Genomic DNA, 117,500 nt, shown 5'->3' on the forward strand with positions numbered 1-117,500 from the left:
CTTTTTAGGAAATTATTATATTATTTTAATTCATTCTGACAATTAAGATTCTTCCTCTGATCGTTTGAGTTCATCTTAAATGTGTTTGTTTGCTTTATTTTTTTGTTTTAAAAAATTATTCTGCTGAAGTCACACAGGTAAAAATCACACATAGGAGCCTGTTACGTCACAGGTAGAGCACACACACTCTCACACACACACACACACACACACACACACACACACACACACTCTCTCCCACTCCCACACACACACACACTCTCCCCCACACACACACACACACACACACACACACACACACACACACACACACACACACACACACATCTCCTCCTGTTATCTCCTAGCGGCTGAACAGCCTTGACCTGCTGTTAATTCTTTATTTTGTTGCAGCTTTTATTTTTAATCCGACTCGTCGCTGCAGCAGCAGGAAGTGATGTCACCTCCACTTCACATTCAGCGCGTCCACACCTGAACCACATCTTTCCTCTGGAGTGAAAAACATGTGGGAGAATTTGACATCAGGAGAACATGCAGATTACTTCTTCTCTTATTTTGAAACGTTTCACTGATCGTTTCACCCCCACCCCCCCCCCACCCCCTCACCCTCACCCCACAGGGTCAGCAGGTAAATCTGAGGGGTTTACCTCAGGGGCGTCTTCCACAGACCAGATGAGATTATAATCTCTCCCGTGTGTTCTGGTTCTGGCCCGAGCTCCTCCCCCTCTCTCACCTCCGCCGTACCTGCACCTGTGATCTCAGTCTTTCAGTCACTACCTGACGCTGGTGAGCGCAGGTGAGGGTCGGAGCGTTTAAGATTAAAGAAACCATTCACCGTCACACTGCACTGACTCCGGCCTCGTCACCTCACAGAGGAAGAGGAAGAGGAAGAGGAAGAGGAAGAGGATAAAGGTCAGTTTAGTCTGATGTCTCTGGGATTGCAGGTCCACGTCTGATGTCGACGCACGAAAGATTCAAACCTGTTCATCTAAAAGTTTCTGCAGCTTCTGAGAAGATAAAGAAACAGACACACTTTGATGCAGCGTCCATGTTTTTCCTCTCTGAAGCTCAAACACAGAGAACAGACCCGACGCATCCAACACACACACACACACACACACACACAACACACACACACACACACACACAGAGAAACCCGTCCTGGGTGTTTCCCTGCCTCACACCAGGTGCATGCTGGGATACGCTCCAGCCCCCTCACGACCCTGAGCTGGAATGTTTTCTATAAGATGTTGTCCTGCTGAAACACAAACAGCTGTTGGCGGGACGGACGCCCTCCGTCACGGCTGCCAGAGGGCGGAGATTCATCACCTGGACGTCCTCTTCAGGACTACAAATGAGGGCTGGGCGGACGCCAAAGTGGCCGCCAGAAAAGAATGGATCAGCCGCGGCCAAAACCGGACCAGAGCTTGGCCGGCGCCGGCTGGTCGTCTCCAAGTCTGTACAGGAGCCAGCAGAGACACCCCCCCCCCCCCCCCCCCCCCAGGGGACGGCGAGGCTGAAAGAACAGGAGCTTGAAAATGCCAAAGAACTGATCCACCTGCTCCTCTCCGATACCTTAAAATAATCTCCATGTGAGACACAGAGGAAGCATCTGATGGTTTTATGGCCACTTCTCCTGTCGCCAGCAGGTTTCATCCTCGCCGCTCTCCTCCCGTGTGTCGTCAGGAAATATAAATATATTGATACGGATTCTAAAGGCGACAGAAAAGTAACGACACAAACAGACAAAAGGTCAAAAGCAGCAGAGAGAGACTGAAGCAGAGGAAGCGACGCAGGCGGACTTTAGTTTTTATAGCTAGCTTTTATTATAATTACTGGATTTCCATGAAAATTTATTTCACTAATTTATCTCCATTAAAACTTCAAACCGTCCTCGCTGCTTGTTTCCTCACCGAAGTTACGTTTCAGGTTTTTATTGTGCGAATTATTTTGTTTATTTGATTAAAGTGTAACGTCACAATCACAAGCTCAACAATCAGGTATGTCCATAATGCTGGAGGCGTCTGCATACTTTTGGCCATGTAGTGTATTTTCAGCTCAACTGGATGCATCAGCTGTTCACCTACTTTTGAGTTTTTCCATTGCAAATTTACTTTTAAATGTTTTCTTCTTCTGTGTTTTAGAGGAGGCTCTGAGCCTCTCTTCTGATTGGCTGACTGTTTTCAGAGTGATGGAATAAAAATACAGCAGATTTCAGGTAAAAACACTCAGAGAAACCAAATCCTGCAAGGTTTGGATGGTGGGTCCAGGTGGGCGGGGCTTGGTGACTGCTTTGTTGTGACATCACAAAGTTCCAGAAGTCCTGACGGCTGGTTTTAAGGCTCAGTTTCTGAATACAGGCTGTGTGCATTTCTCTGTGGACTGAGGCTTTGATACTTTCACAGTATTAATATAGAAGCTAGAGCTGATCTATAATCTATAATCACACTACACATGGACACAGACCTTTACACTGGAGGAGCTTTAAATATAATTTTATCTCTTAAATTTCCTCCATGAAGTGAAGATTCATTATTGATTCAGAGTTTCAACATAAAATTTATCTTTTCTCTCTTTTTATTTATCATGAATGAATATGGAAATAAATAAAAGAGAAATCAATGTAAATGTGAAGTTTGTTTTTTTTAAACTTATGATTCATAGAGATTCACGTCAAGTGAGCGAGGAGGAGAAACGAGAGAGAGAGGAAGAATAAAGGGCGTGAAAATAAGAAGAGAGAGAGAGAGACAGAGAGAGAGAGAGAGAGATGGAGGTGTCTGACATGGCTGCCCCTCGTCAAAATAAATCACAAGCAGCAAAGTGTTTTAAAATGTCGGCTGAGAGGAGCGAGCGGCCAGATTTACTGCAACAAGGTTCGTTTTTAATCATCAGCAGATCTGAGTCACATTTAATGTTTCTGCAGGAACGAGTGTAAACTGACCAGAGCAACACACACACACACACACACACACACACCACTGATCGCTTCTGCATCAAGACTACATCTCCCATCAGCCCCGTGCCTCTCAGCCGCACCATCTCCTCGATAAAAAGTTTCATGAACTCTAAAGTCTGAATCATGGAGGGTCTGAAGAGTCTGTGTGTCTGTTCTGCTGGTTAAACTATTCGTTTCTTCTTCTTGTGTTTATTGTGAGTGGCACCAGGAGGAGCAGGTGTGGGAGGTGGAACAGGTGGAGGAGGAGGAAGAGGAGGAGTGTGGTCGGTGTTAACAGGAGGTCGAGTGACTCCATGTGTCTCTGATAAATCATGAGACCTCGAAGCAGACGAACTGTCTCCAAGGTCAGCTGACCTCACAGCCAGAGGCCGACCTCTGTGTGTGTGTGTGTGTGTGTGTGTGTGTGTGTGTGTGTGTGTGTGTGTGTGTTCAACTAGAGTTCACTAATAGCAGCAGATAAAATCCATTAATGAATTAATTAACTCTCCTTTAGCTCCCTCATTACCATCAGACAGATTTACATTAAAACACACGTTCAGCTTCACAAAATAAGAGTTTGATTTTAGTGTTGGGGGGGGGGGGGGGGGGGGTCGTGTCGTGGTTCCAGCAGCTGATGATGAAAACTCAAAACAAACAAGCTCCGCCTCCTCGTCCTCGATCGTCTTAAAGAGTCCCAGACAGGAAATAAAGAGCGACTCCCCTGGGCCTGTTGTTGATGGTGACACTGGTCGCCATGGCTCTGCTGTTGCTATGGTTACAGCTGTGAATTCTCGTCCCAAAGCACAGGGTGGTGATCCTGATGAACAGGTGAAATCACAGATATTGTGTGTGTGTGTGTGTGTGGTCTCTACATTTCAATGATTTTGTGATGATTGAGAAGCAGACACATCCACAGAGTGTGATTGATGACTCTGACCTGCACCTCTGATGCAATAAACCATCACTACACCTTCTCTCTCTCACTCACACTCACACACACACACACACACACACACACACACACACACACACACACACACACACACACACACACACACAAGCACACACACACGTACGTTGCTCGTTGCTAAACAGACGTGGAGGCATGTGAACGACTCGAGGTGCGTTTGATTTACGTTCACAGACACTTGAAGAGAAGTGCACATGTCACCGAGCGGGTGGAGATAAATCAAAGTTCGGCTCCGAAAAATCCCCAACACCTGATGTCACCCCACCGTGACCTCTGACCTCTGACCTCCATGCTACTGGCTGCGTGCTGGTAGGAAGTGAAGCTCGTACTAAGACTGTACATGGAGGGGTTTCAATCTTTCATCAAATCTGATGTTAAACTGGATTAAACTATGAACTTACTGTTAAGACAAAATTAAATTCTGCTGCATTTGAGAAGTTTGACTAATGTGTTAAAAGTTTGTTTGTATTTATTAACCTCAAATATTAATTTGGTGCCAGTAAATTTTCTTTTGGTAAATCATTTTTCTGTCGGTACTAAAACCGAATCATCTGTCACCGTTAGAAATAAATAAGTGATAACTTATTTCGTTTTTTTATTTGAAGAATATTAATGTAACATCAAATGGAAACACTGGAGATTTATTGCGTTGTACTTTCACAGTCGACGGGATCGTGACAGATTTTAAAAATAAATAATAAATGAAGAATGACGTCTGACTTTTAGTCTCACATCGACTGTAAATAAAGATGGACGTCGCCTCTGTGACGTCACCCTCAGGTTTCTGAAGCTCAGTGAGCTGCTCCACCGTCGCCATCTTGGCAGTGTCTGACTCCGCCCCCTAACTCCCAGCTAATCCAAATATGGTCAAAGAGGAGGGGCATGGGCGGAGCTGAGACTTTGGTGCTTGACGGTGTGTGTCAATCATACGCTCACCCACATGTCACTCAAAGAGGCCACGCCCTCAATCCTCCATAACTTTAGTCCTTAATAAAATGTAAACAGGTGAGTTATATAAACAGGTGAGTTATATAAACAGGTGTCATGAAGGAGGAAATTAGCTCTAGAGACCAAAACAGTTTTTGTACCAGGCTGTAAACATGTTTATTTCTGCTGTAAAGTTGGACATTTTAACATGGGAGTCTATGGGGACTGACTCACTGTTGGAGCCAGACTCTAGTGGTCGTTAGAGGAACTGCAGCTTCATGTTTCAGCCTCGGAGGTTGATGTTTGATTTTTCATAAAGCAACTGTATAGAACACGATACGTTCACTACAACCACAGAAGAAGACTTTATCTAACTTTATTACATCAGTTTGTCTTCAGTGACGAGTTGAACTGATCTTTAGGCGTAAAGTCGATGTAGCGTTTAACGAAGAAGACGGGGAGCAGGATCAGCTGCTGGACAGGAAGTCAGAGTACAGAAACCTGGATGTGTCTAAGTGACAGATGCTTCTCAGGAGCATCAGTAGGAAATATCACTGAGCATCATGACACCACCGTGTTTTAACTTCAACTATCAACAGAAATCTTTTATATTAAAATCCTGTTTTCCACCGACAGCAGGAGCGTAAAGGTGAGAAACACCTGAAGCTGAAATAAAGACGAGGACGATGATAATCTAAAGTTAATCAGACGTGGTTTCCCTCCCTCTGAGCTGCTGAGCTCCTGCCTCCGACTCCTCCTCCTCCTCCTGCCAAGAGTCATCATGATTTTAAGACATTTCTCGTTGTCGTGTTGCATAATTTTGACGGTTCAGGCAGCAGCTCTCCGGCCTCTTTGTTCCTCTGTAAGCTGCCTTATGTCGCCTTGAACACTCACTTAGAGCAGCGCTGACTGTCAGACCTCTATTAGAGCTGACACATGCTGCTCTTTGGTATTTTACTTTATGTGACTCACCGGTGCAGCTGCCTTCAGAGCTGCTGCTCAACAATATCGCTGGGTTTTTAAACCTGTGAAGAACGTCTCGGCCTTTTCTTTACAACAACATTTATACTTAAAAAGTAAAGAACGGACAGCGTCTCCTTTGCTTAGTACATGTGCACGACAACACTTATTATTGTTTACGAGAAATCTCCGTGTTCACACTGATCTCACAAGAAACCGACTCAGTTTTTATGCTAAAAATACGACAAAGAAACAGAAAATCAAGAGTCTTTAGCAAGAAAACACATTTGTGTTTCTCATAGAAAAACCAATAAACTCCTAAACAAGCGTCCAAAGTGCCACATACACGATCTTTGTCTCCCGTGTCTTGTCCGCTGAGGCGCAGGCTAAAACATGCTAAGCTAATGTCCATCAATAAACAGGCCCAACAACGTCAAATGTGAAAATAAATAAATAAATAAATAAATAAAAATAAAACAAAGCCTCACACAAAGGGCACATAAACATTATTTTATCAGTGTTCATCCGATTTATTACATTTTTAATCCTTTTCATCGACTGTATGAATTTAAATGAATGAATTCACCATGAAAACATTAGAAACATTAAATAAACACGACAATGAAACCGGACTCTTTGACAGTTGCACGATTATTCACCATAAAGTGACAGAACAATGTGAGTACTTTGTTCTGACAGTCGCTGAACTGAGTTCAGAGTGTTTCCACTTTATCTGAACTCTGTCAACAAAAACAACATGAGGCCGACCTATAAATAGACCACACACACACACACACGCACACGCACACACACACACACACACACACACACACAGGAACAAACCTGATGATGACGCTTGTGTTGTTTAATTTAAATTTACTTTAATTTGACCAAAAGAAAAAAAAATTAAAATCTTAACTGAAGGTCAGTTTTCCAGCTTTTTCCTGAGCTTTCACCCACATCTCACTGTCTTCCTCGGTGGATGGCGTTTGCTCAGGTGTCATGGAGGAGACAAGACGCACAAGGAAGAATGAATATCATCTGCAGCTGTTGTTATGAAAACTGAAGCAGGAAATAGCTACAAAATAAAAGCTTATACGTATATTTTAACAAGAGAAGAAGAGCAAACATTTTTTTCTCACTTCATTAGTTCATGTGTTTGATTTAATCTCAATTAAGGATCATTTAATATAAAAGGCTGATTTCACTCTCACCTTTAACCCATGAGTTTCTACTTCAGCCTTAAAAATGATTTGATTTTCTTCACTATCAGCGTGACGAAGGTTGAATGTGAAAAAGCAGCTGAGCTGACGCCGACGTCTCCACAGATTTGGACGGTAAAATGTTGGAGAGGAGAGAGAGAGTTGGTGGAACAGAGGAATAACAGATAATTAAAGTGTCAGAGCTCCGGGCTCAGAGCTGAGAGGAGCTGAGGATCACTGAGATTAAAGCAGGACATCCGTCCGTCCTGACTCAGCTGCTGGGTGACGCCGCTGAGTCACCGCCTCCTCTCTGAACCCTCGGCTCAGGGGATCGGGCCAGAACCGGGCTTTGGTCCGATTCCTGTTTTCACACCTGCACGAATCGTACCGAGGGGAAACCAACCAGGGTTCAGTTGGAGTGACAAGATTATTCATCTGCCAATCAGAACGCAGCAGGAACTACCTTCAAACCTCGGTTCTTACTGTCGGAAACAAGTTCTGTTCTGATTTCTGATCCATTTAATTCCTTGTCATCACCTGAGAATTTCACATTTGACAGGATGCGACATGAACGTGGGTCTTTCAGGGGAGTTAACGAAACACAGAAAGACACGAATGCAAAGTAAATGCAGAGCGGTGGATTGTCAGGGCTCAGGAGGGTTTTTTGAGCCGGACGATAAAAGCCATAGAGCGGCTCTCAGGTTTCATACGACGCCTTTACTGCACAAAGGTTGTAGATAATAAGCAGGAAGCTGGTTTCAGCTGCAGGACTGATGTCAGAGCCGAGAGCGGCGGCGCTGCTGCGTCCGTCAAACAGCAGCTCGTGTTGTCTCAGCGGCCGGCACAGGAAAGGTCAGGCCTGCTGCTCCAACACTGAACAAACAGCACAACACCGTGTGGGGCTTTTCAGCTGCGCACACACACACACACACACACACACACACACACACACACACACACACACACACACACACACACACACACAGGCTCATATATATCACCTACACACAAATGGACACACAAACACACCGAATGCGGGTTCGGACACCCATGGGCTCACGTAGGCGCGCACACACATACACACACACACACACACACACACACACACACACACACACAAATGTAATGCATGCGAGGCAGGCGGTGCAGCGCTGGGACACCTGTTGTTGGGCTGTAGTGGCGTCGAGGTGTTGACACAGCAGATACAGGCTGTTTGTTGCGAATCGCGGCGAAGGAGCGCTGAATGAAATCCACTGTTTCACCTCATTTTATCCGCTGCACCTGTAACCACACCCACCGATGATGTCAGAGCGCACTGACCCCTCCCTGAGTACACCTTCACATCTCTGCAGCAAGGGGAGGACGTCAGCCACCGGAGGTTTTCAGAAACCAGATTCTCTGCTGGTGTTGAGTTACAGCTCAGTGTGTGTGTGTGTGTGTGTGTGTGTGTGTGTGTGCGTGCGTGTGTGTGTGTGTGTGTGTGTAGCTCATCATTAACCATTTTAGCCAAAAGAATCACAGAAGTATTGTGAGTTCAAATCTTTAAACAAACTTTAAACACGTCTTCTACGTCGCTGAAAACTGAAGCATCATCATCATCATCATCTTTTCCTTTCCATCCCTCTTTTTCTCTCTCCACCTTCCTTCCAACCTCCTTTCTTTCTTTACTAAGTCTATTTTCTGATTATTCTTATTCTGAAAGGGAAGAACGTGAAACACACGCCCTGTTGGCTCGTTATTCCGCGGCGGTTAGCGCTGATGCTAACCTTGTCGTCAGTGAACAGCTGCATCAGTGTTAATGTTGGAGGCTCTTTTGCATTGGCAGCCATGTTGTTGTAACGCGAGCGGCAGCTCATGATCACAGTCTAAACGATGCGACGTGAACGCAGAGTTACGTCCTACTATACAACAGGTAGCTCTGACCAAGTAATCTGATTGGACGAGAGTCAGTCCGTCAGTGCTGATATAAATTATAACGACACTGGGACTTTCACGACATGTATCACTCCGCTTCACAGCTGTTCTATCAACCAGCGTCACATTGAGCCTGGATACTTCAGCTAGGTCCAGGACCAGTCCAGTATCAGAACGACTGTTTGTCGGTGTCAGAGTTAAGGTTAGCCAAATAACCGTGTCCAACCTCACACTTCCTCCCTCACCATCTTTCCTCACACACCCACTTCCTTCCTTCCTTCCTTCCTGTCAAGCTCTGCAGGTGTTGATACAACTTTAAAAAAGAAACATGATTACTTCTTAATACTCCCACCAGAGGAGGGGTCAGAGGTCATGACATAAGCTACAGCTTCACCGAGGTGGGGGGGGGGGGGGGGGGGGCAGACCTCATCTGAGGCCGGGACGCAGCTACAACCGTTTTCTCTTCAGTTGAACCAGCTGATCGTCCAGCTCTTTGTTTACACTAATGTTTCCTCAGTGAGACAGAACAACTTCCTGTTTCTGTTCTTCATCATCATCATCATCATCATCGTTATTATTTCATGTTTTACCAGGTCTCATCATGTGAAGGTCGTTTGGTTTCTGATGAACCGCCGGTGAAACCAGCGGCCGTCTCTGAGACCTGATCTGCGACGAAGTCAAGTCGCAACACGATTCTGAGGGATTCATCCAGAAGGGTGGAAGGTCAAAGGTCATCAGGCAACTGCACTGAACACAGCCCGCAGGTCTGACTCTCAACATCCTCATATAATGAAATCAAAGCCTCTCAACTTCTGAATAAACCAACAAGAATTAACAAACAGCCTCTTATGTCGTAGTTTCAATTAAAAAAATCTGCAAAATAAAACTATTAATTGAAGCACAAACTAACGACATGACACAAAATAAACAACAATTATTGAACCGTCTCCCTCTGTAAACTCTGTTTGCTGCATATGAATATTATAAGAAGATTACAGGAACATTACAGAGGCTTTATAACAGATAAAAATAAATCAATCAGGCTTCATATTATAATGATAAGAAGCAAATAAAATGTCACTTTAATGTTTCTATAATAAAAAGAATTAAACTGCAAGTGCAATAAAAATATGATTATTATAGGACTGTTGTGCCATGGAACAGAAATACTGAGAATATTAGAGAAATAAAGGGTGAAAATAACATTAAATCCTATAAAGTGACTCTAAATTCTCCACATATTATAAAGAAAAACATTATAAGACTGAGGATTACTGAGATATGAAAGTACTGAGAGGCTCCACTGACGCACTTCAGCGATGTGTTAGAGGAATATCACAAATATGACCAAACCAGTCTCCTCTTACAGAAACTGACCCGCACGGTTAATTAATGGAAAGTGGCGGTGTCACGGCACGGCTCGGCTCGGCTCGGCTCGGCACGACAAGGAGCGGGGTTGCATAGGAACAGAGGAAACAGAGTCTCTGGAGGACGAAGTGGCTCAAAACAGGGACGAAGAGCAGGATCCGACCCGGACTTTAAAACCTGAACCTGCGTCACTGAAAATCACAATCTGTCGAAATGATTCATAAAAACGGGATTTAAAACAAAATAAATGAGATTATTCTAAAGGAAAACTCTGTTTTTAGTTGCTATTTTTCATTTATAGCAGATTAAATGCATAAATAAGAGTTTTAATTACTGTTAATTATCTGAAACTATGATTAAATGTGGTGTTGAACTGATTAAAGTTATACTGTGGATATTTCCACAAGAGAAATGAATAAAAAATCTAATATTTGTGGTTGACAGAGGGTTTTTGTTCAGTGTCGCAGGTGTTTAGTCTCGTCAGGAGCTGCGGGCTTTGAAAGGTCAGAGTTCACCCTGAACAACATGATTATTCTCAACCTTCACACAACAATAAAAGAAGAAGCTCGTGGACTCACATGTGAAACTCCTGCGTTAAAAGCTGCGGGTGTGGATCTCTCTGTCCGTCACACCATCACCGCTCCGCCGCGTCCCGCTCACAGCTGCCAGATCCCATCCGGAGAGGAGGCGCGCGGTGGCCGATCCATGAGCCAAAAACTCCGCAAGAAGACAAAAGTGTTTGGGGGGTAAAATCTCTCAGTGGTCGGGGGGTGGGGGGGGCGGATAAGAGGAGGAAGTGTGGTTGTTTAAATCCAAGCAGAGAGATAGTGATGATGAGATGGATGAGGAGAGGCGGGAGCGCAGAAGTGTCGCTCCAGCAGCGGCACGGGGAGCGGACTGTCGCGCTTCAGCCCAGCCGGGGAGGGGAAGGTGCGCACCGGGCTGCCTCACTCCGTCCGCTCCGCTTCCTCCGGCATCTTCACAACTTGAGCCGCTGTAATCCTCCGGCTGCGGCTCCGTCTGACTCCCGCTGTGACCCCGGGAAACGCGCTCCTCCGCCTCAGGAACACGCTTTTAATTTCTTCTCATCCTCTTCAGGTGTGATAATTAACAAGAACACGCGCCCTCCCAAATAAAAGTCCTCCCGCGGCTCCAGCTGTTGCTTTTATTCTATTTTTTTCTTTTCCAGAAAATTAAGTGAAGGCGGGAAAAGTGGGAAGTTTTCCCCGTCAGACCGGAGTGTTTTGCTGCGTTTCGGTGCGTCGGTAGGTCGGTAGTTGGTAGCGCTGACCGGCCGGACTCCCATCATCCCCGCCGCTTGATCGCCCCTGGACGCGGGGAGAGAGAGAGAGAGAGAGAGAGAGAGAGAGAGAGAGAGAGAGAGGAGAGAGAGAGAGAGAGAGAGAGAGGGAGGGAGGAAGAGGGGGAGTATCGCGAGGTTACGCCCCAAGTCCCGTTTGTCTCGGACACGCGCGCACACGCATGCAGAAATACATGCAAAAACACACTTGCTCATGCACACAACCACACGCATACACACACACACACACGTGCACACGCACACACACGCTGTTTTGCTCTCATACTGAACCACACTGACATGATTTTCTTCATAAGGTCACCACCCACAAACTTCTTGACATGCACTTCTCGGCCAGAAGTATGTGGACACCTCCCGGTCACATTCTTCTTTAATCCTGGTCTGAGCTTTTTAATCCCAGTGAAGGAAAACCTTGATGATTGCAGATCTTCCAACTTTGTGTCCGTGCTTTTCCCGTTTCAACATAATGATCTGCACTGACCTCTGACCTCAACCTCATCACCGGCACCGGCGCCCGACCTCACTGAGGCTCGGATGAGCTGCTTCAACATCTGGGGGAGAGACTGAGAGCAGGAGAGTGGAGGACATGAATGACCACGACGTCACGTTCACATGATACACTCACAGGCTTTTGGCAACTGTGTCAACGATATTATCTTGATTTAATTTCCAAAATAACATAAAAAATGTTCCTTTGATGACAATAAACTGGAAACAGCTCCTCATGGTCGTATCCCTCCGCCCCTCAGACTAGTTCCTGGTTACATCCCTGTTTATTCAGTCGTATAATATATTAACCATTTGTGTGAAATTTTGTCATAATTGTCTTGAGTAATGGCTAAAAAGTGTTTTGTGAGGTCCTTGACCTTTGACCTTTAACCACCAAATTCAAATCAGTTCATCCTTGACTTCTAGTGAATGTTTGTGCCAAATTTGAAGAAGTTCCGTCAAGGTGTGACTGAGACATCGTGTCCACAACCACAACCTGAAAACAACATGGCTGCCGCTGACTGTCGCCGGCGTGGAGGAATAAAAATGTCTGACCTCGTGTGACTGACTCTGTGATCATGTGAGCAAAATAATGTACCAATGTTCAAATGACCATTTATCATCCTGAAGTCATTAACTCACAAAGTTGATCACTGGAAATGAAAATCATCAATTAATAAATGTCCTGAAAAATAACAGTTCAAGAGAAGTTTGAGTCATTAAAACATAAAAAAACTCAAAATGTAAAGTTTACTAAAACAGTTTCTCCTGTTGTCACTTGTTCTCCCTGCTGTGCACCTCCCACCATGATCAATTATTTCCCAGCATGCCGCTGTTTCCAGTGAGTCCACAGTGTGAGGTGTGTGAGAGTCTCCCCCTTGTGTGTGTTGTCAGTTATTGTCATGATGGTTTTGGTTTTATAAGGAAAACTGTGATAATAATTATAATAATAATAATTAGACATTATTATTTTATATTAATATTATTATAAATTATTATTATTATCAGCCTTTCATTTTCTACACACCAGGCTGGGTTTGTTTTTATTCAATTTAAGAAAACTATTCACAAATTAATCTGATTTTAAGAGGCATCCCTCAGAGTGTGTGTGTGTGTGTGTGTGTGTTAAAGGGGTTAATGCGTGGATCACAGCAGGCATGTGACACACGATCTTTATCAGCAAAGATGTGTGTATGTTTAGTTCGTGTGCTTGTGTGTAATGTATATGGATGCCATTTTGTGTCTGTCCAGAGTGTGTGTGTGTGTGTGTGTGTGTGTGTGTGTGTGTGTGTGTGTGCTCTGTAAACCTGACCACCTGTCAGTCTGGCTGTAAATCTTCCATCCGTCATCTAAACTCAAACTGTCGGCAGCAGGAGAAACAAAGGAAACCGCAGTCTCTCCTCTTCTCCAGCGCGTCAGTGTTTCCTCTCTGAACACAAGAAAAAACAAACTGTCATTGTGTCGTACGGGTCAGACCATCTGAAACCTCACGGGTCACAGGTTCGATCCCCCACAGCTGCTAGTGTAAGATGTTGTTTTCCGACACTGCAGCTTGTCTTTTTATGTCAGTTGTTACTAAATGTTTCGTCCCTCCAGGATTTCACAGGCTTTTGGGATCGTTGCTAAAAAACCTGATTTCACAGCAGCTTTTCTAAAAAATTGAGATGCATGTTGCGATGTTTTTAGATTTTAGATAAAAATAATCTTTATTTGTGAGCGACAAAGTAAGTGCAACTTGGAGAACAGAAAAACTTTCTTCAAGCTCAAAATGCAAAAACAGCAAAAAAAAGTGATGAACTACATCATCATCATCATGAAACAGTAATGTCAACATGAATTAGAAACCTTGTTTTTGCCTGTGACAAAACAGAATAATGAAAATAGAATAAATAAACAAATAAAATAAAAAGAGATTGAGTGTGCACAGAACATAACAGTAAAAACAATATAAAACACATGATCTCAGCATCTTCTCATATGAGGAACTGGGATGTTCTGCCACCTACTGCCAGTCTGTCAAATGTTACACTACAGCGCCATCTGTAGGTTAACAGGTGGAAAAGCACTCACTGCTCTGTATCTGATGAAAACGTCCCATTTTAAGTTTGTTTAGATCTTTTGTTTCAAAGAGACGTTTTTCATTCGTTTGTAAATTCTTGCCAAAGATGTTAAACCTCAATTAAACCACCATTTTGATCAGAGCTTGAACAGGAAATATAATATTTCAGAGAGTAAAAGCGTCTGTAATAATGTGTTAAAATCTTTATATTTTACTTTTAACAACACAGTACTAAAAGATTTTCCCTGGATCTATGAATTTCACTTGAAGACTTTCCAGACCACAGAGAAACCTGTTCATTTATCTGTCTGTCTGTCAATGACAACTGAATTTATTTATGTGCTTTACTTTAAAATGCATGTGCAGACACAAACACTGTGATTTTAGATGAATACATGAACCAGAACAGAGGAAACTGGATTAAAAGAATTAAAGAAAGAAATAAAATGTCACAGCTTCCTGTCTTGGCAGCTGAACTTGATGTCGATGTTGATGTGTATTAGTTGTGTCCATGTCACAGGTTTGAACCCAGCTTGTCTCCTTGTGTGATTTCTGTCTGAGTGCAAATGAGACAAAAACACACTGTTTGAATCTCAGCTGATGCAGCAGCAGCACCACCTGCTGTTCAAGACAACAAACTAGCAGCTGAAGTCATATCTCCTCTCCATCTGAAGGAGTCTCAAGGTTTGCAGAGATTGTGGAGAAGGACAGAGCAGCAGCAGCATCAGTCCAGAGACGCTGGTGATGGTCTGTCAGGTCCAGAAGAACACACAGGGATGATGGTGGACTGGACTCTGTGTGTGACAGTGGAGCTGTTCTCAGATCAGTTCAGACTTCAGAACTGAGATTCATATCCACTTCTTCTGATTCCTCTGTCAGTCACTGCTGGATGAAGCTCTCCTCTCCTCTCCTCTCCACCTCCCAGTAACATGGTCCAATCAGATCCTCTGTACACACCAGCTGCTGCGGCTTCAACATCTGGATCATCAGGACACAGCTCATCCTCTCTCAACACACACATTGCTTTCTGAAGACTCAGGGTCTTACAGAGATGGCAGCAGAAATGGTGAGGCCACTGACTCTAAGATGAGTTTACATGATTCCCATCTGTTGAGAGAAGACAGACGACAGAGGTGATAAACTGCTGAGAGCCATGAAGGATAATCACTGCACCAACAGTTTAGTGATGGATTTAATGTTGTTACATGTCAGCTGATGTCACATTTAAACAAACAGTCTGTGTGTCATCTGATCTGCTCCTTAGATATCACCTGTCAAATAAAAATGGAGGCTGTCACTGAAAGTATCTGACGGATGGACAGAGATACAGATGTGCTCACTGGACTTCAGCAGAGGTTTCGGGTCTGTATAAATATCACATGATCACAAAACATCATGATGCTTCTCTGAAATGAGAGCCAGTGATTTGCAGCTTCAGTCAGACTGATCTCAGAGCTGACATGAACACAACAGCAACAACAGTCGAGTTCACATCAACTCAAACACATGATCACAACAAGCTTCTGACTGTTCTCTCTCTCTGCCTTTCTGTCCAGTCATGAAGCCTGTCATCGTTCTCCTCTCACAGCTTCACTGAGGGAAGCAGCCACTGAGAAGGTTGGAGGTTTAGAGGAAACAGAAATGTAATACAACACTGTTGAAAAGCAGCATGGACAGTATCCAAACCCTCTACTGACCTCAGAGTCTCCAGTCGACAGTCTGGACTCTCCATAAGATCACACAGCTCCTTCAGGTCTGAATCCTGCAGATCATTTCTACTCAGCTCCAGTTCTCTCAGGTGGGAGGGGTTGGACTTCAGAGCTGAAGCCAGAGAAGAACAGCTGATCTCTGACAAACTGCAGTCCATCAGTCTAAATAAAGAATAAAACATGTGACAAAGTTGCTGCTTGAAACCGTTCAATGTTTCATCATCTGTTCAGAGCAGAAGGTTTAGAAAGTTCAAGTTTAGAAAATGAAACTCAAACACCTGAACCAACATGATGCAGGTTAAAAACAGTCAAATACGAACAGTGAAAAAGAGCTCTCATTAATATTAACAACACGCTGCTCCTTCAGTAAAGACGTAGTAACTCCATCTTTTAAACTCTACAAACTAAACAACACAAAACAACAGACTTTCACATCATATTCATCTCAGCACAAAACTACAACAAGGAGTCTGACCTCAGAGTCTCCAGTCGACAGTCTGGACTCTCCAGAAAACCACACAGCTGCTTCACTCCTGAATCCTGCAGCTTGTTTCCACTCAGGTCCAGTTCTCTCAGGTGGGAGGGGTTGGACTTCAGAGCTGAGACCAGAGAAGAACAGCTGATCTCTGACAACCTGCAGAACCACAGTCTGAACAAAGAATAAATAAAGCAGATAAAAATCATTGATATTCAATCAGATATGTCCGAATCAATAAGCTCACATAATATACTGCTGAACTCACTCAGTGCAGTTCATAAATTTAGAATCAATATCAGATTAGACATGTTGGACTAAAATTATTTAATTTATTACATGATCTTCTTCCTGTATTCGTTAGCTGAGTAGGTTTGTGTAATTAAACAATGTCAAAGGAAAAGTTCACTTTTTTTGTCTTAACAAAAGGCAGAAGTCACAAGTAGATTAAAGACATTAATCCTTCCTGCTGTCCACACTGACTGTGAAGTGGTCTCTTCCCTACAGAACTACACTGTATGATGACTGCATGAAATGACCTGATGAGTTCAGCTGCAGCTGAATGAAGCTTGAGAGTCAGAGTCACACAGATCCAGTGGCTGTCGACTAAAGTTACCGACTATTTAGTACATTTCCTCTTTGAGTTACTGTCCCTCCACTGCAGCTGAGGAAGGAAAAACTGTGGAAACACAAAGACACTGAACCTGATCTGTGACACTCTGACTGCTGGTACTGGTTTAAGCCGAACTTCGCAGGATTTTGGATTTTATCCTGCATCTTGTAGCATTAGATTCAGGTTGTAAAGGGACAGAAGACACGATTACTGACACCAGTGACTTTTTTCAGGGGCATATGGAAACACAAGTACTGTATTAAGATAGACTGGACAAAATGTGAATTTGTCCTTTAAGACAAAGATGTTTCTGGTGCAAACTATTTATTTGGTTTTTGTTCCAGTCTGAACATTTGTGGCTTCAATGATTCTGCAATGTTGACATGAAAACTCAACAACACTTACATAGATCTGTTCTGAAGAATAAATATTAAATGGTAAATGGACTGCATTTATATAGCGCTTTACAATGTTTTTAAGATTCAGCCACACTCAAGGTTTTAAATGGGATTAATGTAAGAAAATAATAACAGTTCCAGTGAACGGACCTCAGAGTCTCCAGTCTACAGTTTGGACTCTCCAATCCAGCAGACAGGACCTTCACTCCTGAATCCTGCAGGTTGTATTCTCCACGCAGGTCCAGCTCTCTCAGGTGGGAGGGGTTGGACCTCAGAGCTGAGGCCAGATTTTCACAGTGAGTCTCTGAGAGTCGACAGCCAGAAAGTCTGTGATTAGAGAAAGTATAAAATCTGTTATTTGAAAAACAATTAGTAATAAAACGTTAATAGCCTTCCAATACACTGTACCACAGTTTCTGTTTGATTTTCACTCTTAAAAATGAAAAGTTTAAGTCATAACCAATAAAGCACACTCTTGATGAAGTCAATACACTCAGGGGTTCAGAGGTCTGGTGAGTTCACTTCTTTCTAACTGCACAACCCCAGATTCTTTTACTTTTCAAACTTGTAGTCTTCAGATCTGATTGACACCGAGTCAAGTGACATCACTTGAGGACATTTATTTACTTCACACAGCTTCCGCTGGAGACATTTAAGGCTTCATACTACCGTTTTCTCCTTTAACTCTTTTTATCAGGTTTGTATAAACCCAAAAAGACTCAAAATAACACAAACACAAATAACCAATGAACATAAAATCTGACAATTAATTACAAATACACACAAAAACTGTTTTCATTAACTTAACAGCAGTAATGACAACCAACTGTAAATCTACATTTTTGGTGCACACAGCATTTAGAACAGTTAAAAAACACAACTAACCTGTAACTGTGAAATGTAAAACTAAGAATAATGAAAATAATATAATTCTGTTAATATTTGAAGAACTAAACTACTTATCTACTCTGATTGATCATGTTAATGATCATGTCTGGACTCACCGAGCCTTCCTGCAGTTCCTCACAGCTGGGATCAGTCTCCGTCGTCCCTCCTCTGATGTGTTGAACTTCTCCAGGTCCAACTCATCCAGAACCTCCACTGACATCTGCAGCATGTAGGCCAGAGCTGAGCACTGGATCAGAGAGAGTTTCTTTTCTGATCTGTTCTTTGACTCCAGGAACTCTTGGATCTCCTGATGAACTGAGTGATCCTTCATCTCCATCAGACAGTGGAAGATGTTGATGCTTCTGTCAGGAGAGATATCATCTCTGTTCATCTTCTTCAGGTTGGTGATGGCTCTCTGGATGGTTTCTGGACTGTTCTCTGTCTGACCCAGCAGACCTCCTAAGAGCCTCTGGTTGGACTCCAGAGAGAGGCCATGAAGGAAGCGAACAAACAGGTCCAGGTGACCGTTTCTACTGTAGAGGGATTTCTCCATGGCTCTCCTCAGGAAGTCATCCAGAGAAGGATCTCGGCTATCATTGTTGCCAAAAATCTTAGAAATCTTCCCGAAAAGAGACTCTGGGTTTGAGTTCCAGTGTTTATAGTCTTCTCCCAGGAAGCCCTTCAGGACCTCTGTCTTCCTGTTGGTGTAACAGTGGAACATGTAGACTGCAGCCAGAAACTCCTGAACGCTCAGATGAACAAAGCAGTAGACTGTTTTCTGGAAGATCACACTCTCTCTTCTGAAGATCTCAGTACAAAGTCCTGAGTACACCGAGGCCTCTGTGACATCAAGACCACACTGCTCCAGGTCTTCTTGGTAGAACATGATGTTTCCTTTCTCCAGATGTTCAAACGCCAGCCTCCCCAGCTTCAGAAGAACTTCCCCGTCAGCCTCCGTCAGCTCCTGTGGACTCGTCTCACGTCCCTCATGGTACTTGTTCTTCTTCCTCTGTGTCTGAACCAGCAGGAAGTGTGAGAACAGGTCAGTCAGGGTCTGGGGCAGCTCTCCTCTCTGGTCTGTGGTCAACATGTGCTCCAGAACTGTAGCAGTGATCCAGCAGAAGACTGGGACTTGACACATGATGTGGAGGCTCCTGGACGTCTTGATGTGTGAGATGATTCTGCTGGACAGCTCTTCATCACTGGATCTCCTCCTGAAGTACTCCTCCTTCTGGGCGTCAGTGAAGCCTCGTACTTCTGTTACCCTGTCCACACATGTAGGAGGGATCTGATTGGCCGCCGCAGGTCTGGAAGTTATCCAGACGAGAGCCGAGGGAAGCAGATTCCCCCTGATGAGGTTTGTCAGCAGCACGTTGACTGATGACTCCTGTGTGACATCACACACAGACTTCCTGTTGTTGAAATCCAGTGACAGTCTGCTTTCATCCAGGCCGTCAAAGATGAACAGAACTTTACAGACAGCGAGCTGCTCTGCTGTGACATTCTGTAATGTTGGATGGAAAACATGGAGCAGCCTGAGAAGACTGTACTGCTGATCTCTGATCAGGTTCAGCTCCCTGAACGAAAGCAGAACCAGCAGACTGACATCTTGGTTCTCCAAGCCCTCTGCCCAGTCCAGAGAGAACTTCTGCACCGAGAAGGTTTTTCCAACGCCAGCGACGCCGTTGGTCAGAACCACTCTGATGGGTCTCTGCTGGTCAGCTAAGACTTTAAAGATGTCGTGGCACCTGATTGGAGCGTCATGGAGGGTCTCCATCTTGGAAGTTGTCTCCAGCTGCCTCACCTCATGTTGGGTATTAACCTCTTCACTCTGTCCCTCTGTGATGTGGAGCTCAGTGTAGATCCTGTTGAGGAGGGTTCCACTTCCTGTTCCATCAGTTCCTTCAGTCACATGTTCACATCTGGTGCTCAGACTGATCTTATGTTGATCTAAAACCTCCTGCAGACCACTATCTGCTGAAAGAGAAGAGACAACGTCAGACTGAAGAAACAGAATCTGAGAATCTGATGATTATTTTCATCAGCTGCAGAAAAACTAAAGACAAACAAAGAAAAGGTTTTAATGTTGTGATATTTATAATCATCTTAAAGGTCGATGCTGTGTGATGTAACAAATGACTCTGTATAAAACAACAGATCCTGGTTTCAGAAATGATGACATCATCATACAGATGTTCAGTCTCACTTTGTTCAGTGCTGGTCTGACTGGCTGTCTGCAGTCCAGGTCTTGTTCTGGGTCTTTGTCCACACTGGGGACAGGAGGAGTCTCCTGAAGAACCAGACTGGTCCCAGTATGAGGTGATGCACTGTCTGCAGAACCAGTGTCCACAGCTGGTAGAGACTGGATCCTTCAGGACGTCCTGACTGAGATTTTCACTGAGATTAGAAGTGGTTTAAATCTACATTTGACCATTTTCTGCCCCATATGAAGGAGAGAATCTAAGATCAAAAATCACTTACTGATGATTCATAACTTCAGGGTTTGAATATTTTACAGTGACTTCAACACGAGGGAAAACATACATGAATATTTTTCCTGTAAATTCTGACATGGAAGTTCTCAGGTGTTTTGATACAGAAATACCATCAGTAGTTTCAGGTTATGAACCCCAGGAGATCCATCTTAGTTTGAAACACTACCTGCACTAATACGTCTGTATCATGAATATAAATCTTTTAGCAGAAAATCTGTCTTCATTCGTGCATCATCCTCCTTCAGGTCAGTTTACAGCAGAAACAGTCTCTTACTGTGAGTCTGAGGGTCCAGGTTCATCACTGAAGAATGGTAGTTTCCCTTTGGACTGGTCACTCTTCAAGGACAGACAGCTGGGTCCTGGAGACTCTGCCCTGTCCTCCTCTTCCTCCACACAATCACTCATCTTTTGGACTTCAGTCGGTCTGAGATGTAAATTACTGTAACACACAGACACAAGTTTTTAATCCCCTCTTATTCATTCAGTGTCTTTGTGTGGACAGAAGTTGATTCTGACTCGTCTTCCCTCTAATGTCTGAACTCACTGACCAACACCTTCAGGTTAATGTTCAAATGTTCTCTCCCTGTTTTCATGCACTTTTACCACCTGGGCAGGTTTATATTGTGATTAGTAAATGATCAACTCTCTTGGTTTGATTACACAGGTGCAAGTTTTATCACACCCCAACAAAATATTATTTTGATTATGTTCCACTTAAATAAAACAATTTGTTATAATTCAATTTCAAAATGCAGCTAGATTCAATGGAGGTACAAAAATTGTCCAAAAGAGAAAAGATAAAATATGACTTAAATTAATACTTAACCGTGTCCTTGATCATTTTGGCTGTTGTTCGTCTACAGGACACAATCTCCTAAACACCTGTAGAGCTGATTACAATGAACAACTACAACCTTGATGAAGCTTGTAATGTTGTCTAATGAAGCGCCAGCTGATCAGTTAGTAGCTGTTTGTTTTTCTTAAAGCAGTCACATTAAAAACAGTGTGATTTATCCAACCAGTCAGGACTCCGTATCCACAGATAAATCAAACTGATGAGTTCATTCTGACTCCTCTTCCATCCACAGTCCACAGAGAGGAAACTGACTCAGTAAAATCATAATAATGTTGTATTAACACTCACCTGCCTCAGCCTTACGTTTCTTTCTTTCTGCTCTGTGCAGTTAAAATGTAGTCTAACTGCACTGGCTCAACATGTTGAGTTTCAGTTCTTCCTCTGACAGTCACAAGTCTCTCAACACATGACTCTGCTGACGTGATCTCTTGTGCAGAGTTATGGGGTTAAATTACAACCGTTTAACTAGTTGTGACGGACCAAAGTGCAACGAATCTTTTATTTTTGCCAAGGTTATGATTATGCTGCTTTTTTGAAAGCCTTAGCGTGATCGAAAACTCTGAGGCTTTCGAGGCCTTTAGGGTGTGCAAAGACTCACAAACCTTTGCACACATTAGTACTAATGAGTGGTTTGTTTAGATGTCGCAACTGGGCATGGGCGTGGCATTTCGGCTCTTTAGCCCCTTTTTCCTTTTGACATTTTGGAAGGACCAGGGGTGATCCAAACCTCACGAAAGTTTGCATATGCATTAGATGTGGCATAACTTGGTAACTGATATGAGTGTTAGCCATTGGTGTGGCAAAATGGCTCAAGGTCGCCCCTCTAGAAAATTTCAATGAAATTGTCCGTTTTACATTGCACCCAGACGTATGAAAATCTATAGGGATGTGTACTGTATTTAGATCTACAAAAAAACTCTTGGAAGCATTACCTAAACCCAACTGGAAGTCAACCATTTTGAATTTAGGATGCAGTTTTGGTGAATTTTTTATTTTTGTTTTTCCATTTCCAGGTGCTGTACTTTAACAAACTCCTCCTCGAGTTTTAACCATAACCCTTGCAATGCTAAATTGCAAAGTGTGATGATTTTTCTTTGTCTCTGCCAGGAAACGTTTCTTAGACTTTAGTTAAAAAACACATTTTAGTTGAAAATTTAATATATAAAAACAAAATGTATGGTAATAAAAGGCGGGGTAAATTAAAAATGACAGTTTAGAGGTTTACTGGTTTGAAGCAGTTCTCTTACTTTGTATCTGGGTTCAAGGTTCATCACTGAAGAGTGGATGATCATCTTCGGACAGGTCACTCGACTGGATCCTGGAGACGCTGCTCTGTCCTCCTCTTCTTCCATACACCCACTCATCTGCTAAACTTCAGTCAGTCTGATGACTGTGAGCTCACAAACATAAGAATCGGGATCAACAAGTCTGTTCACCCAAAAGTACCAAGGAAACACCACACACACACACACACACACACACACACACACACACACACACACACACACACACACACACACACACCATAAGGTTGCATCACACTGTAAATTCAGACAGAGAGCAGAAGTACTACACATAACATTCCTCAGAAAACTGACTGAGAGACAGTAAAGTCATAATAATGTTGTATTAACACTCATCTGTCTCAGCCTTCAGTTTTCTGCTCTGTCCAGTTAAAATGGAGTCTGATCGCACTGACTCAACACCTTCACTGTTCCTTCCCTGTACTTCTTTGTTTTTAGTAACAGATACATTTAACTTGCCTTATTTTGTTTATTTTTCTTAACTGTTTTACAGTCCTTACAGTATCTTGCTTGGTTCACTAAAACTGTTAAATAAATGTAGTGCAGTAAAGTGAAATGTGGTGGAGTGGAAGTATAAAGTAGCAATAAATGGAAATACAAGTACCTGAAAATTGTACTCAAGCACGGTACTTAATTAGCCTTCAGCACATATGGATTTTAATATTGTTCGTATTGTTTAATTGGTAATGAAATGCCAAGCCAACATTGTAAACGAAAAGGCTTAATAAATTAGCTAGCCGATTAAGCTAGCTATTCAATTAGCTAACTAATATAGCTTTTAGTTTGCTAACTTCAGGCAAAAGTTAGAAACTAGCTAACATTATTGTTCGTGAATTTCTTGACAAAGTCAAATTCAAAAATTCTGAAGGTAAGAAACAAAGTGTTCATAACAAGCTAAATAGTAAATTTACATTTACCTGCTCGGACTACAGACCTGACGACGTGCGAGCCAATGATGAAGTGACGCAGGTCGACGGGACGTCAAACTAACGGCAAAGTTAAGAAATGGTACGGTCCACTTCCGGGTCGTCTGAAATCATATTAAAAGATTCCTCCCGGCATAAATATGTCAATATATGGTAATATTAACAATTACAGGTAAGAGGAATATATAAATGTTTCATCCCCCGGAAGTGTTGTTTTTGCCTCTTTTGGGGGGAGTCCAAGTATTAATCAGGGGTCAGACCCCCCCCCCCTCATTTCCCTCCATTAGTCGAACCCAGACTGAATCACTATTTAATCTGCAGTTGGGCCAATTTCCTTTGTTCCTGTGGCCTACTGTCATCAGTTGTTACATTAATTTTGTCTCCTTCCTGTTTTTTTTCACACATTTATTGTGTGCTTACCTCAAACATCCTATTTCATGTCGCTCTGAATAGGATACTAGTCAACATGACAAGAGGTATCTCTGCTCACACATTTAAAGCGCTGGGTACTTTTAGCACAAGAGCATGTTCAAATTTTAAATGTTTTAAATTTGGACAACTTGTCAAAAATCAAACATATTTTTTATGTATACTGCACTCCATTTTCTTCATACATTCATGTTTATTTTAATGACTGTAAAACTGAAGATAAAGACATTGGTTCTGGACTTTGACATATTTATTCATTGCACTGTAATACACATCTTGACTCGTTGGTCAAACATTTGATGTTGTAATTTTACAATATTCATACATGATGTTCCTTTTTGCATGTAATAAAAATGCAATGCTTTATTGAAAGTAATTTTATAATAGGCTACAAGCCAAACCAATTATTTGAAGGTAATAGATTGTACTTCTTCTTTTTACAGTTTTCCTCCTGTTGGAGATTTCTTCTTTCTTCATGGTTATTTTGTTGTGCAAGGCTGTTGTCAAGAAAAGAGGAAATCAAAAAATTGATCACAAAACTTTTAGTTGTGTCATTTTAGCCTTCCACAAAACTCCTGGCAAGCAGGTACATGGACAAGTAATTTAACATTAGCAGACACACATCACAGTAGATACATGGGCAGTACCCAGGAGTGAGTAAGCAGCTCTATCCAATCCAATACACTTGGACAGAACATGGTCCAGTAACTGACTGTTCTGTGTGTGCTGAAAACGTCAGGTGTTCCAACACAGCCCAGGCTCTGAAGATTGGAATAAACAAAGTGACTCATACCAAGACACATGACGATACTCCAGCCAATCAGTAGCATTGTACCCTTTTGCTGCCACCAGACCATGTGACGTTGTGAATTGGATTGAATGGGACTGCAGATCAGACCAATATATTTGGATTTATTTGGTCAGAAAACGTTACCTTCTGTGTTAGCTTAGCTACAAACCTACAGTCCTCTCTTCTGTCACTTCAGTTTTGTAAAAACAGACTAAAAAACTGGATGCTGTGTTTGTGTGCACGTCATTTGCTTGCTGTTTTGTATTACAAGGTTTGTTTTGCTTCAGCTATGACAACGAGTATCACCTTACACCACTGTGTCGTTGCTAATGAGCATCCATGAATTTTGGGAGCGAACCTTATGAAGGGAGGGGTGTATTTGTTAGCTGCTGAGTACAAATATCAACAGTGTCTCTCCAGTACTGGTTACTGGACCTTTAAGGGAACTTCAGATTCTGCTATGAGCCATTATAGCTCCTCAGAAGATGTTCACACAATAAAGAATTGAAAACTGTTCAAACATAAAGACAAATGTCTTCACACGATTCAGTTGGGGACATTTGTAGAAATACTGCCACAACATTTCATCACCTTCAACTGTGTAATATTGTGTACACACTGTGGTTTTTCACTTGTTTTGCCTGTTTCCCATGAATAATGTTGTTTGCTGAATAATGTTGCTCAAAATGATGAAATATGATATGAATGGAATATTCTGTATAAAATGTGTTGCAATCAAGAGTAGCTGCTTTCCCTGTGTTCTTCATGCCAGAGTTCCTGTTTGTGCACAAACAAGTATTTTAAAAGAGAAAAAAACAGTTATTAGATATTTCAGGAAATGAGGAAACAAAAAGTAGGAATTCACCACTTCTGCTCCTTATGTTACTATATATTGTACATGTCTGTACATTCTGTCATTTATCTAATGAAAAGGATAATGAACAAAATGTGAAGTGGCGAAAGACATTTCCTCACATCAGTCCAGTGATGCAAATCAGCAGTGACGCAGTGACTGTGCACAAGTCAGCAAAAACACTATATACTTTTACTTTTAAACTATATTATCACACTATATTATCTTAATATGCAATTATTTATTATATTATTATTAATATTAATAATAATTACTATTACTGTGGTTTCTGTAATGTATAAAGATGACTGAATATAGGGTTTAGCTTTGCAGTGAGTCATGTGACTAAAACTATTTAGTTTATGACCAGCAAAAATGGACCTGCTCTGTAGTGTTGTATCACAGGAAGCTGACATATTTTCCAGTTCAAGTAACTAAACAGGGAAGTTGAGTAGTTAGTTCATTGCACATCAGCTCAAATTCATTGACTGAACCATTTCCACTTCACATCCAGAGATCTCATCGCTGCTTCTTCTTTGATTTGAGCTTGTTTGGTGAGAAACATTTTCATGGATTTTACGTTCTGGCTTGTTAACATAGTGAGTTATATTATGTTTTTACTTTTCACGAACTGCACTGAAAAATACAGGATATGATGTTTTATCTGCTGGAGTTTGGTTTAGCAGAAAGACACTGATGAAATAAGAGGGTTATTAACTTTAGCAGCTCGTCTGTGGAATTATTCAGCATTAAATGTGATATTTCACATGTTGATGATAATATACTTACAACACAGTAAAGTGCAGGTGTACAGGAGAAGTTCCAGCAGTGAATGTGTTATTCACATTTGAAGTAGAAAATCAGCTGAAGAACTTGAATGTTTAGTAAAATCCGCTGTATTATTGTGTTTGTAAATCCAGGTGAGGAGTTTCATGGCGGCTCTGTCTGTGAATATGGTGACAGCCAACCTGTTACTGAGTGTCTTCTTTCTGTCAGGTGAGCTGTGTGTTCACTCTCTTTAATAGATAACTGAGAGACCAAATTATTTGCCGGGGTTAAAGGAAGTAAGGGTTCCCACTCTTTTGTAGTGATCATTTTTTCCAGGACATTTTCAGTGATGATCTAGCTCATATGACAGATAGGAATCACGCCATACACCAATATGTTCCCATCTGTGGAAGACTAATATTAAATAAGTGCAGTCTATGCTTGGCTATGCTTATGTATGAAATCATCTCTTAAATAATTAATGAATTAATTAAATATTGCTGCTTAAACAGCAACAACACAAATAGTAACCTACAAGTTTCCCTAGTGACAAATATAGACTGTACTTTACAGCAAAATGTACGATTCAAAGTTGAATCAGCTCAGATTATTTACTGCAGCTGGGTCTAATCAGTTTATCACACTTAACCCCTTCACTAGTAACAGGAAGTGACGTCTTTAACGAGGTTGATACCCAAATTCATATTACAGTCTGTTTCACCTGAACGATGCTAACAAAGATGCTAGCAGAGTAAAAACAGCTGTTAGCGAGTATTTAGCCGATGTTTGGCTAACATACAGTTGAACTCCCGTTCACTGTATTGATCCTGGCTTCTCTTTTTTTTTTTGCTATCCAACTCTCATCGATTAACCAACACACACATTTAAAACCTTTGCTCGGCCACAGTTGACGAACACTTGACAGTCCACAAACCTTTAACCTTTAGCTAGAGGCTAAATAAGCTAGCTAGCAACTGAACCGAACACGCTAACCCATTATTCAACAGTTTTAAAAGAAGCTAGGAAGAAGACGTTAATCTGTAAAAGCCCAGTTAGCCACAGTTAGCAGTTAACAGTGACTTTTGTAAATGTAAAGGATAATGTAACTTACATTCTTCAGTTGTAAATCATCCAACCTGCAGCATGTGATGTGACTTCGAGGTGCGTTCACGGTCTATTCAAAATACCGTCGTCCATAAACTAGTCTACTATTTGAACGTCAACATGATCCTGAACATAACTTTGCCCCAAAATAGGAGAATGTTGAAATAATTTTCCAGGATATTTTACTTTTTCTCTCATTTTCCACGTGTTCATTGGTTCACAGGTGCTTTGGCTGCTTGTCCTGAGGAGTCAGACCTCTTCATTACCACACCACAGAACATGGAAGCACTGACTGGATCTTGTTTGCAAATCCCATGTAACTTCAGTGCTACACATGGAAAGCTGTCAGACAATGGAACAAAAATCACCGGAGTGTGGATTAAAAATCATAGATTTTTTCAAGGCAGACCAGAAAATGTGATTTTTAATGGTAGCAAGACAGTTAATGAATATCCAATGAACATTACTGGAAACCTGGCTCAGAGAAACTGCACCACTCTGTTTTCTAGTTTAATCACTAACTACACAGACACATACTACTTCAGAATTGAGACCAGGCCATTCATAGCAACAGCTATTTGTGATACTCTTAATATAACAGTTAAAGGTAAGAAAGTTTCATTATTTTAAGTTTAAAGTTTTAAGTTTTGAATGAAACGTCTCGACAGCTACTGGATGAAATGTGGTTCAGACGTTCATGTTCCCCTCAGGATGAACTGGAAGAACTTAACTGATCTCTTTACTTTGAATCTAACGCCACCATCAGGTGTTTACTGCTAATTAGCAAATGTTAGCAGGCTAACACCCTAAACATTACACCTGCTAAACTTCAGTTGTCATTGCTGCATGTTAGCACGCTGACGTTAGCATTCAGCTCAAAGTGCAGCCTCACAGAGCAGTCGACTCTTTTTTCACTGAAAATGTGTTTGACTTCACACCACAGATTCTCCTACGAGCCCCAGGATTGAGATCTCAGGTGAGCTGAAGGAGGCGGAGTCTGTGACTATAACCTGCTCAGCTTTAACTCCCTGTCCACACTCCCCTCCTAAACTCACCTGGAACCTCCAACAAGACCCTCACAACAAAATAGAGGAAAACACAGATGGAACCTTTACAACTAAAATCCAGGAGACCATCACTCTGTCAGACAAACGTGATGGATACAACATCACCTGTTCTGCCAGGTATCCTGTGAATGAAGGAAGAGATGTGAAGACAGCAGAGGGGAAAAAGACTCTCAATGTTTCATGTAAGACCAGAGTTTGTAGTTGGATCCTGTCGGACCATGAAGACTCATCAGCTGTCAGTTATTGTCCTCTCAAGGATTTCATGTAGGGCCTGATGCTCCTCTTCTCTCTAACATCTTTGTTCCTTTCTCCCCAGATGCCCCCAAGGACACCTCAGCGTCCATCAGTCCCTCAGGTTTGGTGTCAGCAGGTAGCTGGGTGAACCTGACCTGCTCCAGCAGAGCCAACCCTCCTGTCAGCCGCTTCACCTGGTTCAAGAAGAGCACAGGTGGAGACCTGAGCGTATCTGAAGGAGCCTTTTACACTTTCAATGTCACAGATAAGGGAGTTTATTACTGTGTGGCCACCAATGATGTCGGAAATCAGACGTCAGCAGAGATCCATCTGTCTGTTGAAGGTAGGTGAGTCAGTACAGTTACTTCACTGAATCCACTCATCCTCATGTGGCTCCTGTCACCTAGCAACCTTGACTTCTTTCACAAAACCATAGCTGTGTCTCAATTAAGGGCCTTTGAAGACCAAATAGGACATAGTGGCACGACAGGGCCGTCCCAGTTTGAAGGCTCCTTCAAATGCATCCTTCTTTTCCTGGGCAACAAAGGATCCAACTGTTGGATCCCAAGATTAATTGTGCGCCGGTAATAAAAGCGAACAATGATGACAGAGAACCTGAGATTACAGTTTTAAATGTAAGTGTTGGGTTGCAGTTCAGGTACAACTGTTAAAACCAAGAGACTTAAAACCTAAAGTTTTTGTAAAAAAAAAAATGTACGTGTTGTCTAGGTTGCTAGGTGATAGGAACCGCGCTTTGCAACGCAACAGTAAGGGCGGGAAAAGGTATGAAAGGCCAAACCTTCGCAGACCACGTCCTCTGAAGGATGCGGCCCCTGAATCGGGACACAGGTCTTGATGTCTTTATTATTTATCTATATTATTTTTATTACTGACACGCAATGAATCTTGGGATAGGTTGGGTGACGAAGGATCCAATGAGTGGATCCTTCGTCACCCAGGAAAAAAAGGAGACTTTTGAAGGAGCCTTTGAGTCTAGTTGTCTTCCAATGCATTGGGAGCACTTTGCATGCGAAATGGTGCCTTAACTAAGCTGAACTTCAGTAATGGTCACATCAGTATTACCCATTATACACTATATCATGTCTTCTTTTATTCTTCTGGTATTTTATAGTGGTCTTGTTTTTCTATCAGGAGAGTCTCTACCATGGGGACCGGTTCTTGGAGGAATCGTTGGGATCATCGTTCTCGTCTGTTTGATCGTCTGTGTTTGGCGAGTATCACAAATCAAAGCAAAGCTGCACATCCAATAATATCTGCTCCTCATCAGTCCTGACACTTTACTGGCACTTTGTATATTTGACCTAAAACTCGGTGTGATTCATCTAACAGCCTCTTGTGTCTTCCAGCTGGTTGAAGTCAACACGTCCAACTGCACGACAGACTCAGGTGGGAAAACACCACACGTCCCTGTGCAGTGATGCATTGTGTGTTTTGAATATTGTGGGACTGTGATGATGTAATAAGGCGGATCCAGCTGACGGTTCACATCACCACATTTCCTGTTTGACTGTCCATAGAGTCGAATGGGTGAAGAGCCGGCTGTGGCCGAGTCAACCAGGAAGACAGAAGAAGACGACGACATCCATTATGGAGAGATCATCTTCTCCGAGCGGAGACCTGAACCGTCCTCGGCCTCCCTGCAGGACAGTGGACCGCAGGAGGACATGGTGTACGCACAGGTCAAAGTGTCCAAGAAAGCAGACAGGTCCACAGAGACAGCTGACGGCCTCGAGGATCTCTACGCTCAGGTGAAGAAGAAATGAGCAGTTTGTTCCGTGTAAAGACAAAGGTCACATCTGAAGAGGATTCATGTTAAATGAGCCTTCATGTTTTTTTATAGTGTCTTTTGAGTCTAAACATGAAAATGTAATTTTGTCTACTTCCTTTTTTTATTTCAGTTATCAGCTTTTATCATGTAGCTGTGAACAGGGCGCCAGTCTCCATGACGCCAGAAGTATCTCTGCTCACACATTTACAGTGCTGGCTATTTTTTAGTACAAGATCATGTTTGAATTTAAATGTTTTTATTAAAGTTGTCAATGTAAATTGAAGATATCGGTTCTGGATCTGAACATAACAAAAACGAGCACCATTTGGTTTGTATAAAGACAAATGTTACATCAGAATAAAATTCATATTAAATGTGCCTTTGTTTTTATCTATGCATGATGTTTTAAATATCTGTAATATACATTTATATAAAAATTCATTCAATTCTTCATCTTAATCTGAGCACTCTGGAAAGGAATGGATCCAGCTCACAGAGAGCATTGATCAGAACTAAGCTGGCTGCAGTTCCCTTTTTTCGCACGGCGTCGATGACGTTTTGTGCTGTGTTTGCTCTGTTGTTTGTTCTCAACGACTCCGCTTCAAGATCAGTTACAACGCCACCATCAAAAAGTTTATTCAGAAGCTGGTCTAGAAGAGGTTCAGACACTCTGTTAATAAACTCTGTCCGAGCCAGGAGCAGCCTGTCCTCTGCCGGGTCCCTGTGCTCTGCTGCGAGTCCCATTTCCATTCTTGGACCTACAAGAAAACCAGGGAAAAGACTTTCAATTAATAACCAACGATCAGTTTTAAACAGAGATCTAATTTTTTCATTTCAAAAGTTGAAAATAAATTAAATGTCATGTTATCTGCTCTGTAAATCACTGCCAGCTGCTGTCAGTCAAACACAGACACTTTGACATTTTCTGTCAAATATAAACCAGAAATTTATTTAATACGAAGAGAAATCCAACATTCAAGTATCCTGCAAACTCTGCGTAGTCCGATAGAGGTGGCAGCATCCAGTGTGTTCCCTGCGTAAGTCTTATTTCTCCCTGGTCTGATGATGATTAAATGGCCGAGTTCCCATTTATAAAAATCCCCAGACTGTTCATCACTTTCTTAATTACAACCCTCAAAGTTCCTCATCAGTCCCAGGATGCTGTGTGACAAATGGGAACACAGAAGCTGAAAATCCATCAAAGGTTTTAGTTCAATCATATCAAAGTGATATGAGATGGAGCCGATGTGAAGGTCCCTGAATATGCATTAGAGCTTTATATATATATATATATATATATATATATATATATATGACATATGCACACTGTATTCTATTCTATCAGTGGGGTCTAAACTCTGACATCAGGTGGATGCTGCTGCAGGAGGCTGAAGCCTTTACCTGGCAGAGGAACACTGCGTTTCCAGACATCTGTCTTGACTTGGTCTTGGACCTTCAAAGTCACTGTCTCCGGGTTTGTAGTCAGGAAAACCTCAAACGTTGCGAAGAAATTTGGCCCAAACTTGGAGCGAAACTCTGCATGCTGAAAACCAAGGGAAACACGTTATTTTAAACCTGCTGTTAGTTCTGTTTATCTAGTTCCTCTTAACAATGAATCTGTTTTCAACATTCCTCCATTAATAACCATTAGAAATGCGTGAGACTTGACTCACCTCAGGCTGTATGTGCAAGTCCTCAGGTTCACAGTGGAGACCGTAACTCTCACCAGTGATCAGTTTACAGTCAGAGGAGATCTTGATGTATTCAGCATCTCCTTGTTGGGCGGCAACCTTCAGCAACAGGACATTTTTATTATGGTTTTAGTGCGTAAAAGACTTAAGACAATAGTGTTAGATATCCGTCTATCCATCCAGAATGACACTGGCAGACAGAAATAAATACTGACAGAGAACCCAGAAGAAAACCTAAAATCCAAAGAGCAATCTGAAGGTTTACGGTTCAGATGTTCAGTTTCAGAGATTCCCAGCATGAGAAGGTTTGAAAAAAGGTTCTACTACTTTTATCTATACCACTTATTGATCCGGTACATTTAGTGATATTGTAAGAGAAAAAAATTAATTAAGAAAATAATTAACATTGCTTATGTTCTCATATGTACTCGATTAACATGAACCCCCATTAACACAGGCTCTCTCTATCATTCATAGACGAATGTCTTAATCAGAAACACAGTTGGTGAGATAAAATAAACAGGAAGTCTATTTTCTCCAGTACTGAGAGCAGAACCGATAACGTTGGAGCTTATCTTATCTGTTCTTTAAAAGTTTAGTGTTTACTGGGTTTCGGTTCCCATCCCTAATGCTAAGCATGTATGACACATGGCTTTACCTCTGGCAGAGGGATGTTGCTTGGCAGGAGAAAAACATCGAGTACTCGAAGCCCTCTGTCCAGAGATCGGAGGAACAGCAGAACTTCGCCAGTAACTGGTTTCTTGCCGTTCCATAACCGCCCTAAAAACTCCAGATTCCAGGCGAGGCCAAAGGGAGAGAGATGAGGGACTTTGACGATCACGTGAGTGTCTGTGATCTCCAGCGGTTCGATGACCCTCATTCCATCATCAGTGATGTGGATGACAGACAGCAGACCTTCAGACTGCAGATCTGTGACAACAGAGGTGGCCATCTTTTTATTTTATATCCAGGACACTTGGTCTTGTCATTAAAGAACTGAACAGTTGCCCTGGTCGAGCAATTCATCCAACACACCTGTCAGTGTCATTTACTCACCGTCCTTTGTTTCACAGTGTGGGAGGTGGAGCTCACACACAGCATCTTCAGGACACTGGATATTGAACAGCGGCCCTGCTGGAGTCTTTCCAGCTGATTGGAGGAGGCTCTCATCCCATTGGACAGTCCTGTAGAGCAGCTCCGCCTCCTGACCCACAACAAAAACCAGTCCAGTCAAAGTACACTGGAACCCACCTGGACCAGGACACCTGAACCTGTAGGACACAGAAGCTGAATGAGCACAAGGAACCTGTTGAACCTCGGATGAAAACGTTCTCATCTCAAATCAGACTCCACTTCATGATCCCTGAGGGACCGGAGGGGAAAGGAGACACACAAATATCTGCAAATACAAAGTCCAAGTCTTGTCTAAAACAGTGTTAAGTGATTTTATTATATGATTACCTGTATGAGACTTGTGTGGACTCAGTTTTCAGTTCAGGTGTGAAGCCTGATGGAGGCTGTGATTCAGAGAGAAACAACATCAGTTTTATTAGAAATAATCAGCTTGTGTTCAGTGAAGCAAACGAATGTTCTCCCCCAGTCCAGACTGAGCTGAAGCACAGTCAGACAGGAAGTCAAGTCTGAGAGGACTGATGGTGTCACACAGGTATAAGGTGTCATTGTCTTTATTTACAGATGACATCAGGGGGAGTTTGAAGCAGCAGATTCTGCGTCTGTGGAGAAAAACGACTGAGGACTATGACATAAGAGTCAAACTTGAATTCCAGCGTCTCAACAGTCACATAACTGAGTTCAACTAAAAACCTATGAAAGATGTGATGGGCTAGGTTTCAACACACAGCTCGTTTAGTGCCATTATAATTAAGCATGCAAAGTTTAATCATGTACATCAGTGCGCAGCGCCCTGGTCGCTGAATGGCTGCAACAAACCACAACGTCCCGTTCAGCTCGCGACACATCCTGCCAAGTTAACGAGTTTATTAAAACATACATGTACATATAAAAAAAAAAATCTGTCGTATTAACTTCTCATTCATTTTAAACATGTCTCTTCCCCTTCAGGGAAAGTGTCTCAGACTCTTGGACCCTACTGTTCATAATATCAACACATACCGACAGGCTGTGAGATGGATATATATCAAGCATAGATACATAAACATACATATGTGTATGTGATAGACATATATGTCATTTGGGACTTTAGACTTTAGAAAAGCTCAAAGTGCTGACACAAGACGACAATATCTGACCTGCCAGAAATCCACCTGATCCTCTGAAAGCCAGATCAATGGTTGTTCAGGTGACTGATCAGAGTGACAGGTGACAGGTATCTGTCCAGATTCTACAATTAAATAAAATGATCTTCTTTAATCGTCACAACAATCTACACAGTGGATGTTTTAGTTTTTATCCGTTTCTCTTTCTCCCAGCTACAGGACATATTTGTTGACTTCTTTGAATATTTGTTTTCCATCGCCTGCTGTGTGTTGAGCCCTGCAATCAGGAAATGTGGTTGTTCTCTCACCTTCGTCAGCTTTTTGACATCCTCAGACACGTCCATCTTTGTCTCTGCTGTGTTTGGGTCCGGTTTGACATCAGACTCACCTGATGGGAGGAGAGGACACACAGCAGACGACAAGAGTTCAGTCTTTTACTGTTGCTCTCTTCATCAGATCTGAGTCACACATGAAGTCAGAGAATGTGATTCCAACAGCAGCAGCTCAAAACCTCCTGCCATCACTTTCCTCTCAGACGCTCCTGGTTTCCTATTGGACCTGCAGCAATCCTTTGTCTTAAAATCTGTTCTCTCTGAAAACAACACATGCACTCCCTCTAACACACAGGTCGTTGTTCAAAAAGCAACAGATTCAAGGATAAAGAAGAGACTGTGCAGAGAGGGAGAAACTTAACGATTCTACAGAGTGAAGCTGAGACCTGGAGTCAAGAAGCAGGTGACGAGGGACAGACTGCAGATCGCTGTTACGACCAGCTCATTGTTCACTGACCACGTTCTTCAGGAATAGTTAGGTTTGACCTCATGTTCACGTCGTCATGGCGACAGCCTCTTCCTTTGTTCAGTCTGCCCCTATCCTCGTCTCTGGACACCAATCACTTCCCCCAGGACCATGTATTTCTGAGACACTTTCCAGAACTGCCATTCTCCACCTGTCCACCACGTGTCCTCAAACTTTCCCACCAATCCTGCTCACCTGAGTCCAACATCCATCACCCCCACCTGCACAAAAAACAGCTCACCAACCCAGCTAAACTAAAACGGAAGATGCTTTCCAGAACAAATAAATGCACTTCAGGGCTGGTCTGTAAGTTTATATAGAGCAGAGTCCCTGCTGGACCGGAACCTGAACAAGAAAAGTACCTGTACTGACCTTCTGTTCCTGAGCTGATGGTTAGTAATTTCTTCATCAGGTCATACTTGGACATTTTTTCTAAAACGGTCTCCATCATCTTCACAGCTTCAGTAATTCCATATTTCTCCACCATCAGATCTACGGTTTCCACCCTCTCTGCCTCCAGCTCTCTCCCTCTGAAACTGAGCAACGAGTCTTTCTCCAGGAACCACTTGAAGCGCTTGAACTCGTCTTCTCTCAGATCGTCCAGGATGTTGATGAGGACTTTCTTCTTCATCTTGGTGTCCTGGTGAAATCAGAGAATCTGGTCAGTGTGAAGGACAGTTAGAAACCAGTGGTGGTGATGTCTCTGCTCGGCCTGTCTGCTGCTGTCTCTACTGGATCTTACTGGTTTGGCCCCAGTTGTTCTGGTGTCAGAGAAACCCAGGAGGTTCTTCAGTAAACACGTCTCACCGCAAGTCTATTCAGTAGCTGTTCCGGAGCTTTCTATCACATCACAGGGTCAGCTGATGGAGTTTGCTCCACTGTCATGGAGACGCAGAGGTTTAAACTGACATGTTTCTAAGGAGAATTCCTAGAGAATAAAAGTTGATTCTGAAACAGCAGCCTACAAAACGCTCTCACCGCAGGCTCCATTTAGCTTTCACACCTTAACCCCACCCTCCTACACAGGAGCAACACCCCGACTGAAACAGACAAAATGTTGTGCGTCACTAATGAGAACTACAGTTTTTGACAAACTAAAACGATGTGAGAGCCCTCAGTGGATTCAGCTGAAGCACAAAGTGCTGCAACATGTCAGGAACATTTGCACTAAGGCAGCAGCACATGGTGGTTTGTATTTTGGCTGCACTTCATTATTTCTACCACTGTGTGTCACTGTAGTCAACACTGCGTTAACTGAGCCTCAGAGTCATGACTCTTTCGGCTGCCAAGTTTCTCCATCACTGATAAATGAATAAATGTTGGGTAAACCACGAGGCGTAAACACAACAGATCAAAGCGTCTTTTTCAGAATATTTTAAAGTGATATCAGAAATAACATGGATGTATTTAGGTACTTTAGGCTCAATCTAAGTTACTACACTGTCTCACGTGTTTTAAGTGTGGACAGATTTTACAGGGAGTCCATACCTTGGCAGGAGGAGTCCATACGGAAGTCTTTGATGCACCAGGACCTGAACAAGAAAAGTAGTTGTAATCAATGACAAGCTGACACTTCAAACTGAGCTCATAGACATTACATTATTACACAAACATTATTTTCATTATCAATTAATCTGTTGATTTATTGGTGTTTTTGGGGGATGCAGGACAGACTGAAACAAACTAACTGAGATGATGTGATTTAAATGTATTTCCTATGACTGACCTTCTGTTCCTGAGCTGATGGTTAGTAATTTCTTCATCAGGTCATACTTGGACATTTTTTCTAAAACGGTCTCCATCATCTTCACAGCTTCAGTAATTTCATATTTCTCCACCATCAGATCTACGGTTTCCACCCTCTCTGCCTCCAGCTCTCTCCCTCTGAAACTGAGCAACGATTCTTTCTCCAGGAACCACTTGAAGCGCTTGAACTCGTCTTCTCTCAGATCGTCCAGGATGTTGATGAGGACTTTCTTCTTCATCTTGGTGTCCTGGTGAAATCAGAGAATCTGGTCAGTGTGAAGGACAGTTAGAAACCAGTGGTGGTGTTGTCTCTGCTCTGCCTGTCTGCTGCTGTCTCTACTGCTGAGTATTACACAGTAGTTTTACACTTATTATCAACTCTGAGCTGGTGTTGTGATATTTTTAGGATTCAGTAGACATAGTGTTGGCAGGACCACACACAAAGCTGGGACACTGGGAGTCCATACCTGAATCCGTTTGGGAATCCCCGCTGGACCAGGACCTGAAAGATGAACAAGTAGTTGTGTTCAATAACCATGTACACATTTAACTAATAACAGATATCAAATAAATGTAGAGCTTGAGCTGAAATGTATTGAAGTATAAAGTGGGGTGAAAGATACTCATAGATAAATGACTCAAGTTTGTACTGAGGTAAGTCAGTCAGTCATTGATGAGATCTCAATGTGAGCCTGACCACCTCCAGGTGTGCTCTGGCCGATCTCTTCATGTGTTAATCAAAACAGGTTCCGCTGCATTTATACCTGCATTAACCTGTTTGGTTTGTAGATTCAAACTGTAAGTCGCTGCACTGTTAGGGATGGGAATAGATAAGATTTTATCGACACCAATTATGGATTCTGCTCATTAGTCAAATTCTTAGTTGATTTCTTTACCGGTCTGGGTATTGTCCTTAATTCATTTCTAATTCAAAAACAAACAAAATAATGTAAATATGTTGTTTGTTTCAAAACCAATTAAACCAATTTATTCATTCATTCATCTGTCTTCTAACATTACCCTGGTGTAGATTCTGTACTTAATGTTAAACTTTTATGACCTCTTGGCTTTTATTTTGACTTTTGTACACCTCTTCCTGTCTGTCCATCATTCTGTTTTTGCCAAATGAGAAATGAAAACAACAAATGAAAACAACAAATAAAATGGCCAAAAATCGGAAACAGACCATTTTGATTGGTTTTTCATTTTTTGATTCCGATACCAAATAGAACCACCTCCTCGTGGTCGTATCCCTCCGCCACTCAGACTAGTTCCAGGTTACATCCCTGTTTATCCAGAGTCAGAGAAAATATGAACCATTAGTGTGAAATTTTGTCATAATTGCTGTGTGAAGTCTTGACTAATGTGTTTTATGAGGTCCTCGTGACCTTGACGTTTGACCACAAAAACCTAATCATCCTCCAGTGCAAGTGAATGTTTGTGCCAACTGGTTCTCGATTCCCATCCCTAATGAAGACGATCTAAGGCAGGACAAGAACAAATGCACCACGGATCAATCAAACCAATAGCTATTACTCTATTCTGTTTTGTTCTTTTCTATTCTACTATCTGGTGGAGTCATGCTGCAGGTGGATGAAGACTTTACCAGTGAGTTCAACACGACGCTTCCAGACATCTGCCTTTCCTGGGTCTTGGAGCGTTATAGTCACCTCTTCTATGTTTGTAGGCAGGAAGATCTCAAAAGTTGGATGGTAATTTGGTCCATAATCCAAGTTGCACTCTGCTACCTGAGAACCAGTAACACCAGTGTCAGTATCTCAACAGTTTCCAAAATAAACTAAATCATGTTTTTTGTGCCAGTATGATTCATTTCAAATACTCACATGAGGCAGAGTTTTATACGCCTCCGGACAGTGAACACTGTAACTTCGATGATTGATGAGTCTGCATTCAGAAGACGTCTCTATGTACACAGAATCTCCCTGTTGTGCCTTCACCTTAAGAACAATCAGAACATTTAATTAGAGGGTTCATCCCCAGGAGAGCTCGACTAATGAATCAGCAGACCAGTTTTATGTCATCGCAGATTTCCTCTTTCATATGTACTCCTGCTGTCACCGGCACGGAGTCATAAAAAAGAAAAATCCCATCAACTAGATATTGATGAGTTTGGACTGAAAGTGAAGCTGTAACATTTCATTATTCTTTACCTCTTCCAGAGGGACGTTCTTTGGCAGGAGAAACACATTCAGTTTTTGCCTCTGTGTTTTTGGGGTTGGTGGTTCGAGGAACAACAAAACTTGGCCACGAACTTGCATCAAGTTGTTAAACCACCTCCATAAAAACGCCATCCCCTACTCAAGGCAAAGGCTGTGAAAACACAAACACATTCAACATCTGTATTACTGTCAACAGCCTCATTACAATAGTAGTGATCATTTTATTCTATATCTAGGACTCTTAGTCCACTCCTCATATCTACCACTGTGTGTCACTAAAGCAAACACTGTGAAATAAGGCTCAGAGTCATGAATCTTTTGGCTGCCAAGTTTCTCCATCACTAATACATGAAGGAAATGTTGGGTAAAGCACAAGGTGTAAACACAACACATCGAAATCTTACTAAAAATGATCAACTGTTGGCAGTTTCTTTACTCTGTGCTTATGAGCAGTATTAATGATATAACTGAGTGGCTGGAAATCCTTACAAACCGCAAATACATAAATTAACAAACTGTTAAAATCCACACAACAGTTACAAAGACAGAGCAAAGCTGCAGGTGTGTGTGTAGACTTGTGCCACAGTTATAAACAAACGCCCACTTTTCCTGGATCTCTGAGCAGCCTGTCTCCACTGCACTTCCTGCGTCTGTTTTCGGTCTGTCCGCCTCTCCGCGCGCTCACAGCTCGGTCTCGGTAACATGGCACGTGGTGGAGGTAACGTGGAAACAACTCACCTGCTTCTTCCGACCGGATAAATCTTCACTTCTCCGACGTCTCGATCCACACTTCCCTCTTGTTCCTGCTCCGCAGATTCTTTGGCAGCAGAGCTTTGCTGAGTTTTACCCGCCCCCAACGTCCCCTCTGAACCGAGATGACGTCACCTGTCAAGTAATTGAGCGCGAGAGGATGCAAGGGCTCACTATGGTAAAGGGGCGTGACAGCTCTTTATGTATCACGTTACCTTGACGGATTGTGGGTCGGGGATTTTTGTCTCTACGTTTTTTATTTCCTCCTTTCGCTCCCAGTTTGTGAACAAAAAACAATAATGTTTAAGATCTGATAAAAGCAGATTTTGAATTGATCATGTCGTCATAAGAAAGACAACTGCACAGTTCTGGTACCACGTGCGTTTTACCACATGTAAACAAGAAGTTTACATGTGAGTAAACATACACAGCGCACGTGTTAACCAACCGTACTTCTTCTATTCTTTTCTTCCGTTTCAAGGCGGGGTTTATTTTTTTTTACCGTTTTTTTTTACGCTTCCGGTCGTCCCTGGTAACCATAGCAAACACGTGTTTAACGTCACAACGCCATGAACTTTGGGTAAGTCGTTCATATCTGCTGAAATGCGGATTTATAATGCAGCAGATAACTGCATATTTCAGGGAAATCTTTCAGCTGTGGATACAAATGATAAACTTGGCACAAATCCTCCTTGTGTATTACATTTTTGATAAAACACATTTACTCCTCCAAAACCAAGATAGCAGCCATATCTGGTTTATACCCCCTGTGAAATAATTTTAAGTGCACAAACTGCAGCAGAACAATGTGAGGCATATGAGAAATAAACCTCATTTCCCCACTCAGACTTCCAAAAATGCACATCATCACAGACACTTGTGTGTCTCTTGAAAAAAAGCAGAAATAAGTTTTACATTTTCTTTCAAATAAAAATAAGACCTTGAATGATGCGAGAACAGCGTCACATTAAAGCACAGAATGTGTACATAGCCATCGAAACTGTTGTAAAAAACAGCATAAACATCAGGGGAAACTTGAGGTGTTCAGGCTCACCTGCTAGTCTCTATTTGTGGCTTTTTAACTGTGTGGTGGATTTTCTCTTTCCCTGAATTAAACTTTTATCTAACCAAATTTCCAACTGTATTCACTAAATGCAGAACAGTGAGGTACAACAACCCTCACTGAGTGACTCTTCTCAATGCAGTAGAGTTCATGGACAAAGTTGCAGAGACTGAGTGAAGTTATTCATGTAGATTTATTTGTGCCAACACAGAATACAATCAAACTGAGTTGCCTCGAGCCCTCACACACAAGTGTGTACCAGATACTTTATGTCCCAGTTGTTATGTGGTGGCAGATTCTATGAGGACAATCCCACAGATGCAGAGGTACACACTTGTGTCTGGAGAAAATAAGGGGCTTGAACAGTGACAGTAACATTTTGACATTGAAAACAAAACCTGAGCTGAAAGAGGAAACGGCATTGAAAAAGTTGTATTGGAAAATGTTTTACTGGCACTGTCACTATTTTTTCAGTTTCAACTTTCTCTCACCGCTTTGGCGTAGAGGTGGGGGTGGGTCTTTAAGGGGAGGAGCAAGGAGCGCTTGGTTTATTTTCACTCAAAACCCTGACAGAACTGCATTCCTTGGCAGTGGCTTAACCAGGTTCACCTGCAATTCCAGAACTGCAGGTAAGTCTGCTTCTCTCGGCCGCTGTTTCCTTCACATAGGACCGGACTGGACTGGGTTATGGCTGTTTTTAATTCCAAATATTATTTTCCCCATAAGAACAATCCAATACAACACAGATTTCCTAGAAGGATTATATTCTAAACCAATAATCCTGTCAGTTTTTCCTCCCTTACATGACTACCAACAAACTCATAACATGCTGATGAGGCATGAACTCAGATGGTAATAGTTACATGACATATGTCTGCATAATTGTTAGTGTGCCTGCTGTTACAAATCAGTCTGCATGGGGATATATTGCTACAGTCAGTCCGGCACAGTCTTGGAGCCCAGTTTTGGCCTTTGATTTTCCTTAGTTTCTTTGTACTATTTCACTTGTGCTTATCAATTCCTACCAGGAATTGATAAACTTGGGGGGCATACAATTCCAATGGTTTGGACAATTTGGATCTGGTTCTCGATTCCCATCCCTCATGAAGATAATCTAAGGCAGAACAAGAACAAATGCACCATGGATCAATCAATAACTATTACTATATTCTGTTATTTTCTGTTCTACTTTCTGGTGGAGTCATGGTTCAGGTGCATGAAGGCTTAACCAGTCAGCTTAACACGACGCTTCCAGACATCTGCATTTCCTGGGTCTTGGAGCGTTATAGTCACCTCTTCTATGTTTGCAGGCAGGAAGATCTCAAAAGTTGGATGGTAATTTGGTCCATAATCCAAGTTGCACTCTGCTATCTGAGAACCAGTAACACCAGTGTCAGTATCTCAACAGTATCCAAAATAAACAAAATCATGTTAAATGAATTGTGCCAGTATGATTCATTTGAAATACTCACATGAGGCTGGATTTCATAGGCCTCCGGACAGTGAACACTGTAACTTTGCTGACTGATGAGTCTGCATCCAGAAGACGTTTCGATGAACACAGAATGCATTTGTTTTATTTTCACCTTAAGAACAATCAGAACATTTTAATTAGAGGGTTCATCCTCATTTATCCTCAACCATATATGTGAAATTTTGTCATAATTGCTGTGTGAAGTCTTGAGTAACCTAACGGCTAAAAACAGTTTTGAGAGGTCACACTGACCTCAACCTTTGACCAAGAAAATGTAATCAGTATATTGCTGCCAAATGTAAAGAGAGTCCCCTGAATAGTTTCCAAGATATTGCATTCACAAGGCCAAAACTGCTTTTTTTTTTAGGTCACTGTGACCTTGAACTTTGACTTTTAGCCACCAAAATCAAATCAGTTCGCCCTTGAGTCCAAATGAATATTTGCGCCAGATTTGAAGGGATTCCCTTGAGGGATTCTTGAGATATTGCATTCACAAGGCCAAAATCATGTTTTGTGAGGTCATCTTGACCTTTGACCCCCAAAATCTAATCAGTTCATCCTTGAGTGAATGTTTGTGCCAAATTTGAAGAAGTTCTGTCAAGGTGTTACAGAGGTATCGTTCATGAGAATGGGACGGACAACCCTAAAACAATATGCCTCTGGCTCGGGCTGTCGCCAGCGCAGAGTCATAGAAAAAGAAAATCCCATTTTATCAAGCGACTAACTGCTCATTGGATATGTATCACGATATCTGATAGATATTGATGAGTTTGGACTGAAAGTGAAGCTGTAACATTTCATTATTCTTTACCTCTTCCAGAGGGACGTTGTTTGGCAGGAGAAACACATTCAGTTTTTGCCTCTGTGTTTTGGGGTTTGGTGGTCGGAGGAACAACAAAACTTGGCCACGAATTTGCATCAAGTTGTTAAACCACCTCCATAAAAACGCCATCCCCTACTCAAGGCAGAAGACAGAGAGATGAGGGACGTGAGTGTCTGTGATCTCCAGCGATCTCTCAAACTCATTCAATCATCGGTGATGTGGACGACAGACAGCAGACCTTCAGAGAGCAGAGCTGTGAAAACACAAACACATTCAACATCTGTATTACTGTCAACAGCCTCATTACAATAGTAGTGATCATTTTATTCTATATCTAGGACTCTTAGTCCACTCCTCATATCTACCACTGTGTGTCACTAAAGCAAACACTGTGAAATAAGGCTCAGAGTCATGAATCTTTTGGCTGCCAAGTTTCTCCATCATTAATACATGAAGGAAATGTTGGGTAAAGCACAAAGTGTAAACACAACACATCGAAATCTTATGTCATTATCAGAATATTTAATATAATAAAAATTATTAGAAATGACATGAATGCGGTATTTTAAGTTCTTTAAGCTCAATCTAAGTTACTACACTGTCTCACATATGTTTTAAGTGTGGACAGAGCTTTTATAGGACTGTTACACAGAGCTTAAAATTATAAACTGTGAACTAGGTATATATTGGCAGTTTCTATACTCTGTGCTTATGAGCAGTATTAATGATATAACTGAGTGGCTGGAAATCCTTACAAACGGCAAATAGATAAATTATCAAACTGTTAAAATCCACACAACAGTTACAAAGAGCAAAGACGCAACTCAGACAGCAAAGCTGCAGGTGTGTGTGTAGACTTGTGCCACAGTTATAAACAAACGCCCACTTTTCCTGGATCTCTGAGCAGCCTGTCTCCACTGCACTTCCTGCGTCTGTTTTCGGTCTGTCCGCCTCTCCGCGCGCTCACAGCTCGGTCTGTTTAACCTGAAACGTGGTGGAGGTAACGTGGAAACAACTCACCAGCTTCTTCTGACCGGACAAATCTTCACTTCTCCGACGTCTCGATCCACAGCCGATCCACACTTCCCTCTTGTTCCTGCAGAGCTTTGCCGAGTTTTACCCGCCCCTCGCGGGAGCGCGCACACGTGAAGCGAAAAATAAACTGAAATTGTTCTTCTTCTTTGTGCACTTTTTAGTGCAGTTGACATCCTTTGAGTCGGGGGTTTATTCTCAGGCTACAGTTTTGTTGTCCAAACCGGTCGTTTTCAAATACCTTGCAACTGAGCGTACGTCAACGTCGCCGCCATGTTGGACCAGGCGACTTGTCATGATCTTCAGAGGACTGGAGTGGACTACATATACTATTTACTATTGTTAATCTAATATTATTATTGATATTATATAGCCCTGACTGGCAAACCTTGAATGACACGCCGAGATCGGAAAGTGACTGATGGTTTATTTCGCCTGTGTTCCAACGGTTTCCTAACGGAAGATGCTGACGGCCACTGCCAGAAGTGTCGAAATGTTAATTTATTGAAACACCTGCTCGTTGTAGTTTTTATCAAATAAACAATCTACAGTGAACCTGACATGTGAAACTCATCATTTAGGCTGTATGTAAAATGATCTCTTCACTTCAATAAAAAATAATTTCTCTTTGCAGTTGTAATTCAACTTCAAAATGCAGCTAAATTCAATTAAGGTATGAAAATCATCCAAAAGAGATAACATAAAGTAAAGTTAATGTTTTACAGTGATCCCGATAATTCTGTAGTAACACTGCTGCCTGACTGAAAACGTTCAGTTTAATGTTTTGCTATTCCCTCCCTGTTTACATGTACCTGTAACACTAAGCTGTATGAATAACATGAAAAAATATGAATAACATAAGCTGTATTCAAAACTAATGACCCTCTCAACGGTGTTCCTAGGTAGAGAAAACTACAAATCTCCATATGCATAGCATTCTACAAAGATGCTCAATAGTGTTTCCTTATTTTCAAATTAGACATCGATTTCTTTGTTGAGTCAGGCAATAACTGTGGTGGAGGACTTCATCTTTTCATTGATCTAGCTGTGCAGGTGTTGTTGTAGTGTCTTTACGGATAGAATCTCTCTCAATGAAATGATCAGTGCGTAATAATTTTTACATTCATATGGAGAAATGTACAGTATAGTTTGAGAAACTGAAATGTCCCATGTTTTGAGTAGTCCTTTAATCTCTCAGGTCTTTTTTTTCTTACTCCTTTTGTTTATTGGCTCCCCAGATGTCAATTTGCTATTAGCCAATCAGAGATGAGTATCGTAAGCCAACGGGTTCTCGGAGGGGGCGGGTCTAAAAAAGGCCGCGGGAAAGACAGACAACGGTAGAAAACGGAGCTGCTTAACTGGTTTTAAGTTCAGTACAAACTGTTATATTACTGCTGTTTATCAAGTCACGATCGGGGGTTTTATATCGGGTTGTAACCACGTTAAAACGAGAGAGTGAGTTGTGTTTTGGAGCTGTTTTCGGCCGTTAGCTTCACTAAACGCCGCTAATGCTAGTCGGCCATCACCCGTGCTAATTTGGAGGAGAAGAGACTGCCTGTGTGTGTAGGAGCCATTTTGTTTTTGAGTGAGTATGGATGCTTTCAGATAACTGGTGATTTATAGTTAAAATATTGGACGTTTATCAGTGTTTGTGGATTTCTGTGCTTTAGATGTTACAACACTAGCTGTCGTAGTAGCGGTGCTCTGGACCTGCCACTGCATGAGCCAGAGAACCCGATTTTAGACACACGCACATGGACAGAACTTTGGTTTGGGCTCCTCCATCACACCACTCACCTTGGACCTTGAAAACAAGTGGCTGCTAACAGCGTTCTGGCCTGTCCAACAGAAGTGAATACAGAAAATATTTTGAGTTTTTCAAATTAGCTCTAAGAAGTGCTCTAGAGAAATGGGACCATTAACTGAGTTATATCAATGGGTATTTTCTTGTATTTTCTTAGTTTTCACCAGGACATTTTTAACCTCCTAAGACCCGAACTCTTGCATGGCGTGCATTTTTAATTCCTCTTTGCTATTTAGGCTGATTGGGACCTGATGACTGTAACAACAAAGAATTATCTTTTTGCATGATGTAGTTTCTGAGAAAAATGATGTCCACATATGAGGACATTAGTTTTAAATTTCGATAGAAACCAATAAAGAGACAATTGATTAATGATGTGCAAAACTATTTATTTGGTGCCAGAACACAGCAGCATTTTCATGAGTGCAAAAACAAAATGAGAAAGAACAATTGTGCCCCTTTGAGCAATATGACCCATTTGAAGTTGCAGAAAGACGTATATGTCTGTAACAAAGTAAAAAACATTCTGAACATTTTGCATTGTTACTGTTCTAAACTGTTCATTTCAATTTCTGAACATGGCTCATATGTGGTCACCAGGCCCTTGTTGAGAAAAAGTTAGTATTGTGGTCTAGAGAACCCAAAATGTGAAGTCCACATATGTGGACGCCAGGTCCTAGGAGGTTAAAAGTGTAAATCACAGTCTGGTGCAGTGATAAATATTCTTTCTGTTATTGATTATCGGTTGGCTCTTGTAACTGGCAACGTGCTGATCTGAATCTAGTGCAGGTAACACTGACTGTGCATAACTACCTCATACAAACCCATCTCAAATAACCCGAACTATCCCTTTCATAAAGGTGAACACAACAGACAATTGTGTAATGGCTCTCCACTCTGTCACAGAACTTCTCAAATCAGATCATTATACACTATGTGTTCATTATGTGTATGTGTGGATGACAATGTTAGCATCACTAATTAATCTATAAATATAGGAAGGTTGATGTACTCAAGTGGTTTTGAGAAGTCTGTTCCTCTGTTCCTCTCCTGCACACTGTTTGCTCTGAGCTTAAAAATATCACACAGCTAATTTCAAGGTCAGGAAATTGTGGCAGTGCCACAAAACGGGGCCCATCAAGTTGGAAACAGAGGCTTGAGACTTGACTCAGACTAAGTTGTTTTTTTCTTTCAGATTCTACTAGAAGATCTACACAAGAGATCTACAAAGAGTAAGTTTCATTGTTATTTTCTTTAATGCTGTGCTGTTTTTTGTTGGCCACTGTGCCATTAATGTGCCTCGTCTCGGCCACCGTGCCTATCAATCACCCCCCCTTATCGCTATAGCTATCTCCCTCCCTCATCATCATTTACTCAGCCTGTTGTCTGTTGTGCATTGAAGGAGCCTTGTAATAGCCACTGGATCAGTTTTGGTGCAATAACCTTTTTTCTTTCAGGTAGAGCTACAAAAAGTAAGTGCCATTTTTATTTTCTTTATTACTGCGTTACCTTTGCTATGCCTAGCCATCTGTCCGTCAAACGTGGCTAACCGTTCGTTCAACATGGCTGTCTATCCGCCCGCCTGTCAGTCCGTCTAGCATGGCCGTCTGTCCATCTATCTAATCAGCATGGATCCATTTTGGTGCAGTCAATTATTTCAAGTACATCTACAAACAGTAAGTGATATTTTTATTTTCTTTGCCGCCGTGCCTGTCTGTCCATCAATCCAGTATGGTTACCTGCTTGGCCCTCTCTCCTCGATCTCTCATCTGTCATCGATCCAACATGGCCGTTCGTATGTCCGTCTGTTTAATCAGCATGGATCTATTTTGGTGCAATAACTTATTTCAAATACATCTACAAACAGTAAGTGAAATTTTTATTTTATTTTCTGCTGTGTTATTTTTGCTCTGCCTATCTATCTGTCCGTCAAACATGGCAAACCGAAAGTCCAACATGGCTGTCCATCCGTCCGGCCGTCCTTACGTCATTACGTCCTTACGTCCATACGTCCATCCTTCTAACATGGCCAGCTGTCTATCTATCTTATCAGTGTCGATCCATTTTGGTGCAATCACTTATTTTAGATACATCTACAAATGGTAAGTGACATTTTTTATTTTCTTCACTGCTGCGTCATTTTTGCTGTGCCTATCCATCTGTGTGTCAAACACGGCCAACCGTCTGTCCAAAATGGCTGTCTTATCAGTCTGCCCATCTGTCTGTCCAACGTGGCTTTCCGTCCATCTATCTAATCAGCATGGATCAATTTTGGTGCAATAACTTATTTCAAATACATCTACAAACAGTAAGTGATATTTTAATTTTCTTTACTGCTGTGTTTTATTTACTGTGTTATTTTTGTAGACTAATTGATGTAGACCAAGCCATAGTTATCCCAGATCAAGATAATTAATCGGGGTGATGCACATAGTAAACCTAATCACATAAGGTGAATGTAAAACTCAGTTAATGTGGCTGAGACCAAGACCAGACTTCTTTACCACATCTTCAGTAGTGCACATGTTGGATGCTGCTTTTACTAACATTTTGGAATTTTTATGAAAATATATACACACATTTAACCACATACATAAAAAGTTAGACAATAAATAAAGTGCACTTAATAGTAAATATGGAGTGATTTCAATTTTTGTTGGATCTCAGTGTTAGCCCTTTTTTCCAAACTTCAGTGAATCACTTTAAGAATCAAAGTACACTTACAGACTTTGCCAAGAAATCTTGTCATTTAAAGATTATAATAGGTAATGTGAGACTGTAAAATAGAAATTCCTCCTATCACTTCACAGTTTCTGGCTTTTGCTTCATCTCAATGTGAGCACTCTGGAAAGGCATGGATCCACCTCACAGAGAGCAGCAATCAGAACTGAGCTGGCTTCAGTTCCCTTTCTTCGCACAGTGTCAATCACATCTCGTGCCTTTTCTGCTCTGATTTTTGTTCCGGCTGACTGCATTTCATCGTCATTTACAACGCCGTGCTCAAGAAGTTTATCCAGAAGCTGGTTTAGAACAGCTTCAGACACTCCATTAATAAACTTTGTCCGAACCAGCAGCAGCCTGTCCTCTGTTGGGAGGCTGTCTTCTGCTGGGAGGCTGTCCTCTGCAGGGATGCTCGTCTGAACATGTTCCCTTCTTGGACCTGAAAGGAAAACAGGCAAAAGAAGTGTAAAGGAGCTTTTAAGTGCAAATTCTGCTCTCTGCATCCACACACTCACACACACCTAATGTCCACTTAAAGTGTATACTGGATGAAGTAAAGGGGTCAGTTCATCCCAGAAGTCCCAGGATGTTGTGTGAAAATAGGGAACACAGAAACTGAAAATCCAGAGGCTTTAGTAGAGGTTTTTGTTCAATTAATGGAGCAATAATGTGGTGAAAACATGGCTTCAGATGACATGTCGCCTAAATTAAGAATGATGGATATCGAGACAATGTTAAGGTGCCTGGATATGCATAATATATTTACATATGCAGATTCTATTCAGTCAGAAGGGTCTAAACTCTGACATCAGGTGCAGTGCTGCTTCAGGAGGGTGAAGCTTTTACCTGGTAGAGGAACATTGCGTTTCCAAACTTCTGTCCTCTCTTCGTCTTCGACCGTCAAAGTCACTTTCTTTGGGTTTGTAGTCAGGAAAACCTCAAATGTTGGAAAGAAATTTGGCCCATACTTTGAGCGAAACTCTGCATGCTATAAACCAGGGGACAAAAAGGAGTTGTTGTTTTTGACATTCAACCCAGACTATATTTATATTATATTACTATACTGTAATTTGGACACTGCAGTGACTCAATATTGGAATGTGACAGATGGGGCTACCTGATTAGCATGCTAACTTCAGTAGAAGGAAAGTAGTGCTAGAAATAGAAACAGAGTGCCTTCAACCACTGGAGACAGCTCTTGGCAAGTAAAGGAATGAAGTTTGACGCTGAACTAGCAACATTTCTTCTGGACTGATAAGTGTAACAGTCGTTAATGCTAATGCTGGCTATATAGCTACAGCAAAACTTACAAAATGGCTCTTTTAATAACCATTAGAAGTGTATGAGACTTTACTCACCTCAGGCTGTATTTCTAACTCCTCGGGTTCACAGTGAATAATGTAACTTTGACCAGTAATCAGTTTACAGTCGGAGGAGATTTTGATGTATTCAGCATCTCCTTGTTGGGCGGCAACCTTCAGCAACAGGACATTTTTGTTATGGTGTTACTGCTTAAAGATTCAAGTCAATATGTTTGAGTACTTTTAAAAACAACAAATGTTGGCCAAAGTTTTAAAGATATCAAAATCTTAAAATCTATTTTTTACTGTGCTCAATAAAATCTATTGAGTATATTTAATTTGGACTAATTTAGTTCACCTTTTACACCACCTGGTGGAAATATCACAAATGACACTGGCAGACAGAAATGAATACTGACAGAGAACCCAGAAGAAAACCTAAAATCCAAAGAGCAATCTGAGGGTTTACAGTTCAGATGTTCAGTTTCAGAGAGTCCCAGCATGAGAAGTTTTGATAGAAGTTTATGTGGTTGCTATGCACATATGACACATATCTTTACCTCTGGCAGAGGGATGTTGCTTGGCAGGAGAAAAACATCGAGAACTTCAAGCCCACTATCCGGTGGTCGGAGGAACAGCAGAACTTCGCCAGTAATTGGTTTTATGTTGTTCCATAACCTCCCAAAAATCTCCAAAGCCCAGACAAGGCCAAAGGCAGAGAGATGAGGAACTTTGACGATCACATGAGTGTCTGTGATCTCAAGTGGTTCGAGGATGCTGATTCCATCATCACTGATGTGAACGACAGACAGCAGGCCTTCAGGTTGCAAATCTGTGAAAACAGGTATTCAATAGCTGCTTTACTGATATCAGCCTCATTGTAAGTTGGAGGTGTTTCCTCATTTGAAATGCTCTGTGGCACTGTTTGCATAGTGGCTATAATTTGTGTCTATAACATATCCCTGATAATCTGAGTCAAATGCAAAATATCTACTTATACCAGTCTTGCCATGTTTTTGGTAAGACTGGTGTATTTTGTATCCAGCTGTGCTATCATTGTGCATTTTGTCTTGTCAAGTCCCAGTAGACCTGTTGCTGCACCTTCACTTGCTGTTGCATTAACATGTTGTTATTGTTTACTGTGCTTGCGTTCTTCTCTCTGCGTTTGATGTCACCCTCAGATGAAAGGCATCTAGTACCTACGTTTTATGGCAACTTGGTACCAGTATAAGAAGTGTCAGTTCTTGTGACATTGCTACAGTAGACTCATGTGATCCATGTGCTTCTAGGTAATTTAATGTCATTGCTCCCCACAGTTCTGTACAGTTAATAATCAATTAACTACGTGGAAATTAAATAAAACTAACAATGTCTGATCATTGCTTTAACAAAGCATAACTATTTGCTTACCATGCTTTGTTACACAGTGTGGGAGATGGAGCTCACAGACAGCATCCTCATGGCACTGGATATTGAACAGCGGACCTGCAGCAGTCTTGCCAGCTGTTTGGAGGAGACTCTCATCCCATTGGATAGTCCTGTAAAGCAGCTCAGCCTCCTGATCCATAACAAACACCAGTCTAGTTAAAGTACACTGGAACCCACCTGGACCAGGACACCTGAACCTGTAGGACACCGAAGACCAAATGACCACAGGGAACATGAGATGAAAAGGTTTTAACTTGGGCAACAAATTGTGCTCATCCTAAATCAGATTCATGAATCACTTCATGAGCCCTGAGAGATCAAAGGAAGAGGGAAGTTAAGGAAAACAAAACTAGCACATGTACCAAAGCATACCACACAGTGAGTCAGGGCATGTTTGATCTGTACTGTTGCTGCATTTGCTGTTTAAGTGAATACATATAAAGTGAAAATCAAACTTAACCACCAAACACGAGTTGACTTCACTGTGACTTTTATTGAGGGTGAACTATGTGTTTCACCTGTGGCTTCTTCAGGTTTTCTCAGTAGAATTACAAGAGCGTTCACAGGTGTGATAAAAACAAATGACCAATTATAATTGTCTTCATTTTGTCATTTTCAAATTATTTTCACATTTTTTCAAAAGGTAACATTTTTCAAACTCATATTTTTTACTTTTTAAAACTTTGGGATTTCTTTTTATATGATTACCTGTAGGAGACTTGTGCAGATTCAGTGTGCAGTTCAGGTGTGAAGCTTGATGGAGGCTGGGATTCAGAAAGGAACATAAGTTTTACTAGAAATATCCATCTTGTGTTCAATAAGGGAAACATATTCTCACACAGTCCAAACTGAACTGAAACACAATGTGTAGATTACAGATAAAATGTAGTCTGAGAAGACTGCAACACAAGTATAAGGCGCCATTGTAATTATTTACAATTAATGTGAGAGTGGTTTGAAGCAAGCTATTCTATAGTCTGTGGATTATGATACATCTCAAAAGGTAACAAAGATATTGACTAACTGACTAAAGAAGTTGAATAATTCATTAAAGTATAGAAGTCATGAAAAAGATAGTGGCAAGAATCTGTTCAAGAATATCTAAAGAGGTTGATTCTAGCTCCAACTGTGAGAAGGTAGTTGATGCCACAAAATGTAAAAGTGAACAGTAACTAGTAGCTAGAAATGTGTTTGTTGAAGTCATAAACTGGCTCAGCATTATGCAGCGATCCACAAATCAAGTGGATATTTTCCAGGATCAGACTGTTTTTTTGTATGAAGTTAATTTTTTGTGCTTTCCCAGGAAAGAGTTTGCTTGCTGAGCTGGTGGTGGAGGGAATAGTAAAAAAGATTTCCATACTAAGAAAGAAAGAAATACTACAGCAGTAATTTTAAAACAAGCTCACTTCAGTTTAAACCAGTTATTTTGACAACAGCTGTGTTTGACTGGAGAACTGGTCAAACTACAGGAACAGGACCAATATTTGCCAAAAATGCAACCATTCGAAAGCAAGATTGTTGATTGTTAAGTCGTTCAGTTTGATCAGGCATCGTGACCTCAAACTCAACAACAAACAACAACCGATCCAAAGGGAAATATTTATTGACATCTTAAGATATTTGGTTTCTATTGCCTGCTGTGTGTTAAGCCCTGACAGTTGTCCAGAATATCAAGATACAGTGGTCGTTCTCACCTTCATCAGCTTTGTGTCATCCACAGACACATGCAGCTTTGTCTCTGCTGTGTTTGGGTCCAGTTTGGCATCAGACTCACCTGATGGGAGGAGAAGAGACATAGAAGATAATCAGAAATCAGTCTTTACTGTTCCTCTCTCAATCAGATCTGAGTCAGAGAATGGGAACAGAGTCCAACAGCAGCGGCTCAAAGCTTCCTGTCATCACTTAACTCTTGGATGATCCTAGTTTTCCCCTTGGCTGTGTAACAACCTGAGTGAACACGTCCAAGTCAACTTAGTTTATGATATTGATATGCTAGCTGTTTGTAGTTGCTTTTATTCAGCGAAATTTACTCAGGCTCCCCTGACTGCCTCTTTTCTTATTGGCTGACACCTGTTGCTAGAGCACTAGCATTGCCAGACACTACTTCAGTACTCACGGGTTTTGTCTCTGGAAGCTTTAATCACCCTGTTGTTTACCCTGTAGAGAAAAACACAACCACAACAGGTACAAAGTGATTTGAAAATTATCAGGTTTTGTTTGAGTTATCTTATTAAACCCAACAGTGATAATTCCAGATCAGTGGGCTGACTCCAACCCTCTACTGACCTCAGAGTCTCCAGACTACAGTCTGGACTCTCCAGAAAATCACACAGGAGCTTCACTCCTGAAATCTTCAGCTTGTTTCCGCTCAAGTCCAGTTCTCTCAGATGGGAAGGGTTGGACTTAAGAGCTGAGGCCAGAGAAACACAGCTGATCTCTGACAAACTGCAGGACCACAATCTGAGTAAAGAATAAAACAGGTCACACCCACTTATGTTGCAGTTTAGAGTCACCAATTAACCCAACTTGCATGTCTTTGAACTGTGGTAGGAAACCAATCAGATATGTCCTAATCAATGAACTTCTGTCTAAAATTTGGAGAGTGACTTTATCCTTGTGTTATTGTGGGTCATCATAATGTCAGCCTTCTATAGACATCATCTAAATGTCAGCACAACATTCATACAAGGCCCTTCATCTTGCCAGCAGGTGGAAATTTGCATCAAAGTGCACAAACTGTCATTTACTGTTGCCAGTAGGTGGTAGTGGTAGTAGGTAGTATTGTCATCTTTAGGCCAAAATTCTTATCAAACATGTTAAGTTCGGGGCTGATTTGACCATATATTGTTGAGTTACAAACCACTTCCTGTTTCCTGGCAAAACATAAAAGTTTGACCAGGGCCTTCACAAATTATGTAAATAAATTGGGTTAAATGGTAAATTAAACATATAAGATGTATAATTGTAGTAATCATTGAACTAACCCCAGAGTCTCAAGTCTGCAATCTGAACTCTCCAGAAAACCACTCAGTAGCTTCACTCCTGAATCCTGCAGCTTGTTTTCACTCAGGTGCAGCTCTCTCAGATGGGAGGGGTTGGACTTCAAAGCTGAGGTCAAAGAAGCACAGCTGATCTCTGACAATCTGCAGTCCATCAATCTGAATAAGAAAATAAATCATGTAGATAAAAATCATTGGTAATCCAATCAGATATTTCCTAATCAATGAGCTTTTCTCTAGAATCAGCAGAGTGACTTTGTCCCTCTGTTACTGTGGCTCATCATAATGTCAGCATTCAACAGACATCATTCTAATGTCACCACAGATTTCACACAACTATTCATGTAAACAACAAAGTAAAATATTAATCAATCAATATTAATAATCGATATCAACAATCGGTGATATTACCCCAGACTCTCCAGTCTACTGTCTTGACTCTCCAGAAAACCACACAGTTCCTTCACTCCTGAATCCTGCAGCTTGTTGTAGCTCAGATCCAGGTGTCTTAGGTGGGAGGGGTTGGATTTCAGAGCTGAAGCCAGAGAAGAACAGCTGATCTCTGACAAACTACAGGACCACAGTCTGAGTGAAGAATGAAACATGTAACTTTAGTAGACAAAGTTCCTGCTTGAAAACATTCAGTGTTTCATCATCTGTTCAGAACTGAAGACGGTTTAGAAAGTGGAAGTTGAGAAAATGGAAACACCAAACAACTGAACCAACAGGATGCAAAAAGTGACAAAGAGCTGTTATTAATATTAATGACAACATGCTAATGCTTCAGCAAAGACATAGTGACTTCAACTATTAAAATCTAGCAGCTCCACCAATAGCTCCATCTATACAAACTCATATTGTGCAACCAAACACAAGTAGAAAAAATCCACAGAAATTTATCTCACTTTCTACTCAGTTTCCAAATATACCAAATGTAGAATGAGAGCAAAATTGAGCTGAAGACATCGAAAATATTTCCATTTTATGGAATACGGCAACAGTCTTTTGTGAGTACATTCAGTACTATATGAAAAAGAATATGTGGACCAAAGACATTAATCATTTTATGAATGTAGGTTATGTATTTATATATTGGGTTCAATGGTAAATTTAACATATAAGATCTACAATAGTAACAATCAAAACATTAATTACCCCAGAGTCTCCAGTCCACAGTCTGGACTCTCCAGAAAACCACACAGCTCCTTCACTCCTGAGTCCTGCAGCTTGTTTCTACTCAGCTGCAGTTCTTTCAGATGGGAGGGGTTTAACTTCTGTGCTAAGGTCAGAGAAGCACAGCTGATCTCTGACAACCTGCAGGCACCCAATCTGAATAAAGAATAAAACATGTTGAAGCATGTTAAGATGGCAATACTGCAGGCTGTACATACCGTCAGTCACAGACATTCGTGATTGCATAATCCTGCTGACAAAACAACAAACCGACGTAAGTGAAAATATAACCTCCTCTGCAGATATAAAAAACAAAGCAAATAATCTATAATCCAATCAGATATTTCCTAATCAATGAGCTTTTAAAACTAGAAGAGTGACTTTGTCATTCTTTTTTTGTTGGTCATCATAATGTCACCCTTCTACAGACATCCAAATGTCACCACAATACCTCAGCAAGTAAACACTGGAAAGATACTAAACTTGATATGTGAAACTTAGACTGTTGAAGCCTTGTATTAGTTTAAATTGAACTTAAAATGTGTAATTTTACACAGAAAAAGAATCTGAATTTTGCCGTAATCTCCTTGAATTTAAATGTTTTTATGTACCATGTTATGTTATATTTTGTTATTGTTATTTTGATCTTATTAATATTATATTTTATTGGTACATTATCAGCTTGTCAGTGGTTTCTAAAGCATTCTGAATAACACTAACCAGTACAAAAGATGCTAGACAAATGAAGTCTGATTGATTGATTGTAAGTTAAAAAGCAAGTCTTTCATACAATTTTTCACCCATTTGGAAAGATGAAATATTTCTTTAAAAAATTACAATTTCTTCAGATTTGCACTTTAAAAATTACAGTCAAGTATTTGAATTAAATGTATACAAAAAACGATAAAAGGTCCAGTCAGTGAACTGACCTCAGAATCTCCAGTCTACAGTTGGGACTCTCCAGTCCAGCACACAGCTGCTTAACTCCTGAATCCTGCAGCTCGTTTCCATTCAGGTTCAGTTCTCTCAGATGGGAGGGGTTAGACTTAAGAGCCGAGGCCACAACTTTACAGTGAGTCTCTGAGAGTCCACAACCAGGAAGTCTGTCATGACACATTACAAATGTCATTATGAACAAACTTTGTATTTACTTGAAGCATTTGATGGCAAAACAGTCTCATCTCTCACTGTCTCTGACATACAACAATAATTCTAATCACTCTCTTATACCTGCAGACATTTTTTAATTTATTTTTTTGGTCATTTTATGCCTTTATTGGATAGCATAGTGGAGATAGACAGGAAATGCAGGGAGAGATGCAGTTGTCTACAAGATCAGAGATTTTCTCTGGAAAATTATACAGATCTTACTTTGAGCACACCAGTAACAACAGCAACTGTCAAGAATTTGACAAGCAATTGAATAAACAAGTAATCAATGAACAAGTCGAACACTATTTTCTGAATGATTAAGTTTAATGTGTATATTTGAACTTAACTACTAATCTACTCTGATCATGTTCATGATCTTATCTGGACTCACCGAGCCTTCCTGCAGTTCCTCACAGCTGGAATCAGTCTCTGTAGTCCCTCCACTGATGTGTTGTACTCCTTCAGGTCCAACTCATCCAGAACCTCCTCTGACATCTGCAGCATGTAGGCCAGAGCTGAGCACTGGATCTCAGAGAGTTTCTCCTCTGGTATGTTCTCTGACTTCAGGAACTCTTGGATCTCCCGATGAACCGAGTGGTCCTTCATCTCCATCAGACAGTGGAAGATGTTGATGCTTCTGTCAGGAGAGATATCATCAGTGCTCATCTTCTTCAGGTTGTTGATGGTCCTCTGGATGGTTTCTGGACTGTTCTTTCTCTGACCCAGCAGACCTCCTAAGAGTCTCTGGTTGGACTCCAGAGAGAGGCCATGAAGGAAGCGAACAAACAGGTCCAGGTGACCATTTCTGCTTTCAAGTGATTTCTCCATAGCTCCCCTCAGGAAGACATCCAGAGAAGGGTCATGGGTGTCATTTGTTCCAAGAATCTTACAAATCCTACCGAAAAGAGACTCGGGGTTCGAGTTCCAGTGTTTGAAGTCTTCTCCCAGGAAGTCCTTCAGGACCTCTGTCTTCCTGTTGGTGTAACAGTGGAACATGTAGACTGCAGCCAGAAACTCCTGAACGCTCAGATGAACAAAGCAGTAGACTGTTTTCTGGAAGATCACACTCTCTCTTCTGAAGATCTCAGTACAAAGTCCTGAGTACACCGAGGCCTCTGTGACATCAAGACCACACTGCTCCAGGTCTTCTTGGTAAAACATGATGTTTCCTTTCTCCAGATGTTCAAACGCCAGCCTCCCCAGCTTCAGAAGAACTTCCCTGTCAGCCTCCGTCAGCTGTTTCTTGTGTTTTTTCTTCTTCTTTTCCTTGTGTCCCTCATCATACTTATTCTTCCTCTGTGTCTGAACCAGCAGGAAGTGTGAGTACAGGTCAGTCAGGGTCTGGGGCAGCTCTCCTCTCTGGTCTGTGGTCAACATGTGCTCCAGAACTGTAGCAGTGATCCAGCAGAAGACTGGGATATGGCACATGATGTGGAGGCTCCTGGACGTCTTGATGTGTGAGATGATTCTGCTGGACAGCTCTTCATCACTAGATCTCCTCCTGAAGTACTCCTCCTTCTGGGCATCAGTGAAGCCTCGTACTTCTGTTACCCTGTCCACACATGTAGGAGGGATCTGATTGGCCGCCGCAGGTCTGGAAGTTATCCAGACGAGAGCCGAGGGAAGCAGATTCCCCCTGATGAGGTTTGTCAGCAGCACGTTGACTGATGACTCCTGTGTGACATCAGACACAGACTTCCTGTTGTTGAAATCCAGTGACAGTCTGCTTTCATCCAGGCCGTCAAAGATGAACAGAACTTTACAGACAGCGAGCTGCTCTGCTGTGACCTTCTGTAATGTTGGATGGAAAACATGGAGCAGCCTGAGAAGACTGTACTGCTGATCTCTGATCAGGTTCAGTTCCCTGAACGAAAGCAGAACCAGCAGACTGACATCTTGGTTCTCCAAGCCCTCTGCCCAGTCCAGAGAGAACTTCTGCACTGAGAAGGTTTTTCCAACGCCAGCGACGCCGTTGGTCAGAACCACTCTGATGGTTCTCTGCTGGTCAGGTGATGCTTTAAAGATGTCTTCTCTCCATTGCTCAGGTAAGACTTTAAAGATGTCATGGCATCTGATTGGAGTGTCATGGAGGGTCTCCATCTTGGAAGTTGTCTCCAGCTGCCTCACCTCATGTTGGGTATTAACCTCTTCACTCTGTCCCTCTGTGATGTAGAGCTCAGTGTAGATCCTGTTGAGGAGGGTTCCACTTCCTGTTCCATCAGTTCCTTCAGTCACACGTTCACATCTGCTCCTCAGACTGATCTTATGTTGATGTAAAACCTCCTGCAGACCACTATCTGCTGAAAGAGAAGAGACAACGTCAGACTGAAGAAACAGAATCTGAGAATCTGATGATTATTTTCATCAGCTGCAGAAAAACTAAAGACAAACAAAGAAAAGATTTTTAATGTTGTGGTATTTATGATCATCTTAAAGGTCGATGCTGTGTGATGTAACAAATTACACTGTATAAAGAAAGTCCTGGTTTCAGAAGTGATGACATCATCATACAGATGTTCAGTCTCACTTTGTTCAGTGCTGGTCTGACTGGCTGTCTGCAGTCCAGGTCTTGTTCTGGATCTTTGTCCACACTGGGGACAGGAGGAGTCTCCTGATGAACCAGACTGGTCCCAGTATGAGGTGAAGCACTGTCTGCAGAACCAGTGTCCACAGCTGGTAGAGACTGGATCCTTCAGGACGTCCTGACACAGAGCACAGCTGGACAGCTGCTCCTCCACAGACACATCACTCCTAATCCTCCCTCTGTGGACATGAACATATGTCTTTTTAGATTAAAAACTCTTTCAAATCTTTCATTATTCTAACAAAAAGATTTTAACTAAGCCTAACCCTAGATAATTGGATAGCAATTGACTCACTGGCCATTTAGTGAATGTTATGTATGGAGTTGTAATAAGAGAATTACTTGCCATTCAAATAGGGTTATGGTTTTGCCTGTTTTATCATCTTTCAAAAACATAAAAAATTAATGGGTGTAGTTGTGTGCTTCATAGAGCTGTTTAGTACATGCACAAATAAATCTTAATCTGCATATCTTTGCAATAAACTGATATGCTTTGTTACTGAATCATTGATTTTGAGGAAACAAATACCACACAAGTGAAAACATGTCTAATATGTGAGAGCAGCTTCTGTATCAGGTGAGGAACTGAGACAACAAGTCTGACCAATGTAACTGACAGGCGTGAGTCTGTGATTGATGTGACTGATTTTCAACATTATGCTTTAATGAAAGTTTTTCATAAAGAAATTCTCACCATAAGGAGGCATGGACACAGACCTAAAACCAAGAGCCACAACATGAACTGCAACAACATCAAGTCAGGATCTTTTGTATGTCATTCCTTATCTCTCTCTGTTCTCATTTCGTATAATCTCTCTACTGTCAGCTCCCAAAATCACAGACCAAAAATGCTGTGCAAAAATAAGTTAAGGAAGTGTACAAGTTCTCTTACCTTGTAGTTGAAGGTCCAGATTCCTTACTGAGTGCTGGAGGATGATCTATGGACCGGTCAATGTTCAAAGAAATGGATTCTGAAGACTCTTCTCTGTCCCCCTCTTCTTCTACACAATCACTCATCCTCTGGACTTCATTCAGTGTGGGATGTAAACCACTAATTCTGATTGTCAGCTCACAAACACAGGAACTGCACGCAAGACTGAGGGAACAGCAAGTAACACACACACGTGGTCAGTTTTCTCAGGTTAGGTGTAAGTTTAATATGTATTATTCAGCCCATCACAATGTAGTATGAAACTGTTGAGTCCGACTGAGAGAACAGGAAGAACCACTCAGACATTATTTTCTCCTTTTCTTTCAGTGTCTTTTTATGGTCAAAAGTTAATTCTGACTCTTCTTCCCTTCACAGTCCAAAGGGAGAAAACTGACTCAGAGACTTTGACAGTAAAATAACAATAATGTTGTTTTAACACTCACCTGCCTCAGCCTCTAGTTTTCCTTCTTCTGCTCCGTTCACTCAACATGGAGTCTGAACTAACTGACTGAACATCTTCAATGTTCCCTCCCTTGTTCTCATGCACCTGGATCACATGGTCTATGTTGCTCCTCCCCTCTCAATGTACAGGAAATCTCGAGTCTGTCTACATGCATGTTTTTTTTGACCAGTTAGAAATATGTTTAAATTAGTTGTAATTCCATCATTCTATTATTAGTTTATTTTACAGACTTACTTTATAATAAATTATATAAATAATGTTTATTACCATTATAAACAGCTGGCCATGACCCAGCTGATCATCTGGATGTGGATCTTACTGTTGAACAGGTGACAGTGAGTTAAGGCGAACAGCCAGGACTGTGTCCTGTCCCCCGACTCTTCTTCCTTTACATAAACATTGTCATATGCCATCACAGTTCAGTTACCATCCTTTAAGTCCACTGATGATAATAGGCCTCATATCCAGTAAGAAGCAGGACAATGCAGTGGGAGCAGGTAGCCAAAGCAGGTAGTGCCACCACAACAACTCTCTATTTTTACATGAAGCAGAATTTTAAAAGTGATATTATATTTATTTGCTTATTCCAATATTTAATATTTTCATACATAAAGAGTTGTGAATATGTATAGCTTTTTATTAAGAGAGGAATGACATATAGTCCATGCTGTAATTTAGACAGTTACACATTGTTCTTCAGGATCTCAGTGTCGGTATCTTCAATTTGAAATAAAGTAATGGATACTACATTAAAGTACCAAACCTCAGCTTTAATTTGAGCAGGTTTAAATCAATATAGGAAGAACAGTGGCCAAATAAAAGGGTTCAAATTGTTTGAGCTTCCATTGCAGATTTATTTTCTTCAGATCAATAATGATTAAGTTTTAATGTACCTTTATTTTTATTTATACGGTATCTTTTTGGTTAATGTTGAATAAGTCACTGGAGTCACCACATGAAAATGTAATTTTCACTTCCTATTTTTATGTCAGTTACCAAATGTTTGTCTGTGTGACCTAACCCCTGGCTCTGGATAGGGAACTATTCTCAATGACACCGGAAACATCTCTGTGCAACATTTACAGTTGACAAGGCGTTGTCAAGTATTATCTCAGTTTTCTATGTATTCTACGACCCATTTTCTTCATTCATATGTATTTTAATGACTGAAAACTGAAGATAAAGACATTGGTTATGGATTTGAATATATACACTCCAATAATAATCTTTTTAAGAGATTTTCTTTTCTTAGTCTGGGATAAAATTACTTAAGACCAATATTAACACACATAGTATAGACACACATGGTATAAACAAGCGATCCTCAGTTTAAAGCAGCCAAGGCAAATAAGTCTCATGTTATTTCTCATTACTTAGACTGTAAATGTATAATTTCTTTATTTGGACCTGCTCTGTAGCCTTGCATCATAGGAAGTTGACTTGATTTTCAGTCACAGCAACTAAACAGGGAAGTTGAGTAGTTTATTACACATCAGCTCAAATTTATTGACTGAACCATTTTCACTTCACATCACAAAAGATGTCATCACTGCTTCTTGGCTCATTTGGCGAGAAACATTTTCAAGGATTTCACTTTCTGGCTTGTTAACATAGACAGTTATATTATGTTTTTACTTTTCATGAACTGCACTGAAAAATACATGATATGATGTTTTATCTGCTGGAGTTTGGTTTAGCAGAAAGACACTAATGAAATAAGAGGTTTGTTAACTTTAGCAGCTCGTCTGTGGAATTATTCAGCAGTGACATTAAATCTGATATTTCATGGTGCAGCTTGCACATGTTGATAATATAATTACAAGACAGGTGTGGTTGTACAGGAGAAGTTCCTGGTGTGAACGTTCACATTTGATGTAGAAATTCAGCTGAAGATCTTGTTTTGTAAAAGCTTCTGCATTATTGTGTTTGTAAATCCAGGTGAAGAGTTTCATGGCGGTCCGGTCTCAGATGCTACTTCAGAATAGAGAACGGAGTCCCGCTTGTGACAGGTGTGTGTTAGTAAAAATAGAGAAATAGTTGCCGCTGTTCATCATACTATGTCTCTATGTCCTGTTTATTATTTTTTACTAAATATGCCCAGTTAGGATGTTGGAGGTGGGAATGAGTGTATTTCTTGTGGAGTTTGAAAGGCTACATCTACACTACTACGTTTAAGTTTTAAAACTCATCACTTCCGCCTGGTATCCACACTACTCAGGAGTTTTCGAGCATGTAAAACAGACTTTTGGAAACACTGCTGGACCCGTTTTAGTTTGAAAACTCCAGGGTTGAGTCGGAGTCTGATTTGACAGAAATGGAGACCTTTGGAAATGATGATGTAAACACCCGCTGTCGCTCCGATTGGGTCTTATCAGCCATGACTACCAGTGGTGAATACTACATGGATAATGAATTACAAGCATTACTGACCTTGTTGTCTTTGCTACTGCAACTGTTCTGCATTTTAATGCTACAAATGCCATTACTGTTTCTTGTTCATAGTATTTTGTGCAACTAAGCAGCTGCAGAGTAGACAGTCTTCTCCCTGTTTATACCGGCACATGCACGCCCAGTGTAGGTGAATGGTTATGTATGTAGCTGTTTTCAGGTGTTACTATGGATGGAGATGTTTTCGTTTTAAAATGAAAACATATTAGTGTGCACATAGCCTGAGCTAATGGTGGGTTTCCTCTTTGAGATAATGAACATCTTCCACCCATTACTTCTGTGATTTTGCAGTTCAATGCACAAAAATCAACTCCACATTTGATCTTCTCATAAGCTTTAATCATTTGCCCCACCCCCACCCCCATTACACGCTCATGTTTTGAGAGTTTTAAGGTTTCGACAAAAGTATAAGAATTAAAGATGTGCTGGCAAAAACACCCTGACAGACAGTGTTTCTGCTTCACATTAAGTTCAGCTCTGTTGAAAGGCATGAATCTACCTCACAGAGAGCAGCAATCAGAGCTGCAATGGCTTGTGATCCTTTTATTCATACCGTGTCAATCACCATTCGAGCTTTGTCTGCCCTGCTCAGTGCTCCAGCAGAATACATTTCATCATCAGTTATCACCCCACGCTCCAGGAGTTTATCCAAGCAGCTTACATAGAACAGGTTCAGACACACTGTAGATAAACTGTCTACTCTGCGGTCCCAGCCGGGAGCCCCTCCACAAACTCTCATAAGTCAGTTCTGTCTCTCCTGCAGCTGAATGCTGACCATGCCCATCCCCACAGCTATGTATAGTGAATACATTTACTAACACATTTAAACAAACAGATAAATGGTGGACAGTATATGCCTAGTATGTATATGCTTATAAGTAAGGCCTTTATTAAAACAGACTTTAACAATAAAACCTTTAAGATTTAAAGATTATAATAATTACTGGTAATGTGAGAATGTAAAACAGATCCTCATCACACTCCACAGTTTCTGGCTTTTGCGTCACAATTTGAGCTGTTTGGAAAGGTATGGATCCAAATTACGGAGAGCATCAATCAGAATTGAGCTGGCTTCATTTCCCTTTTTTCGCACAGTGTCAATCACGTCTCTGTCACACCGTGGTGAGGTTGTCTTGTCTTGGGTTTGTTTTGTCCTGTCATTTCCTGTTTTATTTTGAAAAATAATTCTCCTCTCGTTTCAGGTCACTTGCCCTTCCTCATGTGTCTCAGTCTGATTGCCCTAAGTGTTTCCACCTGTTCCCTATTTCCCTCCATGTGTTTAAATTGTCTGTGTTCCCCTTGTCTTGTGCCAGAGTGTCTTCGTCCTTGTCCTGCACCAGAGCCTTGATCCATGTTCACAGCCATCGCCATAGTAAGCCGTATTCTCCTCGTGACGAGTGATTTTTTGTTTGTAAATTTGCCAATAGCTAAAGTTCATAGCCCTTTGTTTTTCCTCATTAACGAGTGATTTTTTGTTTGTTAATTCTTTCCATAGTTTAGAGTTCTAGCCCTTTGTTTTTCCTCATTAACGAGTGATTTTTTGTTTGTTAATTCTTTCCATAGTTTAGAGTTCTAGTCCTTTTGGTTTTTCCTCTTTAAGAGTGAATTTTTGTTTGTTAATTATTTCCATAGTTTAGATTTCTAGTCCTTTTGATTTTTCCTCGCTAAGAGTGATTTTTTGTTTGTTTGTTCTTCCATAGATTTGATTCATAGTCCTTCGGTTTTCCTCCATTCGGAGTGTTCTGAGTTTCTCGATTTGTTTCTTTTGATTAGAGTTTTTTCCTCCTCCTGGAGAGGTTTTGTTTCTCTGTTTTCAGAGTTAGTGTCTAGGATTTTATAGCCATTTGGTTATCACTCTGTCTGAGTTCTCAGGAGAATTCAATAAAAGCATCTTGTTATTCTAAATCTCTGCATCTGAGTCCTGCTTTGAGTCTCGGCCTGACAGTACACTCTGGCCAGAATGGACTCAGCAGAGACTGACCAGATAACGGCCGCGCTTCGCGCTCAGGAGACTCGACTCTCCCGCCAGGAGGAATTTCAGATGGCTATGGTCACGCAGTTGGGTCAACTATCATCCCAAGTGCAGGATCTGCTTGGACACCTACAGCAGACCCACAACCCACCAAGTGCGCCGGAGCCTCCAGTCACGGCGGTTGCTCCGGTTCAGGCGGTACCCATTGCCGGAGCAGGGATCAGGCTGGCACCCCCGGAACGCTTTTCTGGGGAACCAGGATTTTGTAAGGCATTTCTCATTGACTGTTCCATTCATTTTGAACATTCCCCCCTTGCATTTACCACAGATCGGTCGAAGATTGCTTTCATGGTGTCTCACCTTACTGGAAGAGCGAGAGCATGGGCCACAGCGGAGTGGGGGCGTGATTCTCCACTTTGCCACTCACTTCCAGAGTTTCAAGCCGCTCTTCAGAAGACCTTTGATCCGGTGTCAACGGACAGAGAGAAAGCTAGGGAATTGAGTGGGTTGAGGCAGGGTAACAACTCAGCATGCGACTACGCCATCCGCTTCCGCACCCTGGCAACGGAGAGCGGATGGAACTCCACAGCCCTCTATGATGTTTTCCTGAAAGGACTGTCGGCTCCCATACGGGAGCTACTGGTGCCCCTGGACCTGCCTGCGGACCTGGATTCCCTCATCGCCCTAGCCATCCGGACAGATAACCGGATCCAAGAACTTCATCAGCATCGAAAGGGCCGACCATCGTCGGAGAGGTACCGGCAACCGCTGGTTCTGGGTGGGCAGGAAGCCCGAGGTCCGACTCTCGAACATCCTCATCCCTTACCCACGGCAGGAGAGGCTGAACCCATGCAGTTGGGCCGGACCCAGCTCACCCCGGCGGAACGACAACGTCGTCTCAAGGAGGGGCTTTGCTTCTACTGCGGGGAATCTGGACATCTGGTGGTCGCCTGCCCAGTCAAGGCAGCTCGGGGGGTGAGCCAGTTCTCAACTTCAGATTCTCGTTCACGCAGTTTGACCGCCATAAAGGTAAAACACAACACCACAGTCATGGAAATGAATGTTTTAATTGACTCAGGGGCTGATGAGAGTTTAATGGATTGGGGATTAGCCAAGAAACTGGGATTGAAGACAGAGGCTATCTCACAACCCATCCTGGCAAGGGCCTTAAATGGGAACGCACTGTTCACCATAGCATACGTCACAGAACCCATAGCCATTACCATGGATAACCACAGCGAATTAATGAACTTTTATTTATTTAACTCACCTGCACGCACCCTGGTACTGGGACATCCATGGCTCACTCGCCACAACCCCCATATAGACTGGCCTACGGGCAAGATCTTGGGATGGGGGGAACTCTGTGAGAGAGAGTGTCTGCAGGACAAGACTCAGGGGAAGGCTACCACTGTCATAAATACTGTTTCTGCTCACCCTGTTACAGACTCCCAGTACCCCGATTTGACTTCGGTACCCAACTGTTACCACCACCTCAAGGAGGTTTTTAATAAAGTCAAGGCCACGTCACTTCCACCTCATCGACCATATGACTGCGCCATCGACCTCATCCCCGGGTCCACTATTCCCAAGGGGCGGCTGTACTCTGTATCAGGGCCCGAACGACAGGCCATGAAGGAATACATAGAGTCATCTCTGAAGGCGGGACTCATTCGCCCGTCTTCGTCACCCGCTGGAGCGGGGTTCTTCTTTGTGGATAAGAAAGACGGGTCCTTAAGACCATGTATAGACTACAGCCCCCTCAATGACATTACTATCAAGAACCGCTACCCTTTGCCCCTCATGTCATCTGTGTTTGATCAATTACAACAGGCCAAGATATTTACAAAATTAGACCTTAGAAATGCATACCATCTGGTCAGGATCAGGGAGGGGGACGAATGGAAAACGGGGTTCAACACCCCTAGAGGTCATTATGAATATCTTGTTATGCCGTTCGGGCTCACTAATGCTCCTGCTGTGTTCCAGGCCATGATTAATGATGTGCTGAGGGACTTCCTTGACCATTTTGTGTATGTGTATCTTGATGACATTCTCATATACTCACCTGACTTGGACACTCATAGAAAACATGTAGCTACAGTACTACAGAGACTACTGAACCACAGACTTTATGTCAAAGCTGAAAAGAGCGAGTTTCACGCCGATACCATCTCCTTCCTGGGCTTCATCGTAGCCCCTGGAAGGGTGCAGATGGATCCGGCTAAAGTTAGCGCTGTGGTCAAATGGCCCACTCCTGATAGCCGCAAGAAAGTTCAGCAATTCCTTGGTTTTGCTAATTTTTACAGGCGGTTCATCAGAGGCTTCAGCGCAATAGCAGCTCCTTTGCACGCACTCACCTCTTCGAAGGTGCATTTCTCCTGGTCCCCAGAGGCAGGAGCAGCCTTCCAGAAGCTGAAGGCCCGCTTCACCACGGCGCCAATCCTCATCATGCCGGACACACGGCGGCAATTCGTGGTCGAGGTGGATGCATCCAACGAGGGTATAGGGGCCGTCCTCTCACAGCGGTCAGAGCAGGATGGGAAGATGCATCCCTGCGCCTTCCTGTCGCGGCGACTGTCCAGAGCAGAGCGCAACTACGATGTCGGCAACCGGGAGCTGTTGGCGGTTAAGGTGGCGCTGGAGGAGTGGAGACACTGGTTGGAGGGAGCTGAGCAACCGTTCATCGTTTGGACTGACCACAAGAACCTGGAATATATACGCAGGGCCAAGAGACTCAATTCTCGCCAGGCCAGGTGGGCGCTGTTTTTTAACCGCTTTTCTTTTTCTCTTTCTTACAGGCCGGGGTCCCGAAACGTCAAGCCTGACGCCCTGTCACGTCTATACGACCCTGAGCCTGTAGCCAAAGAACCAGAGCCTATCCTCCCACTGACCTGTGTGGTTGGAGCGGTGATTTGGCAGATAGAAAAGGAGGTTAAGCAAGCTAATGGTGAGGCTCCGCCACCTAGTGGGTGCCCCGAGAATCGATTATTTGTCCCTGTCGATTTGCGCCCACAGGTGATTCATTGGGCCCACTCCTCGCTGCTTTCCTGTCATCCGGGAGTTCGGCGGACAGTGTTTGCCATCTCTCGGAGGTTCTGGTGGCCATCCATGGAATCGGAGGTCCGGGAGTACGTCGAGGCTTGTTCGGTCTGTGCGAGGAACAAGATGTCCTCCGGGTCACGTATGGGACTGCTGCAACCACTGCCCATCCCCTCCAGACCATGGGCCGACATATCGCTGGATTTCGTCACGGGGCTCCCGGTCTCTCAAGGTAACACCACAGTCCTCACTGTGGTGGACAGATTCTCTAAGATGGTCAGATTTATTGCCCTGCCTAAACTGCCTTCAGCCAAGGAAACAGCTGAAATTATGATTGACCATGTTTTCAAGATTCACGGGTTTCCCAAGGACATCGTCTCGGACCGGGGGCCCCAGTTCGTGTCACAGTTCTGGAGGGAATTTTGCCGGCTCATCGGAGCTAAGGCCAGTCTAACCTCGGGCTATCACCCGGAGGCTAACGGCCAGACCGAACGCCTTAACCAGCAGTTGGAAACCGGCCTCCGATGTCTAGTGTCCCAGAACCCCTCGACATGGAGCAAACACCTGGTCTGGGTCGAGTACGCCCACAACTCCCTGCCCACGTCTGCCACCGGTTTTTCACCCTTCAAGTGTGTTTATGGTTATGAACCGCCTGTGTTCGCTGCCCAGGAGCTTGAAGTCACGGTCCCATCTGCCCATGCCATGATCCGCCGCTGCCGACGCATCTGGGCTGCTGCACGGCAGGTGCTTATCCGTCAAGGGGACCGGACCAAGAAAGCGGCGGACCGCAAAAGGCGACCCGCACCTGTCTACCAGCCAGGTCAAAGGGTGTGGCTTTCAGCCAAGAATCTTCACCTCCGGGTACCTTCCAAGAAACTGGCACCGCGATTTGTGGGTCCCTTCCCCATTACCAAGGTCATCGGTCCTGCAGCGGTGCGGCTCCGCCTGCCTCGCTCCCTCCGTGTTCACCCCACCTTCCATGTCAGTCAGGTCAAGCCGGCCAAGGAGAGTCCCTTGGTTCCGCCCCTCCCGCCCCCTCCTCCTCCTGAGGTGATAGATGGGGGTCCGGTCTACAAGGTTAAACGGCTGCTGGCTGTTCGCAACAGGGGCCGGGGCAGACAGTACCTGGTGGATTGGGAGGGGTACGGCCCGGAGGAGAGACAGTGGATCCCATCACGGTTCATTGTGGATCGTACCCTTATTGCTGACTTTGACCGCGACCTTCCTGGACAGCCTGGACCGTCTGGTAGCCGGTCCTAGGAGGGGGGGTTCTGTCACACCGTGGTGAGGTTGTCTTGTCTTGGGTTTGTTTTGTCCTGTCATTTCCTGTTTTATTTTGAAAAATAATTCTCCTCTCGTTTCAGGTCACTTGCCCTTCCTCATGTGTCTCAGTCTGATTGCCCTAAGTGTTTCCACCTGTTCCCTATTTCCCTCCATGTGTTTAAATTGTCTGTGTTCCCCTTGTCTTGTGCCAGAGTGTCTTCGTCCTTGTCCTGCACCAGAGCCTTGATCCATGTTCACAGCCATCGCCATAGTAAGCCGTATTCTCCTCGTGACGAGTGATTTTTTTGTTTGTAAATTTGCCAATAGCTAAAGTTCATAGCCCTTTGTTTTTCCTCATTAACGAGTGATTTTTTTGTTTGTTAATTCTTTCCATAGTTTAGAGTTCTAGCCCTTTGTTTTTCCTCATTAACGAGTGATTTTTTTGTTTGTTAATTCTTTCCATAGTTTAGAGTTCTAGTCCTTTTGGTTTTTCCTCTTTAAGAGTGAATTTTTGTTTGTTAATTATTTCCATAGTTTAGATTTCTAGTCCTTTTGATTTTTCCTCGCTAAGAGTGATTTTTTGTTTGTTTGTTCTTCCATAGATTTGATTCATAGTCCTTCGGTTTTCCTCCATTCGGAGTGTTCTGAGTTTCTCGATTTGTTTCTTTTGATTAGAGTTTTTTCCTCCTCCTGGAGAGGTTTTGTTTCTCTGTTTTCAGAGTTAGTGTCTAGGATTTTATAGCCATTTGGTTATCACTCTGTCTGAGTTCTCAGGAGAATTCAATAAAAGCATCTTGTTATTCTAAATCTCTGCATCTGAGTCCTGCTTTGAGTCTCGGCCTGACAGTCTCGTGCCCTTTCATCTCTTTTTTGTCCAGGTAACGGCATTTCACTATCATTTATAACCTGATGCTTTAAAAGGATATCCAGGAGGCTGTTTAGAACAGGTTCAGTCACTCTTTTAATGAACTCTGGCCGAGCATCAAATAGCCTGTCCTCTGCTGATATTTCCCGTCTTGGACCTGAAAGAAAACCAGGGAAAAGATTTTTGTTTCTTTTAAATAGACATTCAATGACAAAAGTGCAAAAGAAATTAAATCACTTGTCTTGTGTTCCGAAACAAAAAGTGAGGAAACACATGTTTATCGCAAAATAAATAGATACATTTTAAAATTATTTTCTAATATAGTACCAGTGTTAAGACAGTCTTCAAGATCCCTAGAATTAAGAATACATTCATTTATTGAAAACCTATTTGAAACAATCTTATTTATTTTTTAACCGATAGACTAATTAATGGCCACATCATATCTAGTAATTGACAAGCATGTATAAGCTACAAAAAAACCATAAGAATAACTTCACATACTGTTGGACTCCTGTGATGCTGCTAAGAAGAGACTCACTGCTCTATAGATACTGCTGCTAAATGGACAAGGGGTGGTCGGTCTCAGCCTCAGAGTCTACTAGAATTCAACTACATTAGAGATAAACAGCTAACTAGGTTGAACCGTTACTATCGCTTCCATTGCTCTGCTGCCGGCAGACTGATTCAAGACATTCCATTTCTGCAAGTTTTTCATCTGCTTGTTCAATGGGTATTTGATGGACTACTCCTGCTGACTCCCTTACTAATGTCCACTCTCCCTGTGCCTGCGTGGGTTCTCTCTGGGTACTTTGTGGGGTGTACCTTGTCCTTGCCCAATGTCAGCTGGGATTGGCTCCGGGACCCCCAAAGCTTTAATATCCCTGTTGTTGACACTGTTGGAACAAACACAACCACAACAGGTACACAGTGAGTGAAAAATAATCTGGTTTTGTCTGAGTTAGCTTTATTAAACCCAACAGTAATGATCCCAGATGAGTCTCACCCAGCTGAATATAAACTCATCCTATATCAATAAGCCTGATTAGTGGGTTAGTCAGTGAACTTTGTGATCAACCAGAGCTTTACAGTCTCAAAATGTATAAACAACCTGCCTCTCAACCAATCAGGGTCCTCATTTATAAACAGGACTTGAAAGGGGCGTACGCTGGTTCCCACACAGAAGTTAGGTTCTATAAAAAGAAACTTGATGGAAAGAATGTGTGCACATGTATGGAAACTCTAAAACTGTGTGTACAAACACTTTGGAGACTGGGGAAATTGGTGAATTGAAGCCAGATTGTAGAAATTAAAGGCATCATTATATGTATGATGATAAATAAAAGATATAAAAGTATTCATATAAAAGATATGACAATGCAAATTTCAAATCAAATTCTGCTCAGTGTTTATTTTAGGTGTTGAAATGTGAGGATGATGCCAGGACGTGGCAGGATTCAGGAAAGTCTGGCTTATGCCTTTCTCCTATATTAAGCCTGGATATACTGAGTCCTTTTCACCTCAACCATGTGAACGAGGCTGATCAAATTATAATCAACAGTTGGGAGAAATCCAAGATACTTAGCAACACAACTTAAAACCAACAAAATATAAATGTCAGCTGTTGTCAGTGTTCTACATCACATTGACGTTGGCATTAGATGCTCTGACATTGAATTTTGGTCACCTGACATTACAACCTACAGTCAACCAAACCTAACGATGTTGGTGGCCAGCTGTATGCCTGCTGAGCAAGTACGATTTTAGTTTTCAGCGGTGGCTGCCACACACTCTGCCTTCTCCAGCCATCTCACTTGACACCGGCAGCATTCATTATCAGCTGTGACAATAAGAGACACACCTTTGTGTTTGACTTTGGAGTTAAATACAGTGTGTTTATTGTGTTTTTTAGATATTTTGAGATCAAGTGTGATTTCAAGAGTTATGTATGTGTCTTTAGCGTAAAAAGGCTTTACAAATACCAAGGGCTGAGCTTTGGTCTCTGTGCCTCTGCTGATCGGTCCATACTCTGAGGTGGTCTCATTGACCATTTATGGTTAATTATAGGAGTGTTTTGGGGCATGAGGCTCGCCAAAGTGTACACCTTTTCAAGTTGATTGTGATTCATAATGGGATAATACATAGAGTTATGCGAAAGTATGATAACTTTATGGTGTACATTTTCAGCTTCTGTGCACATATATGGATTCTACACACTGATTTATAGATGAGGCGCCAGATCTCCAGAGAACTAAAGGAACCACTACTACAGGAAGAAGTTCTGCATTTGATCATTGCTATCTTGATATTCCATTACATTTTTTATTTTATCCTTCACTATTCAAGGAGTCATCAAACCCTGTATTATCTCTATCTCTATTAAATGTACATAAATATATATATATGTATATATATATATATACATATATATATATATATATACATACATACTGTATATACAAAATATATACCTACACACATAGACATGAACAGATATGTTCACTGTTGTGTATCAGCAGTTTGCACAATCTGAGCTCCATGCTTTCACAGTTAATAATCTCTACTCAATTATAATATGCAGTGGTTTTTCATTGACTCACATTTTAGTTATTAAGCCACCGGCTAATTGGTAGAGTGGAGATCTAAATGGACTGAAAATGTCACAAATATTTAGTTTATTTGATAAATTGCTTCAGTGCTGTAAGACCATCACCTTCGCACCAAACTCTCTCTCTTCATTACGTCACTAATGTGAATACAGTATTCTGTCCATATTGGGATCCTGTCTGAACAGTGGAGTTAAGCCCAACGCTGAATGACATTCATTTGGTTTCATGTGACAGACATGTTTGTATTCCTGATAGAGTCCTGATGTATTCCTAATTACTGATATCTGACTGTTCTCTCTCTCTCTCGCTGTCAGTCTGTGCAATCCTGACATCTGTCACCGTTCTCCTCTCAATTTCACAGAGGAAAGCAGCTACTGAAAAGGGTGGAGTTTGACTGACTCCACCCCTTTACTTACCTCAGAATCTCCAGTCTACAGTCTGGATTCTTAAGAAAACCACGCAGCTCCTTCACTCCTGAATCCTGCAGTTTGTTGAGACTCAGCTGAAGTTCTCTCAGGTGGGAGGGGTTGGACTTCAGAGCTGCAGCCAGAGAAGAACAGCTGATCTCTGACAAACTGCAGTTCATCAACCTGAATAAAGAAATAAAACACGTAGGTTATTGGATGAACCATTTGTCTATCACCATCTATCATGGGCTAACACTTCTCACTGTCGTCACACCTAAGACACGCCCATAGCTGCCAGTAGATCCTCCCTCATGAGACACTAATTGGTCCAAACCACTGGTTCAGCCACAAGCAAATAGCTTGGATCGTGGCAAAATGAATTCCCAGTTGTAAGGAATCCATTGGCCTAATTCATGATTGAAATGGATCATACTTTAAATATTCACAACTGATCTAGTGAAATGCTCTTGCTTGGTCCTGTCTCTATCCTTCAGATCAGCTCAGGAAATCTAAAACTAAACTTCACAAATTAAACTGAACAAAAACTGTTTAATGCCAAATTACAGATGATTTTTGGAATACTTTGGAAAATTATCAGCAGAAATATATAATAATTCTCAGTCTGTTGATTAAATGGGAAATGATGATATGAAACAATCAGAATTTAAAATGTAATTCATTCATTTAAAACGAATGGATTCAAGTTAAGTGTGAAGATATAGTAAATTAGGTTCAGCTGTGGGTTTAAGATATAAGATCTACAACAGTAAGAGCGTGAACTGACCTCAGAGTCTCCAGTCTACAGCCCGTACTCCCCAGAAAATCACACAACTTCTTCACTCCTGAATCCTGCAGGCCCCAGTTTTCACTCAGGTGCAGTTGTCTCAGGTGGAAGGGGTTGGACATCAGAGCCGAGGCCAGAGAAGCACAGCTGATCTCTGACAAACCGCAGTGCATCAATCTGATAAAGAATAAAATATGTAGATAAAATCATTGATAATCAATCAGATATGTCCTAATCAACAAGCTTTTCTCTAAAGTGAGTAGAGTGACTTTGTCCTTCTGTTATTGTGGCTCATCATAATGATATGACTGGTTAGCTCTCCAATCAATCGGAGAGCTTGTTAGATCCCATGGCCAATTGGGATTGTTTAGCCTGGTTTTACCAGGACTGAAGGCCCAGAGTGTCATGGAAAGGCTGAATGGAGAAGCTAAATGACTAAGCTAATTTATTAGCTAATGGGAAAATGAAAAGCAATTGGAAAAAGGCAATGGAACTTTAAGAGGGAATCCAGTTAAATCTTATGTATTTATTGATGAATTATTTATCATTATCATTCATTTATAATTCTTTTCACAATTATATGGGCCAATTAAAATATATAATTATGGAATACTTTGTTACTTTCCTGTGACATCCCTGGTCCTCCATACCTTACCGACTAAAGGAATATAAACAATGGAGGAATGGACAGACAATGGGACTTAGGCCTCCTTTAGGGTAGGGAGTCACCACTGCTTCACTGGTTTATGGGTAGATATTAATAAATTATATTTTTATGACCTCATGTTTAGTACAAAATGGTCTGTATGGTTGAATTTTGGAGACTCACAAATCTAACAAGGTACAGAATGTCAATATTGACAAAGGTTTAAGCATTTAAATCTTTGTAACACCTTCGTAGAAACTTTGTACAAAGAAAACTGTATGTTTGTAATTGGTTCACCGAACAAATGGGTTCCAATAGGTTCCACTAGGTTTTAGGATATCTTCTGTATGTTGTGATAAAAATGTATTTACTTTTAACAACTAACACTGGACTGAGAGAAATACCAGTGTATAAAGTGAAACCGAGGAATAATTCTCATTCTAACAGAAGAGAAACTGGAAATATGTAACAATGACAATTTAAAGTGTCATTAATTCATTCAAAAGTAATGGATTCAACTTATATATAAAGCTAAATTAGGTTCAGTTGTGGATTAAAGATATAAGATCTACAACAATAAAAGTGAGTGAACTGACCTCAGTGTCTTCAGTCGACAGTCTGGACTCTTCAGAAAACCACACAGATGCTTCACTCCTGTATCCTGCAGCTTGTTTCCATTCAGGTCCAGTTCTCTCAGATGGGAGGGGTTGGACTTCAGAGCTGAGGCCAGAGAAGAACAACTGGTCTGTGACAAACTGCAGCGCTCCAACCTGAACAATGAATAAATCGATAGATAAAAGTCGATAAAAATCATTAATCAATCAGATATGTCCTAAAAGTTCAAATCAGTAGCTGGAGTACTAGTTTTACAACATGTGGTTGATAAATAGCTTTGCTGTGCACAGAACTGTGCTTTAGGTGCCTGCTGCTGGCGGGTTGTGGCATATGCCATTGTGTCTTGCACTTTTCATATATCCAAAGCCACCACGCTGCTAAAGGAGGTATTTCCTGTCATTAGTCCCATCTCCCTATTTGCCCTGTCATTTAATAAATTTTCATCAATTCACTGGATAAAGGAACCTCATCTCAGTTGATATATTTTATGAACAATAACAGTGTTTTTAACAGTTTCCAGCCGGACTCGGAGCTCTTAATTGTACAGAGACAGCGCTTGTTAAGCTTAATGACCTACTGCTCACTACAGACAGAGGTGACTGCTCCATTTTAGTTCTTAGATTTAAGGGCCGTGTTCAATACTGTCAATTGTGGCATCCTCTTACACTTAGAGACATGTTATTCAAAGTCAACAATGTTTTTTTCAATCATTTTTACGCTGACGACAATCAGTTATAAATGCCGTTTAAACCACAAATCCTAGCATCCTAGCTATCCCTCATTTTGCCTCTCTGATATTAAATCCTGGATGTCCCATAATTTCCTTAAATTTAACAACGATAAGTCAGAGATCATTTTGTTTGGTCTACCTGACTCTATCAGCTCTGTCAGGGCGCATGTAAAATAATACACTGACGTAAACATTACCTGTACTGCTGTAACATCCAAGTCAAACCAAACGGAGTAAATTAAAAAACGTTACACATGAACAAAACATTTAACATTTGCCAGTTATATGAAGTTACAGTATTTATTTAATCCTACAAAAGCACAAGAAGAAAAGTAAGACCATTGTAAACTAAATACAATATATTGTAATATAATAATGTAATTCATTCATTCAAATTTAATGGATTCAATTTATGTATTAAGATAAATTGGATTAATTTGTGGATTAAAGATATGAGATCTACAACAGTAACAGTTAGTGAACTGACCTCAGAGTCTCCAGTCCACAGTCTGGACTCTCCAGAAAACCACACAGCTGCTTCACTCCTGGATCCTTCAGCTTGTTTTCACTCAGGTCCAGGTGTCTCAGGTGGGAGGGGTTGGACTTCAGAGCTGAGGCCAGAGAAGAACAGCTGATCTCTGACAAACTGCAGTCTGATAATCTGTATAAAGAATAAAAGATGTGACTTTAGAAGTTCCTGCTTGAACCCATTCAATGCTTCATCATCTGTTCAGCGCTGAAGAAGGTTTAGAAAATAGAAGTTTAAAAAATGGAAACTCCAAACACATGTCAACACAGATTTATAACATGCTACTGACCTCTGTAAATACAAGAGAAATATCAAATCAGACATGTTGGAATAAAATCCTGTTCATTACTTAATTTATTACACGACCTTCTTCTTGACTTTGTTAGCTGAGTATGTTTGTGTAATTAAACAATGTTAAAGGAGAAGTTCACATGTTTGTATTAAACAACGGTCAGATGTCACATGTAGATTAAAAGAGGTGTTGGAAGCATTAATCCTTCCTGCTGTCCACTGACTGTGAAGTGGTCTCTTACTAACACATCTACACTGTAAGAAATGTCCTCCAGTTTCCTGTAAGAAAACGTTTTATGGTGTCATAAATAATCATCATTTAGGTGACTTTAGCTAAGTCAATATTTGTTTGTTGCAGAAAGATGCAGCTTTTGTCATATTCAAATAAGCAGCAGTACCAGAAGATTTGTGAGTTTGTTACAGTTTGATTTTCATCAAGTTTCTTTGTTTAAGAGAAAAATATTTTTTTCAAAAACTATGTACATCCTCTACTACTCTAAATCACAAACATTATAACTGGGTTCACCTTTCTTCTTTTCGTACTTATTACAACAGAGAGTCCCTTCTTTTCCTTTTCCCCAGTTTATTTTTTAATCCTCACACAGAAATCCTAAAAATGAATGAACCAATGAAAAACTGAAACATCAAAGATTTTAACTCAATATATAGAAGAAAAACAACACAACAGCTCCAGTAAGTGAACAGACCTCAGAGTCTCCAGTCTACAGTTTGGACTCGCCAATCCACCACACAGGATCTCCACTCCTGGATCCTGCAGTTTGTTTCCACTCAGGTCCAGTTCTCCCAGATGGGAGCGTTTGGACTTCAGAGCTGAGGCCAGACAGGAACAGGAGGTCTCCGAGAGCTCATGTGCAAAAATTCTGTGATTAGAGAAAATATAAAATCTGTGAGAATAACATCAGACAATTGTAATAAAAAATACATTCAATGCATATGATGACAAAATATTTTATTAACATCTGCTCCTTCCATCCATTGATCAGCTAATCTTATGTTATTGTGTTTGACATGAAACGATAATTCTCATTCTCTCTCAAACCTGCAGCGTTTTAATCTTTGTTTTACTTATAGATGAAGGAAAGAAATTGATGTTGCATTTATGCTTCCATAATTTGATTTTATCCACAGAGTTAGAATGAGACCAATTTGTTCTTTGATGTCTATTAATTATAAATTTACTCCAGAATTTTTTTGTCTTTGTATAGTTGGAGGAAATTTTGAAAAGTTTTATTGGCAAATCAACTCATTAATTTGGTCAATGCACAGATGCTTTATGACAGAGCTGTGTATAAGTGACTGTCGCCTGCATAGTTGTGGTAAGCAATATGGTTATTATGAATAATTTGGCCTATCAGGAGCATTTTGAGGTTAAATAGGAGAGGTCCACACATCATGCTAGCTCGCTCAGACATTTTGTTGTCAATGGAACAAAACAGTCCCTATTTTGGAGATGTGAACTGAACCAATCTAAGACAATGCCGGAGAGTCCAAGTTGTATCCAACTTCCAATCCAGTCTTCCAGTCTGTATAGTAGTATTGAATGATCAACAGTGTCAAAAGTAGCATTGACATCCAGTAACAAAAGGACTGCAATTTTGGCTGAGTAAGTGTTCATGCGGATGTCATTTAGGACCTTAATGGAAGCCATTTCTGTGCTGTGGTGGAGTTGATAACCTGATTGAAATTTCTCTAGAAGACAATTTGAAGCTATGAAGGGTAGATTTGAGTCTATAGTTGCTAGTTACAGAGGCATCCAGTCCAATCTTTTTTAGTAGAGGCTTAATAACTGCAGTTTATAAGGCTTTTGAGAAAATGTCTGATTGGAGGGAGCTTTTCACAGTTTGTTGGAAGGGTGTCAAGGCGGCGTGTTGATGGCTTACGATGTTGTAGAGTTTCCTCTAGAATTTTGTAATCAATACCATTGAACTGGGCCATGATTATCTAGTTACCAAGAGTAATTAATAACACGGTCAGACACATTAAAATTGTAGCAGAATCAGGAATATCATCTTTTTTATTTCTTCAAAACCTACTGTCTACATTAACCACAATGCAACTCAACTGCCAACAGTGGAGTGTGAGATTGTGATAGATAGATAGATAGATAGATAGATAGATAGATAGATAGATAGATAGATAGATAGATAGTCGTATTTTGGATTACAAGAGGCACCTCTTGCCTGCCTAGCCTAGGTGGGGCTACAGAGGACTGGTAAATTCACTTCTTTCTAACTCCACACCGCCAGATTTTTTTTTACTTTTCAAACTTGTAGTACTCAGACCCAACAGATGCTGACTCAAGTGACATCATTTGAGGACATTTATAAGGCTTTACACAGCTGGCTGTGGAGACAGTAAAGGTTTTATACTGCTTTTTCATTCTCATATGCAGTCTTACTCCCCAACACCTGGAAACACACACTGATGTTTAAGGTGAACGTGGTTGCTCTTTCATTTCTTTCATCAGGTTTGCATAAACCCAAAAAGACTCATAGTAACAAACAGGGTTAACAAACAAATGTAGAATGGAATAATTATTACAAATACACCAAATAGTATTATTGACTAACTAACAACAATGACAGCTATCTGACAAATCTACATTTCGGGCTCTCACAGTATTTACAACACCTCAACACCTCAAATTTTAGCTATGTAAAACTCAAAAAACTAATGAGAATAATTTAATGCTGTGTATATCTGAATTTGATTAAAATACTAATCTAATCTACTGATTGATAATGTTGATGATTATGTTTGGACTCACCGAGCCTTCCTGCAGTTCCTCACAGCTGGGATCAGTCTCTGTCGTCCCTCCTCTGATGTGTTGAACTCCTTCAGGTCCAACTCATCCAGAACCTCCTCTGACATCTGCAGCACATAGGCCAGAGCTGAGCAGTGGATCACAGAGAGTTTCTTCTCTGATCTGTTCTCTGACTTCAGGAACTCTTGGATCTCCTGATGAACTGAGTGATCCTTCATCTCCATCAGACAGTGGAAGATGTTGATGCTTCTGTCAGGAGAGATATCATCTCTGCTCATCTCCTTCAGGTTGTTGATGGCTCTCTGGATGGTTTCTGGATCGTTCTCTGTCTGACCCAGCAGACCTCCTAAGAGTCTCTGGTTGGACTCCAGAGAGAGGCCATGAAGGAAGCGAACAAACAGGTCCAGGTGACCGTTTCTACTTTGGAGGGATTTCTCCATGGCTGCCCCCAGGAAGACATCCAGGGATGAGTGTTTATAGTCTTTTCCCAGAAAGTCCTTCAGGACCTCTGTCTTCCTGTTGGTGTAACAGTGGAACATGTAGACTGCAGCCAGAAACTCCTGAACGCTCAGATGAACAAAGCAGTAGACTGTTTTCTGGAAGATCACACTCTCTCTTCTGAAGATCTCAGTACAAAGTCCTGAGTACACCGAGGCCTCTGTGACATCAAGACCACACTGCTCCAGGTCTTCTTGGTAGAACATGATGTTTCCTTTCTCCAGATGTTCAAACGCCAGCCTCCCCAGCTTCAGAAGAACTTCCCCGTCAGCCTCCGTCAGCTCCTGTGGACTCGTCTCACGTCCCTCATGGTACTTGTTCTTCTTCCTCTGTGTCTGAACCAGCAGGAAGTGTGAGAACAGGTCAGTCAGGGTCTGGGGCGGCTCTCCTCTCTGGTCTGTGGTCAACATGTGCTCCAGAACTGTAGCAGTGATCCAGCAGAAGACTGGGACTTGACACATGATGTGGAGGCTCCTGGACGTCTTGATGTGTGAGATGATTCTGCTGGACAGCTCTTCATCACTGGATCTCCTCCTGAAGTACTCCTCCTTCTGGGCGTCAGTGAAGCCTCGTACTTCTGTTACCCTGTCCACACATGTAGGAGGGATCTGATTGGCCGCCGCAGGTCTGGAAGTTATCCAGACGAGAGCCGAGGGAAGCAGATTCCCCCTGATGAGGTTTGTCAGCAGCACGTTGACTGATGACTCCTGTGTGACATCAGACACAGACTTCCTGTTGTTGAAATCCAGTGACAGTCTGCTTTCATCCAGGCCGTCAAAGATGAACAGAACTTTACAGACAGCGAGCTGCTCTGCTGTGACCTTCTGTAATGTTGGATGGAAAACATGGAGCAGCCTGAGAAGACTGTACTGCTGATCTCTGATCAGGTTCAGCTCCCTGAACGAAAGCAGAACCAGCAGACTGACATCTTGGTTCTCCAAGCCCTCTGCCCAGTCCAGAGAGAACTTCTGCACCGAGAAGGTTTTTCCAACGCCAGCGACGCCGTTGGTCAGAACCACTCGGATGGGTCTCTGCTGGTCAGCTGAGACTTTAAAGATGTCGTGGCACCCGATTGGAGCATCATAGAGGGTCTCCATCTTGGAAGTTGTCTCCAGGTGAATCACCTCATGTTGGGTATTAACCTCTTCACTCTGTCCCTCTGTGATGTAGAGCTCAGTGTAGATCCTGTTGAGGAGGGTTCCACTTCCTGTTCCATCAGTTCCTTCAGTCACACGTTCACATCTGCTCCTCAGACTGATCTTATGTTGATGTAAAACCTCCTGCAGACCACTATCTGCTGAAAGAGAAGAGACAACGTCAGACTGAAGAAACAGAATCTGAGAATCTGATGATTATTTTCATCAGCTGCAGAAAAACTAAAGACAAACAAAGAAAAGGTTTTAATGTTGTGGTATTTATAATCATCTTAAAGGTCGATGCTGTGTGATGTAACAAATGACTCTGTATAAAACAACAGGTCCTGGTTTCAGAAATGATGACATCATCATACAGATGTTGAGTCTCACTTTGTTCAGTGCTGGTCTGACTGGCTGTCTGCAGTCCAGGTCTTGTTCTGGATCTTTGTCCACACTGGGGACAGGAGGAGTCTCCTGGAGAACCAGACTGGTCCCAGTATGAGGTGAAGCACTGTCTGCAGAACCAGTGTCCACAGCTGGTAGAGACTGGATCCTTCAGGATGTACTGACACAGAGCACAGCTGGACACAGAGACATGGCTCCTCCTCTTCCTCTTCCTGTGAAGACATTTCTTTATCACTAATATGTCACAGTCACAGGTCATTATTTGTGTTCTGATTGGTTGCCAACCTCAAGAGGGCGGGTTTTAAGGAATACGAGCCAGACTGAGGGCAGTAGACAGTAGAGGAGGAGACAGAGAGAACAGGTAGTGGGAGAAGAGTGGCGAGCTGCTTCTTGTTGAGACCTTGATGGTCAATGAATGAAAACCTTGAAGGATTTTGTTTTAGTTTCGTGCATGTTTCTGTCTTTTGTGTGATTGGTTGGTTTTGGATGTGAACCTACAGAGAGTTTTATGAATCTGGCTCCTGTGCCATCTCACCTGTGGCTGTGTGTTTATAAACCTGGAGAGGGCCAACGGTTTAACAGGAGGGACTCACATGTAAATACACACATGTACATGAACACGCACTAACAGCCACACCCGCTGGGCCGGTTGCCAAAACAAAGAACAGATTGCAACACGCTCAGAGGCGTGTGGCTTAGTTCTCTGTTCAGGCCGCCATTACCTGACTATTTGTTTGCTGCTGTATTATTGTTTACAGAACCTTTAATTCTCTGTCATGTCGATCAGCTGCAGTAAAAAATATGGAAAAGAAAAAAGTAAAAATGTTCTTTGTTCAGATACTTTCACTAACTAATAACTAACTAATAATCTCAGCAGTCATTATAAATACACTGATAAAGAGAACCACATTAAACACTGTTACAGCGGCAGTTTAGAGGTTCAAAGGTTTGTAACAGTTCACTTACTGTGTGTCTGAGGGTCCAGGTTCATCACTGAAGCATGGAGGATTTCCTTCTAACCGGTCACTCTTCATAGACAGACAGCTGGGTACAGGAGGCTCTGCTCCGTCCTCGTCTTCCTCCACATCATTCATCTTCTGGACTTCAGTCAGTCTGAGAGGGAAACCAGTAACACTGACTGTGAGATAACACACACACAAGAATCTCATGCGGGACTGAAAACAGAAAGTACGGTCACAAGTTTTGAATCTCCTCCCTTTTTTTCAGTGTCTTTGTGTGGACAGAAGTTCATTGAGACTCTTCTTCCCTCCTCGGTCCACAGGGAGAAACTCACTCAGAGACTTAAAAAGACAGTAGACAGTAAAAGACGACAGTAAAATAATAATAATAATAATAATGTAGGATATTAACACTCACCTGCCTCAGGCTTCAGTTTCCCTCCTGCTCTGTTCAGTTAAAATGGAGTCTGGCCGCGCTGACGGAACACTTTCAGTTTCAGTAGATCCTCGCCACATTACGAGAAATGGTAGCCTTCTGTGTGTGTGTGTGTGTGTGTGTGTGTGTGTGTGTGTGTGTGTTTTATTTATTAAACTTATCTATTTATCCGACTAAGTTCCTTTCCAAATAAAAGCATTGCAACCAAATACACTAAACAACACAAACTTCACATATATTTAGAAACGAAACAAACCACATATGAAGGTTATTTACAACTGTCCCTCAGATTCAGAAGATATCAGACTCCTGTATGTTCTTCTCTGTCTCTTCTATCTTTTCCTTTTCGTTGTAGCTACAGTTCAACCTTATGATGGTTTGGTGATTTACTTCAACTCTGAATCTAATACAACCTTAAAGCTACTTGAGGGGAAACTGGATTAAAACAATGAATAAAGCTTCCTGTCTTGCCGGCTGAACTTGATTTTTATGTTGATGTGTTTTAGTTGTGTCTCTATGTGTGTCATCTGTCTGAGGGCAGATGAGACAAAAACACACTATATGTTTGAGTCTCAGCTGATTGTTGATGCAGGAGCACCACCTGCTGTCCAAACCAACAAACTACCAGCTGAAGTCATATTCCTATTTATCTGTGAATATTGACATAAATGTCTCATTTAAAAAAAGAAAGAGTTAAGGCTGGGAAGCCAGAGAAACATAAATAATGAAAATAAACAATAAAGATAAATATTACTTTGTGGTTCTCCAAAGACCCATGAGGTTAGTCTTCTCTAAAGCGCCTCCGCCTTTGATTCAACTCAAACTGGCAGTTAAGGTGGTTTTAATCTTCAGAAATGGATTTTCCATGGGGATTAGACAAAGTGAGACTTAATCTGGTCAAGTTTTATTAAAGGTCAGAGTTTTTTTAAGGCGGAAAATGAAGCCAAAGAGAATAAAAACTGTTAAAGACAGAACTTTACACTTTGACTTTTCGGCATCTTCAATTTCACTGGATTAGTTGTCATAATATCAGTTACATGACTAACTTGATGCTGGATTCAGATTGGATGAAATGCTGATGAAATGTTAGGCTACATCAAGTGCATCTTAAGGTTCAAAATTCTGAACAATCTCATAGTGAAGTCAGTTTGCATCTTATAGACAGATATATAGATAGATAGATGCTTTATTTAAAATTCATGTGTTCATTAGCTCTGATAATAATAACAACAGCTCTAATAATAATAACAGTTAATAATAAATAAATAATAATAATTAAATTAGTCCACACCCCTTGGCTGAGTTGTTGTATAGCCTACATACCTACTGTATGTTTAATGTTCAACAAAGTCATGTATTAATGTTATTTCTTTAAGAAATATCTGTCCCTAATTTTTGGAATTTATTAAAGGGCAACAGTGCCCCTTAAATTAAATGTAAACCTAAGTGTTGAGCCCTGTATGTGATTTAAATTCGGTTTTGTTATTCATTCTATCACTTCCATTAAAAACTATGCTTGTTGGCATGAGCTATACCAATAAAGTTAATTAAAATTATACTAAATATTGCTCTCCGCCCCAGATGTTTAAAACTCCTCTTCCTCATCTGCCACGTTTTTGCTCCTTTCCAAAGAAAGCGACGACACTGGGAAGCTGTACGGGAATACGATTAGTCCAAAATCACGAGATCCCGCCTTTAGCCCCGCCCATATGCTGACTGTGCGGCTCTGATTGGTGGAATCGGACGTCAGTCACCGTTACTATGGACTTTGGCTTTGCTGGTATCCAAGTGAGGACGTGATTTTGGTCAACTCATAGTTTCATCAATGAGGAGCGGAGAGCAGAAAACGAGCAGGACCGTCCGCTTCGTTCACGTTCTTCACGTAATAACAGCTAAGTTAGCTTCTTAGTTCGTAGCTGCATTAGTAAGAAAAAAAACCCCGCGAAGTGGGAATGGCCCAGAGGAAGAATCCCAAAACCCACCCAAAAAAAGGTCAGTAACGTTACGCTTTTCTTGCTGCACTTCGCGACGTTTTTTTTTTACGTCTTCTGTACAAATTTCCATTTAATCTTCTGCAATGTGAAGTTGTTTTTCCCATCCGCTGGACGTGTGTGTTCAGTAAAAGGAAGCTCTTCACTGATGCTAACACACCGACATGTTATCCGACAACGGGCTTCGGCTTTCTGAGCCGGTTCGCCCCGAGATTCCCACGGTCTTCTCCGGGCGAGAAGGCGTCGCGCAGCGGCGTCTAGAAGCAGCGTTACCCAGCAGTTAAAACTAAATGTCTATTAAAGTCGATATAGTTTGTGTATTTTTTACCTACGCCGAACCGAGGAGCTGTTTTTATACGTTCGTGTAAATTTCCCGATTGGTGTGTTTTTAAGGTTTTTGTCCCGACAGTGAATAATAACGTATTTAACAGACGTAAATTTGAACGGTGTCTTGTTTGACGTTCGCGGGCTAGTTTAGCTTTTTCTTGCTAGCTGTCGGAACATCCAAAATATAGAATATATAAAGTCAATTTAACGACATGATTGAGATTAAAACGAGGGATGCTCTGTATGATTACCAGCTTGCTTGTCCAGCGGTGTCATGGAAGTGGCCCTGTAAATGATGCTAAGCTAGCCTAGCTAGAGAGGCTAACAGAGGCTAATAAATTACATTTTAAACAGACAGCAGTTAGCTGTTGATATTCCTGTGATGTGTGTGTGTGTGTTTTTAACAAGGTCCAGGGATGGAGCCGAGATCAAACCCGGTTAAACTCACTTTATCTCCACCTTTACAAGCCTGACATGAAGCTTTAAGGTTATTCTATAATCATTACATAGTTTAATCGTCATTATTGATTAATATAGCGAGGGGAAAACACATTCTTGTTATTGTTAGTATGTCAGTGGTAGTCTTGGGTTCGATGACCTTATCATACTTGTTTGCATTTACATCAGATGTGTTGTGATATTTGCACAGTATCCTATTAAAATAAAATGATGACATTCATAGTTTAAACTTGTGGAAATGGAAATACTCTTTTGATAATGATCAGTGGAGGAACAATAGTTTATTTTATTTATTTTATTCACTGATTCGTTGCTGTATCTGGGCAATTTACATCATCAAATACAGAGATCTCTATAGTAGGCCTAGTACTAGTAATGGATGTGTCATGCATCCATAAATAAATAAAGTTAGTTATTAGCATTTGCATCAGTGATTTTAAAAGTCAGGGCGGTGTGCATTGATAATGATAACAATAATAATAATAATAATACATTTATTGATATAGCACCTTTCAAAAACAAAGTTTCAAAGTGCTTTACAATAAAAACAGAAATGCAAATAATAAAATCAAACAAAAGTCCGTAAGTGAGCTCCAAAGCCGAGAGGGAAACTTGAAGTGCACATCACCTCTGCACCACTGACCCACCTGCAAATAACCAAAGCAGGCGGGTGTCCTGCAAACACTGAGTCAGGTTGTTCTTGTTCAACATGTGATACAGACCAGACCTCACACAGCTTCATGTTGTGTTTGAGCCCCTCCGAGCTTTAGACTGCAGCTTGAAGCACCAATTGTCAAGATCCTCTATAAAAACTGACGCTAAATGTGTTGAAACTTATCTTTATCACAAAACGTGTTTTCACTCTCTGCCCTCAGTAGTTGCTTCTGTCACAACACATGCAAGTAACGCAGCAGGAAGGAGTAACGCACATATAGATCTACTTTGCCTGTGAACAGTGTGTTCTGTCAGTCCCGACTCTCAGGTCAGACCAACTATATAATGTATGTTACTCCTAATAGGTAATACTGCATGATGTGCTCTTTATTTCAAGTAAATTTTGATGCGTATACTTTTGTCCTTTTATTAAAGTAACACTTTGAATGCAGGACTTTTACCTTTAACAGAGTATTTCCACACTGTGGTATTGATCCACCACTGGAAAAAAGCAAATTGATAACATTATCATGGGCTCTGAGGAATTATAAATAGACTAAATGATCAGTTGATAATAAAAATAATTGTTGCTCTAACAGCTGTAATATGGTGATAGTCTGCTGTGGTGAAGTAAAGACTTTCTGTTTCTTTAGTTAAAGTGACATATCGCACAGCTGAGAGACAGTAGTTATGTGTGTGTGTGTGTGTGTGTGTGTGTGTGTGTGTGTGTGTGGTGTGTGTGTGTGTGTGTGTGTGTGTGTGTGTGTGTGAACAAACAAGTGTCAAGGTTATTTGGTGGGTTATTCTGTCCTCTCTGGCATCTGACACACACACTGAGCGTCCCTGGGTTTGTCAGCTCTAATAATAGTGTGGATCAGGTTCTGGACTAGACTGCAGCCGGTCACAATCACTGGGCTGCTGGGAGGAAGAGGAGGAAGAGGAGGAAGAGGAGGAGTCTGTCTGTCGTTCTCCTGCAGTAGTTCACCTCTTCTTTCTTTTGGATGATCAGTAATTTGGAATACTTGTTCTTCCGGATTGTTTTTATCACCTTTCGTCAGTTCACCAATGTTTTACTTTTACTTTTTAAACTTCTATTTTGTGTAGTTGTCTTAAAGTACTTTGGGATCTTTTTGAAAAGATTGAAATAGTTATTTTTCATTCGTTTTTATTTGATCTCAATCTTTGTCTTTTCCTTTTTTTTTTATTGTCTTTCCGCTTGGTTTTATCTTGCAGGTCCTTCACCTTCATATTCTAAAACAAATATCTTTGTTTATTTTGATGGTGGTTTTTGTGCGAGCCACTGTGCATCACTAGTTGAGAGGGTTTGTCTTCAGTTGTCCCGGTCTGGCTTTGTTCGGGTCTTGCTTGGTCCTGTTTTTGGGTTCAGCTGAGACCTGAGAAGGTCCATGCAGCGCTACCGCCAATATGGCGCCTCCTACTCCCCCTCCTCCTCCTTGCACTCCTCGGCTCCTGCAGAGGAGGTGCAGGCTGAGGAGGAGGTGTACACTGAAGAGGAGGTGTATGAGGACGAGGAGCCGCTGATAGAGGAGGGGGTGCAGGATGTGGTCCAGGAGACAGGTAGGAATGAGTATGAATGAGGTTTGGCCTGGTTTGGTTCAGTTTGGACTTGGTTCTTATCTGGCCTGGTTTGGCTCGGTTAGGAGATGCTAATGAGGAGGAGGTCCCACAGACGAAGGAGGAAGTAACACCTGCTGTTTCTGCGACAGGTAGGAAAAGGTTTATGAGCTTGGTTTGGCATGGATTGGTTTGGTTTGGCATGGTTAGTGTTTGGATGCTGGATAACTGAAGCACTTGTTTCTTGATATAATTTGGTTTGTTGAGTTTTTAATTGACTTGGTTTGATTTGGTTCGACCTTAGACTCAAAACTTAGTACATCCTGTAGCTGATTTTCACAGTAAAAGCCCTCCAGTGAGAAGAGTAGTGTATGGCTTTTACTTATTATAAAGTAGCCACAGAAAAATCCTGGTTTTTCAGGGCATGTTTAGTTTTTTGGGAGGATTTGGAGTTTGAGGCCAAACGTGGCTCAGTATGAATTTGGACTGGCATGGTTTGTTTTTTTACGTTGAGCTAAGTGGCCTTCTAACAGCATTAACCAATCACAGCTGAGCAGATAGAGTTGTAAATAGGAGAAGCTGCTGGTATCAGACATGTTGTTCCCCACTGAAACAGGCGTCTCCTGGATCATTAAACAAGACTAAAGGTTCATGTTAATGTCATTCATTTTAATTCAATCAGCTTTGTGTCTTAGAAGTCAGGATTTTTCTGTTGATTTGGGTTGGTGCGTGGCTCTTTATGAGCCTTGGCTGCCATTAGACGTGTTTTTTTTATTTGCACAAACACAACAGAATTAAACTGGATAATAGAAATAAAACAAATGTTGCAACAATTATTCAATTAATTGATTTGTATATTATCAAAATTATATTTTGATAATCTATTCATTGACGCAGACTTACCTTAACTAAAAGGTAAAAAAAAAACTAAACTAAACCAATAAATACGACATGTTTCACCAAAAACAAAGAAAATAAATGACAACAAGAAACACACAAAATGAACACAGGAGATTATAAAGTGTAAAAAGAAAAAACTACAGATATAAAAAATAAAAAAAAGACACAATTATACACAATCAATATCTAATTAGACATCAGGAATATCGTGATCATGATTTTATTTTGTAAGGAAGACGAGGATGTTCAACCTTTCTGATTTAATGAGAATTAATTACGAATCAAATTTGAAGAGGCTGTTTAAAGACAAAGGGAGTTTGAGAAAATTATTTCCAAATTAACCCAGAATCAGAAACTGATTTTTTAAAAATGTTATAGAAATGCATCTTGGGAAGAGAACAAGAACAGAACCAAGGACCTTTCTAACAGCGTTGTCTGTCCCTGTAATCGCAGTAAAGAAACCTTCCTCAGGCTCCGATGATTTCAGAGACACATGAAGTTTAATCACACACACACTTCAGAGTCTCATAAAGAAAATAAAGATATTTGTGGCGTCCATCTCGAGCATTAAGTCCATTAATTAGATACGATGGCAAGAAGCAGACAGCTGTTGTTATTAACTACAGACATTTCAGTCCTGAGTGCTGGAGGACGAACAGCTGTTCAGTCTTTCACTGCTCTCTCTCTCTGTCAGGGTCATGTTGACGCCATGTCTCTCGCTCTATTCCTGGGTCCCCTTCAGGCTTTGCTGAAGCTTTGTTAGATTACATCCGAGGTTCCCACGTGGCTTTTTGTTCCTCCACGCCGGCGACGGTCAGAGCTGGAGCCATACTGTTTTCGGGTTGTCCGTCCGTCTGTCCCATGGACATGATATCTCAATAACGCCTTGAAGGAACTTCTTCAGATTTGACCCAAACATTCATTTGGACTCAAGGACGAACTGAGTACACTTTGGTGGTCAAAGGTCAAAGGTCACAGTGACCTCAGAAAACACTTTTTAGCCGTTACTCAAGACTTCACAACAATTATGACAAAATTTCACACAAATGGAGCATTACATGTAATATCTGCTCTGACTCTGGATAAACAGGGATGTAACCTGGAACTAGTCTGAGTGGCGGAGGGATACGACCACGAGGAGGTGACTCTAGTTTAAGAGTGTCTTTCTAAAGCATTTGAATGTTTTTGTCAAAGTATATTAACAGCCTGAATGTGCGAGTTTTCCGTCATCACTCGTGGCCCATGAAGGAAACTCTCTGATGTAGATGTGAGTTCATAAAGCTCAAGCTTGATCATGACAGAGTTCACATCAAGAGAAAAACCCTTTACATGATACGTCTGCTTCTGCTTAAACTCAAGACATGACGGATTGGAGTCTTTATAAAATAATTACATAGCCTGGGACTAACTAACACTGTTTACTCTGTGTCCGATGTCCTCAGAGGCGAAGACGCCGCCAGTGGAAAGCAAGAATGGAAAGAGGACAGAAGGAAGAGGAGGAGGAGGAGGGGATGCAGGAGGAGGAGGTCCTAAATACTCCATGTTCACCTGGTTTGTGGTGCTGGCTCTGCTGGGAGTTTGGAGCTCGGTGGCCGTGGTCTACTTCGACATCGTGGACTACGACAGCGTCATCGGTGAGTGAGAAGATGAGTTTAATAACAGTGTGATGTGGCGTAGGTTTAATGTGCACGGTACAGCACATGCATGCTCACACGGAGAGGAGATGATGCACAGTACTTGCTTTTAACGACATGTTTGCATGTGTATAATGACCACACGGCATATCCTGCTCCTGATATGAGAACTCGCTCACTCGCTCAAACAGCACGGGCCGTCCAACCCATCAGTCAGCACAGAACACCTTAAGTTAAGATTTCCCTTAAAGTCTCCGGCTTCCTCATTAACGGGTGTAAGCTAATGCCAGCAAACAAACGGTCTCCATGGAAACAGTAGAATTTTACCGCTGTAAAATCTCTTTCACTGTTGTAAATTACTTACCTGTTTTCCTAAACTCCCTTTGAAGAGATCCTGTGCGACACCCTTAAGTTACTCGGTCATCTAAGGAGAAATTAAACCTTATGTGTCAGACTTAAGGAGAAAAAACTTCCCCTCTACATGCTCCTGTAAATGTGAAAAAGATCTCACAGTAAAACAAAAGGAAAGATGTTCATGTCTGAGCTGAAGTGAAATGTGAGAAGTGATGAGTAAGTTTCACGAGTTCAGGACGTCGAGAACCACAGTGAAACAATTCATGTTGTGTTGTGTCATGTTCGCTGGCCTAGTTTCTGGTTCACAACAGCAAATACACAAACTCACACACTCACACACTCACACACTCACACACTCAGACACACTCACACACACACACACACACACACACACACACACACACACACTCACACACTCACACACTCACACACAGTACTGAAAGTTTCAGAGTTTTGGTTTTCATACAGGAACCTGCCTCCATCTTCATGTGGTTATGGCAGACATTGAGGCTTCTTCCCCTAAGACAGACACACGCACGCACGCACGCACGCACGCACGCACGCACGCACGCACGCACGCACACACACACACACACACACGCACGCACACACACACACACACAGACATATTTATCTTATCTCAATCTTATTTCAGACTTCATGGCTGCTTCTCTCACACATCAGATGGAAACATGAGTTAAAGTGCTACAACTCACTTCCTGTTAACGAGTGATTATAAACGGTGACAGCTGAGTTTACGGTGTTTGGAAACAAAGTGAAAATAACAACCACTGCAAACCAGACAGCTGTCAACTGACTTCTGTGCTTCTTCTTTCATCGCTGTTTTGAGCTGTATAATATACGAAGAACCAACACTCAGGTGTAACGGAACAACGGCGCCTCGTTCAGGAATTTGTTCTTATTTTTTCTGTTCTTAAGAGACCAATAAGAAAACGAAGAGTCCAGTTCTTGACACTTAGACGTCAGATTTGTCCTGTGTAATCCTGTAGACATCAGGCTTCAAGGTCACGTATTTACAGCTGTAACCAAAATTATACCACTGGCAAAAATAGTGACTTTATTTTCCTCCAGCGAAGTAGATCACCAGGCTGGTTTGGCAAGAGCAAAAACATTTATTTTACTCCAGCTGTGTGAAACCACATAAAGATCTCTGGTATCAGTTTACAAAAACATTGTTTTTACCTACGAACATTTTTAAAATAAGGAAACGAAACTTCAAAATAAGTTAAGATCAAATCTGTGCATGAGAGCGTTTCATGAATGAGGTCCATTGTCTCTGATTTTATATACGAGATGCTGAAAATGAACAGACTGTGTTGGCTTGAACACTGGGTTGTGGTAATAACAATATTCTGTATATTCATTATAGATTTAATGATATTCTGGAAATATTCAAGAAATCCTGTTTATTCCATGCAGATCCTTCACAATAAAAGCCCTCAAGTCGCACTGTGTAGCTGGAGGACTTTTACTGTGACGGCTAGATCTAAATTTTGACAATTTTAAAAACGTTGCACATATGAAAAAGATAAAGTGACCCATCATGCAGCGCTGCGTCTCCTCTGTTATTTCTTTGTACTAATTCAGTTTTCTCTCACTGCAAACAAAGAGGAAGATTGACCCTCACGGCTTCTCTGTCTTCATCCCTCCTCCTCCTCTTTTCTCTCTCTCTCTCTCTGTTATCTCTGCATGCAGCCAGAGCTAAGGAGTTTCATATGAACTTTTCTGAAGTTTTACAAGGTATGGTGTCACCATTTAAACACACGTTAATGTCTTAATTAATGACTATTCCATCGTTTTACACTGTGGATCCATCAGAGTGAACGTCGTCACCAGCAAACTAGAATATGAGTCAGTTCAGAGACGATAAGATGGAGTCGACATGATGAGGTGAAGGGTGAGAGAAGGAACTGACCATTGAGTGGAAACAGCACTAATGTAAGCCAGTGAACAAAGCAGTCTAATAATAGTCCTTCCTGTCTGAGCATGGCGGCGATGATTGGTAGTATGGGTTTCATGACAGTGTTATATTTAGTGGTCAGCTTTCTTCACATTAAGACCATATTTCCCATCAGCCCTTCTGCTTCCTGTCCTTCTTTTTTCAAATACCTTTCTGCTTTAACCAGAAACTAAAGTAAAAACTAAAGTCAAATAAAATCACAGTACCACTTTACAATAAAACGACCCTTATAATATGATTTATGAATGGTTTAGAACTGGTTTATTAATTAGCTTGGTTCCTTTATCATCATGTATAAGCTGTTATAACACATTTATCTGAACTATTCAGCCTCATATCTCATTAGTTACTGAGCTTCCTCTGTTTTCTCCATCATCCAGCGTTAGTACCTGCTGCTTCTTCAGATACCACTGAACATACCACTTCATAATAAGACGACCCTTATAAAGGATTCATAAATGGTTTATAATTATTTATTTTATTAATTTGGGTGTTAACACTTTATAAATCATAAATAAACAGGTTATAACAGTTTTCAAACATTGATGCAGGCTCACTATTTGGCAAGATCAATGCTTACTACTCATTAATCTTACTAATGAGTTACTATCATTCATAACTGGTGAAAGGAGAGATATAAATATGTGCATGTATGTGACTGCAGGCGCGTTCTGAGAAAAGACTGTGACCACAGACCGTTGCGAGAACCTGAACTAAAAACTGGAGCAAATGTTTTCTTCTTATTTCATTGTGGTTTCTGTCTAGAGCCAAAAATGTGCAACAGGAAAACAAACACTCAGCAGACACACAGAGAGAGACAGGCAGCTTTAATCCAGCGCACCTTCTTCAGGTTGAATGGATGAAAACTGTTGAAGAGTGTTTGATTACAAACTCAGATCCTCGCCTGCTATCGTCACAAACGTACTGCTTTTCCTCCCAGACGTGACCCCAGCTGTAAAATATAGAAACAAATCTTATAAAGGTGGATGATTCTGTGACTGAGGACCATGTAAATGTGATTAATCAGACTTATTACTCTGCACCAGTTCGAGCAGCCGTCTCAAACTTCAGGACAGAGACAGACACAAAGACTCGACGCTTTCGACTGGCGGCTTCACATTCTGACATTAGACCCTGGTTTATCTGGAGGCCTCAGTGTCTGACAGACATCATGACCATCCACCACATCCTTCCTCATTCTGCAGCTTCACCGTTTTTAAATGAAGACTTGCACTTTGACAAGCTGCTGTGTGCTATTAATATGGCATGTGCTGAGGTCGTAATCACAGCTTGTATCAACACCTGAGTTCTCCTTGGTAACCAGAGCCATTTTTTCTTATCTTCAAATGTAGGAAAATAAAGCTTAATTACAGCTTTTATTGGGGCTTCATTTTGCAGCTATGAACTGGGTCTGTCTGTTTTAGGTCTGTGCAGAACTCTTCTTAGTGCACAGGTTCATTTAGACAATAAATCCTGCTTTATTGTCATTTGTGAGTTAAGCTTTTTATTCAGGACTCCCTACAGTTCCATTAATGCATGCACTGTATTTTGAGTATGGGGGCTCTGCAGTCAGGGGGGGGCATGATAATATTACCATACTTCAGGCAACTGCCACAATCTGAATGATGAGAATAAAGTCATAATATTACAAGAAAAAATTCATAATATGAGAATAAAGCTGTAATTTAGCAAGAAAAGTCATAATATTATAAGAATAAAATTGTGATTTTGAGAATAAAATCATAATATTATGAGAATAAAGTTGTAATTTTATCAACTCACAAAATAAGATCTCCCATCTTAGAGTTCACTGATTTAAAATGAATTTTATTCTCATCATATTCAGCCCCTAAAGAGCAGATATTATATATCTACGTCACTCAGGCTTCCTCTGCTTCTCTTCCTCCCTCAGGTAAACTGACGGCCTACGACACCGATGGAGACGGAGACTTCGATGTGGAGGATGCTAAAGTTCTGCTCGGCAAGTCCACTTTAAATCTTGTGTTTCCTGTTTCCTCTCTGAAACGGCTCAAAGACGAAGTGGTTTACAGTTGTGTCCCAGTGCCTCAGTTTTAAGTCGGCGGTAACTTTGCTAAAGCAGCGAGCGAGCTCAGGTAGATCTGCATGTTCTGTCACCTGTATGGAAACACGATTGGCTGTGTGACTACGAACTCTGAGGAGACGCTCATAGCAACAGCTTTACTCTATTTTAGTGTCGGATACAAGAGTGACATTTAATACATAAGGTGTGTCGTGGTCTTGTTTCAGGCTGTGAACGTGTGACTTCACCCTCTCACATTAACTGAAAGTGCAAATTAACACTGTGTTGATACAACAGAAAATGTTCCTTGTCTCGCCTGTGCGTCATCTATAATCCAATGCACATGTTCACACTTACAGGCCGCCTCGACTTTCCTCGGCAAACTTTTCAAGAAATTGTGGAGAAAACATTTGTTGACATTTGCGATAAACGAATGGTACGGAGGAGTAACGCTCAGACTGAGCTTCAGGAAGACTTTCTTATTGAATCTTTAATTGAAGTAGGTTTATAACTGCCACAGCGTCAACAGCTCTGTCCATCTCCGATCTCTGGCAACTGATTTCTCTGCTGCATCTAACGCAGAAAACTGACTTTACCTTTACCGCTTCAGTTCATGTCTTTTATTTTCACTCTATATAATAAATAAATAATCAACCAATCACGTGTCAGGACACACCAGACCGGCATTTCCTGTAAATGACAATCTGAGCATGTAAACACCAGCTGATGAGATCCGGGTAAAATCCATTAAAAGCTGGACTGCCACATCAGAGTATCTACAAGTCAGAGATGTTGGAGGATAAAAGATGGCCGCCGCTGTTCTTTATACTTTTGTCGAGGCCTGACGAGACGGACAGGAAGTGAGGGCTTATTTAATGTCAATGGTTCATCTGCGACTTTAACTCACTATCTTTCTCTTTGTCTTGTATCATCATTCTTTATTTTCTGTTACGGCCGTTCTCCATTCCTTCATACCATCCTTCGCCCCTTCCTTCCTTCCTTCCTTCCTTCCTTGATGTCTTCTTCTCCTCATACTTACCCCTCGATTCTTTTTCTTTCACCTCTTCCCCTTTTTTATAATTTACTCCTTCCAACCCTCCTTCCTTTGTGCCTCACCCCTTCTGTTCTTCCCTTACTCCCCCTTTCATTTCCTCCTCCTCTCCCATCCTGTCTATTTTTCTCCTTCCCTCCTTCTCTCTCTTCCTCTCTCTCTCGTCAGGCTTGACCAAAGATGGCGGTGGTAGTGCGAATGCCGAGTCGCTTGAGGAGGTTCTTGATATTTTAGCTGAGGAGGGCTCTGATTGGATCTATGGCTTCTTCACCTTCCTCTATGACGTAGTGTCCTCACCCGTAGAGCGGGGTGAGGAGGAGGAGGAGGGGAAGGAGGCGGCGGCAGCTGAGAGGCAGGAGGAGGGCGGGGCGACCTCCTCTGACGATGAGGTCAAAGGGGTCATACTGGACCTCCAGAACCAATAGGAGGACAGGAGGCAGAGCCACAGCCAGTAGAGAGGCTCCCTGGTCCCACCACCGACCAATGAGGACCAGGCTGGGACGTACAGTAGCCCGGTCCAGCTGGAGGAGGATGGCCGTCTGTATGTTGGGGTGCGGAGGACCTGATGTCTGGTTTCCAGTGCAGGATCAAACCGGGCGGACTGGCCGTACAGTCCTTTAACCCTCAAATCACAAAACTCATCCCGTACCCTCTGAAAGCGATTGACTATTGATGTTATTGGATTGATTAGCAAAGTGATATATTAATGTAAGTGATATCCGTGTAGACGATTTCCAAACGTGACCAAAAATTATTTTAATGACATTTTAATTCATGAACCCTGAGATGTCGTACAGGACGTCACAAACCTGATGTCACATCCAAACTACTGATTTCATTTGGATTTCCAGCTGCCGTCGATTTCAGGTTATTTTTATGAACAATCAGCCTTCATCAACCTGAGGCTGAGATATTACACTTTCCATCTCAGTGAACTTCAAGTTGCCTTAGTTTTATTGTTTATTTAAAACTAGAGGTGCACAATTAATCGAAATATAATCAATCGCAGAAGCTGCATGAAGGTAAAATGTGTCACATAGTTGAGCATCGTTAGCATCGTTAGCATTGTGGTGCTACAGAGACGCCCCGACCTACAAATCATATCCTCCAGACGTAAAGGAACAAAAATCACATCATCATTAGTTTAATATTTTATTTTTCTGAAAATAAAATGTAAAAATGATCATTCCAGCTGAAAACGCAACGTCGCTAAGATTGTTTTGCATATCGTGCAGCGCTATTTAAAATCTAATTTACATTGTTGTATTATTATTGTACACTTGTGAGCAGGGAGTTTTAAACCACAGTTTGTGAGTTATGTGAGTTAAAGGACAAAACTTTTACTTATTTCCCCACAAATAGTTTGATTTGTGGGATGAAGAGAAACACGTTGCTGCAGCTCTGTCAGGCTCGGCTCAGCTCGGCTCGGCTCGGCTCTGCAGTCTGGATCTGGATCTTTGTCTTGAGACTGAGTCTTAACCATCGACCTTCAAACTAATGCCGGCAGATCTCGACTCTCAGCAGCGACTCTGTAGAGATCTGTATGTTTCATTCAACCAGTCCTTTCTAAAGTTGTATTAGTTGTGTTTGATGATGACGTCACTGCTCTGCTTTTTATATTCTCTTACATTATTAAGACTCACTGCATATTAACAATACTTGACTGTAAACCACTAATATTCACATTGATACATTATCAGCTGCTTGGGTTTGATATTGGCAGATTGATCCGTCATCGTTTACCTTTTTGATTTATGTGTTTTAAGCTACAAGTTCACAGTAATGCTTTAAAAGTAAATATTAAAATGAATCCTGGTTCACTCTGTGCAGACAACACAGTGTAACTGCAGTTTCCACTTGGTTTTAATGGGAAAAAAAAGAATTGCAGCTCAGTTTACAGACGCATTAATTTAGTTTCTCTTAGCGCTTAGCTGTTAGCTTTGTCACTAGTTTACATCCGTAATGAAGAATAAATGTGAACAGTTAACTGTGCTAGAGACAAGTTAAACTGTTTAACCACACGTTGTGTCATGGAAAACTCATCCTGCTACAGTACAACATCAGTAATCAACACAACATCAAAACTTGGATTGGATTACATTTTCTAATTATTCTAAAGCTTTCACAGTAAAATGTCAGATGGCTTGAGAGAGATTCTAAGATCCGATCCTAAGACCTGGTATCAGCTCATCTTCATCTAATCTCATGCTAATAATCTTTAGCTAAACAAGAAGAAGACATTTAGCCAGTAGTGAGCGTAGCTTCGAGTGAACTGAGTAACATTCATATCATATCAAAGATTTAAGATTATAGACTGATCAAGAAGCTCATCAAGTAATAACATGTGACGTAGATCTAATCACTGGGTTGTTATTAAGAAAAATCCCTGATCAGTACGTCCCTGCTCTTGACACGTGCAGCTGGTGGTTTTCATTTCCTGTCTCTGCTGTTTGTTGGTTCAGATGAGAAGAAGTTAAAGGGTCCTGTTCCCAGGAGAGACAGACTGAGGAAAGGTACAGTACCGTGAGCGTCTGTGTGTTTGTACCTGTTCCCTCGCTCGCACTCAGCTGACAGCTCTGTCTCTAACACTTGTAGAGGACAAGAAAGAGGTGAAGAAGAAAGGTAAAAGTAAAGGTTCTTGTGTTCCTGCATGACTCTGTCTGACGCTCAGTCACTAAATGAGGCGTCGACGCTAATTTTTAGGGCTGATTTTAAACTTTGCTGGCGAGTGTTTTGCAGTTTGCCTGGTGTGATGGTTTGACCTTTGCTATTATGGTGTTGACTTTACCTTCAGTACCAAACACTATGTGTGTGTGTGTGTGTGTCGTCCTAGAAGAGAAGAAGTTAGAGGACGCCACTCAAGAGGTTAAACCCCCCAAAGGTAGAGATCTGACCGCTCCGTGTGAGTGAGCTCGTACACTAATCCCTTGTTCTTGTTGACTCGTTTGTTGACGGCGGTCTGTCTGCAGCGGGAGATATGCAGCTCACGGTCTGAACAAACGTTCTTATATTCGATATCCAGCTCAACCTCTTTGTTACCGAGCTGTTTGTTAAACGCTCTGAGCTGACGGGCTGTTTGTTCCTCTCTGTGTCAGACATGACAGAAGGAGAAACGGCCGCCAGAGAGAACGCAACCCGAGGTACTAAAACCTGCCGTCTGCATGTTTTCTTTGGTCTGACTGATACGTTCAAGTAGATTTTGGTTTAACAGCTGGAAGTCCACTGATCTTGCTCGTGCATTTTCACGACAGTGCGACCTCTGTGACCTCTGTGACCTCTGTCTCACCATGTTTGTTTAGAATAGTTTGGTTGGTTCCTTGCAGACCCACTAATCATTCATTTTTTAACATTGTGATCAGCAGGACAGGTAAACATGACACTATAGATCATGAAACAATATTATCACACTGTAGATAGAGACACTGATCGGTGTCATACCGTTCGGGACGATGTGCTGAATTGGTTAAAACAGACGTCCGTAGTTCTTTCACCCATCAACAGTTTCTCTTTTCCTGAAAATGAAGTTTATCACAATATATATTGATATTGCACCATCAGCAGTACAATAAACATTACCATATGTAGATTAATAGGCTGAAATATTGATTAATTGACTCATTATTTAAGCAGTGTTCATTCAGCGTTCAGCTTCTCAAAAATGAGGATTTGCTGCTTTTTTGCTGCATTTCACAACATTGTGTATTGAATCTTGTTCACTTTGGACATTTGTCATTGTGACACTTTAAGTGATTAATTGTTTAAGCTTTCAATCAAATAAAGATTTGATGGAATATATTATAATGTGGTTTATGACTTTTTACCACCTTCAGATCTCGTCACGAGTCAAAGTTACATTGAGTTTTAGACACTGATACACGAAGATGATAACACTCAGCTTTTCATGACACCATTGATTAACTAACTAATTCTGATATTTGGTTCACTGTAGAAATGATTGATGAAGTGATTGGATGCATTTTTAACACTTCCTCGGTTGCTGTGTGTCAATACTTGACGAGTCGGCATGTTTTCACTCAAATTTGTGGACGATCATTTACTGTTAAAATCCCACCTTTAACCTCAAACTTCAGACGCTCCCGTCCGCGGCGCCAGTCTGCGCTCGGCTCTGAAAGAAGAGCTGAGGATGATCCACGAGAAGATGGAGGCCAAGAGGATCGCTCGCATCGCTCTGGCCGAGATCAGGGCCTTCCTCGCCGAAGAGGAGGAGGAGAAGGAGGCGGCCTGGGCGTCGAAGATGAAGACGCTGGAGGTTGCACAGGAGCAACTGAGAGAGGAGAGGGAGAGGGAGGCAGAGAGAGTGGAGAAGGAGAAAGAGGAAAAGGAAAAGCTGGAGAAGGAGAAAATGGAAAAGGAGAAGGCGGAGAAGGAAAAGATAGAAAGAGAAAGGATGGAGAAGGAGAGGATTGAAAGGGAGAAAGCCGATAAGGAAAGGATGGAGAAGGAGAAAGCGGAGAAGGAGAGAATGGAAAAGGAGAAGGCTGATAAGGAAAAGATAGAAAGAGAAAGGATGCAGAAGGAGAGGATGGAGAGAGAAGCCAAAGAGAAAGCTGAAAAGCAGAGGCTGGAGCAGGCGGCCAGAGAAGAGAGGGAACGACTGGAGCGAGAGAAGATTGAGAAGGAAAGGATGGAGCGAGAGAGGGCGGCCAAGGAAAAGGAGGAGAAGGAACGACTGGAGAAAGAAAGACTGGAGAGGGCTGAAAAGGAGAAGATAGAGAGGGAACGCGTCGCCAAAGAGAGAGAGAGAATAGCTAAGGAGAAGGAGAGGATGGAGAGAGAGAAGGCGGAGAAAGAACGACAAGAGAAGGAGAGACTAGAGAAAGAAAGGATCGCCAAAGAGAAAGCAGAGAAAGAAAGACTGGAGAGGGAACGCATCGCCAGAGAAAGAGAGAGAATTGCCAGAGAGAAGGAGCGACAAGAGAAAGAAAGAGCAGAGAAAGAAAGACTGGAGAGGGAACGCATCGCCAGAGAAAGAGAGAGACTTGAGAAAGAAAGGATTGCTAGAGAGAAAGCGGAGAGAGAGAGGCTGGAGAGGGAGCGTATCGCAAAGGAAAGAGAGAGAATTGCAAGGGAGAAGGCTGAAAAGGAGAGGCAAGAGAAAGAACGACTCGCCAAGGAAAGAGCCGAAAAAGAAAGACTGGAACGAGAACGCATTGCTAAGGAAAGAGAGAGGATCGCCAGGGAAAGAGAAAGGGCAGAAAAGGAAAGACTGGAAAAAGAAAGAATCGCCAAAGAGAGGGAGAGGATGGAGAGAGAAAAGGCGGCAAAAGAGAGAGAAAGACTGGAGAGGGAAAGAGCAGAAAAAGAGAGGGAGCGAATGGCGAAGGAAAGAGAGAGAGTCGCCCGGGAGAAGGAGCTGATGGAGAGGCAGAGGCTCGCCAGAGAAAAAGCTCTGCGGGAGAAGATGGAGGCGGAGAGGCTGGCGAAGGAGAGAGCGGACAGAGAACGAAACGCCGCAAAGGTTGACGTGAACAGACGGGAAACTCTGGAGAGGAAACCAAACGCCTCTCAGCCGAAAGCTCCGGCAGCCGAGGGGAAAACTGAGAGAGTGAGTGTGGCAGCGGTCAGGAGAGAGAAGACGGCTGTGGGCGGGAAATGATGCTGCGGACACAAAGTTAGTCTCATAAACGGTGCTAGAACTTGAATTTACTGAGGGTTAAAGGAAACGTGCAACAGGAGACTTAAAATAAAGTAAATAAATATCTAAACTGTGAGTTTCAGTTACTGCAGAGCAGAGGGATCCTGACGACACACAAGGGAACAGACCAAAGAGGATTTAAACAGTAGTTTGCTGCAGGTAAAAACAGAAATGCCCAGGTGTTTGTTTCCTGGAAGCGTCTTGCTTCAGTTTGCATGTTGGCGTGATGTGACTGCAGAGTTAGTTTAGTCTTCCACAGCTTTGAGTCAGACAGCGTAGCTGCTCTTCTGCGTAGGAATACGGCAGTGCAACGGTTGATAAAATGTAGTTCCAAAGGGAAGAGCTGTTTATCAGTGAGAGGAAGTGGTGATAATATTCAAAATAAAGCGTACACTTCCTCTGATATGAGCCTTTTTTTTCTGTGGGCACGTTTTAAAGTTTCTAAAAATATAACGTTTTTCTTGCTACAGTGAACCTCACGTCAGATATCCAGAACTATCACTTTAAACTTGAACATCTGTCTGTGCAGTAAAGACAGGATGAGACCACAGTCACACTCCAGATGTCCTGCGGGTTTTTATTTCTCATGTTTATCATGTCTGTTTGTCAGATCTGGTCTTCAGCATCTTGTAAGGAACAGATCTGGGTTAAAGGAAGAGTTGAGTTCAAGGGGAATGGGAGCTTTTAAAACACTCACAATAACTGACGTGTCCAGCTGTCGGACTTCAGTTTACTTGATAGCAGCGGTTTCATTCAGTCCCAAGTAGCTTCCACTAATTAGCTTTTCCTTCTAAATGTGAGAAAAGATTTGATAAATAAATGTTGATTTTCAAGATGGAGATGTGTTTGTCTTCCTTCTCAGTGTAATGGAAATGTGGCGGTGTTGTTATGTGTGGCGAGATTGTCAGACATGCAAACCGTCCGTTACTAAGGCAACTATAAGAGCACAGTGTAATAACTGAAACCCCCCCCCTTCCTCTGCTCAGTCCTATCTCTCTCCACCACAGCTTCCTGCTCCGTTCGCTCTAACGCTCAGCACTCCGGCTTTATTTCCTCCCACAGGAAAATTATCAGGTGCTTGAACTGCTGACCTCCTCGCTGCCGGGGGGGGGCGGGGTCAAAGGTTTCTTCTGTGACCTCAAGTGAGAGAAGTAAACGTTTGGTTGGCGGATGGACAAAGAGGCACTGTGACATTTAACTGTAAACCAACATCAGTGGTTGCAGAATCTTTGCATACTGAAATTTCTTCTTCTGTCATCGTCTTTTGTCGCGTTGAGTTTTCTTTAAACTGAAGTTTCGGTTCTGTTGAGTTTCAGTTTATAAAAATGATTCTTCTTCAGCTTCTTCATAATCCTCACACTGAGTCCGACAGATTTAAATCATCGAACTTCAATACTTAACTGAGGACTGACCAGAACGTGTCACATCATAACTATTGATCGCTTGTTGTCTGTCTTTGACATTAAACAAAAACCCCTTTAATATTTACTTTAGGGCTGAAAATGATGAGTTCATTAACTCATTAGACGATTAATCCTTTCAGTATTTTTCCATCTAAATATAAGATATTCTCCGGCTGTGGTTTCTTCAGTCCAGGATCTGCTGATCTTTGTTTCTTATCATCATAAACTGAATAAAACAAAACACTTTGAAATTTGAATTGTGATTTTCTGATGTTTTTAAAAAACCAAATGATAAAACAGTCAAATAAAAGAACAGTCAACAGTGAAAAGAAGCTTCAGTTTGAGCTTCACCAACTTAAGACGGTGTCAGCTGGTGTGATGGTCTTTTTCTTTTTACTATTTTCTGATGTTTTATAAACTAAACATCTGATAAATATGAGATTAACTGAGAGTGAAAATAAGAAAGTTATTAAACCAAAATTCCGGTTTGTTTTTGGCAGATTTGATGCCTGAAAATCTTCCTCAGCTTTCCTCAGCAGTCCTTTGACACAGGGTGTTTGAACTTTGACCTTTTTAACCATAACAGGGCTGAAAGAGGCAGAAAAACCAGCTGTGGTAGATTCACCTGAGGAGAAAACAGGTGAGCACACACACACACACACACACACACACACACACACACACAGTTCCTCTCTCTCTGTTGTTGTGCAGACAAACGAACTGACACTGACCTGATACCTGAGCAAAGCACTTGGCAGGTGTTAACACCTCATTCCCAGACCTGAGGGCGCGGCTGCCTCACCTGACCTCACCTGAGCGTCACACTGATCCCAAGAGATGACGATCGGTGTTACACTCACAAAGCCTCGACTCGGCTTCACACAGACAGACTGAGGCGTTACACCAGCTCCACCCTGCTCCACTGTCGCACTGGGAGCTGCCCAGTACGACCAGTCTGCAGGAGTCTGACACAGACACTGTTATAAATGCACATGATTGAATATTTAATTTAAACAATAAAGTATTAAAATCCACATGATTAATACGTTTAGAAACCTGGACAGAAGTTTCCTGAAGGGCGGGAGGACTGAGGAATCTCTCAGTATTTTACTGTTTCTGATGTTTTACAGAGAAAAAGAAAGTTAAAGAAAAGATTCTGTGATTAAATGATCATTAAAATAATCATTTTGTTCCAGCCCTTAATGACTACTCTTCCTCTTAAACCTCAGCTGTAATTTCACACAAGTCGAAATCATGAACAACTTGAGGTGTCGTTTGAGATGCATCATTTACATCAGCAGCAGTTTGTGGTTTAAAAAAAAAAAAAAGTCCAAATGATCTCGTTTATTTGCTTCTCTTCGTCCTGTAACGTCCACGTCTTAAAAGCTGAAGGACGCAGCGAGCCAGTGGCTGAAACGGCCAATCAACGAGCCGCGGCGCCGACAGAGACAACGTCACCTGAAGCCCCGACTGAAGACGCTGAGTCAGGTGTGTGTGCTGCCAACTTCAGTTTATTTTTACTGGAAAGAAACGTACGAAGATATAAACTTGTACAGCTCCGGTTCGCTCCCAGCAGCACCGAACCTCGTAAAGGAATTTATATCCGGAGTTAATGTGATTTCAGTTGGTGATGTTCAATCAGCTTCATGGAGAAAGCTGATTGTCTTAATTTAGATCTATTTTACAACAAAGAGTCAAAGAACAGTGTGAATCACTCATTTTGTGTTTGCCTTATTCAAATGTCAGACAGAACCTCGTAATTCTACCGCCATGAAAATAATTCTTCAGGTAAAGCAGCTTTTAAGTGGATAGAAAACATTTCTATTTGTCCTGTTGTTTCTCTTCATGTAGAACCAGAGAGCGACCCTCAACCTGCCCGAGATGATGAAGGTATGTAGATTATAACAGGATGAAGGGGTGAATGAGTGAATGTCTCAGTCTCTGCAGTCACAGATAGTCACAGGAGGCCCAGACAAAACACTACATTAATATTTGAAGCTTTTCCTGTGTTTGCTCCGAGCAGCTGAGCCTCTGTACGTTTTCTACCTCAGACCACCTTCTGTCTATCGTCAGGTTTTTTAGCTGACACTTGTAGTGATGCTAAACTTGTGGCCTGTGATGACTGAATGCACACGTTGCCTTTTGACTGCCCTCACTGTGTGATCAGCTGATTGCCCGACATGTTGACGTCATGGAGGTAACCTTGTGGCTTCTGTCTGTGTCTGATCCAGTCTCTGGATCTCAGGACGTGGAGTCTGAAATCCAAGGTTGGTGCTGCCTGTTCACTGTGGCTGAGAAGCTGCTGCATGTGTTCACCTGGTCGTTGTCTGGATGTTGCATTAACAAGCTGCTGCATGTGTTCACCTGGTCGTTGTCTGGATGTTGCATTAACAAGCTGCTGCATGTCGCCTGTGTTTCCACACCTCTCCATATCACACAATCACACTCGTTTCTTCTGAGTGGAGCTGTATGTTCTTCTGTGTGTTGATGTTCATTCGTTGTAATGTCGGGGGGGGGGCAACAAAAACAAACACAAAACAAATCAGGAAAAGTGAAAACACAATCGTAGTTTCCCTAAAATGAATTAAGAATAAAATAATAATGTGATGATTTCCTTTGATTTGCATGATTTTCCTTTATTTATATTAGAGATAAAATATTAGCAATCATTAAAATTAACCCCAACTTAATATATTTCTATATTTTCTGTTTGTGAAATGTTGTTTTCTTTCAAAGTAAAATTCCGTTTTCTGACTGATGAGACTTTTTAAAGCTCCATCCAGTCTAAAGGTCCATGTGTAGTTTGATTAAAACCAGCCGTCAGGACTTCTGGAACTTTGTGATGTCACAACAAAGCAGTCACCAAGCCCCGCCCACCTGGACCCACCATCCAGTCCTTGCAGGATTTGGTTTCTCTTGAGTGTTTTTACCTGAAATCTGCTTTATTTTTATTGGATCACTCAGAAAACAGTCAGCCAATCAGAAGAGAGGCTCAGAGCCTCCTCTCTTCTGATTGGCTCACAGACCTGTTGTTACTAGAGCTCCAGAGAGAAGCCTGAGAGAGGAGATGTAAAACTACACTGAGATGGTTTTTTGGTTCTTAAAACCACAAATTTGTAAAAATCTGTTTCCTAATATTAAAGGAACAAACAGATGAAGAAAATAAATGCTGCTTTTCTCGGCAGCTGCTGTCACAGACGAACCTCCGTCATATCAGAGGTGGAAATAAACAAATTGTTTATGTTTGATTTTAAAGGCTGATATCATGTTAATATATCAGGAGACTGTTCATTGACATAAAGGTGAAACTTTTACCTTGAATTTAAACGTAGCAGTGACTCTGACCGTCTCGCCCTCAGGTGATTGGTTTGGGTGTTTGGCTTGTTACAGCTTCACATCTGCTCTGTTTGTCTCCTGGTCACTCGAGGCTCTGAAACGTCACCTGATGTTTAGTGTGTGTGTGTGTGTGTGTGTGTGTGTGTGTTGTGTGTGTGTGTGTGTGTGTGTGTGTGTGTGTGTGTGTGTGTGTGTGTGTTCATCATCAGCACCTTCCACCTGCTCCCACTCATCCTGTTCACCTGCTGCAGGACTGTTTGTGTGTCTGTTTTAACTCGTGTGTTTCGGTGTCTCCAGCTGCCGTCCCGCTCCCTCCTCCGGTGGAAGACGACTTCGTACCAGGTCCGTTAAACGCAGTCTCTTCTTTTCTTTTAACGCTCTGACAAAGAGTCACATTTGGATATTTAATCCTTGTTTTGCTGCAGAATTCTTATTTCTCTAGTCATGAATCTTCAATTCTCTATAATAAAAGAACAAGAATCAGTTTCAGTTTGTTTTAAGTGACTTTCAGATGTTTCTTTAATATCAAAACTTTATTTCCCTCCTGTGGTCTTTCAGAAAACATAATATTTCTGTGTGTTATTATAACGACTCTGATTCTCCGTTGCAGATGATCCTCGGGACAGTGCACATCCATATGGTCAGTAAAATCTTCCAGCTTTAATAAATGTTCCTAGTTCTCAGAATAATTTTCTTTCTCCTTGTTTCAGAGGAGGAAAGGAACACGATCGACACCACAGGAGGTGAGACTTGACGTTAACATGACGTGACCTTCATTAGCCGGAGCAGCAGATGGTGGTAGAGACCACGGCACCATCACTTCTTATCCTGAGAGACGTTATTGAAACAGATAACTGTGTTTGTTACAGACAGAAACAAACACAGACAGTTGATGATGTTTTCTGTGTTTCCTGCTGCAGTTTTGGTCGAGGAGCCGCCGGCGGAGGAGAGTGTCGGTGAGTCAGACACGCTGAGGATGTGGAACTAGTTCAGTTTGTTATTTTGATTTAGTTTTATTTCTGGTTTCTGTCTGTTTCCAGTCCTTATGCTAAGCTAAGCTAACCAGCTAAGCTAACCAGCTGCTGACTGCTTTAATGCAGATTTAAAGAAGAAAGGAATCAAACAGAAAATACAGACATGAGTTACATCTCACAGGCTGAAAAATCAAAGCACTAAACGTGTTATAAAAATAGATAAAGCTGGTTTTACAACACTGTGACTGAAGGTGTTATCCAGCGTTATCACTGAGTGATTATCAGCTCTGATAATGAGCTGGTGTTTTAATGTGTTAATGACACCAACGAGGAGTCGTTAACCGTGGTATTGTTTTCTGTTCGTTCTGCAGTGGAGTCTGCACGGCATCTGACGAGCTCCAAACTCTCACAGGAAGCAGGTACAGGTTCTGTAACGTAGCTGGTATTCAGTCTGGAAGGTTTCCAGGACTGTATGATCCACGGACACGTCCTGGAAGTGCTCAGACTCTGCTCTGGGAGATTATGAGACTCATAAACGTCACTGAATTGCTGTTTATCTCCTGTCAGAACCAGTTGTAGAAGCAGAGAACCAGTCTGAACCAGAACCACAGAGCGAGACGCCCAAAGAGGCAGAGAGCGTCCCAGAGGCCGAGGGTGAGCCACAAAACATAACATCTGTTTTCAGCTTCTTCTCCCACACTGATGATCTTTGCCTGTGATGATTCAGAAGCTGTTCGGCCCGTACAGGGTTCAAACCCGTGACCTCGGCACCGCACCACCACACTCTAACCAGCTGAGCTAAACTGCTCTTTCTGAGCGTTTGGTATTTCAGAGTTTTGTAAAGGTGTGATGTCTGTGTCACATATATGGTTTAATGTTTAAAGATGTCAGCTTTTTCTTGTGTCCACTCTTTGATTTCCTGCGTTCTCGATCTACGATTAAACTCCATCTTTACATTTACAACTCAGTGTTGTGAGTCGTAAATGAACAGAAATCTCTGCAGGTGTGAACGGAGGGCTGGGAGGTTTTCTGTGTTTGGGATTTGAGCTCAGACTCCAAACCCAAAAGGAACTTGGCCCGTACGGGGATCGAACCCGCGACCTTGGCGTTATTAGCACCACGCTCTAACCAACTGAGCTAACCGGCCATATGAACTGGCCTGGCCCCTCGCCATTATCTCCTCCATTCTCCATGACTTCAGTCCTTGATAACATGTAAACAGGTGAGTTAGAGAAACAGGTGTCATGACGGAGGAAATTAGCTGTAGAGACCCAGAGACCTTTGTCTCGCCCCTCCTCCCTCACAGATGGTAGAAGGTCGGTGCTTGAGGGAAAGATGGCCTCCTCTACAGAGTCGGGACTTTGGGACTTGTTAAATGTCTGTTCTTAATCTTAAATTATGAATCCTGAATTCTTCTATGAAATCTGAAAATGTGGAAAATGAATCAGGTTTTTCTGCAGGTTGAATTATTCTGTCATGTAGTTATAAAACAAACAAACTGGACGATGTAGAGCCTCAGTTTTGATATCACAACTTTCAGTCCTTTAAACGCTCCTGGTTTCACTGCAGCAGAATTTTGACTCAAAAGCTGTTTGGCCCGTACGGGGATCGAACCCGCGACATTGGCGTTATTAGCACCACGCTCTAACCAACTGAGCTAACCGGCCGTGTTCAGGACTCACTCAGTCAGTCAGATCAGAGTCTGGTTCTGGTTCTACACATCTGTAGTGAGACTTTGATTCTTTCTATTCCTTTTCTTTTCACGAGTGTTTCCAGACTCTTGTCTTAGAAAACTGTAAATATTAAATGTTAGTCTCTTTTCATCCGTGTTGCAGGAACAACAGAGAAACAAGCCGAGGACAAGCTCAAAGAAAAAGGTAAAAACCGATAAAGATTTAAACAAACTAAAGAGAAATGTGTTTTATTGCTCCTCCTTTGATCCTCTCTTGTTCTCCCCGTTTCTCTCTCTCCTCCAGCAAAGAAGAAGAAACCGAAACTGTTGAATAAGTTCGATAAAACCATCAAAGCAGAGATCGATGCAGCAGAGAAGCTTCGCAAGAAGGTACAGATGTGACGCTGACACCTGTCAGTCAGGAACACGGACGTCTGTGATTGATGCGTTTACATGTGTTTGTTTATCTCTGTGTCAGGGTAAGGTGGAGGAGGCGTTAAGAGCCTTCGAGACTCTGGTGCAGCAGTTTCCACAGAGCCCCCGCGCTCGCTACGGAAAGGCCCAGGTACGACAGCACAACATACAGTGAAGTGGTGCTGCGTTAAAATGTTGTTGGTGACGATCCGTTGACCTGCAGGTGGAGGACGACCTGGCTGAGAAGCTGCGGAGTAACGACATGCTGCAGAGAGCCATCAACAGCTACAGAGAGGCGGCCGAGCTTCCCGACGCGACCTCTGACCTCCTGAAAGCTTCGCTGAAGAGACGAGCCGAGAGGCAGCAGTTCCTGGGTAACACAAACACTGTACAGCTACTTTAACTACCGACAGAAATCCCACTGCCCCTCAGACATGGTCTCTTATTTAAAGCACTGTAACTCGTCAGGTGTGATTTAGATCATTTGTCATGAGACTCCAAACTTTACAATTCAAGGTACAAGTTTAGTGGCTAAAAATCTGTTTGTATCCCGTACGGGGATCGAACCCACGACCTTGGCATTATTAGCTACACACTCTAACCAACTGAGCTAACCAGACATGCAAATGTGTGTTCACTCATCAATTAAAAAAATCCAATATTGATTATTCAAACTTAATCAAAGAATGTGTCAGTTGAACCGTGACAAAGATAAATGTGACTGAGAAAACACTTTCTTTAAATGACCTCAAACCTGCAACACACATACATGCAGCTACCTCAGCTAAGCTAAGCTAATATTAGCTAACACTAGCTAACACTTACAACATGTGTTACATGGATGTTGGAACATTTGCTGAGTTCTTCATTTAGACACTAAACTTCTCCATCACTGTGATGAAGAGCTTAGTGAGTAAGATAAAGTATATGTGGCCCGTACGGGGATCGAACCCGCGACCTTGGCGTTATTAGCACCACGCTCTAACCAACTGAGCTAACCGGCCATGGAGACATGTGAGCGGTGATGCACATCTGATCGAAGAGGGTTGGGGTGTTTTAATGTTTTTCATTCATTTCATTCTCTGTGTCTCAGGTCGGATGCGAGGGTCTCTGGCGACTCTGGAGAGGTTGGTTCAGATCTTTCCAGAAGACGTCAGTCTGAAGAACGACCTGGGCGTCGCCCACCTGTTACTAGGAGACAACAAGGGCGCCAAGAAGGTGTATGAAGAGGTGTGTGTCGGCCGCCAGCCGTGTTAAACTCATGCTTGTTGCAGTGGGAGGAGTTTGTTTGTTTGTTTGTTGTTAACTTTTCACTGATTGGCTGCCTGTCCTCTGTGCCACAGGTTCTGGCGGTTGCCCCCGGCAACGGCTTCGCTAAAGTTCACTATGGTTTCATCCTGAAGTCAGAGAACAAGATTGCAGAGAGTATACCATTCCTGAAGGTGAACACACACACACACACACACACACACACACACACACACACACCTTCCTGACTTGTTGTTTGTTTGTAGAGAGTCTTCAGCATCAGTTTCAGGTGTAATCAGACCTTGAGTTCATGTTTTCTAAATACACAGCTGTATCTCTGTCCTGAACATATTCACCATGAAAACAGTCTTTAAGAGAAAAATAACTTTCCAAAAACATCTTCGCCTCAGTGATAAAAACTCATCATGCGATTCACTTCCTGTTTCTCTGCAGGAGGGTCTGGAGTCAGGTGAACCAGGGACGGACGACGGGCGTTTTTATTTCCACCTGGGAGACGCTCTGCAGAGGGTCGGAGACAACAGCGTGAGCAACACACACACACACACACACACACACACACACACACACACACACACACACACACACACACACACACACACATACACACACACACACACACACACACACACACACACACACACACACACACACACCTGATTATTTTACTCATTAATCATTTAATTCTAAACACAGATGCAGAATACGCTTTTAAAATGTACAAGCTCTGATCAGGACCGTCCTGCAGTGTTACCTGTCAGCCACAAGGTGGAGCCAAAGGGTTAACCAGACAGGCTGAACCCAAACGTCCAGATCCACAATCTATCAACAGCCTGCAGACGACTTCCTGCAGAGGCCACTGATGTTGGAAAGTTTTACGTTGAACAGACAGAACTTGGATTTGTAATAATCGTTGATTTTTGTTGAGTCTTCTGCTTCAAAAGCTGCTTGGCCCGTACGGGGATCGAACCCGCGACCTTGGCGTTATTAGCACCACGCTCTAACCAACTGAGCTAACCGGCCATGTGCAGAATGATCATCCATCCGATCAAAACTGTCCTGTTTGAATCCTGATAAATGCAGATATAAAAACCACTGACTTCCTCCGAGGTGTAGATCCACTCCGGTCATTCCTCTGTGTGTAACTTTAAGAGATCAGTTCTGTACAGCGTTCCTCTGTGTCTCCGTCTCCAGGCGTATCACTGGTATGAGCTGGGTCACAAACGAGGACACTTTGCCTCGGTGTGGCAGAGATCTCTGTACAACGTGGACGGACTGAAGGCTCAGCCCTGGTGGACGCCTAAAGACACCGGATACACCGACCTGGTCAAGGTACGCTGTCAGACTGTGTGTGTGTTTACACGTGTACAAGGCAGGTGTCTGAGAGAGTGTGTGTGTGTGTGTGTGTGTGTGTGTGTGTGTGTGTGTGTGTGTGTGTGCAGACGTTGGAGAGGAACTGGAAGACGATCAGGGACGAGGCTCTGGCGGTGATGGACCAAAACACGGGACTGTTCATACCTGAGGAGGAAAACCTGAGAGAGAAAGGAGAGTGGGGCCAATACACACTGTGGCAACAAGGTACACACACACACACACACACACACTGTTGCTCACTTTTCGAAGGCGCCTTCAAATGCTTCCTTCTTTTCCTGGGCCCAACATATCCCAGGATTCATTGCGGGCTGGTAATAAAAATAATATGACAGCTGTTAAAACCAAGGACCTTAAAACCTGTAGTTTTTGTGAAAATCCTCTGTAGACCAACCGTCTCATTTCAGCTCACGTCCTCTGAACTGGGAAACAGCTGTTGTTGTACATGTAGTTATATGTCTGTGTTTACCTGCCTGGTTTATCCTGAACTGAGAAGAGTCTCACACACTTTAAACTGTAAACTAATATAAAGTTATAAACTGACTGACGAATAAAAACACAGAAAAGTTTTCACTGTGTTTGTTCAGGGAGGAAAGTTGGAAACTCGTGTCAGAGCGTCCCGAAGACCTGCTCTCTGCTGGACAGATATCCTGAAGCTACAGGCTGCAAGAGAGGACAGGTACACACACACACACACACACACACACACACACACACACACACACACACCTGGGCCCCTATACTGATGTGATCTGATTATAGGTCAGTTTATAAGAAGCATCTGGTTTTAATCTGCCTCTGTTTCCCTTTTTAATACATATATATATGTGTGTGTGTGTGTGTGTGTGTGTGTGCGTGTGTGTGTGTGTGTGTTCAGATTAAGTTCTCAGTCATGCAGCCAGGTACTCACGTGTGGCCTCACACTGGTCCCACTAACTGCAGACTGAGGATGCACCTCGGCCTCGTCATCCCCAAACAGGGCTGCAGGATCCGCTGCACCGACCAGATCAGGTACTGCACCTCCTCCTCCTCCTCACCTTCATCCTCACCTCCTCCTCCTCCTCACCTTCATCCTCACCTCCTCCTCCTCCTCACCTTCATCCTCACCTCCTCCTCCTCACCTTCATCCTCACCTCCTCCTCCTCCTCACCTTCATCCTCACCTCCTCCTCCTCCTCACCTTCATCCTCACCTCCTCCTCCTCCTCCTCACCTTCATCCTCACCTCCTCTTCACCTTCATCCTCACCTTCATCCTCACCTCCTCCTCCTCCTCCTCCTCCTCACCTTCATCCTCACCTTCATCCTCACCTCCTCCTCACCTTCATCCTCACCTTCATCCTCACCTCCTCCTCCTCCTCCTCACCTTCATCCTCACCTTCTCCTCTTCGTCTTTTTCTCTCTCCTCTTTTGTGTCCCGTGTTTTGACCTTTTTGTTTTTATTGTCTTTCTTGCTTCACCTCCTCCTCCTCCTCCCCTTCGTCCTCACCTCCTCCTCCTCGTCTTTCACTCTCCTGACGTCGCTCCGTCTGGATCTGATTCCTTGAACCAAACTTCACTGTCAAATGCAAAGAAGTAAAAACTGAAGTGTTGATTCAAAAGGGGCTTGGCCCGTACGGGGATCGAACCCGCGACCTTGGCGTTATTAGCACCACGCTCTAACCAACTGAGCTAACCGGCCATGTGACACACAATCAGCAGGTTTCTGCTGATTGGATTATTCTGTCGTGTAGTTCTAAAACAATCTGGACAAACATCAGAACAACTTCGCTCACAGATCTTCAGAGATGATTTCTTCTGCAGAGCTCTGAGGCTTCAGTTTCATATTTGATGAGTTTCTTGCTTTGCTGCAAATCTCTCTGAACTGAAGGAGTTAGTCTCTGATCAGTGGCTGAAAAGGAACGTGGCCCGTACGGGGATCGAACCCGCGACCTTGGCGTTATTAGCACCACGCTCTAACCAACTGAGCTAACCGGCCATGTGAGAAGATGCTCACTTGTGCTCACCAGACCGGTAGAAAACCATGTTACGTCCTGTCTGCATGTGCGGTCGGTCAGCTGCTAATTCAGGTAAAAGGTAAAACAAGGTGACGGTCGATTGGTTCAGTGGAAACAAACACAGGCAGCAAAGTGAGATGTTTTCTTAGCGGTGACGTGTCCGGATCTCTGTTTGAAATATTAGAGAAAAATCAACCTGCACATTGAAGAACATCCTGCTCACCGCTCTCATCACAGTTTATTAACCAACGCTTCCGTCTCTCCACCTTCGTCAGAGGGGTTTTATTTTCCTCATGGTCACACACCTGGACACAAGATGGTGGAGCATCATCTATTTAAGATCATAAAACACCTCTGACGAAGGTCGAGAGAGACCGAGACGTTCGGATCGGGACGTTGGGGTATTCTTCTTCACGACAGTAAAGATGTCTTATACCTTAAACCTTCAGGTTTTTACTCCATGTCTGAACATATGGCTGACGTCTTCTCCTTCTTCTGCCTTGTGTGTCAGGGAGTGGGAGGAAGGTAAAGTCCTCATCTTCGACGACTCCTTCGAGCACGAGGTTTGGCAGGACGCCGACAGTTACCGCCTCATCTTCATCGTGGACGTGTGGCACCCGGAGCTGACGCAGTACCAGCGCCAGACTCTGAGCCCGATCTAGACCGGGAGGCCCGAGGAGCAGGAAACAGACGGACGGATGTGGACTGCGACCCTGGTAAGAATCTTGAAGGATTCTTCCTCTGTGGATAAAAACTGTTAAAAACACTGACGGCCTGAATCTGAGAGGGAGCGGAGACGTTCGACCGACGAACTGACGGGATTTTTTTTTTGTGGATAAACTACTAAAACTGCAGAAGACTGTCGGAGGACTGAAGGATCTTAATTTGAAAAAAAACGAAACATGTATTTTCTCCTGGGTAATACTACTGACTTGTCCTCTCACCAAAAACAAACTGAACACATACGGTACCTGTCGTAGTTCTGCTTGGACCCGCTGGTTCCCGCGCTCGTGGAAATCTTTCAGCACGATGGAAGAATGTATTTTCTAACTCTGGAAACGAGTCGGGTTTAATGTTTCTGAAAGGTACAGATGTTACAACACCAGCTCTCTGGAGTTGAACCACGTTGAAACACTAAAACAGATGAAGAAAAGTTGGAGGGAATCTCCCTCATCACAGTTAGAGAGAAGCTGTAACTTTAGCTCGACCACTATGCATCTTTTCAGTTTATCAGCTGGGTTTTCAGTTTCACCTTTTCATCACTTTTGCACAGTAACATAAAAGATGATTTATATTTATATAAAAAATACAGAAAAAATTGCAACCACAAAAACAAAAGTGTGTGTTTGTTTCTTCACTTCCACTTTGAGCCGAGCTGATTGGCTGTGCAGTTCAACCGCGGCTTGAGTTCATCTGATTTATGTTGGATTTTAAACCTTTAAAAGTTCTACAGTTCAACCACAATATATATTTTATTGAGTATCGGTTTAAGCTGCTGTGACTAACACCTGCTCATCTCACACTTCTTATTTCTCTGCTTTTGGACTTTTATTTGTTTGATTTCAGAAGCTTCATGTTAAAAGTCTAAACATGAACTGACTCGATCTGAAGGTGAGAGGAACTCATTAACTCATAATGTTCAGTCATGGGTTTTATTTGTTGCTCCAACAGGAAACTGAGCGACGCCTCATTTTAATCCAAAACACAGGAAACTCTCAATTTCACCATGACTTTCAAAATAAAATCCCCGCTGTTAAATGAAACGCAGCACGACCACGTTGGTGTAAATGTTTACTTCTATACATTCATTGAAAGGAAATACATTACATTACAGTCGAGTGGAGATCAGTGTGTAGCCCTGATGATGAGTCAAACACTGCAAAAAAAAAAATCGGCACAAACTCGGCGAGTCGCTCTGAGTTTTTACAAATAATCTGTCCAGATATATTTGAAGTGAAATTATCAACCTGCAGATTTTCAAATATGATTTTAAATCAAATTCTTTTCTTCTGCAGGATGTGAAGATAATTTCACTTTAATTATCTCGGGATAAGACCGGCCAAGCGTGACACTCTTTCTTTTTTTTTTTTTTGCAGTGTAATAATACTATAGCAATAATATACAATCTTCAAATAAGTTAAACTCAATAAAAACAATCTTTCCCTTCACTGCAGGAGAGGTTAAAGGTGAGAGTTTGGCTTCCTGTGGTCTCTTCACAGCACGATACGAGGATTTCACCCTGGTAGAACAAACAGTGTTTCACGTCTTCATGCATGTTTTCATCCGGTTACAGCGTCAGTGGTTTCCTGTGGAGACGAACGCGGTGCTTTTATTTTTTAAATCTTTGTGCGAAGTCGGTCTAACTTGTCGTGATTATTGTGGAAGTGGAATTTATTTATTTTTCTACCAAAGTGAAGCTTCCTCTGCATCGTCCTCAATGTTCCCGCCTCCGTCACATTTATTTCTGTCACATCATAAAGTCCAAAAGGAGACAAAAACATTTTAGGTTCTTGAATCATTCGTTGGGGGAAATCCTCCGTAAAGAATTCAGACTGGTGAGGAAGCCTTCAGATTTAGACTCACAGCTCAAGATAAATGCTCTGTTATTTAAACCTGGATTAAATCACATTTTGTTTGATCTTTCTCACAAATTGAAATCTAAAATAAATGAATTAGCAGAACAATTATGACCGTAAGTCGTCCAGCAGTTACAGAGCAAGATTTAATAAACTATGATTAAACTTAATAAACTTAATCTGAGTTTAAATGAATCTTCGTTGGTGCAACCGGCTCTGATTCTTATTGACTCACTGATTTGATTGTTTTGATTTAAC

General features: G+C 42.0%; 8 protein-coding genes, 3 long non-coding RNA genes and 6 other non-coding genes across 24 annotated transcripts in view; 5 read left to right on the plus strand and 12 right to left on the minus strand.

Annotated features, from left to right (window-relative positions):
- Positions 1-13,808: 13,808 nt before the first annotated feature.
- LOC130161537 (NLR family CARD domain-containing protein 3-like) lies at positions 13,809-21,151 on the minus strand. Of its 2 annotated transcripts, none has more exons than XM_056364906.1 (7): positions 20,998-21,151; positions 20,435-20,613; positions 18,345-20,205; positions 17,491-17,667; positions 16,330-16,503; positions 15,843-16,016; positions 13,809-15,252 (listed from the first exon to the last, which is right to left on the minus strand). In XM_056364906.1, the coding sequence occupies exons 1-7, from the start codon at positions 21,126-21,128 to the stop codon at positions 15,189-15,191; spliced, it is 2,760 nt and encodes a 919-aa protein (XP_056220881.1). In that variant the 5' UTR covers positions 21,129-21,151; the 3' UTR covers positions 13,809-15,188. The 2 variants fall into 2 exon arrangements, with proteins under 2 accessions (XP_056220881.1, XP_056220882.1); XM_056364907.1 differs by having other exon boundaries at positions 18,345-20,202; positions 20,998-21,149.
- A 5,188-nt stretch (positions 21,152-26,339) lies between these two features.
- Positions 26,340-30,941, plus strand: LOC130161543 (B-cell receptor CD22-like). Its single transcript, XM_056364914.1, has 8 exons — positions 26,340-26,435; positions 26,802-26,877; positions 27,977-28,360; positions 28,697-29,002; positions 29,137-29,397; positions 30,207-30,285; positions 30,422-30,461; positions 30,593-30,941. Exons 2-8 carry the CDS (start codon positions 26,814-26,816, stop codon positions 30,836-30,838), a joined length of 1,380 nt encoding a protein of 459 aa, XP_056220889.1. The 5' UTR covers positions 26,340-26,435; positions 26,802-26,813; the 3' UTR covers positions 30,839-30,941.
- Positions 30,942-31,082: 141 nt separating this feature from the next.
- LOC130161538 (uncharacterized) lies at positions 31,083-40,663 on the minus strand. Its single transcript, XM_056364908.1, has 15 exons — positions 40,234-40,663; positions 39,487-39,646; positions 39,160-39,273; positions 38,922-39,063; positions 37,783-37,817; positions 37,296-37,563; positions 37,058-37,101; positions 35,942-36,209; positions 35,080-35,159; positions 33,996-34,051; positions 33,591-33,805; positions 33,193-33,464; positions 32,517-32,633; positions 32,245-32,386; positions 31,083-31,601 (listed from the first exon to the last, which is right to left on the minus strand). The coding sequence occupies exons 2-15, from the start codon at positions 39,625-39,627 to the stop codon at positions 31,294-31,296; spliced, it is 2,202 nt and encodes a 733-aa protein (XP_056220883.1). The 5' UTR covers positions 39,628-39,646; positions 40,234-40,663; the 3' UTR covers positions 31,083-31,293.
- An 819-nt stretch (positions 40,664-41,482) lies between these two features.
- Positions 41,483-45,135, minus strand: LOC130161544 (uncharacterized). Of its 2 annotated transcripts, none has more exons than XR_008826170.1 (4): positions 44,626-45,135; positions 43,594-43,737; positions 42,781-42,894; positions 41,483-42,679 (listed from the first exon to the last, which is right to left on the minus strand). It is a non-coding gene; the product is annotated as an uncharacterized LOC130161544 (long non-coding RNA). The 2 variants fall into 2 exon arrangements; XR_008826169.1 differs by having other exon boundaries at positions 43,594-43,858; positions 44,626-45,134.
- An 824-nt stretch (positions 45,136-45,959) lies between these two features.
- On the plus strand, positions 45,960-51,093 carry LOC130161548 (uncharacterized). The gene is made up of 3 exons (XR_008826176.1): positions 45,960-46,222; positions 47,637-47,673; positions 51,033-51,093. It is a non-coding gene; the product is annotated as an uncharacterized LOC130161548 (long non-coding RNA).
- LOC130161535 (NLR family CARD domain-containing protein 3-like) lies at positions 47,336-61,275 on the minus strand. 3 transcript variants are annotated; one of them, XM_056364902.1, is made up of 17 exons: positions 61,174-61,275; positions 60,692-60,895; positions 59,743-59,978; positions 57,607-59,512; positions 56,993-57,166; positions 56,046-56,219; positions 55,302-55,475; positions 54,876-55,049; positions 54,178-54,351; positions 54,008-54,048; positions 53,586-53,665; positions 52,600-52,655; positions 51,874-52,088; positions 51,024-51,295; positions 50,521-50,637; positions 50,009-50,150; positions 47,336-49,601 (listed from the first exon to the last, which is right to left on the minus strand). In XM_056364902.1, the coding sequence occupies exons 2-17, from the start codon at positions 60,814-60,816 to the stop codon at positions 49,267-49,269; spliced, it is 4,395 nt and encodes a 1,464-aa protein (XP_056220877.1). In that variant the 5' UTR covers positions 60,817-60,895; positions 61,174-61,275; the 3' UTR covers positions 47,336-49,266. The 3 variants fall into 3 exon arrangements, with proteins under 3 accessions (XP_056220877.1, XP_056220875.1, XP_056220876.1); XM_056364900.1 differs by having other exon boundaries at positions 47,337-49,601; positions 57,607-59,515; XM_056364901.1 differs by lacking the exon at positions 61,174-61,275 and having other exon boundaries at positions 47,337-49,601; positions 57,607-59,515; positions 60,692-60,905.
- LOC130161547 (uncharacterized) lies at positions 51,173-51,970 on the plus strand. The gene is made up of 3 exons (XR_008826175.1): positions 51,173-51,307; positions 51,645-51,752; positions 51,891-51,970. It is a non-coding gene; the product is annotated as an uncharacterized LOC130161547 (long non-coding RNA).
- A 9,495-nt stretch (positions 61,276-70,770) lies between the features above and the next one.
- On the minus strand, positions 70,771-83,402 carry LOC130161536 (NACHT, LRR and PYD domains-containing protein 12-like). Of its 2 annotated transcripts, XM_056364904.1 has the most exons (9): positions 83,185-83,402; positions 82,204-82,430; positions 80,183-81,974; positions 78,102-78,275; positions 77,062-77,235; positions 75,826-75,999; positions 74,584-74,760; positions 73,809-73,982; positions 70,771-70,940 (listed from the first exon to the last, which is right to left on the minus strand). In XM_056364904.1, exons 1-9 carry the CDS (start codon positions 83,385-83,387, stop codon positions 70,901-70,903), a joined length of 3,135 nt encoding a protein of 1,044 aa, XP_056220879.1. In that variant the 5' UTR covers positions 83,388-83,402; the 3' UTR covers positions 70,771-70,900. The 2 variants fall into 2 exon arrangements, with proteins under 2 accessions (XP_056220879.1, XP_056220880.1); XM_056364905.1 differs by lacking the exons at positions 73,809-73,982; positions 74,584-74,760; positions 75,826-75,999; positions 77,062-77,235; positions 78,102-78,275 and having other exon boundaries at positions 83,185-83,360.
- A 1,977-nt stretch (positions 83,403-85,379) lies between these two features.
- unm_hu7910 (un-named hu7910) lies at positions 85,380-116,004 on the plus strand. 3 transcript variants are annotated; one of them, XM_056364909.1, is made up of 26 exons: positions 85,381-85,605; positions 90,962-91,153; positions 93,224-93,268; positions 95,401-95,469; positions 104,226-104,279; positions 105,026-105,127; positions 105,491-105,529; positions 105,871-105,906; positions 107,273-107,317; positions 107,586-107,615; positions 107,686-107,718; positions 107,896-107,931; positions 108,321-108,368; positions 108,517-108,603; positions 109,785-109,826; positions 109,926-110,011; positions 110,100-110,186; positions 110,259-110,409; positions 111,129-111,265; positions 111,379-111,477; positions 111,737-111,826; positions 112,496-112,633; positions 112,744-112,879; positions 113,260-113,351; positions 113,550-113,683; positions 115,178-116,004. In XM_056364909.1, exons 1-26 carry the CDS (start codon positions 85,566-85,568, stop codon positions 115,326-115,328), a joined length of 2,199 nt encoding a protein of 732 aa, XP_056220884.1. In that variant the 5' UTR covers positions 85,381-85,565; the 3' UTR covers positions 115,329-116,004. The 3 variants fall into 3 exon arrangements, with proteins under 3 accessions (XP_056220885.1, XP_056220884.1, XP_056220886.1); XM_056364910.1 differs by lacking the exon at positions 105,871-105,906 and having other exon boundaries at positions 85,380-85,605; XM_056364911.1 differs by lacking the exon at positions 93,224-93,268.
- LOC130161541 (calponin homology domain-containing protein DDB_G0272472-like) lies at positions 97,012-103,424 on the plus strand. The gene is made up of 3 exons (XM_056364912.1): positions 97,012-99,093; positions 99,176-99,202; positions 99,414-103,424. Exon 3 carries the CDS (start codon positions 100,725-100,727, stop codon positions 102,195-102,197), a length of 1,473 nt encoding a protein of 490 aa, XP_056220887.1. The 5' UTR covers positions 97,012-99,093; positions 99,176-99,202; positions 99,414-100,724; the 3' UTR covers positions 102,198-103,424.
- Positions 109,023-109,096, minus strand: trnai-aau (transfer RNA isoleucine (anticodon AAU)). Its single transcript has one exon. It is a non-coding gene; the product is annotated as a tRNA-Ile (tRNA).
- On the minus strand, positions 109,543-109,616 carry trnai-aau (transfer RNA isoleucine (anticodon AAU)). Its single transcript has one exon. It is a non-coding gene; the product is annotated as a tRNA-Ile (tRNA).
- Positions 110,966-111,039, minus strand: trnai-aau (transfer RNA isoleucine (anticodon AAU)). The gene has a single exon. It is a non-coding gene; the product is annotated as a tRNA-Ile (tRNA).
- On the minus strand, positions 112,251-112,324 carry trnai-aau (transfer RNA isoleucine (anticodon AAU)). Its single transcript has one exon. It is a non-coding gene; the product is annotated as a tRNA-Ile (tRNA).
- On the minus strand, positions 114,277-114,350 carry trnai-aau (transfer RNA isoleucine (anticodon AAU)). Its single transcript has one exon. It is a non-coding gene; the product is annotated as a tRNA-Ile (tRNA).
- On the minus strand, positions 114,574-114,647 carry trnai-aau (transfer RNA isoleucine (anticodon AAU)). Its single transcript has one exon. It is a non-coding gene; the product is annotated as a tRNA-Ile (tRNA).
- Positions 116,005-116,444: 440 nt separating the features above from the next.
- The window catches only part of LOC130161542 (clavesin-1-like), a 7,204-nt gene continuing 6,148 nt past the window's right edge, over positions 116,445-117,500 (minus strand). Inside the window, exon 8 of the mRNA XM_056364913.1 lies at positions 116,445-117,500. This exon is cut by the window's right edge and continues 611 nt beyond it. The gene's annotated coding sequence lies outside the window, so the exon portion shown is untranslated.

This window comes from Seriola aureovittata, chromosome 20 (genome assembly GCF_021018895.1).
Source record: "Seriola aureovittata isolate HTS-2021-v1 ecotype China chromosome 20, ASM2101889v1, whole genome shotgun sequence".
Classification (NCBI taxonomy): Eukaryota; Metazoa; Chordata; class Actinopteri; order Carangiformes; family Carangidae; genus Seriola; species Seriola aureovittata.

Bases quoted from the DNA above. Each gene is read 5' to 3' on its own strand.
- LOC130161537 (XM_056364906.1), bottom strand. From the start codon at position 21,128: ATGAGTGATTGTGTGGAGGAAGAGGAGGACAGGGCAGAGTCTCCAGGA. The intron at 17,668-18,344 runs GTGAGTCCAGAC...CTCTAATCACAG, and splicing joins AGGAACTGCAGGAAGGCTCG to ACTTTCTGGCTGTCGACTCT. The intron at 16,017-16,329 runs GTCAGACTCCTT...TTCTTTATTTAG, and splicing joins TGTCGACTGGAGACTCTGAG to ACTGATGGACTGCAGTTTGT.
- LOC130161543 (XM_056364914.1), top strand. From the start codon at position 26,814: ATGGCGGCTCTGTCTGTGAATATGGTGACAGCCAACCTGTTACTGAGT. The intron at 29,003-29,136 runs GTAAGACCAGAG...CTTTCTCCCCAG, and splicing joins AAAGACTCTCAATGTTTCAT to ATGCCCCCAAGGACACCTCA. The intron at 29,398-30,206 runs GTAGGTGAGTCA...TTTTTCTATCAG, and splicing joins GATCCATCTGTCTGTTGAAG to GAGAGTCTCTACCATGGGGA.
- LOC130161538 (XM_056364908.1), bottom strand. From the start codon at position 39,627: ATGGCGTTTTTATGGAGGTGGTTTAACAACTTGATGCAAGTTCGTGGC. The intron at 37,102-37,295 runs GTCAGTCATAGG...TTTCTTGTTCAG, and splicing joins CATCAGCTCAGGAACAGAAG to GTCCTGGTGCATCAAAGACT. The intron at 35,160-35,941 runs GTCAGTACAGGT...TCCTCCCATCAG, and splicing joins CATCAGCTCAGGAACAGAAG to GTGAGTCTGATGTCAAACCG.
- LOC130161541 (XM_056364912.1), top strand. From the start codon at position 100,725: ATGATCCACGAGAAGATGGAGGCCAAGAGGATCGCTCGCATCGCTCTG.
- unm_hu7910 (XM_056364909.1), top strand. From the start codon at position 85,566: ATGGCCCAGAGGAAGAATCCCAAAACCCACCCAAAAAAAG. The intron at 108,369-108,516 runs GTACAGGTTCTG...ATCTCCTGTCAG, and splicing joins CAAACTCTCACAGGAAGCAG to AACCAGTTGTAGAAGCAGAG. The intron at 113,684-115,177 runs GTACTGCACCTC...CTTGTGTGTCAG, and splicing joins CGCTGCACCGACCAGATCAG to GGAGTGGGAGGAAGGTAAAG.
- LOC130161535 (XM_056364900.1), bottom strand. From the start codon at position 60,816: ATGAGTGATTGTGTAGAAGAAGAGGGGGACAGAGAAGAGTCTTCAGAA. The intron at 56,220-56,992 runs GTCAGTTCACTG...TTCTTTATTCAG, and splicing joins TGTAGACTGGAGATTCTGAG to ATTGGGTGCCTGCAGGTTGT. The intron at 50,638-51,023 runs GTAAAGATATGT...CTGTTGCTGAAG, and splicing joins GCAACATCCCTCTGCCAGAG to GTTGCCGCCCAACAAGGAGA.
- LOC130161536 (XM_056364904.1), bottom strand. From the start codon at position 83,387: ATGAGATTCTTGTGTGTGTGTTATCTCACAGTCAGTGTTACTGGTTTC. The intron at 78,276-80,182 runs GTGAGTCCAAAC...CTCTAATCACAG, and splicing joins AGGAACTGCAGGAAGGCTCG to AATTTTTGCACATGAGCTCT. The intron at 70,941-73,808 runs GTAAGTAAAGGG...GTTTTCTTTCAG, and splicing joins TGTAGACTGGAGATTCTGAG to GTCCAAGACGGGAAATATCA.